Here is a 118362-nt window from a genome sequence, read left to right as displayed (position 1 = left end):
GAGTCCTCATTAATTTTTTTAAGAGTTAGTTTTTTTTTTTTTTAAGATTTTATTTATTTATTCATGAGAGACAGAGGCAGAGACATAGGCAGAGGGAGAGGCAGGCTCCCTGTGGGAAGCCTGATGTGGGACTTGATCCTAGAATGCCAGGATCACAACCTGTGCTCAACCACTGAGGCATCCAGGTGCTCCTTTTTGCTTGTTTGTTTTTTGTTGTTTTTTTTTTTTTTAAAGAGCAATTTCAAGTTCACAGGAAAACTGAGAGTAAGGTACAGAGCTTTTCCATATGCCCCCTGCCCTGCCTTCCCTCACGTGTAGTCTCCCCTACCAGTTGACATCCCCCACTGGAGTGGTCTATTTATTATAGTTGATGAACCTACATCATTATCACCCAAAGTCCCTGTAGTTTACATTAGGGTTCACTCTTAGTGTTGTACATTCTATGGATTTGGATAAATGTATGACAGACGACCATCATTATAGTCTTTTTTTTTTTTTTAAAGATTTTATTTATTCATGAGACGGGGCGGGGGGGGTGGGGAGCAGAGACACAGGAAGAGGGAGAAGCAGGCTCCATACAGGGAGCCCAACGTGGGACTCGATCCTGGGACTCCAGGATCAGGCCCTGGGCTGAACGTGGCGCTAAACCGCTGAGCCACCTGGGCTGCCCTCATTATAGTCTTAAGAGTGTTTTTCCTGTCCCCCCAAATCCTCTCTGCACTACCTAGTCACCCAAAACACTGCTCATTAAATTTAAGAGGGTAAAGGAATCCCAAGACCAAAACTCTTGAGAGCCTTTGGATGAATCCATCCTTAGCCTAGTGATTTGTAACCTCTGTCTAGAGCAAGTTTCCATCCAGTCACAGGTCTCTTCTGTGGGCTTCTCTTCCTATACCAACAACACATTTTCTTTCTTTCTTTTTTTTTTTTTTTAAGGATTTTATTTATTTATTTGTAGAGACAGAGAGGAGAGAGAGGCAGAGACACAGGCAGAGGGAGAAGCAGACTCCTTGCAGGGAGCCCGATGTGGGACTCGGTCCCTGGTCTCCAGGATCACACCCTGGGCTGACGGCCGCACTAAACCACTGAGCCACCAGGGCTGCCCAACAACACCACATTTTCTTAAATATTACCACATTAGAACCAATCTTTGTAAGGCTAGTTCTAACACCTGGTGCTTTTTTTCAGAGGTATCAGTTATTCTTGGTTTTTGTTATTCCACAGAAAGTAGGACACACAAATACTTCTATCTATTACAACAATACTATATGGGGGACGCCTGGGTGGCTCAGTTAAGCTTCTGACTCTTGATTTCAAGTCATGATCTCAGGTTGGGAAATTGAGACCTGTGTTAGACTCCGTGCTCAGCACAGTCTAAGATTCTCCCTCTGCCCCCCTCCCATTCTCTCTTTAAAAATAAATAAGTAAAAATAAAGTGATAGGTTTAAAGAAATCTTTTTAAAATAGAGAATTGCAAGAGAGTAAAAGTTATCCACTGTTAATATTCTGATGTGTAGCTTTATATTCTGCATATTCTATGTGTGTGTGTATATGCACATATGTAATGTTCACCTTAAAAAATAAAACTACCAGTTTTACCAGCAAAAGTGGGTTTAAGAGAATTGCATTTTGGAACTTGCAAGCTGTGACAAAACCGTAACCGGAGGCAATTCTAGAGAACAAAGGAGAGGTATACTCTTTTATAGAGAAAAGGAAATTGGAAAGGCTGTTAAACCAAAGTCCCTTGGAGTGAACTGGGAGCTTCAGGTATGGTGGCTTTTTATTGGCTGAGTTGTCTGTCTCTCGTGGGCTGCGCAGTGGCGAGAGTTGTTGGGGAAAGGGGGAGAAAAATCTTCCTCCTGCTGGGGGAGTAAAGTAGCATTCACTTGCAAGGTGTCTCTTCCTGTTGGGTCTGCAAAGGACTACTAGTGTTAGGGTATGCGAGCTCCCCCTTCTGGCCTCTTGACTCCATTTTAAGTGAGGTTTCACTTTATTCCACAATATGCACACATACATAGGCAACATGCACACATATGCAAACAGTGTTATATGACAGTATATACACTTTTTTGCATATATGTCATTTTAAAAAGGTGGGGTCATACTTTACCTTGTCTTTTATGGTCTAACATTTTGCACAGTCTTATTATGAATATGTTTCCATGTCATTTAATGTTCTTCTGCATCATTGTTTTTATTTTTTTAATTTTTTTAAAGATTTTATTTATTGGGCAGCCTGGGTGGCTCAGCGGTTTAGTGCCGCCTTCAGCCCAGAGCATGATCCTGGAGACCTAGGATCAAGTCCCGCATCAGGTTCCCTGCATGGAGCCTGCCTGTGTCTCTGCCTCTCTCTATCTCTCTCTGTATCTCATGAATAAATAAAATCTTTAAAAAAAAGGTTTTATTTATTTATTCATGAGAGACACAGAGACAGAGAGAGGCAGAGACACAGGCAGAGGGAGAAGCAGGCTCCATGCAGGGAGCCCGATGCGGGACTCTATTCCGGGTCTCCAGGATCACCCCTGACTGAAGGCGGCGCTAAACCGCTGAGCCACCCAGACTGCGCTGCGTCATTGTTTTTAATGGCTACATGCATTCTGTTGATGTGTGCATGATTTGTGTAATGATTTTCTATGCTGAAATTTTATTCATTGTGTTTCACTTGCAGAAGCCTGATCACAGTGAACCTTCTTGCTTATAAGTCATCATGTGCATGTGTGATTCCTTAGGAATGATTCCCAGGAGAGGACTGGTTGGAATACAATGAGGGCTTCAGGTGTGAGAGGGTGGGATCACTTAGATGGAGGTGGAGGGCTGTGGGAGACAAGGGGCAGGACAGATAGAAAAGAGTAGCAGTTGCAAGGGTTTTGGTAGGAGAATCCTAATGAAGTGAACATGATATAAATGGGGGAGGAAGAACCCAGCAGGGGCCTATCATCACTGCTGGTTTCCATGACTGTGGTTTGAAGGGGTAAGAGAAGAGCAAAATAAGCTGGTGGATATTGTGGGGATAGAGGACTAACCTCAGCCTGGCTCCCCCAGACCTTCCCAGGAGTTTGTGGCAGGGAGGAGGTTTTCTAAAGGACAGAGGTCCCCAGTGCCTTTAGTCTTTTGAGAGTCTAAAGAAAATCTTCTGGGGCACCTGGGTGGCTTAGTGGTTGAGCATCTGCCTTTGGCTCAGGTCATGATCTGGGGTCCTGGGATCAAGTCCTGCATCAGGCTCCCCACAGATTGCCTGCTTCTCCCTCTGCCTAATGTCTCTGCCTCTCTGTGTCTCATGAATGAATGAATGAATGAATGAATACATAAATAAATAAAAGCTTTTTTAAAAAAAAATAAAGAGAATCTTCTGTTGTGCATTAAGGCCTTCCCACTCTGAACAGTCTTACTACTAGCTGCATGGGGACTGTTGGGGTGTGGCATGGTTAGTGGGCATCTCCTTTGGTGTGGGGAGCCAGATTGTCAGCCTCCTTTATTGTGTGCCGCGTGGGATGGGTGAACAGTGATGGGGAGTGGGCAATTGCAGCTGAATACAGACATCCCTAGAAGCAACCTCTGGGATCAGAAGACCAGGATGGAGGCCTGGCTCGGCACTCTCATTAGCTGAGTGAATGTGTGGACATTCTCTAACCTTCCTGAGTTTCAGCTTTTACACCCATAAAATGGGGCTAACACTGCCTCGTCGCATCATTGAAAGGATTAAATTGGGGCATGGAAAGCATCTACAAGATGCAGATCCTTTGAACTGCTTAGTAATTTTGTTGAGGAAGTCAGTTAGTTGCTCTAACTTCAGTTTCTTCATTTGATAAATAGGGCTAATACTACATACCTTGTGATAATTAAATTGTAGAAAAGAACTTTAAAATGATTTTAATTTTTGAAATTAAAATGTAGGAAAGAACTTTAAAGTGATTAATCTCATGTTACTGTTCCTGGGCACATGCAAGTGATTGCCCCAGGTATGTACATGTGCCACTAGCAACCACCCAAGGGTCCTAGGCATCCGGCACAACAGATTTAGATTGTGCTAGCAGAGAAGGATGTGTGCAGTGCTGGCGAGAGTAAAGGATACAGAGGTGAAAAAGGTGGTCATGTTGTAGAATCTCATACAGAGATTTGGTTTCAAAATCAGAGCATGAAGAGACACACCTTGGTGACTCAGCAGTTTAGCACCTGCCTTCCGCCTAGGGTGTGATCCTGGAGACCCAGGATCGAGTCCCACATTGGGCTCCCTGCTTGGAGCCTGCTTCTCCCCTCTGCCCATGTCTCTGCCTCTGTCTCTCTGTGTGTCTCTCATAAAAAAATAAATAAAATCTTTAAAAAAAATTAGAGCATGAAGTTAAAAATCATATATAGTTAAATTTATTATCCTTTGAAGTCCCCAAAACTTGCCCACAGAGTATCTCTCAGTAAGTCCAGAGAATCACCTCCTCTTCCAGCATAGGAACAGGTTGCCTTTTCTTGGGTTAGGTACCAGCTAAAATATTGAACTTAGGTTTCAGGACTATGCTAAATTAAACCTTAGCATTGCACTGTGAGGGGCACATTGGAACTGAGAGCAATGGAGGAAGTGGCAGATTCATAGTTCCCATCATTTGTAACTCTTGTTTCAGACTCATTCTGGGTCTTCTGCTCATTTCATATTTTCATCCTTTAACAAATACTTATTGATCACTTACTATGTGTCTGATGCTGTGCTGGAGACTGGGGAACAGTAGTGAAAAAAAAATTCTATATTACAGTCTAGTCGGGAAGGCAGATAATAAAGCCAAAAATTCCTTAGTTTGCTAGATAGGAGTGCTATGGGAGACAAAGCAAGATGTGTGGGGTAGGGAATTCTGGAGGGTCCAACTGCAATTTAAATGGAGGGGCCTGGGAAGCTCTGATTTTCATAAGCCCTGCAGAAGAATAAATGAACGCTATGGAATGGTCAGTGCAAAGGCTCTGAGGCAGGTACTGCTGCACGTTTGTGTATAGTGAGGAACCCACTGTGGCTAGAGTAGAGGGAAGGAGGAGAGCCATGGGGATGAGATTGATGTAGTGTTATAGGTCATTATAGGCTGTTGGGCTGACCTTGGCCTTTTGTCTGGGCAAGAGGGGAGTATATTGGAGAGTTTTGAGTAGAGGAAGGACAAGATGCTTATCAAGATCATTCCGAATCTGTTTTGAGAAAAGCCTGAAAGACAAAGGGAACTAGTTGGGGACTGTTGCAGCGGTCTTGGTGAGACAATAGTGGCTTGAACCAAGGTGGTAAGAACTAGTTTACTATGGATATTTTAGAGTTAGAACTACTATTGCATTCACTGTCGGATTAGATGGGGGTTGAACAATGATATAAGTACAAGGGAACCTCAGGGTTTTATTCTGGAATCATCAGATAGACTTGCCATTAATTGAGGTTAGGGAGCTTATGGGAGGAGCTGGGGGGACAGGTTTGGACAGGTTAAGTTTGAAGTCCTGCCAGACACCCAGGGGGAGAAGTGGAGTGGGTAGTTGATATGTATGAATTTGGAACTTGAGGGTAGAACGTTCAGGCTGGAGCTATATGGGAGCCATCAGTTTATAGTTATTTAAAACCATTCTGCAAAAAATAAATAAAAGAAATAAAAAAGAAATAAAACCATGCTGCAAGGCTGAGATCTCCCAGGGAGTGAGTCTAGGTAGCTGGGCTCACCAGTGTTGAGAAGTGGAGAGATGAGAAGGAGCCAGCTGCAGAGACTGGGAAGGAGTGGCTGGAGAAGTGGAAAGATAATTAGGAGAATATGGCATTCAGGATGCAGATGTTGAAGGCAGAGAAGCATGGAGAGAGATGCTTACACTGTTTGAGTAGTCATTCCTCTCAGCACTGGCAGCTCTATTTGAGAATGTGAAATACACATGATGCAGTTCCACCTTGTCATGTTTGAAAATGCACCATTCTAGCCGCGTGTGGGAGTCAGGGAGTTGGAATGAGACAGGCACAGCATACAGTTACTGTGCTGTGCTTTGCTCTAAATACAGCTTGAAGGGCTTCTCTGAGACTCGACATGACAGTGGCCTGGCCCAGGGAGATTTGGGCATGCATGTAGGCACAGTAAGCCAGTTTCCTCATCTAGAAAATGGTTATCTCATAACCTCCATCCTAGAACATTTATGAGAATTCAAAGAGAAACTGCACCTGAAGTGCTCAGCCAGGCCTAGAAACTTATAAAGCTCTCTGCAAACATTAACGATTCTGTGATTCATCAGGCCTCTACCATGGTTCAAAATGCTGCAGTGCAGGTTCCTTGCTATGTCAGCTTCATGGGGATACTTCAAGCAGGTCCACTCACCCATTTCTTACCCCCCAGTGAGTCACACCACTCTTGTTATTCCAAGAAATCTTAATTTCTTTATTGTTTGATTTTTTTTGACTCAACAATTTTTTTAAAACTTTGTTTTTTTCTGAAACGTTCTTGTTATGAGCCTTTTGTTTTGTTCTCGTTAAATGCACTCGACCCAAAATTGGTTTGGCATATCGAAAAGGAGACCAAGGAGGGACTGGGGGGCATGGGAGAGAGGGGAGGAGGCCCAAATGGACACAGAGAAATCGTGGGTGAAAGAAGAGGAACACAGTGAGAAAAACACAGGGAAAGAGGTGGAGACAGAAAGGAAGGCAAGGGAAACCAAACAAAAACACGCCCCCCCCCCCAAAAAAAAAGACCGAGAAAAATATTAGATTTAAAAGCAAATGAATTCAGGAGCCCAAGGAAGGGAGTAGGAGAGGAAACCAAGACCCTTCCTTCTCTATACCGTCCCAGCTGGGGTGGGGTGTCAAGGCACCAGGTCTGGTCGGGGTGAGGGGACACCTGGGCTCTTGGGGTGGCTTTGCACTAGGCTGCAGTGGTGTCCAACCCCACCAGGGGGCCCTGCCATGCAGCTTTGAGGCCTGGGAATCCACCTTGGTGATTTTGGCCGGAATGGGAACCTAGGGACCTGCCCCACCCTCTCTCCCTTTGATTGTCAGTGTCTGGAGAGATAGGAGGGCTGGTCAGGGGTGAGGAAGCAGATTCCTCGGATGCCTCCAGTCCCCCGGAGAACTCTCCCACCAAGCCTGCTCTCCTCGCCCTCTTGCTGGTGTCAGAGGCAGCCTCTGGCTCTAGCTGGACTATGCCGGGCCAACTCCATCGTCCCTCCTCTCGCCAGCTCTTCACAGATCCCTGGCTGCCCCGTCCTACAGTGGAGTTCCTGGTCTAGTGACGCCAAGGAAGGCCACAGAATTCTGGGCAAGACTCCCTGTCCTTGTTTCTCTTCCCCATCCAGACTAACCCATGGTCTTCAGCTGAAAGAGGTTAAGCCTTCCTACTTGAAAAAGCCAGAGATGGGACCCCACCCTGCCTTCTCCCCACACCTATCTCCCTACATGGGACAAACCACCATCTTTGGTCTGACCCCTTCTCCCCTAACTGATGGGGACAAGCCAGCCCCAGCTCCCTAGAAGGGAGGGGCTTTCTAGCAGCAAAAAGGGTTCCTCCAGCCACCTACCTGTCCCTTCCCCCAGTTCCTCCCTAGAGCCCGCCCCCCTTAACCCAAAGAAGTTTATGGCAGCAGCAGGCTGAGACCCGAAGATGTTTGAAAACTCATGGCACTTGTGAGAAAAGAGGGAGGGGCAAAAGAGACAAGAAGGGGTCAGAGTAGAGGTGGACAGCCACCCCTGGGAGAATGGCAATGGCAGGGCTGGGCTACTGTGGCAATGGGACTACCCTACTCTCAAAGAGCTGGAGGGTGGGGTGGGAAGCCAGGGTGAGAGGCTGGAGAGGTGGGTGCTGGAAGAGGTACTCAGGAGACATCCCCAGCCCAGAGCTTCCGGAGTCTAAGGTTTGGGGTAGAGCCCCCGGTACAAGGGTGTCCTGACTGCAGGCCCTGGTACCTGGCTTTGCCTCCCCCGCAAGAGGGTGTAGGGTAGGGAAGGTGATCACTCACCTTTGGGGGCCCCCTGCCCAAAGAGAGACAACTTCACCACCTCCCGCCTCCCCGTCACAACCACCACATGCTGCCTTCACTTCCCTTTCCCCATCACCTGCTCTAGGTGGGGAGTCCCTTCTTCCTCAGCCCAGAGTCCCAGAAGCAATATACAAGAAGCAGGAACTCAAAGAACAGCGCAGCCATCTTGGCAAAAGCATCTTTGGGTGTGAGGGTGCCTCCCCTGGGCCAGTGGGGAGGGGAGGGGGGAGACAGGCCCCAGTCCTGGGGCAGGCAGTGAGGTACGCGCCCCAGGAGGGCTGACTGATGCCAGGGAACAGGCGGAGCAGGGAAAGAGGCGACAGAAACGGTGCCGGGAAGGAAACAGGTTCTTTGTTTCGCTGTTGCTTCTAGATTTTGTTTTCTGTCTCTGGATTGTAAAAAGCTGCTCTGGCGGCCCGCCCACCCCGGCTGGGGATGCACACAAACACAGAGAAGTCCTGGCTGCCAGGGCCCAGCGGCGCCACTCTGCTCCGGAGAAAGCCCCGGGCTGGCTGGCCACAGGCTCCCGGTGGCTTCAAGTGATGAGATTTTCTTTCTTTCTTTTTTTTTTTTTTTTTGTCTTTTTTTTTTCTTTTCCATTTCGTTGAAATATTTACAGCAATGGGGGAGGAGGAGGAGAAGAGAGGAAGGGGTAAGATGGCCCCCTAGGGAAAGATCCAAGCCCAGGACCCACTCCCCAGGGATATCCAGACCCAAAATCTGCTCCCCAGATAGCCGAGCCCACAGGACTGGGAACTGCCCAGATATGGCCACCCCTGTGGGCTGGGGGCCCTGTGGGGAGTTGTGCTTCATCAGGAGTCACCCCAAGGGAGGGGGTCACTGGGTGCACTTGAGGAGGCTGATGGGCAGGCTTGCTAGGGAGGCAAGGACGAAGAGCAGAGGGAAGGAGCTTCAAAGAAAGTTCCACCTTTAAACCAGCAGCCACAACCGCCCATTCCTCTTGCCCTGGGGCTTTCTCTTGGGCCAGAGGCCCCAGTCTCCAGGAGCAGGGAACTGTCTTCCAGGAGGACCTGTCTGTCTGCTCCCACTGCTCCTTCCTGTTGTAGCTGGCAGCACTTCCAGCTGCAGAGAGAGGAGCAGCTGACAGGTTCCACTCAGTAGGGCCCTTGGCCCAGGGAAACCAAAGCCCTCATTTCCCTCCAGGGGTCAGGAAAGTGGGGGAGAGAGGGGGAAGTAAAGAGCGGGCTGCACCCATCCAATTTCTCCTTCCTTACTCCCTTGGGGGACCTCTTGGCTCCTCACTGCACTTCCCCCCAAATCGAGCTGGTGCGTGTGGCTGGTAGGAAACCCTGTCTGTGAACCCTGCACCACAGGCCCCCATGGCAGAGCTCCTGAGGGGCCTAGAGGGCCCACGGCTGACGGGCACCTGGAGAGAGTGGCCCACCAGCCACTGCCTCCATGAGTCTCCCTCTCCCACCAGAGCCCCACCCAGGGTTCCCTCCCCGGCCTGGGCCACCAGCCCCTGGTCCATGAGGTCCCTCAGAGACTGGTGACCAGCTGCATCTGCCCATCCCCATCAGGCCCTGGCCCCTCAAGGCCCGGGGCCGCCAGGTAGCCCTCGTGGCTGGGCCGCCGCACCTGATAGTAGCCCTGCAGGGGGTTCCGGGCCACTAGGGCTGGTGGGCGCGAGGTGTAGTAGATTTCAGGGGGGCCAGGGGGCGCAGGCGGGGGTGGGGGCAGGGCCTCACTGGGCCCCTCGGGGCTGCTGTCCGGGTAGGAGGGCGAGTCCCGCAGGTTGGCCCCGCTGGCGTAGAGGGAGTCCCGGCCTGGAGGGGAGGAGAGGGGCCGGCTGGTGGCCCCATCCTCCGCAGTGCAGCTCTCCGACTCATCCAGATCACTCTGGTACAGCACCGACTGGGCCCGGGGCAGCAGCAGCGGCTCCTCCAGGGCCTTGTAGAGAAGTTCGATCTCTGCCCGGTCAGCACCCCCGGGCCCTCCTGCTTCTTCCTCCCCACCGCCCCCTGGCACAGGTGGCACAGGGGGTTCAGGTGGTGGGGGGCCCTTGGCCCCACTGCTGCTGCCCCGCAGGTTGTTGTGTACCAGCTCTGAGATGATCATCTTCTCAAAAGCAGCAGCATCGGCCAGGTTCCGGCCTCGGGGTGGCTCAGAGGCCCCGTCCCCTGGAGGGAAATCCCCACTTCTCAAGGAGTAACTGTTGTTGAAGTTGCCGTTGAGGGGCAATGTGTCCATGCCGCAGGCTTCCCGGCCTCCTAGAGGGTGCTCTGCCGGCAAAAGAGGGCTGGCTCAGGAGGAGGCTGGGAAGCGACAGGGGCATGGGCACATGGGAGAGGGCGTGCCTGCTTCCCCCGGGGCTGGGATCTCCTATTCCCATTCTTCCTCACTGGCATTGGGGACACCAGCCCAATATCAAGTTGGTGGAATGGGGGTGGAAGTGGGGACACACACCAGTTCCCCCTAGGTCTCCTCTCAGCTGGGAGGCTCAGAATCTCAGCAGTGAGGAAGCCTAGTGACCAGGTTCCATTTCCTGTGCTCTGACCCTCATCACCTTCATTGCCTACCTGAGGGCCAAACATAACCCCCTCTAGCTGTATGTGGGGGGGGGGGGGGGTTGGGAGGAAGGGGCACCTGAATTCTCCCTGAGTGCAGTCATCCCAGGAGGCCATTATCACATTCCCTTCCCTGCCTCGGAAATATTACCCGCAAGTCACACTTACTGGGTTCCCGGTAGCTCCCTGTTGGTGCAGGCCAGGAGGGAAGAGAGAGAAAGTGAGAGTGTGCTTGGAAAGTCAAGCCCAGTTTCCAATTCAGGAAGTAATAGGATGCCCCAAGCAGAGACTGTCAGGATGCAGACCCCACCACACTCCCTGACCCGGGCTGTTGTCATCTTCCTGTACCAGAGTGTGCTCACCTGGGGAATTGAAGACAGGGGGCGAGGAGGGATTGAAGCCCACTGACTCGGCGATGAGGGTGTTGTAGGGGCTGGTGCCCCCACGGGGCTGCAGCACGGGGTTGGTCAGCAGGTGGTTCCCCATGGTACCTGTCCAGAACATCAGGGGTCACAAAGTGGCCCAGAGACACTGGCCCACGAATCCTGAGGGACAGAGCCAAGAGCAAAGGGACATGATCTCACCTCGGTTCAGAGTAGGGGTGCTGTTGATGTCACCTGCCATGAAGGAGGACTCCGTCTGTTTCCTCACGGTGTCGTTCCACATCCTCCGGATTCGGCTCTGGAGACACAGCCTGGATGTGAGCCCCCAACCCCTGGGCTGCCCACCCTCCAGGATCTTTCTGAGACCTGGGCTGGGCCTGGGCTGAGCGCTGCCCTGTCTCCTAGGCCCTGGGGTCCAGTACTCAGCCCCAGGGAGCCCTGCTCGGTGCCCTGGCCCCTGCCTAGGTACCTGGGTCCCCGTGTAGTAGCGGGTGTTGCTCCGCATGGCTGAGGTTTTGAGTGAGCCGTGAGCGCCCCCGGGTGGGGAGCGGATGCAGCAGTAGGAGTGACGCAGGCACTTGCTGTACTCCTTGTGCACCTGGGGGAGGAGGAGGACAGGCAGCTGGCAGTGGGTGCCCCTGCAAGCCTCAGAAACCTTGTTGTTTCCTGTCTCACAACAGCCAGCCGGTCAGGCAGGCACTCTGCTTGCTCAGGCCCATCCCCCTTTCTCTACATCCATGTCACTTTCTTGTTCATTCACTCAACAGGTCTTTAATGAGCATCTGCTATGTGCCAGGCATAGTTAAGGCCCCAGGGACGATACAGAACAAGTCATTCACACAGCCCTACCTCTGAGAACTAATATTTTGGTAGACAGAGATGTGTAGATACAAACAAGATCCCATTGTGTAGGATGTCTGATGCTGTCAGGTGCTGTGCAGACCAATGTGGCCAGGAATGGGGTTAGGCAGTGTTGGTGGGTGGGGATGTGTGTGTGTTTGGGGGTGGGGTTGTGATCTTAAATAGACCGGGAAGCCTCATTGAGGAAACATCTCGGCAAAGATCTGAAGTAAATAGGATAGGAGACCTTGTAGAGAGAGGAGCAGGAATATGCCCTGAGGATGGTCTTATCTAGTTGTTCGAGAGAAAGCAGAGGAGAGGATGGCTGAAGGGGAGAAAGGGAAGTGGGGCCCGGGTAGGGTTGTGTGAGCTTGTGGGCTCCAGTAAGGATGCTAAAAAGGAAACTTTATCACCACAAAACTTACAGTTTATCTTGTAACTATTGAAGTGGAAGCCTTCTGTCTGGGTGATACTCAGTTCTCTCCTTCCCACACACCTGACTGGTGCCCCCGTATCGTGGGTGGGTGGGGGGTTGGTCCTCTGCTACCACAACCCTGCTCTCCCAGCTCCCCAAATCCGTCCTGCTTTCTGGCTTCCCCAGGTTGTCATATCTTGCTCTTTTCCAGAACCCTCTTCACCCCTGCTTAAGTCCTCCCTGACTCCAAGCTCGTGCTCCCCTCACAGCAGACAGATTCCACTGCAGAAGGCAGGCACTTGGACCCCTTTCCTGACCTCACCTTCTTTTGTAAGGCGCAGTGAAAGACAAAGATGAAGACCCCCTGGAAGGCGTTGAAAGTGGTGAAGAGATAGGCCATGACCACTGACTCCTTATTGATGAAGAGCAGGCCAAAAGCCCAGGTGAGGCCCAGGAGGAAAAGCAGCGCAATGGCCCCCAAGGCCCAGGATCTGGGGAGGGGAGAAAGGACAGGTATGTCAAAGTCCCTGCCAGTGGACAAACCTCTCTGCCCTGCTGTGTCCCTCCTTCAGAGGGGTCTGGATACTGTTGGCAAAGAAACAGGCCTTGGGCAGATCACCTACAGTGGTACTTTGACCCAGCCTGGGCCTGAGGTTGGGGTTTGGGGTTTTGCAAAGGTCAGTCATTTGCCTTCAGCCTTGGGCCGAATTTCCAGATCCTTAAACTACCTTTTGCTGCTCATTTCTCTTTAAGTTGCCCTGAATTGGACTTACCTTTTTAACTTGGCCTCGCCCTAAGCAGTTATGTCCCCCAAAGCACAGATTGGATATGTTAATGTGTTTTCTAATACTTGTTAAGTACATGAACAAGCACAATAAAAACACATTTGTCCTTAAAAATCATCTTGTGGTACTGGAGGTGAGTGCATCACATTTTAGGAAGCCCTGGGAGAGACCAGGCCTGGTATGTATGGAGCTATCTGGCGGGGGTGTGGGGAAGGGGTGCTCACTTAATGTTGTCCAGGCGACTGGAGTCAGGCTTGAGCACAGATGAGCTCCGGATCATCTTGTGCAGGGTTACCATGAGGAACACCAGGTTCACCTGGGGGGCAGGGACAGAGAGAGGCTAGGCTGCGGGAGGTCCCTTGGGGTCCCTCCACCTCCCAGAGTGAGCTCCTGGCCAAATCTCAGCCTCAATGCCCCCTTCTTCAGGGCCTCTTCTGCTGTTGTACCTGCCCTCAGGTGCCTGCTGACTGGTAACAACTGTCTGTTAATGTGGCTCCTAGTGGCGAGAGAACAGGGCCTGTAGCCTGACACAAGGCAGGGGCTCAAATCACAGTTCCTAGATGGACAGGCCTTGGTGCCGGAGCTTTACAGACCCGCTGCGTTCTTGTCTTCTTAGTTAGCTGCTCCGTTTCAATGGTTTTCACACCAGCCCTCTCAGGGCTTGGGGAGAGTGGGGCAGGGCTCCGGGGTCAAGGCTAGCTTGTGTGAAGGAAGGAGATATAGAACTAGAGGTACCACCTTCCCACTTACCACGATAACAAAGGAGACTGGTCCAATGAAGCTCCAGATGAAGTAATTGTCGACTCGGAGCCAGCAGCTATAAAGAAAGCAGGGCTTGGGGAGACAGAGGCGGGAAAGCCCTTCCCTCCCATCCTAGCCCCCAGGGACCCTGTAGGCTGTAGCCTTCGATCTCAGGAGGAGGACAGTGCCTAGCGTCCTGGCCCAAGGGATTCTGCTGAGCAGGGGGCCAGGCAGGAGGAGAGACCTGGAGAATGGGTGGGGGGGCACTCACGCCTTCTCGGTGCCATAGCTGCGGTAGTCGATGGCTGCCGCGATGCCTACCACCAGGGCTGGGAAGCAATAGCCACCCAGGTAGTAGTACTTAGTGCGAGAGTACTCGCTCTCAAACACTTCGACCAGCAGCAGGTAGAGGTGCACACCCTCCAGACACAGCCAGGAGAAGGCAGCCAGGAAGAAGTAGTGCAGCAAGCCAGCGAAGATAGGGCAGGCAATCTGGGGGCGGCAGGGAGGGGCACCACAGGTGAGGGGCTGCCTGGGCCAGTGCCACCTCTCCTACCTGCCTCTGCCCGAGTCCCGGCCCACCTCATACTGTGTCTTGTCTATCCCGACCAGGAAGAGCAGCTCAGCCAGAAATAGGTTGATGCACAGGTTCTTGTGGATGGTATTGCGGTCGGTCTGTAACCCCCGCAAGAAGCAGAAAGTAGAGATGCAGATGGCCAGGCAGACGAGGGAGATCACGATGCCTACCCAGGTGATGACTGACAGCAGCAGCTCATTGATGCGACCTTGGTACTGGGGGACAGGAGCGGGGAGCTCGCTCAGCACCTCTGGCCTTGCACATGGCCAGGCTCAGCCAGGTGCTAGGGACGGGCAGGGCCACAGGCCACGAACACCACCAGTGTTGCCCATCTGGCCTTCTGCCCCCCAGTTTGCTGGCCCCCACCCTTCTGCAGGTGGCACGCTCACTTCCTCATGCTCTGGAAGGCTTGTGGAGAGATGACAAAGGTGACACCAACTTGCTTCTCCAGAGTGCCTTGGGAGAAGGTGGGACCATGACCAAAAAAGAACCAGACATGTGGCCTCATGCCCCGGGCAAGACTGGTGCCACCCCCCAATTCCCATGAAGCTGGTCTTCCCTGGCACTGCCCATGCAGCGCTCTCTATGATGCCATGCAAAGCCAGGCCAGCAAGTGGGCCTGCCCAGAGGAGTGGAGCGCTGGCCAGCTTACGATCTCACGGTGAGCCATTAGCACGGCAAAGTTGGTGAGGTGGCTGCAGGCACACGTGGTATGGGTCTTGTTGGACTCCACCAGGCGGCAGCCCTGGGTTGACCAGTAGCCCAGCATGGAACGCTCCGAGTAGTTCCAGAAGGAGCAGTTAGCATTGAAGTGGTTCTTGGCCTGTTGTGTGGTGGTGGCCGGGCAGTCAGATCCAGGGAGTCCCGTTCCAGCCCCCACACCCAGCTATGGGGATGGTGACAAGCATGAGAAAAGTGCCTGGGGCTCCAGATGACAGTCTGGGATCTCTGGGAACAAATGGCCCAAGCTGTTGAGGTGGGGGTTGGGGGACTGGTGCCCCAGGGAGGGGTCATAACTTGCTCTTGGGGTGGATGAACACACAGCAGGGAGAATATACAGCCTGGGAACACGGAAGATGGTGGGACTCCCGAGGGGGGAAGGAGGGAACACCTCAGCTCACCTCCAGGTGGGCCACGGTGAAGATGACAGGGTCCATGAGAAAGACGCGACTGGACTCCTTGTTGATGGACGCCGCGATGACCTGTGAGTTCACCACCAGGGAGGCGCCACCTGGGCCACCTGTACCTGCTTCACCTGCCAGCTTTACTGTGGCATTCTCGGTGGACAAGAAGAGGCCTAGATTGTTGTACAGGATGAAGACAACTTTGACCACACCTGGGGAGGACAGGCACAGTGGGGTATGTGGTCAATCCTGAGCCAGCACACCTCCGGCCACCCTGGCCACCGGTACCTCTGAAGCCAGGCCCAAGACCTGGGCCCAGGTGAGGGGGGCTTGTGGAGCCCCTCCACGTACCATGGCTTAGTTGTAGGCAGTTCCAAATGGCCAGGCAGTATGCCAGGACACAGAGGGACTGCATCCCCAGCCCCCACCTTACTTGCTGTGTGACCTTGAGCAGATTCCCTACATCTCTGAGCCTTAGTCTCAAATGGGACAGATCTCCCTGAGCTATGGGAATCGACTGCCATTGCACAGGAGTAAACCCTGCAAACTACAAAGTGTCCTACGTTCTGGGGTTTTGGGGATGCCCCACAAATCCCCTGAAATGTCACGGTAGCTTGAGTGGAGAACAACTCTTGTTGGGTCCCACCCTTTTTTTGGATTCTTCAACCCAATACAATTTAAGAATGAATGTTCTTCATATGTGAAGCAGCGATGCCAGCCCGGGGCTTGGACACTGACCGTTGCGGCTGTTCTGCTTGATGGTATTGGCGGACAGCTGGATGGAGTTCTCGCTTGGGTATTCCTGGGGGAATACCAGCTCCTGCACTTGGCCCTCCGTGTTGAGGACTGTCACTTCCAGGACTGTGGGGACAGGGGATGGCAGGACAGATGTGGTTGGGGCCTGTCCCCAGTCCAGGGGCCCAGCCATGGCAAGAGGCCCGAGGCTAGGGCATCTCTGGCTGGCAGGCCCCATAGTTCAAGATTTGCACCTCATCATGATCTCAGGGTTTTGAGACTGAGCCCTGCATCAGGCTCTGTGATCAGCATGAAATCTGCTTGAGATTCTCTCCCTCTCCTCCCACTCATGCAAGTGCTCAGTTGAGATTTCTCTCTCAAATAAACAGCTAGGGGGGGAAAAAAAAGATCAACACCTGAACTTGCTGTGGGCATGACCGCAGGACTCACCCACATTCTGTTTGGCAGCCAGGAAGCGGGCAGGCTCCCTGACATTGTCGGCCAGCAGGAAGGCACCCTCCTCCAGGACATCCAAGAGCATGGTGGCTGTGTGCACCTGCTCTGTGGCATTCATGTCCTTCCAGGACTCCAGAGCCTCTGGCCGCAGGAGGTTGTCCACTGTCTCTACCACAGCCTGCACAGGCGAGGGGTGACACTGTGATTCCCCCCACATCCTCCAGTTCCCTGGGCTGGACTGATTCTGCATACTCTCCTCTCAATCTCCATCCCCAGTGCCGCCTGGGACGTGCCCAAGTGATGAGGGCTGCCTCACCCCCTCGTTGGCCAGCAGGAACCCTCTGGGCCTCACCTTGATGTAGTCTTTGCAAGTTCTCTCCCGCTTGTGCATCTGGGAAAAGAAATGGAGGTGCTGTCAGGGCCCCTAATGCCAACACTGTCACGTCTGAGCCCTGGAGAACATGCTCTTCTGCAGCTGCCACCACACCAGGGCTGGGCCCTGAACAAGACCTGTTCCTAAGGGACGCCAACCCCAAAGACCGTCCAGGGCAGCTCTGGAAGATCCAGTGTGCCTAGGATCAGTCTTCTCCTCTCTGACCGCCTGGCTTGGCAGCCTAGCCTGGAGGTACCAGGCTGGACTCTTCCTGAGCCCTAAGGGCAGTGCCCCCCAACCCTGCTGGTCCTACTGCCGTGCCCCACCTTGTTGTAGTTCTTGCCAGCTGACTCGCGCTCAATGGGCCGCAAGGCCTGTAGCTGGGCATCCAGAATATCCAGCAGCTGCTCCATCAGCTTCACAGAAGAGGACACATCACCCGCATAGATGGAGCCTCGGGTGTGACGGGCCAGCTCACTGGCAATGTTGGCTGCATTCTCCCCACTCTTGATCTGCGTGAGGTGGGAGGAAGGGCCCCCCGCTATCTCAGAGACCATCTTCCTTCCCACATGCTCTCTTTTCACATTCCCAGGCTATTTGGCCCCTTCCCATCCATCTCTCTGTCCCCTTCTCCCTCCCCATCCATCTCTGTTTCTCTTGAAGGCCAGGGAGGGGACCCGCACAGTCCTGGCTCCCAGACCTGCCCGTCTATCTCCCCAATTGCTCTATTGCCCCCAGAGTGCCTTGTGCCCGGCCACCCAGGGCCCAGTGTGCAAGCAATTGTGCCAATCTGGGAGGGACAGCTGCTGCTGGTACCTTCTGGGCCACCTGGTTGACCCAGGGGGAGGTGCAGTTGCTGAGGTCAGGGCCCCGGGGGTTCCAGAGCCCCAGGGCTGGTAGACACTGGAAGGAGGCAATTCCTGCAGGGACAGACAGGAACAGAGAAGGGAGCCACAGGGAAGGAGAGAAAAAGGGGCCACAGCAGGGAAAGATGACAGAGAGGGGAACAGGCAGGTGAAGAGAGAGATGAAGGAAACACGGAAGACCAGACATGAAGAGGGCCGGACAGTCAAGAGAGGTGTCACTCTGAGGTGACATGAGCTACCCCTCACTTCTAAGCTCCCCCTCTTGGCTCCTCTTCCTTCTTTGCCTACCAGAAATGGAACTTTCTAGCAAAGTCCATCTTGGAAGCCCCTTCTCCCTTATGCCTCTTCAAACCCTCCCCTTGGATCATTCCACCTGAAGCACAAGGCCTGGCCCCACCCCCTCTGGCACTTCAGCTGCTCTCTGTAGGGCCACTGGCTGACCGGGGGGGCCTATTCCATCTCAGCCTGAGGCTGGGGGCCCAGGTCACTTCCTGTGGGCTCCCTTCATAGTCTGCCTGGCACTGCAAGAGAGGACAGGGCAGGGGGACTCATTGAGCTGCTCCCGTGCCCTGAGAGCTCTGCTGGGCTCTGAGAACACAGCTGCAGATGTCAGGCACAACCCCTGCCCTCAGAAAGCCCCCACACTGGCAGAGGAGATGGGCTAAACTGAGTGGTGGGATGTTCCCTGGCCAGACCAGGTTTAGCCACTCCCCAAGCCAGCCACAGTGAGGTGACAGCAGCCTCTGTACTCACCTCGGGTCCCCTTGGGGCAGGGCCTCTCAACCAGCATGCCCTGCTGAGTGGCTGGCCATTGGACCCGCCGCACCTCTCGAGGTTCACAGAAGAGTTCTGGGGACACGTGCAGATTGGGGGCTGGGGGCCGCCGGGTGCTGGGAGCTGGGGCTGTGGCTGGAGGCAGGTCAGGTCCCAGCTGGTTGATGGCACCCACAGGGTGTGTGGTGAGGGGCACTCGGCGGAGCGGAGTGGTGGCTGCGGGCGAGGCCGTGCTGGTAAGGGGTGTGGGTCGGGCTGTGGTGGTCGTGCTGAGAGGCGGGGAAGTGGCTGGGCCTGGAAGGGAAGAGGGTATACAAGACAGGGTCACCCCATGCTCAGGGCCCTGCCATGGTGTGCCCAGGCATGGGGTCCCTGGCATTCTAGCATCTTTCCCAATGTGGGAGGATATGCTGGTCCCCACTGGGTCTGGGAGATCTCCCCTGGCTTCTCTCTGCTCCCAAGACCATCTAAAGCATCAAAAAGCAATAAAAATTCACTTGAGTGTAGCCTGAGGTCTGAGAGTAACCAAAGAGAACAGGCCAGGAAGGGGAGGTGGACAGCCACCTCCTGTCCTCATTCTACTCTCACTTTGGTCCCTATAACCTGGCCAAGTCCCTCCCCTGTGCAGGCCTTAGTTCCCCATTATGTAAATGAGGTTGGATGGGGTCAGGCTCCTCAGCGCCCTGGGGCTGCTCAGAGCTGGCCGAGAGCAGCTGAGAGGGCGAACAGAGACTGCAGAGGGACGCTCACGCTCAATACTGGCAGCTCGGCTTTGTTGTTTCACTGACACGGGGCTTCCACCTGGGTTCGGGCTGATGAGGGCTCCAGGGCTAGAAGTGCACAGGCCCCGGAGAGGGGCGGTAGAACCTAGCAGTCAGGAGCGCAGAGTCCTGGGTCCAGGTTGTCTAAGAACTAACCTAACCTCTCCCCTCCGCGGCCCTCCCCGGCCTTCCCTGGGTTGCAGTTTCTTCACCTGTAAAACAGCAGTAGTGCTCCCTGCCTCATAAACTGTGACAGGCAAACAAGTTAACTGTGAAACGCTTAGCCCAGCCTCTGTCCCACGCTGCAAGCCTCTGTCCTCCAGATCCCAGCTCTGGGTGCACAGCATGCCTCCCCACTGGCACCCCGGGGGCCCAGGAGGTGGAGGTGGGGGGAGCCATCCCTACCGGCACTGGGGTCGGGCGGCCCGAACTCCAGGCTGTAGCGCACCACAAAATAGTTGTTCCAGACGTAGAGCTGGTTGTCGCGAGGGTTGTAGTCCACGGAGGAGACAAACTGGTAGGGGTTGGGGAAGGCCAGGCTGACGGGCTCCTCACGGTTGGCATTGGTGTTGAAGGCGTAGTCCACGCGGTTGCCGGCCGCCTCGCTGTCGTCGTCCACATACACTGAGCGCAGCACATACAGGACTCCGCACACCATGAAGGCGTTGGACGCTGAGCGCTTGTCGTAGCCCGTCTCCCACGTGCCCTCGAAGCGCAGCGTGTAGGGGTTGAGCTGGCTCACCACCAGGCGCCCGTTGTTGCCCTCGGTGGCGTAGATGACCCACAGCCCGTTCTCATCCACAGCCAGGTCGATGTCCGTCTTGCCGCCCCAGCGGTAGGGCGAAGTGTCGTGGTAGTTGGCCGTGTTGATGACTGTCTCCCCGCTCTTGATGCGTGTGCGCAGATCGTACTTGACGATGTTGCGTGTGCGCTCCTTGTTGTAGAAGACTGCACCGTCGTAGACCACGAAGCCCGTGCCATCCACGCGGTTGGGCAGGCGGTAGGTGGTGGTGTGGCGTGCGGCCACGTAGTCCTCCCACGAGGCGTACTCAGTCAGCGTGTCCGTGCGGTAGGGGATCCAGGGCATGACGTAGATACGGTCGCCTGCCTGCAGTGGGTCCTTGCACCATGCGCCAGACTGGTGTTCCGACTCGTGTGTGGAAGTGGGCTCCAGCACCTTCTGCAGGGTCCCTGGGCACACGAAGACTGGGCCGGGCGGGTGGGTGGGCGGGGAGGACATGGGGAGAGGAGGAGCAGAGGTAGGGGAGGGGGAGAGAGAGAGGCAAGTTGGTCACGCGGCCTGGGGTAGCCAGGCTGTCCCCTCCTGCTGCTGCAGTCACGGTTGCTTGGTAGGGCTGGTGATGGGAAGGGGGTTTCCGGGCTGGGACCCCTGCCCTGCCCAGCTGCCCCTCTCCCTGGAGATGTCAACCCTGGAGGCCATTAAGAGCAGGGTTAGTGGGGGTGGGGAGGTGGTGCCCCTCTTTCCTTCCCTGGCTGCTAGAGACCCCACAGGCTGGGGATAAAGGGTTTGGCAATAGCCCTCCCAGACTTCCTCATGTGCCTTAAGTGGGGGCGGAAAGATCTTCTCACTGCTGCCACTCATGGCTTTGAGGCTCCAGGGACTCAGTGCCCTGCTCTTTGCCATCTGTCACAGCCCTCTACGGAAGACCTACAGTTGAGGGTCCCATCTTTCACCAACAACACCAGGACACAGGTTTGTGGCACATTTGTTTCCTCCCCCCTCCCCCTGCAAAAATTGCAAGGTAGAGTGATGTTTCCGTACCCACTAGGTGTCAGGAGTGCCCCCCTATTCCAGGGTGGAGGAGGCACTCAAGGTCCCTGATGCAGCCTGTGGACCTCCCATACCCAGTACCCATGCAATCAGTAGGTGAGGGAGGGTCTCTGGAAAAGTCCAGCCCCTCTCTGAGGGTGCCCAGCCCTGCCCCCAGCCGGCAAGGTCTCTCATGGGGTCTGTTCAGCAGCAGACACTGACACTGGTGCACAGGGGTGGGGGGAAATTGGGGGACATGGGAAAGGAGAGGGCTCCCCGGGAGAGTTGGGGATTGGGGGAGGAGAGCTGCGTGGAGGGAAGAGAGACAAGGTAGGGGCCTCGGCGAGGTCCTGGCTCCAAGGGAGGCACGCTGGAGACCACCTGGGAAGAAAGGGTTAGTGCTGGCGAGGAGAGAGGGGTGAGCAGAGAATTCACTCCAAGGCCCAGGCCCGACTGAGGGTCCCTCGGGGGGGCAGTCCCAGGTCCAGCTCAGAGGGGGCAAGGGAGGGAACCAGGAGCTAGGATAAAGACCCAGCCCGCCCCAGCCAGGCCCCCCACCTCCCCTGCCCCGGACCCCGATTTACCTGCAACCATCCCCGGCTCGGGAGGAGGGACCAAGGCAGCGCTGATGTCAGAAAGGTGGGGGGCCCCGCCCCACCCCCCCATTCCCTGAAAAGGAGGAAAACCTCAACTGCATCTCGTTGGCCGCCGCTGGCCTGCCCACCCTTGCCCCGTCACATCCCAGTGCCACCTGTGCCTAGCCTCCCCTTATGGACCCAGTAGGGGCCTGGACTTGGGAGTGGTGATGTCCAGATACCCCTCCATCCAGGATGGCTGGGCTTCCCTCTCACCTCCCCGCTAGCTGAACCCACAGACAGGCCAGGGTGAGGGTTTGCAGTGAATTCTCTGCTCCTGCTTGGCCGGTCACCAAAGCAGCTGGCCCCAAGGGGATCAGGGAGGGCTGGGACCTGGTGTGGGCTTGGCGGAGGTCAGCCCCAGTGGCAAGAGGGTCATGGACAGGCACCACTCCTCATTCCCGCACGTCCAGCCTCACTCTTTGACAGGCTTAGGTGGGGGATATCCAGCCCTCCCTTCACAGCATCAGGGACAGCTAGGCCCAAGGGCCCCAGTGTGCAAAGCGGCCAGGAGCGCACAGTGTTTTAGGACAGGGTGGGGAGCCTGGGGCCCAGAAGTGAGCAGGAACCAGAGGGATCCTGGCTTGCATCCTGGGGCTCCGCTATCTCCCTGTCCCCAGTGCCCTGAGGGGTTGGCCTGCACCCTGTGCCCAGCACACCTGGCCTCTGCCTTTATCTTCTATGCCCCGGTCTCCCCTCTCCCGAAGCCAGGACCCCTGCCAGTTCTGTGGCCCCTGAGCAGGTATGTGTGTGTGAGGGGGCGGTGGGAGGTCTCAGAGCCTGACCTGGTCAGAAGGGTATGGAGGAGGAAAACGTGGTTAGAGGTTACCCTGGGGAAGGGGGAGAAGATGAGGAAGGGTCTGCCTGGGGCCTTTGACAGTAAGGACCCCTCCCCAGCACCAAGCTCCCAACACCTCCTCTTCCCTCCCCTCATCCCCCCCCCTTGAAGAGAAAAGATCCAGGGCTGCAGTATCCAAACCACCACCGGGCCTGTAAGAAGAGTGTCTGGTGCTGGGTGCGAGAGACTCAGGGAGAGAGAGAGGGAGAGAGTGGCGGGGCAGTGAGGGTCGGGGGCCTGGGCTGGCTGCCCAGGCCTCTCTGAGATGAGGGAGGGCAGGGGGAGGGGAGCAGCTTGGAGGGACCCCGCCCCACCTTCCTCGAAGGGGATGCTCCAAAGACCACCGTAATTTCAAGGCAAGAGCGATCCTGCAAGGATGGCTCATCAGGGGCCCTGCCCCTTGGCCAGCCTCAGAGCTGTCAATTTCCCAAAAATTTCAGGGGTAGGCTGGATCATCCACCCACTGTCCCACCTATCTCCAAATTGGGGGGGGGGCTCCACCTACCATGGAGTTTTCTCATTCCCCATCCCCGCCCAAGGTTAACCCTGCAAGAAAGTTAACCCTGCAAGAAATTACGGTGCTCCTGGAAGTCCCCAGACCCGGCCTATACCTCCCCCAACCCCCCTCTCCCTGGTCCTCTAACCAAAACAGCCCAGAAGAAACCCTGACTGCAGCTTCGCAAGTGTTACAGAACCAGAGAAAACGTTCCCCCACCCCGCGCTCCCCCCGCCGTGAGGCCCACCCCCCGCCCCTTTGCCCCCAGTCTGGCAGGCCGCCCTCCCAGGGCCGGGGACAGCTTTGCATCCCTCCCCAGGGCTGGGCCCCCGGCTGGTCAAGGAGGGGGGTGGAGGGTGGGGAAAACTGGTGCTCCGTGCTCCAACAGCTCTGGGCCTTGGAAACGCCAAACCAGAAGGAACTTATGCCACCAGGAGCCCGAGAGATAGAAGGAATCTGCTCCCCAAAAGGAAAACAAAGGTGTCCCCTCCACCCCACCTCCCCTGAGCCAGACTCGTGGTATAAAAGTTGGGGAAGAAGAGGAGAAAGACGGCTCACCGGTGCACTCCGCCCCAAGGCAGGAGCCAGAGAGGGGGCCCTCCCTCCCCTCCCGCCCTGGATGCTTACACACTTCTCCTGAAGGAGGCAAAACAAGTATGAGAGAAGGTCCCCCCACAAGGGCTGGGACTAGGAAGGAGGGACAGGGAGAGACAGAGAGAGATAAAGAGGCAGAGAGAGAGAGAGATAGAGAGAGACAGAAGGTCCTGCCCGTGCTCAGAGAGGAGCCTCCTCGGGTGTCTGGAGGGTGGAGTTCCCCGGGCGGCACCAGGGCTGGCCCCACCGGGAGTACACCCGGGGTGGGGGTGGGGAGAAACAGGGGCCGAGAGGGGAGGGCGGGTCACATTAAGTATGGTACAGGTAAGAACAAAGTGTGAGTTAGGGGTTAGCATTGGTAACAGTGCGTTTACCTTTCTGCTCCACTTCTACTTTAAGCATCGGAAGAGAGAGAGAAAACAAATTGAAAAAAAATGTGCAAGAAAAAAAAGAGAAAAAAAAAGATTAAATTGCTTTCGTTTCTTATCTGGCAACATGCCCCCTTTTCCTTTCTTTCCTCATCCTGGCTCCCCAACCCCAAACGTAGCATCAGCTCAGCCCCCGCCCCCAGGTCCCTTCCTCTGGGGAGGGTGTTGGGGAGACAGTCACAGGGAGGGGGACACACGGAGGACAGAGACCAAGAGAGACACGGGGGTGGGGTGTACAGACAGGCAGGGTACAGTGCCCGGGGGGGGGGGGGGCGCCCTCAGTGCAGTGGGTGTTTGGGGGGGGGGCTCCAGCTGGAAGGTGGGCTCTGCCTAGGGGAGCACCAGGGAGGGATTGGTGAGGGTGGAAGAGCCACGCGGGTCCCCCCACCGCACAACCCACCTGCTGCCCTCCTGTGAGAACCAGGGGCCCAGGGGGAGGGGGTTCAGTGGCTCCAGGGGCCTGGGTGCCCCCGCTGAGAGAACATGCTGAACTCCTTCCCTTTCTGTGCTGGCCTTGCTAGAGTCCAGCTGGGTTCCCCCAAGCCCTCATGTCCCAGAAAAAGCCAACACAGAGAGAGAGGGTGCAGAGTGGAACACAGAATGACGGAGAGGCAGACAGGCAGAGCCCCTGGGCCTCGGAGAGCCGGGGGAGACAGAGGCAGAGAAGGAAGAGGCTGGGGGGGGGGGGAACGTCACAGACAGCAGGTAGGGGCACAGACACGCTCCCTCATTCCCACGCTCCCCCGGGGCAAGCCCATGGCTCGGTCTGTCTGCCCAGCACCCCCCTCCCCGGGGGGGGGCCCAGGAGCCAGGAGCTCCCTGCCTGCTGCCCGATGGTTGGGCGCACCTAGGGGAGGAAGGGGGCTCGGTTAGAATGTGCTCAGCTGCAAGGCAAATCCAGCGTTAGTTGGGCCTGTCTGGGTGTGTGTGTGTCTGTGGGTGTGTGCGGGTGGGAGTCCCACACACCCACTGCCCCCGCCCCATGGTGAGCCCCTGCACCTGCCCCTTACTTGCCCGCACCAGCACTGGGGTCACCCCAGCCTCTGAAGCCCAGGGCAGGATGGCAGCCCAGGCTGCTCCCCCGTCAGGCTCTGTGTCCCTGGCCCCTCGGGACCCTATGACCAGGCCCTTGCTCTCCTGCCACCTCTTTGGAGGCACAAGCAGGGAGTTCCACAGGGGAGAGTTGGCTTCCTTCCCAGCGCCTCATCCAGGGCCTGGCACCCAGGAAGTGCTCAGCAAACATGAATAGTGGGGGACAAGTGAGTGCCCCGCCTCCCTGTACTCTGGCTCCCATCACCCTTGGAACCAGGAGCGACCCCCCTGGGTTCTGCCTGTTGAGGGCACCCATGGCCCCAACTGTGTCCCAGACACGATCACTGTGTCCTGCCCCCCTGGGGGCTCAAGCTAGCTCTCTGGAGCTCTCGCGGGGCTGATTGGGGCTGCCCGTCCCCTGGCCATCCTGGTCTCTGTGGGTGGCACCCCATAGCCCACTCTTGGGGGGGGGCGGGGATCAGCTTCAGGGGGTCCCTACGCCTCTTTCCTCCCTATGCCCTCTCACTTTTTTCCCCGCTTTTTCACCCGCACGGTGTCTAACTGCTCTGGACTCCACTTGGACCAGATGTTTTTCCTGCCCTCGACTTCTCCTACCTAAGGAGTCGTGATTGCGTCTATCATTAGTTTCATCTTTCATTACCAACGGTGATAACTGGGAAAAATCACTACAAGTAGTCACAACAAAAGCAATGACCACCAGGTGCCTTGCGCTTCCTAAATGACTAAGAGCCAGGAACCAAGCTAGGTACTTCCAAGGCAGTCTTTCCAGAACCCTCTATAGACGGGGAGACAGGTTCAGCGCAGTGAAGCACCACAACAGAGGCCGTGCAGCTGGCAGAAGCCAGCACTTTCTTTCATATAGACCTATGGCGTGGGGAGCACGAGGAGCTCTTCCCACATCCTCTCTACTTCTGGCACCATCCCCTGGGAGGGACCCCCTTCCACCATCACAGATGAAGACACAGGCTAAGCCCCTTGGAAGGGCACCCCTACCCCATTACTGAGCACGTCCTGAACCAGGCTCCGGTCTGGGCACTGGGGGGGTGAGGATGCAGCCTCTGCCCTGGGCGGGGAGTTTATACCCAGCACTCTGCCACAAGGAGGGGGCTCTGTAGCCAGCCCCGGGCCAGGCGCTTCACACGCATGCTCTCCTGGCCTCTCGCCTCCTTATGCAGCAACTCAGAGAAGTTTAAGTCATTGGCTCAAGTTTCAGTCAGAAAATCCAAGAGCCAGGCCGAGCCTCAAACCCAGCTTGATCCCCCTGCTGTGCAGTGCTCCCTGCCTCCCGCCTCCCTTTCCTGCTGCCCCGGCCACGGGGGTGGGTGGGCAGTGTCCCCAGTGCTGTGGGGAGGCTTCGAGGATCAGATGGGCAATCCCCCTCAGATGGCGGCTGGAGGCCTCAGCTGCTGAAAGGAAAGGGTGAGGAGTAAAAGAAGGTTATGGAAGCACATAAGTGATCCTGTTTCCCCCAGCACGTAGGCCATCACCTGCAAGGAGAAATCGAAGGTTGAGGGGGAAGGCTGGGTGGGAGGGCAGAGGAGGGAGAGTCACAGGGCCTCCTGCTCCCCTGCCCCTGCCCCCCCGCACTCAGACACTCTGGTGGCCCTGCCTCCTCCCCCATCTGCCCGGAGGCCCTACCTCCAGGTTGGCTACATGAAGCTGGCAGGGAAAGGAGGGGAATGGATGATGGGAAGAAGGGGAGGGGCAGTGAGGGCAGGAAAGAAGGGCCATGTTAAGAGCAGAGTGCTGAGGAGGAGAGACCCTGTCTTTGTTTGCTGCCCTTGGCCAGATGCAAGAAAGCCAGGCCCCTGGCTCCCCAGATCACCCTTCTCAGGCTTCCTGGGGGGGCTGCCCTCGTCCAACATGGCAGCACTTCCCTTGCAGACAGGAAGTGCTATCATGGCAATGGGCACATTAACCAGGAGATAGGTATCTGTGCAAGATGCCCCTAGCCCTTCACCCCAGATCCGCCGCCAGGCCTCAGAGGGCCATCTGCCTATGGGTTTGGAGTCAGGTTCCAGGGCTGGGAGTATGTGATTGGTGAGGGGGACAAGAGAAAGGAGAGGGAGTTGAGAGAAGAAGGGAAGTGAGAGGGAAGAGCAAGTGTGTAAGGGAGTGGTCAGGAAGGGAAGGGATGTGAGAAGAGAGGAGGCAGAGAGGTGGGAGGGCAGCCAGGGCCAGGGGGCCAGAGGACCCGCAAGTGCAGCAAGCAGTGTTTTGGGGTGCAGAGTCTGTGCAGAGGGCGGGGAGGGGGTTGGGAGCGGGGAGGAGAGAATGTGTGAGGGAGGGAGCAGGCCTGCTTGCCCCTGTGTGCCTGGTCCTGACTTGGCCCTGTGTGAGGTCAAGGTGTCTCCTCCTCGCTTGCTTCCAGGAAGGGGAAGGGCCCGAGTGCGCACAAGGAACAAGATGACTCACTGTAGGGGACACAGTCGTACTGCACCTCCAGGTACTTGTAGGTCCCAGGACAGGGGTCAGGGAAGGCATCAGAGCCAGCAACCACCACGCACTGGGTGCGGTTGTTACACCTGCAGAGAAGAGACAACGAGCTGAGAAAAGAGTGGCCTAGAACGGGGGGTGGGGGCATCCAGGGTCAGGAGAGGAATGAGTACCCCCAAACCGTGCTGGGGCCAGGGGCCTTGTGTGGGCATCCTATTCTGCTTCCTGCCAGCTCTTTCTTACCAGACTGGCCCCCACAGGGCATCAGGCTCAGGGCTGGGCCAGGCCTCTACCCCACAAACCACTTCCCCAGCTGCCCGTTCTCACATCCCGTCTGGGTGTCACCGATGCAATTTCGTCCTTGGCATTTTTCCTAAATGGGCAGGAAGGCCCCGCCCAGTTCACTGAAGAGTAAGATGTGAAGCCACACACAGGTGTCTCTGCAAACATGTTGCTAATGAGGGATCTGCTCACAGGCCCTCTGTCCACCTCAGGCCGTGTCTTAGACACGTCTCACCCTCTGGGTAGCACTGCTGCTGCGAGGATCTGCTGTTAGGACCAGGGCAGTCTCTTCATCTGATGCCGAAGCCATTCTCGGCCCCCCCTGGGGACTGAGTCCCCACCAGCTTCTAGGGGCCTGGCTGACATATAAAGGGAAGCCCACCTACAAACAAAAGGATGTTTCTCCTCTGCTGTCTGTGTCTACAACCCAGGTCTCTGGGCAGGTCTCGGCAGGGCAGGGCAAGACTAGTGAGGAGCTGCTCCCCCCCACCCACCTTGACCCCTTTCTTTAAATACTTGAGCCCTGGCCTCAGAAGGCTAAGTAGAGAGTTGCCTGGAACCCAGAAACTGCATCCCTAGCTACGTTCCCCACGGACCCAGAAGCAGGTGCTATTCACATAACAGTATGTGGATTTCACTTGACTATCCGGAAGAGCCAACTGCTGGACGCCGCACGTCCCAGCCTCCTCTGCAGCCAGCAGTACACGTGAGCGAGATCCGGCCGGGGAAGTGAGACTGGGCCCTAGGGGGCCTTTAAAAGGGCTGCGTACGGGGAGGCAGAGACACAGGGAAGCAAGGGCTGAGGGTCATCTTCTCCCCTCCAATCTGGTTTAGGTCACTCTACCTATTCTGGGGTGTCCCCATCGGGGCAGCAGAGCTGTATCCCAACTAATACGAAGAGCCTCGCCCTCCAGGCTTTAAGGTAGCAGAGCAGTGGCCTCTCACTCTGGGCCCCCGTAACCACACTGGTCAGCGTTCCCCCTCTTGGAACCGAGAACCCATGAACACCGAAACCAGGCCAGTTGCGGTGCTGGGCGCTGAATGCATGGGGTGGGCAAGGAGAAAGTGGAGGCAGGAGGTAGGAGGAAATGGATGCCTGAGGAGGACGGGGCACAGCCAAAGCAAAGGCTGGGAAGCTGGACCAGGGCCGCTTGCTCATGCAGGGGTGTCAGATAGGGGAGGGGGAGGAGGGGCGGACTGGGGAGGGGTGCATATTTGAGGGAGAAAAGGTGGGGGCAGGGCATGAGGTGGCTCCAGCCTGACCCACTGGTCTGAGCCATCTGACCTCGCCTGACCCTTCCCAAAACTCTCTGGAGGCTCTGTGACCCTGCCCAGTGACTTATTCTAGAATCCTCTGCCGACATTCAAGGACTGGCTCCGGTCCTGTTTCCTTTTGAAGTTCCATGCTCTGGGTCCCAGAGTGACCTTTGCCCTCTCAGCAGAAACTCAGTGAGTGCCTGCTTGTGTATCTGGCTGGGGACACAGCAGTGACAGACACAATGCCCAGTCCCCATGGGGCTGACAGCCAAGCGAGGGAAGACAAATGACAAATAAGCAAAATATACTACCATCTATGGACGGCAGTCAGGGCTAGAAGATAAAGCAGGAAAGGGGCTAAGAAGTCAGGGGAGGGGGGCTGTGATTTTACAAAGCGTGGTCAGACAGGCCTCGCTATGAGGTTAGGTAAGAAAATCCACCGCGGGGTGGGGGGGCGACGCCTGGGTGGCTCAGCGGTTGAGCATCTGCCTTTGGCTCAGGGTGTGATCTGGGGATCGAGTCCCACATTGGGCTCCCTGCATGGAGCCTGCTTCTCCCTCTGCCTCTCTCTTTCTCTCTCTCTGTGTCTCTCATGAATAAGTAAGTAAAATCTTTAAAAGAAAAAGAAAAGAAGAAAATCCATGGGGAAGAAAAAGGAGGAGCCAGGCGGGTGTCGGGAACAACCTTCTAGGCAGGGGGAACAGCCAGCGCGAAGACCCAGTGGAGGCCCGTGGCAGACGATGCCTTGATGTGAGTAAGGAGCAGGCAGGGTGGCCGAGTGTGGGAGGGGGAGTGGGAGGTGGTGAGGGATGGTGAGGGCCCTGAGAAAGTTCCGGGGCCTTGTGGGCCTCAGGGGTCTCACAGGCTTTGCCCTGAGTGAGGTGGGCGCCCCCTGGCTGCTGTGCCGGGAACAGCCTGTGGCCAGCAACCCCAAGGGGGAGCTGGCTGCGGAAGCAGTGGTTGAGTCTCCATGTAATTGGAAGGAAGAGCGGACTGGCTCTGAAGGGACAGGCAGTGGGTGCGAGGAAGGCTTTTGCAGCTTCACACCCACAGTGCCTCTGCCTAGCATCTCCCCGCACTCACACACAGCCTTGCACACTCGGGCGCTCCCTTTCTCTCACACTCAACACTCAGGTGCACTTCCGCCATCTGTGTTCTGACAGCAGCTCCTCAGGGAAGCCTGCGTGACCTCTGGGCTCTCCCTCAACTCCCATGACACTTGCCCTGTCCTGCTATTGCTTTTATACTGCAAGACCTCAACTGCCACCCCCAGGAATCCTGGAATGGGCTTCTGGAGGTGCCTAGTGGGTACGGGCTGTTGGGGAAGAGGGGCTGGGTCTTCCTGGCTGGCTATGTGGGACCTGGTCCCTAGCAGGTGCTCAGGAAACATGCAGGACGCACAGAAGGAAGACTGAGGGTGAACAAGGTGCCCTGGCCAGGGGGCACGTGGAGGACACTTATCCAGGGACCCCGGGAGCTGCCTCCAGCCCTCCTCCCAGGAGCCGGGGAGGGTGGGAAGGACTCACCTCTGCGACATGATCTTGAAGGCGTCGGGCAGGTAGCACTGCACGTTCTCCATCTGGAAAGGGTCGGCATCACAGATCTTGTCATCTGTGCGCCCGTAGTTGGCATTCTCCACCATGATGACGTCACTGCCTGGACACCGCAGCTCTATGGGGTAGCCTTCGCATGCCAGCTCCCGGCGCATCAACCCGAATGGGAGCCCAGCCCGGCTCAGGCCTATGGGAAGAGAAGATCCTGCTGAGGAGGTGCCCCCTCCAGCCTGGCTGTATCCAGGATGTGGGTTGTATGGACCTCAGTTCCTTCATCTGTGAAATGGGCTTTTCAACGTGCCTGCCTGTGCAGTCAAGTCCTTGCCCTTGGCTCCTGGAAGGTGCTTCAAAGCACCGGGAGTATCCTGCCTGATGGGCGTCTTTGTTTACCTGGGGGCCCTGGGCCAGGCCAGGGGGTCTACACTAACTGTGATGGGTTGAATTGCATCCTCCCCACCACAAATGCTGAAGTTCCAATCCCTAGGATCTTGGAGTGGGACCAAATTTGAAGCAGAGGTGATCAAGTTAAAATCAGGCCATTAAGGTAGGCCCTGATCCAATATGACCAGTGTCCTTATGAAAAGGGGAAATTTGGACGCAGAGTTACACACAAACGGAAGTCAGTGTGGAAACACAAGGAGAAGATGGCCAGCTGCAAGCCCAGGAGAAGGCCTGGAATAACCTCTTCCCTCCCAGCCCTCAGAAGGAGCTAAGCCTGCTGCCACCTTGATCTTTAACTCCCAGCCTCTGGAACTAACTGTAAGGCAGTACGATTCTGTGGTTGAAGCCACCCAGTCTGTGATACTTTGTCCCAGAGGCCCTAGCAAATGAGCATACTAACAATGTGATCAAGTGCTTCTGGGTATCTGCGGACTTCTGGAAGGGCTGGAGACAGGGGTCAGTCACGTGGGTGGTTACCCGTGTCTACATGACCAAACCCCAGTAAAGACTCTGGACCTCAAGGCTCAGGGGAGCATCCCAAGTTGGCAGTACACCATGCACATTGTCACACAACACTGCTGGGAGAGGTGACGCTGCCCACAGCTCCACTGCGATGGGACAACGGGGAGGCCTGTGCATGGAACCTCCCTGGAAGCTTCCCCACACACCTCTTCTGGCTGATTTGACCTATAACTGTTCACTGTAATAAGCTGTAACCAAGAGTAGAACAGTGCCTCAGAATTCTACGAATGCTTCTAGTGAATCATGAAATCTGAGAATGGTCTAGAAACTCACAACTGGTGTCAGAAGTGAGGGTAGTCTTGGGTATGCCACCCCACCTAAGGAGGGGAGAGGGCATGGTAGGAAATGCTCTCGTGTTCTGAAAGAAACCACACCTGGCCTGGCCACTCCACGGCTGAGAGGCCAGGCATGTCAGGGGGGCCTGTGGATCAGCAGCGCCAGCGCCAGCGTCACGTGGTGGCTGGTTGGGAAGGCAGATTCCGGCTCCCTACCCCCAGGCCTGCTGCATCAGAACCTCAAGGGTGAAAGCAGGAACCTCGAACCTGTGTGTCCACCAACTATTCTGATGCATACTCAGTTTGGACAGCCAATGTGTTAGCCTCCTTGGGCCTCAGTTTCCAATCTGTAAGATCAGCACTGACAGCCCAGGGCTAGGCTTTGAGGATTCCACACACTATAGAATGTTCCCAAAGGAAGCACTCAGCACGGTGCCATGCGTGGTGAGGATCAGGGCGACAATGAAAGAACATTCCCTGTGGGGTTGCTCCGGCACAGGCCAGTCCCCATCCTGGGCCATGTGAGGACTGAGAGCTCCAACTCAGGAGCCAGACACTCGTCCAGTAACTGACCACCTCTGTGGCCCTAGTTCCTCCTCCAAGGAGCTGCCATTCCCACCTCCCAGCACTGTGAGGGCTGCAGCAGGTGCAGGCTGTCCACAGGGATGATGGGTGCTAAGTACTACTATCCCTAAGATTACTGAAGGGCATCTGGGGGGCTCATCTGGTTATGTGTCTGCCTTCGGCTCAGGTATGATCTCAGGGTCCTGGGATCAAGCCCCGCATCAGGCTCCATGCTCAGCGGGGAGTCTGTCTGAGACTCTCTCCCTCAGCCCCTCCCACTCATGCTCTCACTCTCCCTCTCAAATAAATAAACAAAATCTTAAAAAAAAAAAAAAAAAAAAAAAAGATCATTGAGGCAGCCGGTCTCTGAAGGACAGAGGGGGCTCCACGTGGTCCACACCCGCCAGGTCAGCCACCTACCCGGACACTGCCCCAGCTAGGCCTTGCAGGATGCTGGCGCAAAGTGGGGATGCACAAAGTGACCGCACAGGCTCCAGTGTGCGCACTGCAGCTCGTGGGTGGAGAGAAGTACCAGGCCCCTTTCAGAGATCTGTTCTCTCCAATATCGGGTAGGGGGCCCCAAGGGGATCGCAGCTAGGCCCCTGGGGTTTTCTGGGGTGAGTTGAGTCTCACTTGGGGGAAAAGTATTACATGTGTTCCTCTAGCACCATCTGCTTCCACAGCTAATTTTAGCCCTTCCCGGGCCTGGGAGGGAGGCTGGGGGTGGAGGGCTGGCTCAGATGGGTCTGGGGGTGGAAGCGGCCCCTCCTGGCCCAGCTGGGGCGGTGGGGCAGGACCTGGATGGGCAGAGAACATGGGCACTGGGGAAGCAGAGGGTGCCAGCTGGCCAGAGTAGTGCCAAGGCCCTGGGGTCAGGCTGAACAATGCCCCCTACACCTTTGTGGCTTTCGGAGTACTGGGCTACGTGAAGGACACTGGGGAGCAGAGTCCATTTGAACTGCTCTCCAGACAGCGCCAGCTCGGGGCATGTCCCAGGGCGAGGGGCAAGGCCAGCAGGCCCCTTCTTCTTGCCTCTCCTCTCGCCCTGCCCTTGCCCCCGCCTGGGCCCGCCATGGGGACCATAATTGAGTAATTGGTGAAGGTGGGCGGGCAGGCTCAGGGCACTAATTGTTGCATGTGCAGGATCCTGGGGCCAGCATAGGGCCGAGCCCGGTAATTAGTTGTTTTTAAATAAACGTCAGCGGGCATGCTTTAATTAAGCCTTCTTCCCAGCGAGAGCCTCAGAGATGTAATCACAGAGAAAGACACACACATAAGACAGAGGAGGATCGGCTCACCGGGAAGGCCCATCCTGGTCCCGGGAGGCCACAGCCCGCATCCCAGGCTCCAGGACCCCTGGAGGGCTGAGCCCTGCCACACCGGGTGTTGGGGGTGAGGGGCTGGTCCGGAGACCCCTGGAGGGTGCTGGGGGGTGCGATTACCAAGTCCTCTTCTGGTTTGGTTCCGCTGCCGTCTGGGGCGAGGTAGGGACCGTGGTTCCTCACCGAGCAGATGGGAGGTATCTCAGCATCTTATCCGCCCTCCCAGTGGCCTTTTGGAGCCCCGGCTCCTCCCTGGCCCCGGCAGCACCTACCTTGGGTGGCCGAGGTGACCAGGACGGCGGTGATGCAGAGACTCCAGAGCACTGCAGCCAGGCGGGCCATGGTGGCAGCCGGGGGCGTGTTCGGGGCGCTCAGTGTCCTGTGTCGGGGGCCTTGCCCCGCATCAGCAGGTGGGCGCCACGGCCCGCCCCACCAGCCTGGGGAGAACAGGGAGAGTGAGGCGGGGGCAGCCCCCAGCAGGCCCAGGATGGGGGGGCGTTTGGGCCGGTGGCTGAGCGCTTCCACCCCACGGTCCCCATGGTCCCGAGAGGGGCTGGTCAGCAGACCTCCCTGGAGCCAGCTGCATGTGACAGGCTGCACCCCTGGGGCAGCGGCTGACGCCCCTCCAGGCCCTCCAGCCAAAGCTGCTAACTCCCACCCCCAGCCGGTGGACAGCCCCAGCCATCCGGGCACTGTGGGCCACAGGGAACCTCCTGGAAGCACCTCCCATGGTCCCACAGCCCCTCTCAGGTAGCAGGGGCAGCTCTCGGGGATGTCAGGGCTGTGAAGGGCCCGCCTGCACCCAGCAGGCATCGACCCCCTATCATGGGAGATAAAGGCCTTCTGGAAGCCTCTTCTCCATCCCCAAATCCTACCCCTGCCCACTGGTCTCCCGGACCTGGCACAGGGGTGGGGGTACCGAGGCATCCTGGCCTTGACTGGCAGCCTTGAGTGGCAGCCTCCCGGTAGGGCAGGTCCAGGCCCCGCCCCAGCCCTTGCTTCCTGTCTCCCCCCGCTCTGGTAGCTAATTAGGATCCAGCTGGCTGGCGCCACAGATCGGGGACAAGGGACAACTGAGTCCCCTCCTTCCCCTCCGGGGGACCCTCGAGGTAAGCTGGAGACAGGCAGGCGGGGGAAGAGAGGGGGTGCAGTCCCAAGGGGTGGAGGGGGGGCAGCTGGTGTTGTGTGCCCTCCCCTGCAATGCTCCCAACCACCTGCCCGTCCTGTCCCCGTCCCCATCCTGGTCCCCGTCCCTGGGTGCAGCTCCTTGGCTCAGTTCTGACCCACTTCCTGCCCTCCCGGCCGCTCCTCCCTTCCCCCCCCCATCCCGGCTCCCCTGGATGCTCTCCGAGTTGCAAACCCAGATCTCTCCTGTCGGAGGCCCTTTTGCGTTATCTGCACTGCGGTTCTCAGCGGTGGCCCGGGCCCAGCGGCACCAGCCTGGCCAGGAACTTCTACGACCACACATTCTCCGGGGAGGGCCAGCACCCGGGTTTCGACAGGCCCTCCAGTGTGAACACACCCACTCACTCTGTCTTCTCCCGCCTCACCCCAGTCTGTCCCAGAGTTTCAATGCCGTTGACCAGCGGATACCTTCCCCATCTCTTATTTTCTGTTTGGAATCTCTCAACAGGGGCCCGATTACTGCTCTTCCCCCCACCGAGTGAAAGCCAGTCCACCAGCCCAGTTGGCTCCCTAAAATTCCCTGACCACATCAAGCCCGGCCCCAGGGCCTTTGCACTTGCCAGTTCTTCTGCAGTTCTGCCCACCAGTTATCCTCAAGGCTGCTCCCCTCACCTCCTTTAGGCCTTTGTGCAAATGTAACTATTTAGGGGCGCCTGGTGGCTCAGTGGGTTAAGCGTTTGCCTTTGGCTCTGGTCATGATCCCAGAGTCTTGGGATAGAGCCCTCCAGCGCTTTCGCTTTCTCTTTCTCTCTCAAATAAATAAGATACTTTTTAACAAAGTAACTATTATTTCTTGCACAGAACAGCCCCTGCATAGACAGGAATCACTGGACTGCTTTGCTCACAGCCCCAGCCCTAGCTTCTAGAACAGGCCTGGCACAGCAATGAGTGTTGAATCTCAGACCTAAACCTAGGAATGCACTTCGACTGCTCACCCTTCCACACCTCTGCCCTTCACCAGCTCCATCAGCCAGTCCTGAGAGCTCGGCCTCCAGAGTACCTCGCCAACCTGCCTGCTTGGGGCCCCCGGTGCCAGCGGCCAGGACCAAGCCACCACCCTGCCACACCCGGACGTTCGTCTTGGCCTCCCTACCTCCTGGCCTGTCCTCAGCTCAGTGCTAAGGGATCACTGAATGACGTAGATCTGAGTGGTAACCTCCCCCTCAGCTCTCCGCTGGGGTCTGTGCTCCTCACCAGGGCCTAGAGGCCAAGGTGATCGGTGCCACCCTGCTCTGTAACCGGCCTCCTGCAGTCCCTAGGATGCTCTGGCTTCCTGCCCCGCCCCTCCCCCACTTGGCCAGGGCTGCGCTCTGCCTGGAATGCTCTCCCAGGATCCCCGTACACCTGCTCTGGCCTCTCCCGTTCAGGGCTCAACTCCAAGGCCACACCAGCGGCCTAGCAACCTACCCTGACCTCCCCAAACATTCCTGCTGCTCCCACTAGCCATCCTGTTGCCGTTTTTGACAGCTTTCAAGCACATCTGGAGTTACCTGTATTACGCTAGCAGGTCTGTTGTCAACCTTCCCTGCTAGCCCATGAGCTCCTTGAGGGCAGGGACTTGACGGGTTCTCCAGAAATAAAGGTGGAAGCAGCACACTCGTGGGCAGGACCCCCCCCCCCCTCCAGGCCCCAGACTCCTCTCACCACATGCAAAGTGACAGGACAGTGTGGTCTCGAATAGCCCCCACCACCTTCATGAAGCCCCCCTCTAACTGCCTCACCCCGACTAGACGTGGCCTGTGGCACTTTGGGTTTCCCTCGAAGCATGTTATCATGTTCCACTGTGGGGGGCCGGGGCTTCCTTGTTAACACCCCCCCCCATCAGCTCCCAGCCACCGTCAGCCTCAGGAGAAGCACTGACCCCATGCTGACGGCCGTTCCCCTCCCCGGCTGTCCCTGGGGGGCTTACTAGTTAGCGCTGGTTAATGCTGGAAAGGCTGCCGGATGCCAGGCTCTGGGGGCACCAGCCCACAGGGTGTGGATCCGACTCGGCCACTCAGGACTGCTGAGAACTTGAGCCAGGTCCCGCCCCCCACCTCTACCCCAGTTCCCTCTGCGCCTCAAACCTGCAGGGTTCTGGTAAGGACAACAGTGTGCACACGTGACAGGCCAGCCTGAGAGCCACCCAAGGGAGCTGTCCACGGCACCGGATGAGTCAGGGCACAGGGCACGCGCATCTGAGTGGAGGGGCTCCCCCTCCCTCTTCGGGTCTGTACCCAGGACCTGATGCTGGGACCTCAGGGGGAGTCCTCTTCCCCACCCGCACTCCCCCCGGGGGCTCTAACTGACCTCCTGGCTTCAGACACTGTCTATACAGTGTGACAACTGCCACACTGAGGGCCACCCCACTTCTCTCCTCGCCGTCTACGCCTCTGTCAGGTCTCCACAGCACTGTCAGCCTGTCCAGACTGACAGCCCCTCCTGTATGGGTCCACGGTCCCTCCGTTCTCCCAGGTCCTTGGGAGTAAAACTCCCTGGCTCCTCTTTCCCTCGCTCCAACGCCCAATTCAGGAGTATGTCCCAGGTCTGTACCTTCCAGAACATCTCAGGATCTGTCCATCCCCAGCAACTGCCCTCCAGACAGCCCCGACCTCCTCCCAGCAGCGCCCCCAGCCCTCTTGCTCCCACACTCTGGGCTCCCCGCCGGCAGCCAGAGATGCTGTCAAAAAATTATAGTATAATAGAAAATGTAACATAAAATGTGGTATTTTAACTGTTTTTACATGTATAATTCAGAGGCATTAATTACATTCTCAATGCTGTGCCATCACCACCATCGCCGCTGCCACCACCACCACCATCACCAATTTTCCAGAACTTTATCACTCCAGAGACTCTGCCTTCAGGAGCGGTCCCTTCCGTTCCCCCACAACAACCAATCTACCCTCTGCCTATGCGACTGGGACTCCTCTGGGGACCTCATCTAAGTGGAATCAGACAGTATTTATCTGTTTGTTTGTGACCTTTCACTCGGCGTGAGGTCCTCGAGGCCCGTCCACACCGCAGCCTGGGTCTGCACGCTGTTCCTCTTTGCAGCTGAGTAATATTCCCCCATGGACAAGAGCACATCTGGTTTAGCCATTCACTGTTCAGGGACCCCTGGGGGGGGGTGCTTTTAAAGCCATCTTAACTCGTCCTCCCCTGCCGTGGCTCCTGCTCCCCAACCTGTGAGGCCACATGGACTCCCACCACGTGTCCCTTAGATCTCGGTTCTGATGTGCCCTCCTCAGAGATGCCTGTGGGCCTCGACCAGCCTGTTTCAGACTTTGCTGCGGTCAGTGCCCACCTGTCCACCCCCCCGTCCCATCCCGTCACCTCCTCTTGGTAAAATGGGGATACCATGAGACCTTCAGGGCCGTGGCCAGCACGTAGTGACTGCAAAATGTCCTCTGCTGCAGCTGTCACCACCATCACCATCCATCACGTCACTGCTTTGTGACTTGGGGATTTCCTTTGTAATCCCCAGAAAAATGGAAGCTGCCAAGGCCATGTCCTGGCACCTAGATACCTAGTAGGTCCTCACACAAATATTTACTTAATGAACACAAGGTGACCGTGCTGGGGGTGGCCGGAGATAGGTGTTTGCGACCCGGGGCCAGGCCCGACCCACACAGCCCAGGCACCACTGCCTCAGGGGTGCAGTGAGTGTTCCCCACGGCTGCCCACCACTCCCCCCAGGGCCTCTCCCCGGAGCAGCTCCCCCGGGAAGCCCCTGGCACCCCCAGGCCTGGCCCCAGCTCAGGGCTGAGTATGAGGAGCCAGCCACTGTGACTTCTGTGGCCTCTTCCTGGCCAGACTCTGTGCCCACCTGACCCTGGGCAGTTCTGTCTGCCGCTTGATGCCCACCTAAGCGGGGAGACAAGGCCAGATGTGGGTAGGGAGGAGCCATATCTTGGGAGGCCTGAGCCTGACCATCCCTGCGGCCTTAGGAGGGATTCTTATAGATTGAATACCCCAAAAAAGAGAGATACATTGGAGTCCTATTCTCCAGCACCTCAGAACGGGACCTTCTTTGGTCTTTAAAAAAGTAATCAAGTTAAAATGAAATCATTAGGGGTGAACCTTAGTCCAGTATGACTGGTGTCCTTATGAAAAGGGGATATTCAGACAGAGACACACACACAAGGGAGTAGGCCATGGGAGGATGGAGGCAGAGATCGGGGCGATGCATCTAAACCAAGGAGAGCCAAGGATGGCCAGCGAACCCCCAGAAGCCGCAGGAGAGGCACGGGACAGACCGGCTCAGAGCCTCCAGAAGGAAGCAACCCTGCCCACACTTTGATCTTGGACTTCTGGCCTCCGGAAGTAAGATAAGAAGCTTTTGTTGTCAAAGCTGTCCAGTCTGGGGTACTTAGTCACAGCAGCCCCAGCAAACTCACACAGGGGGTCAGCTCGCATGGGCTGAGAGGCAGAGATGGGGACAGGCCTGAGCCGCAAAACCTTGGGGAGTCTTTCACAAACCATGGGAAGGGGAGGCCTGATGCACCTCTGGTCCCAGAATCTCCCAGGATGCCAGCGACAGCAGCTGACACTTCTGTGCCCCATTCCAAGCACTGTCTGTATACACACGGCTCATTTAATCCATAGAAATTTAGTACATGGGGCAGCAGCAGCAGGAGCAGAGGGAGAGGCACACACCTGCCTCTTATAGAGGAGGAACGTGAGGTCCCAGGGGCGCCCACCGATAAGGGGACTCTGAACCCAGGCAGGCTGGCCCCGTAGGTTGGGCTGGGGAGCCCCTGGTGGCCGGGAGAGTCCCCTCCTGCATGTGGACACACCCAGGATGCTGCACCCCCAGGGTCAGGTGAGCCTGCCTCTGTGTCTGTCCCCACCTCAAGCCCCAGCACACTTGGGTGACGCTAACTGAACTAAGGGAACGAGGGCTTGCTGCCCTCCCAGGGAGGCGGGTCCAACCCCAGGGTGCGGGGGTGGGGGTGGGGATCCACCAGCCCGGCCACACCTGCCTCAGTTTGCTCCTGAGCCCATGGCAGTGTCAAGTGGGGGGGGGGGGGGCGGCGGTGTAGCAGGGGTCCTGGGGGTGAGTGACACGGCCCAGGCTCTGTCCTCAGGTGCCCTGAAATGGGACAGGGGAGGGTGACAGGAGGAGAACCTGCTGCAGGAGAGGGGGCGCCTCTAGTCTGCCATAGAGTACAGTTGCCATGGCAACCCTCTGCTCCCGTGGGTGGAAGCCTGAATGCCTGGGGTGGGGGGGGCACCAACAGGTGTGCCTTGGGCCCCTCCTGGCCCTGCCCCTCCACACAAGAATCTCCTGCCTCTGGCCCCAAGGCCAGCAGCCTGAGAGCCCAGCTCAAGCCCGCCTCCTCCAGGAAGCCCTCAGGCAAGGGAGAAAAAGGAAGCAGCAAGCCCCAGGGGAAGGTACAAGGACTAGGCTCCAGGTGGGAATGGGCTGTGTGGCCTCTGTCTCCCCATCTCCCCTCTGGGGCCTAAGAGATAAACCTTGCAGAGGCGGAGCAGGTGCCCAGACCATGCCCAGCACACAGCCCTCCCCTGGGAAGGGCACTGTGAGCTCAGAGGGCAGGGTCCTCCCCAAACCTTCCACTCCAGCCCCATCTCCCTGAAGGGCAGCCAGTCCTCCCAGGTGCTCCTCCCAGACCCCTCTTTTCCTTTCACCTCCACATCTAACCCCAGCAGCCCCTCCTGCAGAATCTGCTCACCTCTCCCTCCCAGGTCTCATCCCTGGCCAGGCCCCATCACCTGCCACCTGGTCCCTCCCTCCTCTCCTCCCCACCTCTCAGGTCTCCCCACCCTGTAGCTGCCCAAAGATTGGTCCTCCCACAGCAGCCAGAGGGTGCCCTTGAGCACCTGGGTCAGGGTGCATTCCTCCTCTGCTCAGAACCTTCTAGGACTCCCATCTCACTTAGAGCAAAGGCCCAAGTCCTCCCCCGGGGCCCACGGGCCTTGCACACTCTCTGCCCCATCCCTGCCATCAGCTCCTCCCGCTGTCCTTGCACTCAGCCCCCTATTTCCTGGAGGAAACCACCAGGCACAGTCCCGTCTCAGGGCCTTTGCACTGTTGTTCCCACCTCCCCAGGTACCTGCAAAGCTTCTCCCTCGCCTCCTCAGGGTCTCTGCTCCAATGTCACCTGCTGGGAGAGGCCCTGCTGGTCCCAGCACTTCTACATCCCATCCTGGCTTTTTTCTCCGTGGCACCCACCACTGGCATGGCAGCCGTGTGTTTTATTTATCTGTTTGTTATCTTTCTCCCACTAGATGTCAGTGCCACTGGGTGGGGTTTGTCTGATTTGTCAGTTCTCAAGAGTCACTCTGGTTGCCCAGTGGCCCTGGGCCGCAGAGGGGTGGGGGCCATTCGAAGCAGCAGCTTCCCCCCCCCGCCCCGCCCCCGGGCCTCCTCCCCGTCTGCCCATCTATCTCCCCATCTACCTGCCACTCCCACCCCACCGGCTCTCCACTCAGCCCAAGCTGAGCTTTGTAAGATGAAAACCCAGTCGTGTCCCTCCCGGCCTACAACCCTCCATGGCTCCCTACTGTCTCGGAGGCCCTAGCTGGCCCCTAAGGCTCTGGGCTCATGTACCTCTCCCTCTCTCACACACAGAGTGCCAGGGCTCCTGCCCCTGCCCCACTCTCCCCTCAAGGGGTTCTGCCCCTGGGATTGCCGGCGTCGGTCTCTCCCACAGCCACTCACGGCACAAGGGACCGCCACGTTTCGCTCCCCTGATTGGACCTGGGCTCTGCTGCTGAACGTCTGTTGGAAGTTCCCACCAGCTGGGGACTCCCAGGGAAAGCTCCATCATGGTCGGTCTGGCTCTCTGCTGCGTGCCCAGCCCTGGGCAAGAACAAGTACTTGTTAATTTGTTTAATGAACAAAGACAAAGCAGACCCGGGGAACAGGTCATCCATTCAGTGGATAGTTACCTAGTTCCCACTGGGTCAGAGTGCTTGGGAGGAAAATAGGCCTGAAGGAGGGGTGTGTGGGGAGGTGTATCTGTAGGTACAGATGTAAGTGGGCCGGTTAGGGAACACCTCTCCCAGGGGCAGAGGTGTCACGGAGGTGAGCCCTCTAGGTACCTGGGGGAAGACTATCCCAGGCAGCAGGAACGGCACGTGCAAAGGCCCTGAGGTAGAATCTGCTGGAGCGTGGCTGCAGCCCAGCGAGCACGGAGGAAGAGTGTGAGGAGGTGAGGGCAAGGGGAGGTGAAAGGACAGAGCTAGCAGGGCCTTGTGAGTCGAGGGGGGGACACAGGCTTTTTCTCCAAGTGAGGTGGGAGCCAAGGAGGGCTCTGAGCAGAAGGGGGGATGTGGCCTGACTCGGAAGTTCAGAGACTCCTGCTGCTGCCAAGGGAGATTAGGCTGGGGGGGTGGGGTGGGGGCTGCTGAGAGCAGAGGGCGCGCCCCACCCCCAGCCCTTTCTTCTCCCTGTCCACTCAGCCGGCACAGCTGCCGTCTGGCCCTTGCTTCCTTCCTTCACTCTCCTACCAATCACCCAGCAAACCATGTCAAGTCCTGTCTTGAAAACCCCCCGCACCAGCCCAGCTCTAACGTCTCGGGGCCCCTTCCGGAGCCTTCACTCTGACAGCCTGCTGGGCCTCCCCTTCCCGCTGGCTTCCTGGCCCCCCTTCCTTCCCTGTGTGGTTCTCTCCCACCCAGGAGCCAGAGAGGACTCATGCGGAATATTCCCATCCGGTCTGCTGGGCCGTGACCTCTCCATAGGCCTTCCTGGCCCCACGGACGCGCCTCATGGCACAAACCCAATTCTTCTGCCCCCCCCCCCCCCCCCCATCAGCCTCCAGCCTCCTCTCTACTATCTCTACTAGCCTGGCCCTAACAAGTCTTACCTTTTCCCCTTTGGGCCACCACCTTCTTTCTGGCCTCAGGGCAGGCCTCTCTTCACAAACTCTCTCTCCCCTCCACTTTATCCCTCCTTCCCCGTCCAGGCTGCAGCTGGGAGGCCACCTCCCCCAGGAAGCCCACCCTGACTTATAGGCTGGCCAGGTGCCTCCTCTAAGCTGCTCACCACAGGAGGCTGGTGCTCCGGGAGGCCCATGGTTCGTTTCCACTTGACATTGTTCACTGCCCATCCCAGAGCCCTGCACATCGGGCATGAGGGGAGCACAGCTGAAAAGAGCGGTAGGAGCCAGGGCCCAAGGCAGAGTGGGAGGTGGCGGGAGTCCCGGGGCCTCCGGGTGCTGGCAGCAAAGGGGCAGGGTGGGGGATACAGAGACCTGACGGAGGGGGCGAGGACGCCCAGCAGGGCAAGAGGGAAGAGTCCCAGGGTCCTATGTCCAAATCCCAGCTCTGCCCGCTTAGGGCCATGTGGTGAGGCCCCCATGTTCTCCCCCTGAATTCTGTCTCTCCCCAGGGAAATGGGATGGAAACCTCCTGCAGTGGCCAAGGGGCTCAGAAATAACATATGGCAGCCCCACAAGTCCTTTTTAGGGCTCCTCGGTACCAGGCACTGACCTAGGAGCTGGACAGACACCTGTGGATGAGCCAGACACAAGAAACACTAAAGAGCCAATCTTATAAAGTCCTAGTGTTGTGAAGGAATGGGGTCTCTGGGGTGTGTGTGTGGGTGGGCAGTGTAGGTGTGTGTATGGAATTTAAAATAGGCCGCTCTGGGGATCCCTGGGTGGCTCAGCAGTTTAGCACCTGCCTTTGGCCCAGGGTGTGATCCTGGAGTCCCAGGATTGAGTCCCACATCCGGCTCCCTGCATGAAGCCAGCTTCTCCCTCTGCCTGTGTCTCTGCCGCTCTGTGTGCATGTGTATGTCATGAATAAATAAATAAAATCTTAAAAAAAAAAAAAAAAAAGGCTGCTCTGGAAAGACCAGACACTTCAACAAAGGCCCACAAAAGTAAGGGAGGAGCCATACTGGTGTCCAAGGAAGAGAAACAAGTTCCTGTCAGGAGGCACAGCCTGTGCAAAGGTCCTGGGGCTGGCCAGCACGTGTCTGAGGACAAGTGAGGAAGGTGGAATGAGCCTGGGGGAGTGGGAAGACGTGAGAGCAGGGAGGTGACAGGGACAAACTGTACCAGATTTGCCATGTCCTTAAGTCTGCCCCATATGGGGCTGCTCCTCTGCTCAGGACAGTGCACCCACAGGTGCCTCAACCTCCACAACCAAGGGCAACTGGGGGGCGCTCTGGGGCAGGAGCTGTCCACCTGTGGCCCCGTCCTGGACTGTCTATGCAGCCAGTGGACTAAGAGTGCTCTCGCCACTTTTAAAGGGCTGCGAAGGAGAGGCAGAGGGAAAATACGCATGAGAGCCCGTGGGCCACCTGCCAGGCTCCGGGATTTACCACCTGGCTCTTCGCAGAGAAAGGCTCCGATCCCTGGTCCTGAGCGGTGGTCCTTAACTGGACGGTTTTGTTCTCTGCCTCAGGCTGTTTGGCAATGTCTGGGGACCTTTTTAGGTGTCTCATCCGGGAGTGGGAGGGATGCTACTGGTATTTAGAGGGTACAGACCACAGACGCTGCCCCAGGTCCTATGGTACACGGAGCAGCCCCCACAAAGAGTGACTGGCCCCAGTATCCAGACTGCTGTGGCTGGGAGAGCCTGGCCAAGGGAGCCAGCCCTGGGCCCTGCCCTGCCTGCACCACCTCTCTGGTGGCCGGACACCAGCACCCAGCACCTCAGCTTCCTGGCTTGCCCCTTCCTGACTTCCTCTGAGGGAGGGACACTGGCTATTTTTAACTTTGGGGGGCAGGGCTATTTTTAGCCTTGACATCTATTTATTGAAATTTTTATCTTCCCCCAGTTTTGGATTTGGGGGCGGGGAAGCAGGAGGCTCCTGCTCAACTATTTCGCCAGGGCCCACGGAGACTGGAGCAAGCGTGAAGGTCTCGCCCCATGAGAGGGAGAGGCTGGGTCAGTGCCGCAGGAGGAGGGGCTGCTCAGGCCTTGACCCTGGGTTTCCTGTCCCCCACATAGGCTCCTATGTTTCCCATGCCAGGCTCTAAACCCCAGAGTGCACACAGTTCTATGGGCAGGTGGCTCCATATAGGTACCGTCACCCACTGAGGCACCCACGAGGCTACCTCAGAGAGCACTCACAGGTGGGCAGGGCAGACAGGTGCAGAGCTGGCTTGGTCAGGCCCCCGGAGGCAGCCCTCAATCCTCTCAGAGGGGCAAGGTGCATGGGGAGCCCTCACTATGCGTGGCCGGAGGATTCACCTGGGAGCCTTTAGTCCTTTGACAGACCCCCTCCCATTCACTCAGGTAAGATTTCTTGAACACCTACTGTGGGCCAGGTCTAGGCATCTTGGATCCAAAAGCAAACTGAGTAACAAACTCCCTAAGCACCCGGATCCTGGTTGGGGAAACAGATGATAAATAAACACAGGCATAATAAATTAAGAAATTACAGGGTGCAAAAAGCCATCCGTGCTAGAAAAAGTCAGGAGGTAGGTGGGAGGCTACAATTTTAAACAGGCTGCATGGGGTAAAGGTTATGGGGGAGGGGGTGACATTTGAAGCAGGTGAAAGAGCAAAGGCCTCAAAGATGTCTGGGTGAGAGTCTCAGATGGAAGAACAGCCAGTGTAAAGGCCCTGGGGTAGAACTGTGCTCAGCATGATGGTGGAGCAGCAAGAGAATGGAGGGGATAAGGTGGTGGGGACGATCATGCAGGGCCAAACCCTAAGACACCCCAATACCTGAACCTGCTGTAGTCGCTGGACGCAGGGACTACTACCTTCCACCTCTGGGGCTGCCCCTCCTGAGAGGACACATAAGCTTTCTCCCCAAATCCTATGATACGAGCCCCTTGACTGAAATTGCTATGTATCACCAGACTCTTGAGCTCCATGAGGACAAGACTAGGGCACTGTCCCTACAGCGTGGTCTTCACAGCGCCTGGTAGAGAAGGCACATGGCTGTGTTCACAGATCGCATGAAGAAGCACACCCAGCCTCGTTCCAAGGAGCCCCATGTACACATCCCTGGGCAAGTGCACAGATGCAGACCCCGCTCCTGTGTGGAGCCACAGACACACGCAGGGCCATCCACTCTGCAAAATTCACAGCACCAGCACACGGGAGACCCCTACCAACCTAGGACTAGCCTGTTGGGACATGTGGTCACCCACAGGCTCAGCCAGGTCACCATCCAGAATGCACTGAGATATCTGACAGAGGACTGGATTCTGGGGCCAGTGAGACCCCCCCACCCCCTGTGGCTGTTCTAACAGCCTCCCATCCTGGGACCCTGCTCTCTTCTTTCATGGGGGGGGGGGGTGGCCAAGACCCAGCCTAAGAGAAAGGCTGGCTTACTCAGGCATCTCCAGGGTCACTGCAACCAGGTCAGGTTCCAGACCCAGGGAACTCCCACCCCCACCCCTCAAAGAGGGGTCTGGGAGAGGGGAAGCGTCTGGCATCTGGAAATCGGATCCTTGAGAGGAGCCCACATAGAAACCAGAGCCTTGTCCTTGGCCACATAGCTTACGGGAGAGGTAGGAGGGAGCAAAGCCTTGGAGCACCAGCTCCCTTGGCCAGCAGGTGGGGATGGCAGGGGTCTCGCTCCTGCTCTTCCCCGTCAGTGGCGGCACCCACTCTAGCCAAGCAGCATAACCTCCTGAGATCAGCACACCCCCACACACCAGATGCCCACACTGGGCCTGAAGCACCTCCTGCTCTCACACCAGCCTGGGGGTGCAGGGAAGCTGCAAACTCCAGACGCAGGTGGCTCTCACAGGTGGAGGTACCTGGATCAGGAATCCAGACCGCTTGATGCAGACTCCAGAGCAGCCAGGGAACCTGCTGGCCCCTCCCCCACGTGTCTGGAGGGTTCTCCTAGGCCCCCCAGGAGAAGGAGCTCCCTGGGGCACGCTGGGAATAGAAACAGGGCTCCATGAGTCTCCCTTCCACCTCCTCCCTACAGGCACCAGGGCCCAGGTACGCTGGTCCCCAGCTCCCCACCCTCCCTAGCCCTGGGCAGCCTCCAAGCCCAAGAGCAGGCATGAGCAGGGGTGATCATGCCTTAAGCCAGCTCCCCAAGAGCATCCCGCCCCGTGGAGGGATGGCCGAGGGGGGCACTGGAGAGCAGGGGTGACAAGGGTGGGGCGGGCTAAGACCCTGCGGGAGGTCACTGGGGGAGAGGAGGGAGGCGGCCACACCAGCAGGAGGGCTGGCGCTCGCATGTGAGCATACACGTATGTGGCTCGGTGCATGGGTGCCACTGCCGCCAGCCAGGGAGCGAATTAGTTCTCTTTTCCGCTTTCCAGATGATTTTTCATCTCTGTAATTAATGGGCAAGTCAGTTCTGAACGGCATGGCAGGCAAATTGCTAGTTAGGAAAATCACGGATAATTTTCTCGATATGATAATGAAGGTTGTATTCCTTCTCTTATTCTCCCTGTTTTCATCCTACTTTTAAGTAATAAATTTGGCATTAGTGGGTGGGGAGAGGGGAGGAAGGAGAAGTCACCTGCCCCCACAGGCCCGGGGCCTGACCCAGGCCCACCAGGAGTCCTGAGGCCCTGGCTGCGGGGCAGATGGACAGGGTGAAAGATGGGGCCGCTCCGTGGGGCACCCCAAGACCCCGGCGATCAATTCAGGGGGCCAGACTGAGAAGAGCAGGTGGGGGGGCAGGGAGCCCCCAAGCTGTTGGCTGGGCTGGAGGGGCTGGGTCTAGGGTCGGGTTACAAGCTCAGGCCGGCCCCTGGGGTGCGGAAAGGAAGGGCAGAGACCAACAGCCTCTCTCCAAGAGGCGAGCAGCATTGAGGTCAACAGGCCTGGAGCAGACATCACCCTGGGGAGTCCCCCCACACCTGTCCCCGCACCGTCCAAAGCCTTCGCTGCGGTGACTCCTGTAGCAGCTAAGGGGACAGAGCAAGCAGAAAAGGGAGAGAGAGGGGAGAAACAGGCAGGGAGGCGGAGAGGCGACCAGCCATCTTGGCAGCCATCTTGAACCCCTCCCCCTGCTCCCCCAGGCACGCCACATGTTTGGATGTGGGCAGACGGACCCCGGCCCGGGCCTGCAGGCGCCGGGAGGGAGGGGGCCGGCCCGAGGCTGGGACGCGGGGCACCTGCGCGGCGGCCGGGGGGAGGGTCACGGGGGCGGCGCTGGTGGGCCTGAGGGTGCACTGAGGTGCTGGGCGAGGACGGGGCCGGGTGCTGACCTAGACCGGCCGGTCGGGTCAGGGCCACGCAGGTGCAGGCAGGGTGCTGGCTTCGGATGGGAGCCAGGGCGCGCGGGGCGACGCCTGCAGGGACGTTCCCCGGCCGAGGCTGGGGCACGCACAGCACTCTCCGCCCTCTTGTGGTCCGGACTTCTGTCCCAGGACCCTCAGACGCGGGGTGCCGGCGGAGCCCCCACAGCTCCACCCCGTGAACACCGCGGGCAGAGGGCTCTCCCCCGCACAGCCCGAATGGGGTGGAGGAAGCCCCACAGCTTTCCCGTGCTTAACCCGTGCTCCGGGCACCAGGAGCGAGCGAGTGAGCGGGCGAGAGCGGGAGGCCGGGGACGCTGCCGCGGGCGCACCTCCCGACAGCCGTGCCCCGGCCGCAGCCGCCGGACACCCGGACAGACCCTCCCCACGGACCGCGTCTCTGACTCCGGGAGAAAAACAAGCGGCGGCCCAGCATCCTGCGCTGCCAGCCCCCCACGCGGCTCCTCGGGGGCCGGGGCCCGCGCGGCGCGCACACGCACCCTCTCCGCTCACACCCAGACACCTACACAAACAGGGCGCCAAGCACCCGCGCGCACACGCACCGGGGACACGCAGGCACCGCCGCGCCGCTTCCCCACAAAGGCTGGCGCGCGCGCGGGCACACGCAGCCACGCGCGGGCACACTCGCGGTCCCCTCCCCCCGCCGGCACCCCGCGGCCGCCCATCCGCACCCCCGCGTCCCCGGCGCCCCGCTGGGGGCCGCCCCTCCTGACCCCCGAGCCGCTGGGAGCCGCTGGGAGCCGCTGGGTACGAAGCGCAGGCCGCCCCCGAGTCCCCTCCCGCTCAGGTGCGGGGAGTCGCGGCTCCAGCGTCCCCTCCCCCTCCGCGGCCCGGACAGGCCTCGCTGCCGTCCCCCGCCCCAGCCCGCACACCTGGCCCAGGTGCGGCGTCCCCCTCGCCCTGGGCCCGCAGACACTCACCTGTCCGGCGCCGCTCTGGGGTCGGCCCTGCGCGTCTCTCCTGCGGCTCCGCGAACCCCGGCCCCCCGCCCGGCACATCTCCCGGAACCGGGGCGGGGGGGAGAAGGGTGAGGGGTGGCGGGGCGAGGGCGGCCTCCGTGTCCCCTCCTTCCCCCGGCCCAGCACCGCCGCCACTCACCAAAAATTTAAAAAAAAAAAAAAAAAAAAAAAAAAAAAATTAAAAAAAGAGCGGATTACACAGCTCCAAAGGCGGCCCCCTCGCGGCGGCGGAGGCTCGGGGCTGGGGGCGAGCGGGTCCGCGCCCCTCCCGGGGAGGGAGGCGGCGGAGGCGGCGGGGCGGGGGCGGCGTCAGAGCTCCGGGGGCTGGGGCGAGGCGGAGCCCCCCGAGGCGGCGCCGACAGCGGCCCGCATCTCCCCCGCAGCTCCGCGGCCCCGACGGAGGCGGCACGTGTGCGCCCAGGCGACTTCCCAGCCCCCTCCGACGGCGGCGGCGGCGGCGGCGGCCGAGGGGTTAACGGGCCAGCCGGGGCGCCCCTGCAGCCCCCCGCCGCCCGGCGGCGCCGCTCCGGGGCCCGCGCGGCCCCATCCGCCGGGGCCTCCTCGGCAGACGGCGGGGCGGAGGCGCCGCAGCGCCAACAGCTCCCGCGCCGACGGCTCGGGCTCCCCGCAGTGGCCGCGGGGGGCTCGGGTTGGGGGCGGGCGGCGCGGAGCTGGGGGGGCGCGGCTGGAGGCGGGCGCGGCGGCGTCGCGCCCCCGGGGCGGCCGGAGGGGGGGCGCCGGGCCGGGCCCGTGGGCACCGCAGGACGCGCGGACCGAGCCGGCGCCGGGCACCAGCAATGACAAGCCGCCTGCTCGCCCCTCTCCCCGACGCACCCGCTCCGGGAGGGGGGCGGCGGGCGCGCGCAAAACCCGGCCCGGAGCCGCCGCCGGGGATCGGCCGCCGCCACCAGCGCGAGCGCACCGGGGGCCGAACCGAAAACCCGGCCTGGACTTCCTCCCCTTGGCCTCCTCCGGGCCCCTCTGGAAAAGCGAAGAGAGGGAAGGCGACGTGCAGGGTCGCTGCGTCGGAACGGGGAGTGGGGGAAGGGAGACGGGCGCAAGGAAGAACCGGAGAGGATTTCGCCGCCAGTTAAGTAAAGGAGAGGCACCGAGCCCGGCGGAGGGAGAAATGGAGGAGCTCTGCAAGGGGTATGCAAAACCCGGATTGGATTAAACAGAGATGGGAGGAAGGGGGGCGGCGGCGGTGTAGCTGCGACAGGGCCAAATGCACCCGGGGCACGCAAATTTGGGGCCGGATTCATCCTCGGGAGACGGAGTAATGCGTCATGCCTAATGCAGTGGGAGCAAGCAAGACCCGGCCTAGAATTCCTAGACCTGGGCTCGCAGGGGGCTTCAGGAGGGGGCTGCTGAGTGGCCGGGGCGGCACGGGCTGCCCCAGCCTTTCTGGCAGAGACGTGCAAGAGGGAGGGGCAAAAGGAGGGCTGGACTCTCGCACGGAGGGATCCGGAGCGCTGGCTGCAGCGAAGCCGGCTGGTAAAAGCGGCTTCAGGATCCAGGGGCGCTGCGAGGGGAACGCGTTGTGGAGGCCGCTACCCTGGGAGACCAGACCTACAATAAAAGACGAGGGAGGGATGCAAAGCCTGGACTGGAATACGCGGGACAGGACAAGACCCCAGGAGCAGATCCTGGGCCACCAGACAAGGGCTTGGAGCTGACGGGGCAGCAGGAGCGGGGAGGGGAGTGTGAGGTGGAGGTTGTATCTATAAACGCCTGAAAAGTCTCGCTTTGGGAGGGGACGCGGACTTGGAGCGAGGCGGGGCGGGGGGGACGGGGAGGGGGGAGGGCGGAGAGAAAAAAATTGCATTTTAGATTCTCGGCCAGAGCTAAAACCCGGTACGGAATTCCACAGCCCTGCCACTACACTGCAGCTGGCGGACTTGCAGAAGTAGGGCAAGGAACCAGAGGGTTCCTAGGCATCTGGCCGAGTGAGGTGAGCGGCAGGTTTCAGGCTGAAGCTGCAGAGGGAGCCCCGCACCCCCTCTCCAGGGTGGGGAAGGCTGCCCAACCTGGCTCGGATCCCCAGAACCAGAGTGTCACTGCCAAGACCCACAGTGGGGGCTATAAAACCGGGCCCCAGGCCAAAAATAAGCACTTCAGCAGAATAGATAACTCAGTGCCAGGTGGGGGCTGGGGGTGGGGGGTACTGGAGGGTGAGGGCTACTGGAAGGTCCTGAGAGGTAAGATCCGGTTAGGATCTCAGGAGACAGGACCTGGAAGCCTGGCTGCTGGCTCGGTTTTATGAAAGATGGGTGCAACTCTGGAGTGTTGGATGGGGAGGAGCAAATCCCTGGTTTGGAACCTCGGGGAAGGGAGTCCAGCCAATGGAGGCCTAAATAGTAAAGCAGCCAGCGCAAGCAAAATCCAAAGTCCTGGCTGAATCTTGGTGGGTCCAGAGTGGGCATTTGTCCGGTGGGCTGTGTTGTGGAGAAGTAGGGCAGACAAATCCGGATCTGGATTAGAGAGGAAGGGAATAGGTTGAGGAAGGAGAGGAGGGCAAACTCCCCATGTCTGTCTTCAGGAAAGAGAATGCATTGCCACCCAAACTTGGCTCTGCAGAACAGGTGATGAATGGGGTGGAAGGAGCAGCGGGAGGGCTTGAGGTGGTAAATACACAAAACTTGGGGCAGACTTGGATGGGAACTCTGAGTATCTAAGAAAGCCTACATGGAACATCTGTAAGCAAATTGACCCAGCCTCTAAGAACCCTCCGAGAAGCATATCATGGGGAAACACCGAGACGGTGGACTTCCAGGCCTGCTGAGTGACAGGGAGCAACCTCCACAGCAACCTATTGCTTCCCTCCCTGCCCCCCTTTATGGATAGCCTTTATTCCAGGACCAGGCAGGGATTTTCATAGCTCAGAACCTCCGGGACACGTCAGGCCCTATAAAATTCCTAAAACAAGGGAGAGAGGGTAGGTGGGCCCCCTCTGTTCCCCCTTCATGCCCAGGACTCCATGGCTGTAGCGCTCTGGCCTTGAATCTGGGTGGTAGGGCCCAACGACTGGATCTGAGAGAAAATTGTGATGAAAGCAGAGAGTGGTGGATGGAGAAAGGATTCCACCTATCTGTGGTTCCTTGACTTCGGGACTGTGGGGGGTGCGGATGGGGAAAGGGGGTGTGTCTCACCCGCCCAATGCCTCAGTTTCCCACTTTGAGATATATCAGCAGCACCTGATGGGACCCAGGAAAGGTTTTGGGATGCTGGGGAGTGGGGGGAACAATGCCAGCGTTCTATAAACCCAACGGGATGGGAAGGGGAAAGAATGTGCAGCTTAGAGAGACAGCTGGACATCTCCAGGGCCCTCTGACTCCGAGCCTCCTCCCCCCACCCCACCCCCACACCTGGGCCCTGAGCAGCCCATTCCCCATCCCCCCACCCCCCATCCCCCACACCAGCAGAGTAACCCTAGGACTCTCTGAGCTTGCCTAGGAGGTGAGGTGGTTCTAACTTGAGTTCTCCGGGGACTGCGAGAAGGGGCGGCTTTTACTTGTAAAAAAACGAAGGGGTGGCATGCTTTAAGGGACTCCCGGCTCAGTTTGAAAAAATCCCAGCCAGGACCCCCTCCCAGCCCCTCCTCGTTCTCCTGCTCTTGCTCTCAGCCCGGATACGTTAGCCAGCGCCGTTCCATCCCGGTCTTCTGGCCTCGCGGGCAAGGGGCTCAGGAGGCAAAGGATGGGGAGAGAGAGTGGGGGCGCAAAGGATCCCTCACGACCCCCCCCCCCCTTGCCAAGCCCCGGCTGCGCAGCCGCAGTGGAGGCTGCGAGAACTGCTCGGCTCCGGGAACCCAAGCGTCCGCGCGAGCGCGCAGTCTTGCCCCGGCGCCGCGTGCCCTGCACCGTGCGGGGTCGGTACCGGCGCCCCGGACCCCCACTCCCTAGGGTGGGGGTGACCCTCGCTTCGGGCGTCCTACCCTTGCCCAGCGTTTGACCCTCGCTTCGGGCGTCCTACCCTTGCCCAGCGTGCCCCGCGTCTTCGGTACCCCACGTTCGGTGCACCCTTAATGTACAGAAAACCCCCGCACCCAGGGTGTTCCGCCCCGAGGGCAACTCACGTTCTGATCCTCCCATCTGGGGGACCCTGCATGCTGCGCACCTTAGCACCTAGGGCACCTCGGCTTCAGACATGGCTCAACTCACCCGTGCCCTCCGTCCCCACCCTGTGCCCTGCCTCGGACCCCCATGTCCGGTTCCCCGCTCCTCCACCCTCCCGTTTCGAATGCCTGCAACCTTGGCCTCAGGCCTGGAGCCCTCAGTCCCTGTGTCCTGCCTCAGGCTCCCTAGGTCCTCTGTGCCTGCTGAGGTCCGGAGTGCCAGGCCAGACCTTATAACACACGTGAGAGACGTCGGGGGAGACAGTGGATGGGGATGAAACGGTGCTCCTGGACTCAGGAGGAAGTGACCAATGCCCAGACCTCCAGTGCTCGCCAGATGCGCCCAGCTGGGCCTTTTTCTAGAGTCCACTCAACACAGGATGCCCAATCCTGCAGGTCATTGTACCTTTCGGTTCATATATTCCCTCCTTCCATTTATTCCTCAGACACAGAGTGCAGAGGAACTTTCTTGCCCTTAGTGTGGGCATGGGGCTAGGCGTTCAGGAAGCCCTAGTGCCCCCAGAACAAGACTGAAAGCTCTCTCAGGGGCATTCTGGTTCTAGTAGGTAAGGCAGACACAGGAGGCATACTGGAATTAGCCCTGGAAAGTGAGCAGGGTGCTGGAGAAGTGGATGGCAGGTGTCCAAGCCTTGAGGGGTGAGCAGGCGGGGCTCCGTGTGCCCTTGGCCCTCCTGGGGGCTCACTGTACCACACCTTGGGCAATGTTCAAACCCCATTCCATCCTATACCCTCACTCAAGTGAAAAGCAAGGTAAAAAAAAGGTCTCAGAATTGGGTCAGGAGGATAGAGTGTGGGCAGAGTTAACATCAACTGCTGTCTTTGGGGGTGGGAGGATTTAGCTAGTTGACAAATGACTATTGAGCACCTACTGTATGCCAGGCACTGTACTAGTTGCTGGGGACACAGTGGTGAACAAGGCAGAAAAGATTCTCTGTTCTTGGGGCTGACATTCTAATAAAAAAGATAGATGAGAAATCAGACAAGCAAAAGATATAGGATGTCAGATGATAGTGCTATGGAGAAGATTAAGGAAAGAAGGCAGGGGGCATGGTGGTAGCTGCAATTTTAGACAGGGGAAGTCAGGGAAGCCTCCTCTAAGAAACTGAGATTTGGATAAAGACCTAAAGAGGCAAGGGAGGAGTCATGGGGGAAGGGTGTTCCAGGCAGGAAGAAGAGCCTGAGCAAAGGTCCTGAGGCAGAAATATGCTGGGTGGGCAAAGGATCTATGATATGGCCTGTGTGACTGGAGGGAGGGATGAGGGGGAAAGAGGAGGTGAGGTGGGGAGATAATGGGACAGATTGGGTGAGGCTCTCTGAGGATGAGACATTTGAGCTGAAACCTGAAAGCTGAGGTGCCCATCATGTGTGATCCAAGAAGAGTGAACAGCAAGTGCAAAGGCCCTGCAGTTGCAACAGGCAGGACTATTTGAAGAGCACAAGGGCCAGCATGGTGGGACCAGGAGGCAGAGCCTCAAGGGCCACGAGGAGGATCTGTATTGGATTCTCAGTGACAGGGGGAGCCAACGGAGGGGTGGCTACGAGCGAGGGAATGGCGTGTTGCTATTCAATGTTTAGCAGATTATAGGGGTGGTTCCCCAATAAAAACAACATAGAATTACCATATGACCCAGCAATTCCACCCCCTGAGTGTATACTGAAAGAATTGAAAGCAGGTATCAAATAGATTATTAGTACACCAATGTTCACAACAGCATTATCCACAAAAGCTAGAAGGTGGGAACAGCCAAATGTCCATCAAAGAGTGAGCAGATAAACAAAATGTTGGATCTCCACTCAGGGGAATACTATTCAGCCATAAAAAGGAATGAGGTCTTGACACATGACACAATGTGGATGACTCTTGAAAACACTATGCTGAGTTAAAGAAGCCAGACACACCAAAGGCCAGCTGTTGTAAGACTTCATTTATATGAAATATCCAGAATAGCTAAATCCATAAAGACAGAAGCAGATTAATGGTTGCCGGGGTCTAGGTGGTGGAGGGTTGGCCACAAACTGCTAATGCGTACAAGTTTCCTTTGGGGGAATGGAAAGATCTGGAATTAGATAGAGGTGGTGGTCGCAGATGTACTAAATGCCAGTGAATTGTTCACTTGAAAATGGTTAGTGGTTCATTCTGTTATATGGATTTTGCATCTGTTAAAACAAAGTTACAGGGGAGATCTGAGAAGGAGCCAGGAGATGCGGGGAGGTGGCTGCCATCATCAGTCCAGGTGAGAGGCGACAGAGGCCTGGGACAGGATGCTAGGGCAAAGTGGTCAGATCTGAGGCATAGCTTAGAGGTGGAGCCAATAGAACCCCTTAACTGTTGCACTGCCCCCCCCCCCCCGAGTCAGGACTGATAAAATGTCACCTCTTGACCCACCACTGAAAACTGTAGGCGCCCCACCCCTCTCAGTCCCGAAAAGGAAGCATACGGGGTGTAGCCTGAGCAGGGGGCCGACGGGAACGGTGGTGGGTTCCCAGTTAGGTACCAACTGGGAGGGGCGCCCAGCTGCGCTCCCCTCCCCGGCCGCTAGGGGCCGCTGCCCCGCTGCTCTGCGGCCGCCAGGTGAGGAGGCCCCGCCCCTTCCCCCCTAGGTGCGCGGGAGGCGCGGCCGCGGGGCGGGGGGAGGAGGGGGAAGAGCGCCGAGGCGGCGGAGGAGCTGCAGGCTGGGGGCACCGAGTGGGAACCAAGGGAGCGTGTCTGAGGTGGGGGCTGCTGAGAGGAAGGAGAAAGCGAGCCAAGGGGAGGTTGGAGGTGTGAGAAGATGAGGGAGGAGGAGTCAGGATTCTTGGGGAGAGGAGGTGTGAGCAGGGGAGATCTGAGGGCTCCGATGGGAGAGCGGAGTTGGGAGGAGACCACCCGGGGCGCGCAGGGCAAAGCCGGGGGGGAAGGAAGACAGGTGAGCAGGTGAGGAGTCTGAGTCCGAGAAGCGAAGGAATTATTGACTGGGGGACATTTGGACAGTGTTTAGGGACAGCTGGAATGGTTGGGGGTGGGACGACCTGTGGGAAGTTAAAGACCCCAGGGAGGGGGGCCCTGCGCTTGGCCAGCCTGGACTGGTATGGACTGGGTTGGGGGAGAGACTTCTTAGGCCCTGACCCCTTGGGCCAGCCATGGGGGAAAGAGCTTCTGAGGATGAGGTGTGTCCGCTCAGCTCATCCTGGGAGCCCAGCTTGCTTCTGCAGAGGGTATGGCCAGGTAAGTGGTTTATTCCATCTGGCAGGAGGGCTCTCCCTCTCTCCCCATCATGCCCCATGCCCCATGGCCAGCATTCCCTGTGCATTGAGCCAGTGGTGGGCAAATGGCAGTGAATAAGACAGATGCAGTTGCAGTTGGCTGGGAGCTGACAAAAGATTGTCAGTACAAATGTGAGCATGGAAGACCAGTGGGGACTATGGGAGAGTACCCCCAAGAGGCCCTCCCCAGCCAGAGGGCTCAGAGAAGGCTGCTCTGGGGAAGTGACCCCTAATCAGACAGCAAGAACCCAGAAGCTGAAAAATAGAGGTCTAAAGGGACCGCAGGCTCTGTGAGATGGAGTGGAATTGAGAAGGGAGATGAGGGTCCCATGAAGGTCAAGGCCATGGCCACAGGAGGGTAGAAAGGGATTCCTGACCTTGCCCGGATCCAGGAGAGGTGCCACAAAGCCAAATGCAGACCGGAGAACAAAAACACAGAAATGAGGCAGGTGTGAGGCAGCAAGGAGGGAGGGTGGCAGCTGTGGAGAGCTGGAGACGCACCCCCCCTTTTAAGCCAGCAGCCACTTGCTACTACTTAACTCCAGCTGAGTACTACCACGTGCAAAGTCAGGCTCGGAGTTGCCAGAATAGATTCTTCAAGAGAAGCCAGAAGTCAGGATTTTTGTGCAACATCCCCCGAGCTTTAACTATTACCGACTGGTCTACTAAGGTTAAATTGCTCCAACCCAGCAATTCCATTCCTGGGTTTATTCCCATTGGGGACAGGCACTTATTGCGACCAAGAGACACATTCATCATCGTCAAACCCTGGGCACCAGCATGTGCCATCGACTGGCAAAAGGGAAATAACTGTCTATTTACACAATGGAATACAATGCAGTGATGAAAAAGACCGAACCAGGAACGCGTGGAGAGCCTTACACGCAATGAATCTCAGGACATGACATTGAGCAAAAGAATAAGACACAATTAGGGTGCACTTTTCATGGTCCCATTCCATGACGTTCAGGGACAGGCAGAAGTAATCTATGGGGTCCAGGAACCTCAAGTTTTCCTAAGTGTAGACCACTGACATTTGGGCCTGGATGATTCTCTGCTGTGGGAGACCTACGCCCTGCATTGGAGGATGCAGAGAAGCATCCCTGGTCTCCCCCCACTAGATGCCAAGAGCAGATCCCCAGTTGTGGCATGTCTCCCTTGAGTGGTGGGGTATAATCACTTCAGGTGAGGGCCACTGGGAAAGTGATGCTTTGGGGGTGGGGCCATTCACTGGAAAGTAGCCTCAGGGAGCCTACAAGAGGCTGGAATATTCTATATCTTGCGCTAGGCGGTGGTGACAAGGATGGAACATTTTTTTTTTTTAATTCGGTATTCTTAAGCTATATTCTTAAGAAGTACGTGCTTCACAGTAAGAGTTAACCCTACAACATGAATGACCCTTGAAAACATTATGCCAAGTGAAAGAAGCCAGACACAAAAGGCCACAGATTGTATGACTCCATTCATAAGAAATGTCCGGAATAGGCAAATTCAGAGAGACAGAAATTAGATCAGTGGTTGATCAGGGCTGGAGGAGGGGGGTGGGGAGTGCCTGCTCGTGGGTATAGGGTTTTCTTTGGGGCGATGAGAATGTTCTGGATCTAGATACTGGTGATAGCTGTGCAACACCTGAATATGCAAAAACGCATTGAGTTGTACACTTTAAAATGGTTAATCTAATGTGGGGTGAATTATACCTTAAAAAAGAAATTATTTTTTAAAAATGTTAATTGGGCAGCCTGGGTGGCTCAGCAGTTTAGTGCCACCTTCAGCTCAGGGCCTGATCCTGGAGGCCTGGGATCGAGTCCCATGTAAGGCTTCCTGCATGGAGCCTGCTTCTCCCTCTGCCTGTGTCTGTTCCCTGCCCCCCGCCCCCCTCTCTGTCTCTCATGAGTAAACAAATAAATAAATCTTAATAAAATAAAATAAAAAAAATGTTAATTCACATGAGCTGTAAAAACAGGGCCCTAGGCCAGCTGGCCATTTTGTGTCAGAGGGAAGGGAGGCATCACTGTCTGGAGAAAGGTGGAGCAGGGGCTGTGGGCATTCTTGGGGAGCGAGGGCTAAAGTAGCTTGGAGTCAAAGAAGCCTGCCTCAGCTCAGGGGAGCGCTCCTTCTCAACCCAACCTGTCAGGCCTGGAAAGAAATGGGCTGCAGGTCAGAGGCCGGCCCTGCAGACTGTGGACTGGAGCGTCGAGTTCTGGCATCTGAAGGAGAAATGACAACCACTCAGCCCAGCCTTGTGCCAAAGGGATGATCGGTGGTGCTCGCCGGGTGTTCTCTGCAAGCTCAGGGGAAGGTGGGGGGCTCACCCCAGCCTTTTGGCAGCCCACAGAGAAGCAGCCTTCCTCAGGGCCTGGCCTACATTGGAAACAGAGGGCCATCAGATGGCACTGGGGCTTCTGCTTCCCCTCCTGGAGAGGAAACCACCCCCCTTCATCCCCAACTGTAGGCCAAGGGGTAAGGGGTGGGTGTCCAAGGTCTGGTCATCCACTGGCTTCCAAAGATTGAGTGAGCGAAGAGAGAAGAAAGCAAGGCAAGACTCCAGAAGGCCGTGGAGTCTGTACTGCACTGAGTGGTAGCCCCCACAAGATATGTCCACCCAGAACTGTGACCCGATTGGGGAAAAGGGTCTTTGTAGATGTAATTAAGTTAAGGATCTTTTGATGAGATCATCGTGGATCAGGGTGGGCCCTGAATCCAACGACAAGTGTCCTGAGAGGAGAAGAGAAGGGGAGAGGACACAGAGAAGGCCACATGGAGGCAGAGGCAGAGCTTAGAATGCTGTGGTCACAAGCCAAGAACCGCCAGAAGCTGGAAAGGGTAGGGAAGACCTTCCCCTAGAGCCGGTGGAGGGAGCACTAACCCTGTGGTCACCTGGTTATCAACTTCGGCTCCAGTCATGATCCCGGGGTCCTGAGATCAAGTCCTGCTTCAGGCTCCCTGCTCAGTGGGGAGTCTGCTTCTCCCTCTCCCTCTGCCCTGCCTTCCTGCTCATGCTCACTCGCACTCATTCTCTAAAATAAAAAAATCTTTTTTTTTATTTTTTAATTTATGATAGTTACACAGAGAGAGAGAGAGGCAGAGACACAGGCAGAGGGAGAAGCAGGCTCCACGCACCAGGAGCCCGACGTGGGATCCGATCCCGGGTCTCCAGAATCACGCCCTGGGCCAAAGGCAGGCGCCAAACCGCTGCGCCACCCAGGGATCCCTTTTTAAAGCTTGTATTTATTTATTCATGAGAGACACACAGAGACAGGCAGAGAGAGGCGCCTATGCTCCTCATGTGGAACCCGATACGGGCCTGGGTCCCAGGACCCCGGGATCACGACACGAGCCAAAGGCAAACGCTCAACCACTGAGTCACCCAGGTGCCCTTAAATAAAATCTCTAAAAGACAAAAAACAAACAAACAAAAAACTTCTTATCTCCAGAACTGAGAGAATCAATTCCTTGTTTTAAGCAGCCCTGTCTGTGGTACTTTGATACTGCAGCCTTAGGCAAGGAATACAGGCCACAAACATGTATGAAGCCCCAACAGGGGCTTGCGGTACAGTGGGGGAGCCCAGGAATCGATCGCTCCCATATGCTGACACCTCCGTCACTGGAGAGGAGTGACAGAGATGGGTATGCGGTGGGGTGGAGGGCCTCCTGGGAACCCCTCACAGCAGAGGTGATGACACAGAGCTGAGCCACAACCCATAGGCGACAGCAGGTAATCCAGACACGCCAAACAGCCAAATTGAGACCAACCGTGTCAGCCATAGCACAGCTGACACTCAACATCGGGGCCGGGGAGCCAGTAAGGAGTGGTAGGGACTGTGGTGAAGAATGATGATAATTGTTAATATTTATCAACACTTACTAAGCCTTTTATTATACCATATTGACTCATGTAACCCCTGGCAGGAAACACACGATACATTCATAGTGGGTATAAATACCCTCGCTCCCGGCTTCCCCTACCTCTGGAGTCCTCAATGGCTGAAGCCAGCACAAGCCAGAGGACCTGGGAGCCGTCAGTGAAGTCCACAAAGCCCAGTCTCCTGGGACACCAGGCTGGATGGAGAATTGAGGAGAATTGATCCAGGTGAGCAAATGGAAGGTTCCAGAACAGGAAGGCTGAGTGATTCCAACCTGGGCAGTCTGGGTCCAGAGTCCCCTTAACTACTCACCACGTGAGAACCAGAACCAGCAAACCAGTGCCCTCTCCTCAGGGCGCCACCCTTGCTTGCTGAACCCCCCCTGCTGGGAATGTGACCTCAGCTCCTCAGCGGCTGTATCTTTTGATGGAAAGCCAGGAATCCAGATTTTTATGCAACAGTTACCTGTTATTTAAAAACTGGCAACTCACTACAATTTGTTAAAATCCTGCATGGACCCAGCACATAGGTGGGCTGGTCTGGGCTCTGGGTGTCCAACCCCGGGGCTCAGGAGGTGGACATGGAGTGGGCAAGGCAACCAGGTGCCCAAATCCAGAGGTTCAGAGAGGTGGCTACACAAAGCATTCTGGTGAGATGAGGACCACATGAGAACTGGGTTTGGGGGTCCCTGGGTGGCTCAGCAGTTTGGTGCCTGCCTTTGGCCCAGGGTGTGATCCTGGAGTCTCCGGATCGAGTCCCACGTCGGGCTCCCTGCATGGAGCCTGCTTCTCCCTCTGCCTCTCTCTGTGTGTCTCTCATGAATAAATAAATTAAAAAAAAAAAAAAGAGAGAGAGAGAGAGAGCTGATGGGTTTGACTAGAAGGTGCCTGGGGTCAGGGCAGGGGCTGGGCATTTTTGGGGATGGAAGTGAACAGGTGTTTTGGGTCTAAACTGGGAAGAGCCATTGGAGCCAAGCTAACAGGTTTCAGTTTGGAAGGAGAGAAGCCACCGATGGCTTTTAAACAGCTACATGACTCAGTCATGTTCCTCTCTTCTCCCCATCACCCCAAAGCTGGCCGTGGATCAGGCTTTCTTTGGGGAGGGTGGGTAAACGAACGAAACAAATGAAAGAGCCCCCGTTCTTTCAGTGTGCTCACAGTTTGGTGGGGAGGGTGGATGCATAAATAATGTCAGGGTATGATGCACTGGTACTGGTGGGTTAGCCCGTTTCCGCAGACATGTCAGCAACTACGTGTGTCACACGCCAGGGATGAAGGGACAGGGTAGGGCCCTGCCTTGGAGGGACCAGCCTTTGGATGGGGGAGGAAATAAAGGGGGAGGGAAATCCCAGGTGATGATAGCAGAAGGGGCTCAGGTCAGGCGGCCCTGCAGGAGACACAGTGGGCCCCTCCTCCCCTGGGGCCCAGCAGCCTGGCCCGGCCTCCCACTCCCCTGTCACCCCCATCACACCACCAGGAAAAAACCCACGGCTGACATGGATTCCTAACACCAAGCCTAAGCAGGGGGAGAGAGAGGAGAAAAAACACCCATCTGTTCTCTCTCTGATGGAACACGATTCTTCACCCAGTGCTTAAACCCGGCGCTTCTCCTCCCATTTCCTCTCAGCAGCCGCGGTGACGCGGTATAAATCGCTGCAAATGGGTTTTCCCGCCGGTAGCCGTGTTGTTTTAATAATGGTTCATTTTCTGCTCCAGGAAAAAATATTCCGTCGAGAAATTGGGGACGGGGAAGGAGGGGAGGGCTCGTTCTGTGTATATGTGAGTGTGTGTGTGTGTGTGTGTGTGTGTGCGCGCGTGTGAGTGCACGCGTGTACATGCAAGAAGATTCTGGAACATCCTTCTGAGACACCAAGTGACCTGTCTGGTTGGGTGATGCTGGTCTGAGGCCCAGTGCATCCCCCTCACCCAGACAGAAGAATTTGTTAGGAAACGGCCGAGGCACATTTATTGAGCGCCTACTATATACCATGCCTGAACCAGGTACAAAGGGACACAGTGGTCTCCCGGGGCCTGCCCTTCCCAGGCTCACATTCTAGAAGCGGGGAGAGCAACATTAAAAAAAATGCAAAACTATGTAATACAATAATGGAAACCATTCACAAGGGAGTATCGGGTGAGATGGGAATGGATAACAGGATCTTCGTATAACTGAGGCTTCCATGCCTCCTACCCCGAACTGCAAGAGGGACCCTCAAACTGAGACTGGAAGGATAGATGGATGGAATTGCAGGAGAGAATGCCATTCAGGGCGAGGGAGCTTTCTGATCTGAGACCTTATTTGGAAATAGGGTCTTCGCAGCTGTCACTAGCTAACATGCCATGCCGTATCATACTAGAGCTAGGGTGGGCCCCGAATCCAATGACAAGTGTCTTTCTAAGAGGAGAGGACACACGGGGAAGACAGAGCTGAAGACTGAAGGGATGTGGCCATGTGCCCAAGAATGCCAAGGAATGTCTGTGGTTCCCAGATGCCAGGAGAGAAGCAAGCAAGGATCCTGCTCTGGAGCCTTCAGAGGGAGCATAGCCCTGCGAACATCTTGATTTTAGACTTTTGGCCTCCAGAACCGTGAGACAATACACCTCTGTTTTCTTTTAAGCCACCAAGCTTGTGGTAACTTATTACAGCAGGCCTGAGAAAGGAACACAGTTGGGATCTCCAGAAGAGACACCCCAATCTGAGTGCAAGTGCTTTACCTGGGGGGCAATGGCAGGAAGCACTGGTAGTGGAGAGGGGAGGCGAAGTAGGGAAGGGAGGACACCCAGCAAAGACTGTATCCACAAGCAGGTCACCCTGGGACATCTTGGGTTTAATCTCTATGGAGGCTTATGGCACACGCACCCCAGAATTAACTCATGTGAGTGGTGAGGGGGCTGGGTTGTTTATCAACCCACATCCAGCCTTCATTGGGTGAAGTATGCTAGCGGGGAGAATGGATCCTCCAGGACTTTTGGCTGCCCCAGACAAGCCTGAGCTGCCTCTGCAGCCAGAGAGAGCCCCCAGGCGAAGAGTTATAGGTGCTGGTGGTATGAAGCCATTGGATTGATGTGCATGGTGAGGCGGCAGCCTCGAAATAGCCTCCAATGATCCCGACTCTGTGTGATCCCTTCTCTTTGGGTGTGGATGGAACTCCAGGACTTTCTTCTAACCAAAAGAATGTGGCAAAGGTAATGGCATGTTATTTCTGAGATTAAGTTCCAAAAACTCTGTGGGTTCCATCTTGGGTGCTCTCTCTCACTCTCTTCTTCACTTGTTTCTAGGGAAGCCAGTGCCATGTTGTGAACTGCCCCGTGGAGAGGCCCACAGAGCGAGGAACTGAAGGAGGCCCTCTGACCTACAGCCAGTCAGGAACTGGATCCTGCCAGTAACTAGTGAGCCTGGCAGCAGATTTTCCCCAGTTGAGCCTTCAGATGAGACCATGGCCCCAGCCACCATCTTGGTTGCAGCTCTCTCAGAGACCCTGAGCCAGAGACACCCCACTAAAGCCACACCTGGATTCCTGACCCACAGAAACTGTGAAGGAATACATGTGTATCATTTTAAGCCACTAGGTTTTTGGGGTAACTTGTTATATGGTGATAAATACCTGGAAATGTTGAGTGCCATGGGGATGTAGGGAGGGCCGGGATTGGTAAACCGTCTACTCAGTTGCTTTACATTCTCCTCTCTCTCTTACCCCTCACATCCAGTCCATTAACAATCCCTGTCAACTTCAACTCCCAACCTATCCTAAATCCATATTCCCTTCCCCATCTGCACGGCTACTAGTTCATGTCAAGCTATCCTCACCTCTCACTTTCATTGGAGCGAGGGACACCCCTCCCCACCAATCTCCATCCAGCCGGTTCTCCACAATCAGGGAAGGCTTTCAAATCATAAATCAGATGGTGGCATGCAGTAGGTGCTCAATAATGATGGAGTGAATTCAGGTATCAAGTCAGGCTAGTCTGGGTCTCTCTTCCAACCCTGAAGTCAGCCCTTTGCTCTTCTGGCATCTACATAAGGAAGGGATTCATGCAAGTGGAAGGTGTTAGGCCACCAGCACTGACCCTCAGGCCCTGGGAGGCAGCTCCTTGGCCTTACTTCTTCTTCCATGGACATACTCAGCCAACACTGCCTGCACATGCATGGGGCCTACACTCATTAAGCACTTACTGTATGCCCCTGACTTCTAAGTATCTGACAGACATCATCTCATTTAATCCTTGAAATAAACCAGAGCAATCCTGAGAAAGAAGGGCAGAACTGGACGCATCACATTTCCTGATTTCAAACTACATTATAACAAAGCTGTACTAATCAAAACAGTACAGCACTGGCATTAAAAAAAAAAAAAAAAAGACAGAATTAGGAGACTAGAAACAAACCCATGCATATCTGGTCAACTAATATTTGATGAGGGAGCCAAGAAGATTCAATATGAAAAAGATAATCTCTTCAATAAATGGTGCTGGGGAAAATTTGATGTTCACATGCAAAAGAATGAAATTAGACTCCTCTCTCTTACACCACCCACATAAAAATGGGCTTGAAATGGATTAAAGACTTAATACTCCAAATGGCCCTACAAGGTAGGGTTTTCATTATCCCATTTTACAGTCAGGAAAACTGAGGCATGGAGCAACAAAGCCATTTGCTTAAGGGTGACTCAGCCAGTCCCGGGCAGGGCTGGGATTTGGACCCAAGCAGTTTCAATGCTAGCACTGGGGTGTTCATTGAGATTCAACTCCTGTATCTCATGTGTTAATTCATTCTTTCTTTCTCTCTCTCTCTCTCTCTTTTTAAGATTTTATTTATTTGAGGGAGAGAGAGAGAACACGAGCGGGGGCGGGGGCCAGAGAGAGAGAGGTAGAAGCAGACTTTCTATTGAACAGGGAGCCTGACACAGTGCTCGATCCCAGGACCCTGAGATCATGATGTGAGCCCAAGGCAGACGCTCAATTGATTGGGCAACCCAGGTGCCCCAATTCTCCAGCTTTAACCAGAGGGGCATTGTTGAGTGCCTGGAACCCTAAGCCAACTTACACTCATAGGCTTTGTCCAGAACATAGATCTGTCTTGCACGGTGAACGGGCCATTCCCTGCCCTCTGGGCCAAGGGCACCGATAACCTGAAATCCATGGTAATGACAGCAGCCACCTCAATGTGCACAGAGCAGCCGAGAGCTGTTAATTCTGAGGGGAGATTCTGGACAACTGGAAACGCTTCCAGACATGTGTGCCCGTTGATGGAGGACACTCCTTGTTCATGTTTGTGCCCTGGGCCTGCAGAGGGTGCTAAAGCATGCAAAGGCCAGAAGTGGGCAAATGATTTGCTCCAGGTCAGGTAACCGGAAGCTCCAGGGAGCCTTGGGCATTGTGTCTTGCTGCCTGTCATCTCTCCTGTATAAATTTCCTGTGGCTGACACAACCAAGATCCAGAAATCGGAGCCTTATAAGGACAGGTCTCATCTCACATTCTGGAGGTCAGAGGTCTGAAATCCATCAGAGGGGCCCCATTCCCCTGAAGGCTCTACAAGAGGATCCTTCCTTGCTGCTTCTAGCTTCTGGGGGCTGCCAGCCATCCTTGGTATTCCTTGGCTTGTAGACACATCACTCCAGCCTCTGCTTCCGTCTTTAAGTGGCATTCTCCCCTCACATATCTGTGTCTGTGTGTTGTTTTCCAGAATAGATTTATAAGCCAGTCATACTGGATTAAGGCCTCACCCTACTCTGGTATGACCCCATCTTAACTAAATATATCTGCAACAATCCTATTTCCAAATAAGGTCACATTCTGAGGTATTGGGGGTCTAGACCTCTATCTTCTGGGGGAGACACAATGCACCCCATAACATTCTCCTTTCCTTATAGTTTCATTCTGGGCCGCACCGAGCTAAAGGCATCCACTCCTCCACTTTTTTATGTGGCAGTGCCCGAGCCTCATTCTATATTCTAACTTAAAAAAAAAAAGTGCTACACTGCCCGGAGCACTTTTAGAGATCCAGAGAAATTCAATAGCATCATTCTGGGGTGCACTGGGCTACAAGTCTCAAAATATCTAGCTGCAGTGGCTTCAACAAAAAAAAGTTGCTTTTCCCTCCGTGAACAGTCTGGAGTTGGCACCAGGTGCTGCCAGAGGCCAGCAGCTACACGGCATGGGGGCCAGTACCATCCAGTTCCTCAGGTCACCTAGCTATCTCTCTGGGTCACTTATGAGACCCTGACCACACTGAGTCGTTATTTTATCTCCATTTTGCAGCCAAAGCAACTGAAGCTCAGATAATAACATGCCTACCTGTCCCCGAAAACCCCTGCTGACAGATCTCTGCTTGGACCTCATCGGAACCAGAAGAGTGTGCAACTCGGCTACTTCTGGAAGCAAGGCGGGCTGGGAGACACTGTACGGGGCAGGGCACACTGCCACTCAACGAGCAAGCGCTGTTTGCAAAGGAAGAAAGCAAGAGAGAGTGTTGGTGGCAATAAAACGTGTCTCCCACAATCCTCCCTGCCTAGGCCAGGTATATGGAGGCTTTCAACAGACTACACGTTATGCTGTGGGCGCAGTTTGAATTATGTCTAAAAATTAGAAACCAGGGACGCCTGGGTGGCTCAGTCTGTTAAGCTTCTCCCTTCAGCTCAGGCCATGATCCCAGGGTCCTGGGATTGAGCCCCGCATCACATCAGCCTGTTTTTCCCTCTCCCTCTGTCTGCCGTTCCCCCTGCTTGTGCTCTCTTGCTGTCTCTGTCACACAAATAAATAAAGTCTTTAAAAAATAAAGATAGGGCAGCCTGGGTGGCTGAGCGGTTTAGTGCTGCCTTCAGCCCAGGGTGTGATCCTGGTCCTGGGATCAAGTCCCACATCGGGCTCCCTGCATGGAGCCTGCTTCTCCCTCTGCCTGTGTCTCTGCCTCTGTCTCTCTCTGTGTCTCTCACGAATAAATAAATAAAATCTTTAAAAATAAAAAATAAAAAGAAATAAAAATTAGAAACTGCAGTATTTATCTCCCAGAATCCTGAACATCTATGAGGCACATGCTATTCGCAACCCATTTTACAGATGAGAAACCTGAGGCTCGGACAGAACCAGTAGAACCTCATTGAGTTACTCATTTATCAAATATTTATTGAACACCTACTGTGTGCCAGGCCTTTTGGGCATTGAGGATACAATGGTGAATGAACTGAACATCGCCCCCAAAGTCTTAGCCCTCAGGAGGGAAGGAGGGAAAGGGGGTACCCAGAAATAATACAAGGAATATTACGGGATGCCTGGGTGGCCCAGTGGTTGAGTGCCTGCCTTCAGCCCAGGGTGTGATCCTGGAGTCCCAGGATTGAGTCCCACATCAGGCTCCCCACATGGAGCCTGCTTCACTCTCTGCCTATGTCTCTGCATCTCTCCCTGTGTCTCTCATGAATAAATAAATAAAATCTTAAAAAAAAAAAAAAAAGGAATATTACTTCTGGGAACAACCCCTAGAGTAGGCCAGGCACTGCTCTGAGGGCTTCCTATTCACTGAGTCACTTATCCATCCCAATGACAGAACCGAGGCTCAGAGAAGTGAAGTAACATGCCTAATGTCACACAGCCAGTAACTGTGAGGCTAGGATTTGAATCCAGGTTCCAGAGCCTGAGATCCAGTAAGTAATAGAATGTCAGGTGATAATACAGGTGAGGAGGACTGAGTGGCCAGGGAAGTTCTTTCTGAGGTGCGGACATATGAGCAGAGATGGGAATAAAGGGAGGAGGAGCTGTATGGATATCTAGAAAGAAGAACTAGTGGGAAGTCACAGGTGGGACACAGGTGTGTTTGGGGGCTCAGTGGGGGCCAGCGTGGCCAGAGCAACTGGACTAGGGGCTGTCATACCCACTTTACACATATCACCCCCTTTCAGCATCATAAAAGACTCATGACACAGGCTTTTGTTATTATCCTCATTTGACAGATGGAGAAATTGAGGCTCTGAGCAGTTTAACTGAGCCACCCCGGGACCACACAGCCAGAAAGAGGTGAGGCCCAGGTAGCCTTGACCCCATTGCCCCACCAGAGAAACAGTGAGGAGCAAAGGCCAGCAGGCTTGAGGGCTGCCTGGAGGAGGTGACCGTCACCAGGGCTTGAAGGGATTGCAGGAGCAGGGAGGGAGAGAGGAGGGTAGTGCAAGAACACTCTGACTGAGCATGGGACATGAATACGTTCCTGGGGACAGTTCTTCGAGGACAGATTTCCAGGCACAGCCCTGCCTTGGCTTCCTCCAGGCCAGCTCCGCGAAGCAAAAGGCAGGCAGCTACAGGGGCTTCATTAGCGCCTCAGAGGCCCCAGCAGCCCTGGGGGGATGAAAAGGACCCAAGAAGGGAGCCGTCCTAATTTTGGCACACCTGGCAGGGGGCACAGGGCCACTGAAAAGGAAGCAGCTGGGGCCGGCTGGGCAGGCCCCATCATTGTTCCAGCTGGAGCCGCCGTCAGGGCTTCAAATGCAAAACCAGAGTAAAGGGGGTGGGGGCGCCGGTGGCCTCTGCTCCTCCTTTAATAGACCAAAGGACCCTGGCGGCTTAGCTCTTTTTCCTAATTTAAAGATATTTTCAGGCGTTTGGGAGCTCCCCTATGGTGAAGCAGGAAGGTTGGAATGGGGGGGCCTTGAAACTCTCATCGTGGTTGCGGCTGGAGGATGGGGGAGTAGGCAAGAAAGAGGAGGGACTCGGGGAGGTTGGGGGGCCAAGGATAGGACCCTTGGGCAGTAAGGAGGTCACTGGGTTCTAAGCTCTCTTCTGCCTCAGTTTCCCCTCTCTGGTGCATCACGAGGCCTCTCCAGAAAACAGGACCCATGCGGATGTACCTAAACATCCTGCTAATGGAGGGCGGGGGGCGGGGCAGGGGGCTCTTCGGGGTCCACACTGGAGGCCCCGAGTTGGGACACGGTGGGGGTCCTGCCCCATGCCAACCCGTGGGCAGGGCAGCCGGGCCATAGGGGAGGTTGTCAGAAGCCTGAGAAGCGAAGCAGAGGGAGGAGGCTGCCCATCTGCCCAGAAGAAGACAAATGGGGGAGGTGTGTTCCCTCTCAGTTTGGCACTTCTGGTACCAGGGCAGGAAAGAGGGTGGGGAGCCAGGCCAAGGGGGTGCAGCCACCTCCGTGTTGGGGGGATGGGGCTCCTCGGTTCATCTGGGGGGGGGGGTGCGCAGGAAGCAGGAGACAGCGGGCGAGGGACCCGGCTGGAGGGGGGTGTAGCCCTAGACAGCTCGGGGTGGGGGGAGGTCCGTTCCCTTCGTGTAGGCTCCCTCACTGCCTTTTCCTCTCCCCCTCACCGTTCCCAGCCTCCCCCTACCTCCGCCCCCTCCCAGCTCCCCGGCCGGCTCTCCAGCCTCCCGCGGTGCCACCTCCTTGGGCTGCCTTTCCCCGCCCTCCTCCCGCTCCCAGCCATCCCCTCCCCCCCTCCCCTGCCCGCTCGCCCCCCTCCCTCCGACTGGCTCCCGCCTCCCCCTTCCCGTCCTCCCAGCCCCCTCTGCTCTCCCTCCCCGCCTTCTCTCCTCCGTCCCGGCCTCTCTCCCCACCTTCCCCGGCAGCCGAGAGGGGCCGCGCTCTCCCCCGCCCCTCGGGCCGGCGGGCCGGGCTGCTCCGCGCCCTCCGCCGGGGCCGCCATCTTGCAGGCCGCCGGGCGGGAGCCGCGGGCGGGGGCACAGCGCATCTTTTCTGAAGCGCGCCCCGCGCCCGCCTGGAAGCCTCGCGTTAACGCGACATTGATTTCCCGCGGAATCGAGGGGCCTCCCGTGCGCCCCCCGAGGGGCTGGAGGGCGGGGCGGGGGCGGGGAGGCGGGGAGGAGGGGCCCCGGGGGGGTCTGCAGCGCCGCCCCCGCGCCGCCCCCGGCCCCGGGCCGCCCCCCGACGGCGAGCCCGGCCCTGGAGGGAGCCCCCGCGCGGGGCGCGCTCGCCGCGGCCGCCCGCTTCCCCCGCGCACACCCGCCTGGGCCGCTCTCCCTCCCCACGAGCTTTCCTTCCTCTCAGCTCTCCCATCTTGCCACCGAACTCCCATCCTTTCCAGTTCCCGCCTCCCTCCTCCTCCTCCTCCTCCTCCCTCGTCCTCTCCCGGGCCCCCCCTTCTCCCTTCCCTGCTGACTGCTCGCTCCCCCCACACCCCCTTCCCTGCGTGCTAATGGCCCGGTGGCAGGCGGCTCCGCGGCTGTTTCCGGGGGAGTCGGGTTTGCAGCCAGGGGAGATGCTGGAGCGATCGGGGTGGGGGGAGAAGAATTATACACACATAAATCTGGGATAATGACTGTGGTGCTAATGGGGCTGGCAGCAGCAGCTCCCCCCACCACACACACATACACACACACACACACACACTCAACAACCACCCAGGGCTTCCTGGCTCTCCCCAGGGCCCATGGATCCTTGTCATCTCTCTGAATGGGTCCTGCTGGGCATACAGGGCCCAGGCTGGTTTGGGGGGCACCTCAGGCCACAATGGGTCTCAGTTCAATTTGCAGCCTGCTGCTTGCCTCTCCTGCAACCCAGAGCAAGTAGGGACCACCATAAAGACAAGTAGATTTTCCGGGCCTGTAGGTCCTCCCTCCACCATTGCCTCCCACCTTCTGGAATCCCCATATCTCTAGGTTGTCTAAGGCCATGTCACCCACAACATGGCATCTTTCATATAATTGAAAAGTCAGACTTGGATTTTCAGGCCCTTTCCCCATGTCTTAGATGTGTGACCTTGGGCAAGTCACTTGACCTCTCTGAGGTTCAGTTGCCTCTAAGTTGAGGATGATAATAACCATTTTCAATTAGAACCAACCTGAAGCATGGTTCTCCTGGGTTCTGTGTTAGGTGACAGACACCAGACAGAAGAGGGCGCGCAGTATGGTTGCGTTTGCATGAAATTCAAGGACAAGCAAAACTCATCTACGATGACAAAGTCAGATTGGAGGATATGGACTTTCAGGAATGGGCACGAGGGCATTTTCTGGAGGGACGGACATATTCTCTCTTGGTTTGGGTGGTGGATACACAGATATATACACATAAAAATTCATTGAACTGAAACTTCAGATCTGTGTACTTTACCTTATCCTTGTAATACTTCATTCAAAGAAAAGAAAAAAAGGAAACAGAGAAAAGAAAATGTTCCTTAGACATCACCCACTTCTTCACACTTCTATGACCCCCACCCTAGTCCTGCTCCCATCATGGCTCACCTGTATTATTGTTGTTTCTGCCCTGGACTCCGGCTTCTGCTTTTACTCCTATCAGTGTTTGGAGGGGCCCCGGGGGATCTTTGAAAAGACAAGAAGTTCATGATGCCAGTCAGTTCAGAACACTGTAATCCATCCCCATGGCTCTTGGATTCAATTCAAACCCCCTCACTCAGCCTCTTCGGGATCCTTCTCCCCATTGCTTCCTGCACTTCGGCTTCACAGAGCCTTTGCACTAGCTGTTCCCCTTCCCAGAACACCCTTCCCCCTAAATGTCACATGGCTAGCTCTGCCTCCTTCTTCACATCCCAGCTCCTTATCACTTAGTCCGTAATCACCCCCAGTCACTCCATCCACCAACTCTCTGGCACTTCCCCCTTTGATAGGGCCTTGATTGTCTGTCTCCATGTTTACAGTCAGCCTCACCACCCCCTACTGGAACACAGTCTGTTTTTAGACCTTGACTCTTGTTCTCAGTGCATCCCACAATATCTGGCATCTATTTGACTTTCAAATATAGGTTGGATAAATGAATTAAATAAGAATGTTACAACCATTTACTGATATAACTGATGGAAAGTCCTTGGCATGTCACAAGCATTCAATAAAACGGGCACCTGCCTTCTTCATGAAGAAGGAACAGAAAAAGAATAATTCGTGGCTATTTGCTCTTGTGTACTTTCCCAGTCCAGAATGTGGGGAGATAATTTGAAATATTCTCCCAGAAGGAAGATGTTTGTAATAGGTATATCTGACAAAGGATGCATATCCATAATATATAAAGAGCTCCTACAAATGAGTAAGGAAGAGACAACGAAATTTATAAAATGATAGCCGACTTGAACAATTAGCAAAACAGTATCAAAGTAGTCAATAAGCATAGAAAAGATGCTCAATGCCATCAGTCATCAGAGAAATGCATATAAAACCACAACGAAATACCACAACACAACCAATTGGGATAGCTAAAATGAAAAAGCCTGATGGTACCAAATGTTGGCAAGGATTTGGACAACTGGAACTTTTTTTTTTTTTAAGTAGTCTCCATGCTTAACATGGGGCTTGAACTCACGAACCTGAGGTTAAGAGTCATGCTTTACGACCTGAGCCAGCCAGGCATCCCAGAACTTTCTTATTTTTTTCAATTTTTGTTTAGTAGTCTCTACACCCAACTTGGGGCTTGGACCTAGGATCCAGACCCTTCCGACTGAGTCAGCCAGGCCCCCCTGGAACTTCCATAAGCTTCTGGTGGGAATATAAAATGGCAAAGCTACTCTGTTTAGGAAAACTGTTTGGCCGTGTCTTCTAAAAATGCACACACCTGCACAGTGACCCAGCAGGCACATTCCTGGGTATTTACCCAATGGAAATGTACACTGTGCTCATGTATGTGTCCACAGCAGCTTTACCACAAGAACCAATCTCCAAACAACTCAAATATCCATCAATGGTAGAATGAATAAGCAAATTGTGGCACATTCTTACAACGGAATATTACACAACAAAGAAAAAGGACAGAGGGCAGCCCCGGTGGCGCAGCAGTTTAGCGCCGCCTGCAGCCCCGGGTGTGATCCTGGAGACCCGGGATCGAGTCCCACGTCAGGCTCCCTGCATGGAGCCTGCTTCTCCCTCTGCCTGTGTCTCTGCCTCTCTCTCTCTGAATGAATAAATAAATAAATCTTAAAAAAAAAAAAAAAACAAAGAAAAAGAACAGAGTAATAATACTTGTGATGGGAAGGATGATTCCCACAGGTTCCGTGTTATGTGAAAGACACCAGACAGAGGAGGGTGTGCAGTATGGTTGCATTTATGTGAAATTCAAGGACAAGCAAAATTCATCTATGACAAAGTCAGATTGGGAGATATGGACTTCCACGAATGGGCATAAGGGCACTTTCTCAAGGGACAGACTTATTCTCTCTTGGTTTGAGTGGTGTATATACATGCATAAAAATTCATTGAGCTGAAACTTAAGATCTGTGCACTTCACCTTATCCAAGTCATACCTCAATTAAAGGGGGAGGGAGGACCAAAAAAAATGTCGCCTAGGGGAGCCTGGGTGGCTCACTCGGTTCAGTCTCTGCCTTCTGCTCAGGTCATGATCCCATGGTCCTAGGATCGAGCCCCACATTGGGCTCCCTGTCCAACAGGGGAAGCTGCTTCTCCTTCTCCTCTCCACTGCTCATATTCTCTCTTGGTATCTCTGTCTCTGTCTCTCTCAAATAGATAAATCTTTTAAAAAAAGAAAAAGAAAAAGAAAATGTGCCCCTAAAGCTGTGTATGGACCATAAACTACGTGAATCCTGACATGTTCCTCCTCTGAGGCTTCACAATAGTCTTCCAGAGTGACAAAAGTTGGAAAATTTAAACAGCTGCCCCAGATTCAGGATGGAATTTCAAGGATGGGAGTGCCCCTCCCTGTGTCTCTGGGATGATGAGGGCTCCTAGCCTCCTCTGGCACTGGGGTGTGGGCAGTCCAGTCTGAGGGCAAGGGGATGCCCTTGAGGTCTCCTTCCTACCCCTTCATCCCCTCCAGCCCAAGCTGTGGGCCCAGCCACCTCCTGTACCAGAAACTGCGAGTGAGTCTGGTTGCTATGGCAACAGGGCTGCAAGGCCCCCAGGAACCCGCTGCTCTGCCTCATTGCATGGGGAGCTTTTCCCCCTTTAAAGTGACATGGGAGTCGTGGGAGGGGGAACCCCTTTCCTTTGATCCTAAAGGAGATGCTTGCCCCAGCAGCCTCCTCCCAAACCCCTGGTTTGGAGAGGAGGGTCTGGGTGGAGCCCAGACTGTGGTTAAGGATGGAAGGGGGAGGGATATCTGCTCCCTGGGTTATACCAGCCTTCCCAGCCCTTTAAAAGCCCAAGAAAGCAGTCTTTCTCTAGCTTCTTTTCCTGTTGGCTCATTCGTTCTTTGCACAGGAAATGTGAGGTGATGGGCAGAAAGGATACCTCGTTTGGAGTCCGAGGGAAAGGAAGGACAAGGGTCTGGCAGCCTTGTTATGTGGCCTTGACTCATTCCTTAACCTTTCTGGTTCCTCTTTTACAAAATCAAGACAATGATAGCTCCTACTTCATAGCTTATTGTCAGGACTTACGTGATTCACACATGAAAAAGTGCTTCAAAACACTTCTGGGGTACAGTTATTGTTACTCAAGACATCTGTTACTGTGTTTAGGTGCCAGGTCCTGTGTCAGTCACTTTCATGTGTGATCATGTATGTAACCCTCACAAACCCACAGCTTTGTGGGATAGCCATTATCATACCCATTTCATAGATTAGGTAACTGAGGCTCAAGTATTCTTATAGAGAGGGCATTCTCCAGTCTCTCAGAAATCCTGGACCCTTGAGCCACCCCAAGCCCTTGGCTCAGCTGTAAGATGGGTCAGTGGTTCCCTGCTGAGGGTGCAGAGAGGGTATCCTCTATCTCCCGTCTTTCTGCTGCCTGTGTATGTGTCCAAGAGAGTCATAGCTGCTTCAGGGCTAATGTTATGATAAGCAGTACGTCGCGAGAGCTTCCTGGTCCTGCCCCTCTGTCTGTTATGTTGCACAGGGGATGCAGGAAATCCCTCCTTGGGACAAAAAATAAAAATAAAAATAAATCAAATCTAGATATTAAAAACAAACCCTCCTGTCCACCATCCCTGTTCCCTCATTAGAGGTCTTACTGTTGTTGTTTGGGCTACATCCTTATAGAATTTTTCCTGAATGTTTTTTTAAATTTTTATTTATTTATGATAGTCACAGAGAGAGGCAGAGACATAGGCAGAGGGAGAAGCAGGCTCCATGCACCGGGAGCCCAAGGTGGGACTCGATCCCGGGTCTCCAGCATCGCACCCTGGGCCAAAGGCAGGCGCCAAACCGCTGCACCACCCAGGGATCCAAATTTTTCCTGGATATTTACACACACCTATACCCACCTATATGAATGCAGTATTTGTGTGATGTCTTAATCTGAGTTTCCTCAAAGGCAAGGACGCCTGAACCAAACAAGGATTTGGGGGCAAGTCGTTGGTTCCAGGTGATCCGAGGAAACACCTGTAGAGGAAACACCTGTAGGGGATTCAGGAAGTCAAAAGAGCAGATTGTGATTTCCAAAGACCGCCACTCCTATTTATCCCACCCTACGGGCTCTTTTTTACAATAAGCTGAGGCTCCTCCTACAAGAGGCGGGGTCTGCGCACTTGCTGGGAATCTAGGCGGGGCTTGGGACTGCTCCGACCAAAGAGTGCAAAGGGGGCCATCCGGACAGGCTTCGGGGGCTGGGTCACAGAAGGTAGGATGGCTTCCACCTGGCTCTCCTCTCTTGCTTTGCTTTTCATTTCTTCCCCTCCTCCCCTCCTCTTCCTCCTTATTCTCCCTCCTCCTCCCTCCATTCTCCACCTCCCCATCATCCTCCTGCTCCCCCTATCCTCTTCCCCAGCTCTCCTCCTCCCCCCATTGTCTTCCTCCCCACCATCCTCCTCCCCATCCTCTTCCTCTTCCCATCCTCTTCCTCCTCCCCCCTCCGCCCTATCTTCCTCCTCTTCCCATCCTCCTCCTTCCCCATCTCCCTCCTCCTTCTCCTCCTATCTTCCTCCTCCCCATCCTCCTCCCCCTCCTCCTCTTCCTCTCCTCCTCCCCGATTATCCTCCTCCCCCCATCCTCATCTTCCCATCCATCCTCCTCCTCCTCTTCTCTTTCTCTCAGTGCTTGCCCCTGGAACCCAGCCATGTTGTAGGGAAGCCCAGATCGCAGGAGAGGCCACATGTGGGTGTTATAGACAACAGCTCCAGTTAGGTCCTCAGGCAACAGCCAGAGTCAGCCACGAGTCATGCAAGGAGTGGTCCCCTTCAGATGACTCCAGCCCCAGTCTTCGAGCCTCGCAGCTGAGGTCTCCGACGTTGAGGAGCAGAGACACGCTGTCAGAATTCCTGATTCACAGAAACATGAGAGATAATAAATGATCATCATCTTAAGCCACTGAATTTGGATAATTTGTTAAGCAGGATTAGATAATTAATACAACAGGGAATGTAGGAAGCCAACCGGAGTAGGGCATTAATGAGCAGGTGACCCTGTGGGCACTGGGGGCTCCGTCCTACTGGGGACATCTGGAAGACTCTGCGTGTGGATTAAACATCTCAAAATTGCCCACCTCCCCCCAGGTGAGGGAGTTGGGGCACATCCACCAGCTCCCATCCCTCCCTGATTGAAGGCTGCTCCTGGGGCCAGTAACAGCCTTGCCCACCCCTGAGAAGAGCCCCCCAGGGGATGTGGCTGCTTGGGCTGGGGTGCTACAAGCCTATATGGAAACTGTCCACTAAAGCATCAGATGACCCCAGCTGGCCCCGGGGCAATCGGCGGGGCATTGACCACCACACTACATGCTTTCTTACAGTTTTAACATAAATTATATCACACTGCACACATTGTTCTGAAACTTGCATCACTGTATTGGCTTCTTTTGGCTGCTGCAAAGCAGCACCACAAACTGGGAGGCATCAGGCAATAGGAATGTACTCTCTGCCAGTTCTGGAGACCAGAAGTCTGAAATCAAGGGGTGAGCAGAGCCACACTCCCCCAGAAAGCTCTGGGGGAGGATCTTTCCTGGCCTCTTTCAGCTCCCAGGGCTCTTGATGTTCCTTGACCTTTTTCCCTGTGTTTTTCCCATAACCCCTTTCCTTTCTTGTGTAAGGACCCCCATCACTGGATGTAGAACCCACTCTATTTTATTTTTTTATTTTAAAAAATTTTTTTAAATTTATTTATGATAGTCACAGAGAGAGAGAGAGGCAGAGACATAGGCAGAGGGAGAAGCAGGCTCCATGCATTGGGAGCCCGACGTGGGATTAGATCCCGAGTCTCCAGGATCGCGCCCTGGGCCAAAGGCAGGCGCTAAACCGCTGCGCCACCCAGGGTTCCCTAGAACCCACTCTAAAATCCAGAATGATCTCATCTTGAGATCCTTACCTCATTACACCTGCAAAGACTATTTCCCAATAAGGTCCCATTCACAGGTAGTGGGGGAGAGGACTTGGTCATGCTTTTTTTTTGGGGGGGTGCACAATTTGATGTACTACCATCGCAATAGATTTGGGTGCTTTTTTGCACCACTTTTTTTTTTTTGGTCTCGTTTCCCATAGTAGGGGCCATAATTCACTTAATAATTCATCATTCTCGGGATCCCTGGGTGGCGCAGCAGTTTAGCACCTGCCTTTGGCCCAGGGCGTGATCCTGGAGACCTGGGATCGAATCCCACGTTGGGCTCCCGGTGCATAGAGCCTCCTTCTCCCTCTGCCTGTATCTCTGCCTCTCTCTCTCTCTCTGTGTGACCATCATAAATAAATAAAAATTTAAAAAAATTCATCATTCTCCATGGCTATACCTTAGATTGTTACCAAACTTTTGTTCTTGCCAAAGTCTTTGTACCATCTTGTCCAGGAGAATATATATTTCTCCCAAAGGTGTTCCAGTGGAAAAGCCGGCTGGTTCTGAATTCTAAGTGAAGGAGGGTAGGATAAGATAGTTTTCATGTGGCCTTCAAGACTGACCTCTGGGATCCCTGGGTGGCGCAGCGGTTTGGCGCCTGCCTTTGGCCCAGGGCGCGATCCTGGAGACCCGGGATCGAATCCCGCGTCGGGCTCCCGGTGCATGGAGCCTGCTTCTCCCTCTCCCTCTGCCTGTGTCTCTGCCTCTGTGTGTGTGTGTGTGTGTGTGTGTGTGTGTGTGTGACTATCATAAATAAATAAAATAAAAATTCAAAAAGAAAGAAAAAAAGGAGCTCTCTGTCCTTAACCTTCCTCCACCCCTCTCAAGGTGCTAGGGGGAATGGGGGCTTCCTGGTCCTCTGGCTTCCTTGGCTTTAGCCAACAGGAGGTGCTGGTAGAAGATAGAGGGCAGAAGGGGAGTCTGTCCTGCAAGGTAGTCACTCACCTGAGCAGGACCACAGCTCCTAGGGGTGGGTGGTAATGGCTTCCCAACCTCACAGGTCCCCAGGGTTGTATGCTACAGCTTCTCTCATTTCTATAACAGACCTCAAGTAACCTACTTAACAAAGTACTTCCCATGGGGACCCTAACCACAAAGGGTTTTTCCTTTTGAGCTTTTCCTCTTACCTAAAGGATTATATTTAGAAAGAATTTAAAAATATTTAGCTTTATTATTATTGTTCCTAGCACAAGCAGGAAACACAGCACACCAAAAGACAACATTCTCCCAAATTTCCAGCCTTGGGGAAATCACTCTTGATCTTTAGGTGTTTATTCTTCTAGTCTTTCTTGGCGCGGGACTTTGTGGGAGCTGAGGCTGAGTCCCAGCCGGGCTGCTACCTGCTGTGTGATCTTGGTCAAGTTTCTCAACCTCGCTGGGGCACCTGGGTGGCTCAGTGGTTGAGTATCTGTTTTTTTTTTTTTTTTTGAGATTTTATTCATTTATTCACAAGAGACACACACAGAGAGAGAGAGGCAGAGACACAGGCAGAGGGAGAAGCAGGCTCCATGCAGGGATCCCGACGTGGGACTTGATCCGGGGTCTCCAGGATCATACCCTGGGCTGAAGGCAGCGCTAAACCACTGAGCCACCCAGGGATCCCCATGAGCATCTGCTTTTGGCTCAGTTGTGATCCCAGGGTCCTGGAATCGAGTCCCACATAGGGCTCCCCATAGGGAGCCTGCTTCTCCCTCTGTGTCTTCTGCCTCCCTCTGTGTGTCTCTCATGAATAAATAAATAAAAATCTAAAAAAAAAAATGTTTCTTAACCTCGCTGAGCTTCTGTTTCCTCGTCTATAAATGCAATAATCATAGTACCTGCTTCATGGGCTTGCTGAATCAATGCCCAGGATTGATAAACATCAGCTCTTATTACATAAATCGGTGTTACAGGTAGATCTTTAAATCCCCATTCAGGCTTTCTCCAGATAACAGAATCTCAGCCATCCTTTTTGTGGCCAAAACAAGTTCTGCTCTCATTTCCACAGTCCCAGAACCTGGCAAGGTTGCTCCTAGGCTGCCATGCTTTTGTGAGGTCTTATGTCTGTTTTTATCGTTTTTCTGCTAGCCCCCTAAAAAATTCAAGTTAATGTTTATCTAGGACTTACTGGGTGCCCTCACAATAACCCATTTTACAGAGGGAAGAGTGAAGGCACAGCTAGTGAGCGGCAGAGGCAGGATTTCTTCCCATCCCTTGCCTTCGGCACTGTTGGACTGTCCACCTCAAGGAGCTCCCTGTGCGCATTTAACGTAGCTGATCCTGTTACTGTGTCTAAACTAGGAGTGAAGGAGCTGTAAGTAAAAGCCATGACCAGCTATCCGATTCAAGTCCACAAAAATATATTGGCCGCCCACTATATGCCAGACATTATGCTTCTCAAGACAAGATTAATGGGATCCCCCCCTTTCTGGAGCCTTCAGACTGTCTGGGTCACATGCTTTCATTGATGCATGGACTTTGTCTACCATGTGCTTCCATTCATAGAGTTTTCCCTTTGCATTTGGATGCTCCGATGAGGTTCAGGTGGTTCAAGGTGTTGGAAAAAAATGACCGGGGGAACAATACATTGGGGTTATTGGTGTTGGTCTTGTCTAGGAGTTAAAACCAGCTGGGGGAATGTGGGGGGATGTCAGGGGAAGAGCAAAGGAAACTATAGTCCAGAAGGTTAGCGGCCTAAGGTCTGGCCCCCAAATATCTGGATTTGAACCCCAGACTCATAGTTACTTAGACAAGCCTCCTCACTTCCCAGTGCCTCGGTTTCTCCATCTGCCAAGTAGAGCTCATGAAAGCAACCTGCCTTCTAGAACTGCGGTGAAAAAAAATCAAAGCTCTATAAAGCTTTAGACAGCTTCCGGCACATAGCAAGCACTCCGTAAGTGATAGAGACTCCGACAATGATCCCTCCAGGCTCCCTGGAGAGGTAGCTAGACAGGACCCCGATTCTGAACCTGCAGGGCTAGTGTGGAGGGGTAAGAGGGAGCGAGGACCCCAGCCCCCGGCGTGGTAGGGGCTGCCAAATAGGGTCGAGGTGGAGGTGAGGGGTCTGGCCGACCCCAGCAAGCCTGTTAATTACCTCTCAGGGTCACGGGCCTTAAGGAGCCCTCAGTGGGATCGCACCCGGCCCTCTGTATATTGATCTCATCTAATCTCTCAGCAGGCGGGCGGGTCTCTAAATCCTCCTCAACTCGCCTTTCCTGCCCTCGCTGGGCAGGGAGGCCCCAGGCAGGGCTTAGCTCGCAGCGAATGAGGGCTGGGAAGCCGGAGCGCTTTGGGGGACATCTCTGCCCATCATAGGAGGATGGACAGCGCGATGCGTACCCCGGGGACGTCCCCCGGGTGGGGGTGGGGGTGGGCAGGCCCGCGCTTCTTCCCCGCCGCCCACTGCTCCCCACCCTCCAATTCTCGGGTCTGGGAATCTACCGCTGTGGCTGCGAAACCTAGGAAACAGCCCCTCCTGGGCACCGGTACCCCCACCGTCCCCATCGAGGGCTGGAGGAGGTGTTGGGAGCTGGCGAAGGGCCCTACTTTGCTGCTCCCCTCTCCTTGCAGAAGCCAAAGCTGCTGGGAGAGGCCGCCCGGCGCCGCGGGCCTGGCTGGGCTCTGCTGGGGTGACCCGGGTCGGCGCAGGGTTCCTGGCTTTATCCGGAGTAGCCAGCGCTTTTCCGGCCCCTGGGCCATGTCGATTGTTCAGGGGGCTCCCTGGGCTCCTGCGAGCCTTCAGTTCTCACCTTTGAAGTGGGCTCTGTTTGGATGGTGGGGAAAACAGGGGTTCTGCACAGCTACCTGGTTCCCAGGGGCGGGGCCCAGGAGGGAAAGGTTGCAGGAGGCTGGTGGGACTTGGCGGGGGGGTGCACAGACAGACTCAGAGAGGAGGCCTGGTGACATATTCTAAAGCTGAGAAGACAGAGCAGCCTGGGTTTGAATCCTGCCTCCACTACTTTTTTTGCTGGGAGACCCTGAGCAAGGGACTTTGCCTCTGGGCGTCTGTTTCCTCACCTGTTATTCGTCACCTCCTCTGTTTGGGTCAAGAACTGGGTTAGTGAAGTGGTTCTGAGTTAGTGCAGTGCTCCTCCCGGCCAAGAGGAAGGGTTATCAGCCAACATACGAGGGGTGGTGGCTGGCTGGAGGACATCCTACCTTCTGGAGGTCCGGGGCTGCCTGCTGGAGCTGACATGAGCACTTGCGCTCACCCAGGGTGACATGGATGGCATGGGCATAAGGTAGGTCTCTTTGGGGACAGAGGGTGCCTGTTGGAGGGTCTGGGCAGGCTCCAGTTCACATCTCCCTCCCTGGAAGGCATGATGGAGCTCTGTGGTCTTGTCTGAGTTCAGGGTCAGGCTCGGATGCGCCCCGGCCTGTGCGTCAGTGGTTGGATGTCCTACCAGGTACACACCTGGAACATGCCTACAGCACACCTGGAGCGTACCCAGAGCACGTCTTCCAGGTTTCCAGCCACTGGTCCATCTTGGTCCTGCTCGATCAGCATCAGAGATCTGAGTAGGGTCACCTTTCCTAGTAAAACACAAAATCAGGAACAAAAGCGGGCTCTGTGCTCGATGGATGCCAGGCAATGCCCTAAGCACTTCACATTCACTACCTTGCTTCATTTTTATGACAGCCTGTTAAGGTGGAGCCTGTCAGTGCTGCTGGCCGAGAATTGTGCTTCCTGTGCTTTTATCTCTAAAGTGTCTCTCTGGACACAGTTGTCCCAGGAAATTCATAAACTCTAGTGGATTCTGAGTGGGCTTGGCTTCTGCTAGCCTGTTGCCTCTGTTTGGGGCTATAAAGGGTTTCTCTCTCTCTCTCTCTCTCTCTCTTGAGCCCTGGCTCTTCTAGCTCCCTGCACTAGCTCCCTTGCACTAGCTCCCTTCACTAGCTCCCCTGCAGCAGACCTGGGAGGCTGGGTGGAGAAGCGGAAAACTTTCTCCCCTTCCACTCCTCACTTAGGAAGTTTAGCTCCTGCAGCTCAGCCTTGCCCCTCCCACCCACGCCCCACTCCTGGGGATCAATTTCCCTCCAGCCTGTGCCCCAGCCCCTCCTATACCCTGTCCACAGGAGCCCCAGCAACTCCCTCCAAGGCTGCCCGGAAGAGAGGGAAGTTAAACATTGCAAAGAAGAAAAGCCCTGAGGCCAGAGAGCGGAGCCCTGAGCTGAGCTTTCAGAAGTGTCTTCTTACCTCTTCACCTCAGGCTTCTTCCTTTTCCCTCCTGGGGAGTCTGAGGTCCCAATGCAGCCCCCCAGAGAGCCAGCACTACAGCACCCCCTGCCCTTGGAGGCTCTCAGGGAAAACCAGGCAGGCAGGGCTGAGGACACCTCCATGCAAACCTCAGCTCCTCCTGCCCTGACCAGTTAACTCGACACTTATTCTACATTAAATACCAATTGGGCCAATTTTCTGCTGTAATTAAAACCTCTGCAGACATGTTCCCTGCTCATCAGTGATGAGTTTATTAACCTCCAGCTCTGAAGGAATGTGGGGCAGAGAGAAGGACAGAACAGTGTTTGGCTCTGGGCACAGAGCGGGCAGCCAGCAGCCGCGTTCGCAAAAGTGTCGGCATCTGCATGTTGGCAGCTTCTGTGGCTGAGACTCAGAAATATCTGTCCCCGCCATGCTGACCTGCTGCAAACCTGGGCCTGCCGTATCATAACTGCGTATCTTTTAAGAGTCCCATTTCCAGAAACAAGGCCTCTTCCAGCTCAGCAATCTGGGCTTGTTTGTTATGTAGCATAATCGAGGCTGTGATAACTATTACATATTATATCCCAATTTACAGATGGTGAAATTGAGGCCCCATTGGCTTACTAATCCAGGAGAGATCAAGATGATTCTTGCCAAGGGAGTCTCAGATCCTAGAAATAGACTCTCAAGGTTGACCAAGGAAGCAGGCCAGGCTAGTTCCCTGGCCTACCAGAAGTGTGAGGTTCACAGCTGCCAGCCACAGGGGCTGGAAGCTCAATGCTTAGTGCATTCGTGGCAGCTCTAGCAATCAGTTTTCTCCGTTCATCAGAGGCTACTCGCAGACTGGAACACGATCCAGCCCCAAGAAGTCACTGTTTTATTTCTTTTAATCAATGGATTTACATTACATTATATATATATATTTACATTATATATATATAATTATATATATATATATATGGAGAGGGAGAGAGAGAGGATAGAGAAGCAGAGGGAGGAGAGAGAGAAACTTTTTTTTTTAAGATTTTTATTTGTTTATTCATGAGAGACACAGAGAGACATAGGCAGAGGGAGAAGCAGGCTCCCTGTAGGGAGCCTGATGCAGGACTCAATCCCAGGACCCCAGGATCACGACCTGAGCCAAAGGCATATGCTCAACCACTGAGGCATATGCTCAACCACCGAGCCACCCAGATGTCCCAGAGAGAGAGAATCTTAAGTAGGCTCCACCCCCAGTGCAAAGCCCAACACGGGGCTCAATCTCATGACCCTGAAATCATGACCCGAGACGATCAAGAGTTGGCTCCTCAACCAAATGAGCCACCCAGGTGCCCCTAGATTATGTATATATATTTTAAATATTTTATTTATTTATTCATGAAAGACACAGAGAGAGACAGAGACACAGGCAGAGGGAGAAGCAGGCTCTATATAGGGAGCCTGATGTGGGACTCAATCCCAGGTCTCCAGGATCACACCCCAGGCTAAACCGCTCGGCCACCAGGGCTGCCCTAGATTATATATATATATATTTTTTTAAATTATATCACTCATCCACACTTCTAAATCTCATTTTATTAATGAAATCATCATTAGGTAGACTATTTGGAGCTATGGAACTTATTTTAGGAGAACCTATATTTAAATTGTATTTGAGGAAAGAACTTGTTTTTTTTTCAATTTTTTTTTTATTTATTTATGATAGTCACAGAGAGAGAGAGAGAGAGGCAGAGACACAGGCGGAGGAAGAAGCAGGCTCCATGCACCGGGAGCCCGATGTGGGATTCGATCCCGGGTCTCCAGGATCGCGCCCTGGGCCAAAGGCAGGCGCCAAACCGCTCCGCCACCCAGGGATCCCAGGGTTGCATGTTCTATGGGTTTTGACAACAGCAAGATTTCATGGATCCACCATCACAGTATCATACAGAATAGTCTCCCCACCTTGCAGATCCCCCATGGTCCATTAATCCTCCCTTCTTCCCTCCTCCCTCCCCTCCACCCTGGCCACAATGGTTCTTTTGACTGTCTCTGTATTTTGCTTTTTCCAGAATATCATATAGTTGGAATCACAGTGTATAGCTTTTTCAGACTGGCTTCTTTCACTCAGCAATATGCATTTAGGCTTCCTTCATGTCTTCTCATAGTTTGATAGCTCTTTTCTTTTGCTCACTGGATACTACTCCATTTTTCTCTTTTTGAAGATTTTATTTTTAAGTAATCTCGACACCCAACATGGGGCTCGAACTCACACCCCTGAGATCAAGAATTGCACTCTCCATGGACTGAACCAGCCAGGTGCCCTCCACTCTGCTTTTACAGTATCTTCGGGGCACCTAGGTGGCTCAGTGGTTGAGCGTCTGCCTTTGGTTTGGCGGTTGTGATCCCGGGATCCTGGGATCGAGTTCCGCATGGGGCTCCGTGCAGGGAGCCTGCTTCTCCCTCTGCTTATGTCTCTGTCTCTCTCATTAATACATAAAATAAAATCTTTTTAAAAAGTACCTTCAAGGGGTACCTGGATGGCTCACTCAGTTGATTAAGCATCTGCCTTTGGCTCAGGTCATGATCCCAGGGTCCCGTGATTGAGCCCCATGTCAGGCTCCCAGCTTCACGGGGAGTCTGCTTCTCTATCTCACTGTGTCTCTCCCCCTTGTTCATGCTCTCTCGCTGTCTCTCTCTTTTTCTCAAATGAATGAATAAAATCTTAAAAAAAAAAAAAAAGAAGTATCTTTGAGAATTGGTTCTTTTCTCTGGAGCCTGTCTCTCGGTATGTAACTACATTTTATCAGGGTGTTGATTTGATCCACATCTATCCCCTAACTAGGTTTTATTTGCCAGGAGCCTAAAGACCAGGTTGGGCTTTGCTTACCATTTTATCCCAGTGAGTAGCACAGCACCTGGCACATGATAGGTGCTTACTGAACATTTCCTCACCCATTCAACAAATCTGCAAGGCCTCCTGACTCGGTGCCGGGCACATTCCTAAGCCCCTGGTGCATTTCCACTCCACCAATTGCTCAGTGTTGTAGGCACAGAGGAGTGTCCTAGGGCTGCTGTGACAGACCCACCACCATAACCCGAGGGGCTCAAAACAATATCCATGTTCTCTCCCAGTTCTGGAGGTGAGAAGTCTGAAGTCACTGTTGCTGGGCCACAAACAAGGTGTCCCTCCAAAGCCACCTTCCCCTTGACTCCTCCAGCTTCTGGGGGTGCCCGGCATTCCTTGGCTTGTGGCCACATCACTCTAGTGTCTGGCTCCATCTGCACGTCTGCATGTGGACTTTACCTTGTGTCTGTTTTCCTTTCTCCTCCTTAGAAGGACACTTGTCCTTGCTGGGCAATTAAAGTCAGACTCTGTGTGTGTGTGTGTGTGTGTGTGTGTGTGTGTGTGTGTGTGTGTGTGTAGGGGGGATCTGAAGGAGTTAGAGCCCCTGTAGGAGCCCCTGGCTGGGATTGGGCTTCTGAGCCCCCTGGGGACCCCCAGGCTTTCTCAGGGCTGCCCTTAATTTCTCACACTTGTCCTTTCCTCCTGTTCACCCTCCTTCTTCCCTCCCTCCTTCCCCACTCCCTCCTTCTTCAGCCCCTCTCTTCCTTCTCTTCTCCCTCCCAGGCTTCTCCAGCCCACTCCTCCCCTGCTCTCCGCCACTCGCTTGCCCCAGACGCAGGGATGTGAGAAAGTTCCGGCAGAAATTGCAATCTCCTCTCCTCTCATGTGGCTCCTAGATAAGACAGTAAAAATCCGATTTTCAGCAATTTGCTTCATTTGTGAGCTCTCCCTCGTCTCCCTTTCTCCCCCTGACACCAGCTTAGCAAAATTGCCTGGGCGGAGTGGATATTTTTAACCACTTAGTAGTCAGGGGAGGATCATAAAAAGTTTTGCAAGGAAACGGCCAGACCCCTTGCAGCTGGTGGCTGTCGGTGTGCTGTGGGGGTTGGTGGAGGAGCACTGAAGGAAGCCAGGTGGGCAGGTGCAAAGGAACTAGCCAACCGGGAGGGAACAGAGGTACCAGGACCAGGGGCTGCCAGACAGGAGCTGTGGTTGCAGAGGAAACCAGTCTGGGGACAAGGCTTCTTGTCTGGCAACAAAAAACATACCATGGGAACTTCTGCAGCAGTTTGGGGAGGGGCGTCTCTTTCCCCAAACCCGAGGTGGCGGCGGGGTAACAGTGAACGTTTACTGAGCGCCTTCCATGTGCTAGGCACATGCTTGTCTCCTTATGTGTACGTCTCTTGCAATCCCCAGGACAGTTGATGAAGGAAGCATTTTTCTTCTGTGGGTGTTAGTTAAGGCAAATGTTAGGCTGCTGTAGCGCCAGGGCCCCTGAGGGTAGGTCCCCCTCACTGTCCAAATGTTTGCCGTGCGGCCTCCATCACTACCTGAGTTTGACATCCAGACTCTTGCCATCTGAACTGAGGAACTGAAAGGATGCCGATCGGAGGGAAGTATTATTGTGGCTTAAAGAACACAGGTCATTTCTGATGCATGTAGCAGCTGCATGGCTTGTGTTCTGCAAATACAACTGGTCTCCCGAGAGCTACAGGCTGTCTTCAAGGATCTCACAGACGCCAGGCATCTCCGTGCATTTGGGCTGTTCAGACAGATCACAATAGACTGGGTCGCTTATAAGCCAAAGGGCATTCGTTTCTTGGTCTAGGATCTGGAAGCCCAAGAGCAAGAAGTGGGCAGATTTGGTGCTGGGTGAGGATCTGCTTCCTGGTTCAGGGATCCTGTCTTCTCAATGGGTCCCCACATGGCGGAAGGGACAAGCCAGCTTCCTGGGGTCTTTTTTTTTTTTCCTGGGGTCTTTTTTATAGGTGCAGTGATCTCATTTGTGAGGACTCTATCCTTTTGATTTTATCACCCGCAAATGCCCCACCTACAATAACCATCCTACTGGGGATTCGGTGTCAACATCTGAATTTGAGAGAAGACACACATTCCATCTATAGCAGCCGGCTACCTGTGTTGTCCCTGCACAACAAGGGCCACCAGCTTCCCAGCCTGTCATGTGTGAGTCCTCACCAGCTCCCCACCTGCTAAGATAATGCCAGGTATCCTAGATTCTATTACCAAATTGGTAGTTGCAATATCATGTCGGCTGCTGGAACAGAAATCCGACATTACAGTGGCTCAAACAAGAGATAACTTTTTTTTAAAGTTTCTTTACTTATTTAAGTAATCTCTCTCTCTTTTTTAAAGATTTTATTTATTTATTCATGAGAGACACAAAGAGAGGCAGAGACACAGGCAGAGGGAGGAGAAGCAGGCTCCATGCAGGAGCCCGATGTGGGACTCGATCCCAGAACTCTGGGATCATGCCCTGAGCTGAAGGCAGAAGCTCAACCGCTGAGCCACCCAGGCATCCCTTAAGTAATCTCTTAACTCGAACTCACAACCCCGAGATCAAGAGTTGCTTGCTCTTCCAACTGAGCCAGCCAGGTGTCCCAAGAGATAACTTTATTTAGTACTTACTTAATAGTCTGGGGGTAATGGTCCAGGGCTGGGGTGGTTGGCTGAATTGTGGTGAGCATGTAGGCTCTTTCTGTCTTCTGTTCTGCTACTTCTAGGGTGGACCAGGGTGACTCTCCAGCATGAGCATTTTCTAGCCAGTGGGAGGAGAAAGGTCAGAGAGAGGCTCTATCCCTCCCCTCCTCCCCTTCAGGGGCATCGCCCAGAAGGTGCACAGGTCACTACTATTCACCTGCCACTGGCCAGAATAAGGTCACATGGCAAGGTCACAAGGTCCTGGCCTTCAAGGAAGGCCAGGAAATGAAGTCTCTTTCCTGGGTAAGCATGTGCCCAACTTAAAAATCTCTTGTTCTATGAACACAAGAGACAAGGAAAATTGAGAGGAGAGCAAAGAGTGACCACTTAATGGGGATGGGGTTTCCATTGAGAGTGATGAAAAAGTTCCAGAACTAGACAGTGGTGGTGGTTGTACAATGTTGCGACTATACTGAGTGCCACAGAGCTGTGTACTTTGAAATGGTTATAATGATAAACTTTAGAGTGTGTGTATTTTATCACAATAAAAAATAATTTATCTCCAAAAAAAAAAAAAAAAAAAAAGACAAGAAAAGGGACATTGGGAAATAGTCTATGCCCCAAGCAGAAACCTAAGTGAGGGGAGAGAGCAAACCATGCAAATGTCAGAGGGCAGATTTTTCCTGGAGGGAGTAAAGGCATATGCAAAGGCCCTGTGGCTGGAACTTGCTTGGTGTGTTTGAGAAACATTGAGGAGGGTGGAGTGAGGTGAGAGAGGGTGAGAGTGGTAAGGGATGAGGGCAGGGAGGTGACAGAGGCTTATAGGATGTGGGGAGGAGCCCAGATTTTTTTTCTAAGAAATCAGTAGAGGATTCTGACCATGGAAGCAACCAGGTCCAATTTAGGTTTTAAAGCAGTCACTCAAGCTGCTAAACCTTAGGGTGCTCTTAGCACCCTGAGAGGACTGAAATTCAGGTGTCCCCAGGCCCAGGCTTCCTGGGGATAGCCCAGCCCTCCCATGGCTCCCACCTGATCTCCCTCATCCAATCTCTCTTCCCCTCTGCAGGCTTTTCCCTTCTCTGTTGGCTGTAAGGAGCAGTGGGGAGAGCTTGGATCATGTAGTCAGGTTTGGAATCTCAGCTCCAGCACTAAATAGCTCTGTGATCCTATGGCCTGGATGCATCCTCCCCAAGTTCCTATGTTGAATCCACAACCCCCAATGTGACTGGATTTGGAGATTGGGCCTTTATGGAAATATTTATAGTTAAATGAGGTCATAAGGGAGGGAACCTGATCCAATAGGATTAGTATCCTTTAAAGAAGAGAGGGGTGGGTGCCTGGGTGGCTCAGTTGGTTAAGCCTGTGCCTTTGGCTCAGGTCATGATCCCAGAGTCCTGGGATGGAGCCTCACTTTAGGCTCCCTGTTCAGCAGGGAGTCTGCTTCACCCTCTCCCTCTGTCGGCAGCTCCCCAAACTTGTTCTCTCTCTCTCTCTCATTCTCTGTCAAATAAGTAAAATCTTAAAAAAAAAAAAAAAAAAAAAGGAAAAGGAAAAGGTAAAAGAAAAGAAAGATATCTTTTTTTAAAAAAAGATTTTATTTATTTATTCATGAGAGACACAGAGAGAGAGGCAGAGACACAGGCAAAGGGAGAAGCAGGCTCCATGCAGGGAGCCCGATGTGGCACTCGATCCCGGGTCTCCAGGATCATGCCCTGGGCCGAAGGCAGACGCTCAACTGCTGAGCCACCCAGGAGTCCCAAAAGAAAGATATCTTGAGGCTCCAGAGGCAAATAAAGAGCTTGGACAATGCCCAGCTCTCAGCAAATGTCAGAGTATCAATCAGGACAGGCTTGATGAAGCAAACATGGTAGGTTCCCTGCACCTGTCCCCATGACATTTGCTGTGACAGTACTGCTGGCACCTGCATCTCTGCTTGAGGACTTTTTCTCAGGAGAAAGCACCAGGGAGCTAATGCCCCCAGGAGCAGCTTTGGCAAATGAAAGATAAGAATTGCAGGATAAACACAACAGATGCCCCCTGCCTTGAGTGGAACAAGTCTGCAGTGTGTTCTTACAGGGTGTAAAAGTCCCAAGACCACCCTTACTTCTACCGCCAACAGTGAATTTGGGATTCCCAAGACTATCTCAGGTTCAACAATTCTCTAGGACTCACTGATAGCTCTCATTCTCAACATCATGATTTGTTACAGGGAAAGGATACAAATTAAAATCAACCAAGGGGGATCCCTGGGTGGCGCAGCGGTTTGGCGCCTGCCTTTGGCCCAGGGCGCGATCCTGGAGATCTGGGATCGAATCCCACGTCAGGCTCCCGGTGCATGGAGCCTGCTTCTCCCTCTGCCTGTGTCTCTGCCTCTCTCTCTCACTGTGTTCCTATCATAAATAAATAAAAATAAAAAAAAATAATAAAAAAATATTTAAAATAAAATAAAATAAAATAAAATCAACCAAGGGAAGAGGCACATGGGCCAGAATCCAGGAGACACCAGGCGTGATCTTCTAACGGTCCCCTCCCTGTGGAGTTGTGTGAACAGCGCTAACTTATTCCAGCAACAATGCACGACAACACTCATGGTGTACTGCCAACCTGCGATGCTCACCCCCCCCCCCCCTCGTGTCCAGAGTTTTTATGGGGTCTATGTCATATAGACGTGGTTGACCAGTCCCTCCAGAGGTTGAGCTGACAGTGGGTGGCTCAAGGCCCCCACCATAAATTGCATTGTTAGAATAGTCTGTCTGGCCCAAGGCCCCAGGTAAACAAAGATACTCTCACCAAGTATTCCAGGATTTAGAGGTCACCTCCCAGGAGCAAAAGGCAGAGATCACACCTCTCATTTTGGATGAGGTCAATCCTTTACTGCACATGTCTACAATGTCCCCCAGAATTCTCCCGTGGGATCAGGCCTCAGTTGCTCACAGCAGTGATCTCAACAATGCGCCCATTCTTGGGTTCCTCATTTCCTCACTCTCCTTCTAGGGGTCACTTCCCAAATAAATGATTTACACTTGAATCCTTGCTTCTAGATGAGACTGTTGTGGGCTGAACAATGGCCTCCCCAAAGATATTAGTCCCTGAGCTCTGGAGCCTGTGAATGTGACCTTCTGTGGCAAAAGAGATTTTGCACAAGGGGTTAGGTTAAGGCTCTTGAAATGGGAGATTATCCTGGATTATCTGAGAGGGCCTTAAATGCAATTACAAGGGTCCTTAAAAGAGGGAAGGCAGAGGGAGGTTAGAAGATGCTACACCGCAGCCTTTGCAGTGGAGGAAGGGGCCGTGAGCCAAGGTACCCAGCGATGCAGCTCTAGCAGAGAAGAGAAGGAAACAGACTCTCCCCTAAAGCGTCCCAAAGGAACAGGGTCCTGCTGACACCCCAGTTTCAGTGCAGTGAAACAAATTTCAGACTTCCGACCTCCAGAACTGTAAAGAAATAAATGTGTTAAGCCATCAAATTTGCGGTAATTTGTTACAGCGGCCATAGAACACTAATACACCTGCTGAGATACCGGGTCACGCGGGGGTACCCCCAACATCTCAGCGACTTAACAGCTTATTTCTTGCTCATGCTTCATGACCATTTGGGATCACCTGGGGCCTCTGTCGGGGTCGTCTTCATGGCAGGACACAGGGTGATAAGGCAGCAACTATCTGGAATGTTCTTAGTCACTGCAGCAGAGAGAGAACAGACGGTTCTGCCTCAGTAATGAAAAGTGCCAACCTCGCAGTGACGTCATCGCTTCTGCTTGCAGCTGATTGGCCAGGATTCATGGCTCCAGCCAATCACAGGGGAACCAGGAGTGCCGCCCATCAGGTGCTGGAAGGTGGAGAGCTGGGAATATATAAGGAGCAACATCAGTGGCCCCAGGGTTGGGTGCTAAGATGGACGTTTTCATTCAGGTCCCCCAAAAGTAGGCACAATGGCTAGTGAGAGGCATCAGACCACAATGAAGACTTCTTTTTTTTTTTTAAGATTAAAAAAAAAAAAAAGACAGATAGATAGATAGATAGATGATAGATAAATTGATGAGAGACACAGGCAGAGGGAGAAGCAGGCTCCCTGGGGGGAACCCAATGTGGGACTCGATCCGGACCCCGGGATCACGCCCTGAGCCAAAGGCTCAACCACTGAGCCACCCAGGCGTCCCCACAGTGAAGATTTCTAACGTCGATGGCTCACGATGGATTTCACAGCTCTCACCCCCACCAGGGTCTGAAGCGCTTGGGGGAAGACAGGTTTAGGAAGAATGTTATGAGGAGGATTTCTTCAGAGGCCGCTGTGCTGTGAGCTTCATGCTGTCCCTCATTAAGAGAAAAGGGACAGAGCAGGGGGTCCCCCTCCCCTCAAGCCAAGGAAGGAGGATATCCAGTGGGATGTTCTGGAGAATATACCGTGGGTCCCCTGGACTTTGGAGACCTCGTGGCCTGTGGGGCCACGAAGAAAGGGGCTGGTGGCTGCTCTGGTTGATCAAAACACAGGGTACTTCTAGGAGGGCTTTCTGGAGGAGGTGCTCAGACTCCAACTGCAGGCCGACGATTGGTTTCAAAGGGGAGGGAGTCAGGCGGAGCAGGGAGCAGGTCCTAAGGGAGAGGCAGGGTTGGGTGAGAGGGTTCCTTAAAAGCTTATACAAAAGGAAGGTTGGGCCCCAACACCTGCGAGGCGGGAATGGCCCATTTCCGCATCCCGACAGAGGAACCAGTTCCACCAGGACCAGCTGCCCCCTTGTGTCCTGGGGCTGCCACAACAAAGGACCACAGACTTCAAGGACAACAGCAGGAATTTACTCTCCCCGGGCGCTGGGGATGTGAAATGCAGGTGTGGGCTGGGCCAGCCACCCCCCACCCCTCACCCCCCCACCCCCGCCCAAGAGCTCCAGGACAGACTCTTCCCTGGCTTCCTTCGGTTCCAGGGACCCCAGGCACGCCCTGGCTCGTGACTGCACTGCCGTAATTTCTGCTGTGTTCTCAGGGTCTTTCCCAGGGCTGTCTCTGCCCTCTCGTTTTCTGTCCCTTATAGCAGACACTCGTCACTGGATTTGCGCTCCCCCAGACATCCAGGATGATCTCATCCCGGGATTCTTAATCCCATCTGCAAAGACCCTTTTTTCCAAATAAGGTCACAGTCAGAAGTTCCAGGGGGTGAGGATGTGGGGCACATCCTTTGGGGGACGACCACTTGACCTCCCCCCCCCCACCGCCACACACACACACACACACACACACACACACACACACACACACGCACTTCCCTTCCCTCCCTGAGCTCAGATCCTAAATGTTCCTCCGTCCTCAACCTTGGGCTTCTCTGTGTCCTTCCTTATAGAATCCAGTTTTAGTAAGAATCCTGCTAAGTCAGTGGAGCTAGAACCTTCCCCTCCTCCTGACGTTTGCTCCTAGTAACTTTCCATCCCTGCCCCCGACCCTGCTCCTTGGCTGTAAATCAGAACCGAGCCGGTTCTTCACTGAGCTCTCTTTCCCCCCTACTGCAAAGGCTTTTAAAAAACAAAATTTATCTTCATCGCTTTAACATTTGTCCAGCTCTGGTTTTCTTTAAGTGTGACAAGAAAGGCGAGGAAGGAAGGAGGGAAGGATGGGCCCCCAGAACCGGGCCCCAGGGAATGGGGAGAATATTTCGGTCTAAACCACCATCCGAGCTCAGAGCTGGACAATTCTTGCTTTGCATCGTGCCTAAGCTGCCTGTGACTTAAGGCGACCACAAGAGCATCTGTGATCTGAGATGCGTGAAACAGTCAGGAAGCTAAGAGTTTATCCAGTTAACACCCCTGCCACCACCTCCCCCCTGTGAAAGCACGTTAGAGGAGCAGCAGGAAGCCAAACTAGAACTGCATTTGATCCCACCCCATGAGAAGTCGGGCTCTGTGCTGGTTCATATTCCTTACTGGGTCCTGTTGACTCTAAGATTCTTCTAGAAGGTCTTTTGCTCTCCCCTCTCACACTGACCTCCCTCCACCTGCCCCTCCTTCCCACTGGGGTCCGGCCTGCCCACCCTCCATTCATTTGACAAACACTTATGGAGCAACTGCTGGGGGCCAGGGGCAGAGGGTGAGGAGGCACAGTAGAGTCAGGAGAGAACAGCAGGGACAAGGGACCCCCCCCTGGTGGAGCTGACATTAGGATGGGAGAGCCAGACAAGAGACAAGATAAGGGAGTAAATATCCTTGGTCTATCCCAGGGAGGCCAGCACAATGGGGAAAGATAAAGCAGTGATGGGGGTTGCGGTGGTTGTAAATGGGGGAGGGAGGAGGGGGCCAGGGGAGGGTTTCCTGGGGAAGGGACGTGGGAGGGGAGACTTAGAGGAGGTGAGGGAGGAGGCTTGCAGATACCTGGGTGGAGATAATCCAGGCCCAGGAAATAGCCTGTGCAAAGGCCCTGAGGCAGGGAGGTGCTCAGTGAGGAGGCCCATGTGGCAAGAGGGAAGGAGAGGAAGGAAGTGGGAAGACAAAGGCAAGGAGGGGATGGGGATGTGCAAGGTCCTGTGGCCTCCAGAAGGACTCGGGGTTTTGCTCTGAGTGGGGTTGGTAGACAGAATGGCCCCCCAAAGATGTCTACATCCTAATACCTAGAACTTGTGAATATGTAACCTCACATGGCAAAAGGGACTTTGCAGATGTCATTAGGTTTTAAGTATCTAAAGATAGAGATTGTCCTGATTATGGGGCAAGCCCCATCTAATAACATAAGTCCTTAAATGCAGAAGGGGTGGGCAGAAGGGGGGGTCAGAGAGATGCCTTGGGGCGAGGACTCTGCTGGTGGGCTTTGAAGCTGGTGGCAAAGGCCAGAAGCCAATGAGTGCAGGCCACTGTTTCAGCTGATGTCCAACAAGAAAATGGGGACTTAGGTCCTACAATCCCTAGGAACTAAACTCTCCCCACACTGGAATGAGGTAAGGACTCCTTCCCTAGAGCCTCGCAGTCAGGTGACACCTTTTTTTTTTTTTAAGACTTTATTTATTTATTCATGAGAGACACAGAGAGAGGCAGAGACACAAGCAGAGGGAGAAGCAGGCTCCCTGCAAGAAGTCAAAAGTGGGATTCGATCCCAGGACCTGTAATCATGGCCTCAACCGCTGAGCCCCCCAGGTGCCCGGTCAGCTGACATCTTAGGCCAGGGAGACCTAAAGCAGACTGACCTCCAGAACCTGAGACGATACACGTGTGTTCAAGAAGCTACATTTGTGGGAATTCCCGACCCCAGCAGCAGGAAACCAGGCCAAGGTGGGAGCCGCCTGGGTTCTGAACAGAAGAGAACCCGGCTCAGGTGTTCACTAGCGCCCCCTGGGGACCAAGAGGGAATAGACCTCCAGGTGAGGCCAGGGCGGGCGGGGGGTGGGGGGGCGCAGGGTGGAGGTGGCTGCAGGTGCAGGTGGAGGATGCTGGGCTGGGCCAGGTGGGCCGCGGAGGAGAAGTGAAGTCCAAGGTTTGGATGTGAGTGGAGAGAGAGACAGAGACAGAGGGACAGGAATCAGTCACGGCTTGAGGCTTCTGACCTGGGTGCGTATGGCCCCCAGTCCTCTCCGGCCCCTGCCCCACCAGCCCCTGCCTCCCTCCCGGCCCCCCTGCCCCCCCATGCGTCAGGCTCTCAGATGCTCTCGCTCCTGGCGTTGGGCCTCTCCATTCTCAAGACAAGAAGTCAACTGAGGCTGGCGAGGGGCTGAGGCTGCCAGGGCCCTGACCCCCAGCAGACTGGGAAGCTGCCTCCTCCCTCCCATCCGGGCCCAGCCAGACCAGCTCCCTTTTCCCCACCTGCTCTGCGCATCTCTCTCTCTCTGAAATTTTTGTTGTCTTTACCATAATCAAATAATCCCATATCTGCCTCTTGCTGGGAGCTGCCCGTCGCCGCGTGGGCGACCGGGCCCGGGACTCAGCCCGAGCTATTAAACCATCAGTCACCTGCCAGGGCTGACACCCCAGCACCTGGGACCCTCTGTGGGGCCGGGCCGTGAGCCCCGGGAGCAGAGGCAGCTTCGAAACGGCCTCTAGACCCTGCCGGTGGGGCCTCGGGGGAAACTCCAGGCCTTGCTTACCTGGATCCACGGAAAGCCGTCCTGGGTTCAAATCCACCAGCCGCCCCTTGCCAGCCTGGGCAAGCCACTTCATCGCTCTGTGCCTCAGTTTCCCTACCTGGACAATAGTGGTAATAACATTTAAAAAAAAATTTTAAAGATTTTATTTATTTATTCATGAGAGAGGCAGAGACACAGACAGAGGGAGAAGCAGGCTCCATGCAGGGAGCCCAACGTGGGACTCCATCCCAGGACTCCAGGATCACGCCCTGGGCCAAAGGCGGCGCTAAGCCGCTGAGCCACCTGGGCTGCCCTTAAAAGATTTTTTTTTTTAAAGTAATCTCTCCACCTAGCATGGGGCTGGAACTCACAACCCTGAGATCAAGAGTCCATTGGGCCCTGGAGGTAATATTTTTTATGCCATTGCGGTTTACTGTGAGGATTACCTGAGTGAATAGGATGGTAGTATCCGGCTCCTAAGTCCTTTCTAGGATGTGCTGCTGTGATTGCGGTCCCGCTCCTAGCACTCACTGGGGATCATCAACTGTGGATAGAAGCCCAAGACTTTTGGCTTCCGCACAGACACAGAGGTGGGGGGGGGCATTTATGGGGATTGTCCCTGTGTCCCTGTGCCATCTCCCAGCTGGTGCCTCACCCAAGACAGAATTGGAAATTAAAAAAAAAAAAAAAAAAAAAGCCTTGGGATGCCTGCATGGCTCAGTGGTTGAGTCTCTGTCTTTGGCTCAGAATGTGATCCCTGGGTCCTGGGATCAAGTCCCTCGTGGGGCTCCCTGTAGGGAGCCTGCTTCTCTCTCTGCCTATGTCTCTGCCTTTCTCTCTGTCTCATGAATAAGTAAATACAATCTTTTTAAAAAGGCCTCTAGCAGAACCTTAACTACCGCTGAGCAACCCACATTTAGTGGTACTCATTTCAGATAACAAGGCTCAATGCTTTGCACTGGCTGTTCCCTCGCCTGGAAGGCTCTTCTGCCACATACCACATGACTCCTCTTTGCCTGCTTTAGAGCTTGGTCCACAAGACCCCTCCTCAGTGACGTCACCCAGTTAACCCCGCCTGCAGCACCCCTGCCTGCCCCAGCCTTCTGGTTTTATTGCTTCCGTAGTGCGCACCCACCGCAGCCGGCAAGCTGTAGTCTGTGCATGCTGGGTCCATCGGTCGGGTCCATCAGCCTAGGGCAGGGGTGTGTTCCTTCACCCCCCCTCCCCCGCCCCCTGCACAGCAGCTGGCACGAAGTAAACACTCAAAATATTTGTTGAATGAATGAATGCATTCCAAGGTTGCTGTGGCCTGGGCCTGTCAGCAATGCTGGGCTTTCTGGGGGTACAGGGGGTGTGATCAGTCTTGTGCGGGGACCAGCTTCTTCCATCATCTTTATGTGGACCGACTGACTTTCTTTCAAGATTTTATTCATTCATGAGAAACACAGAGAGAGAGAGAGAGAGAGAGAGAGAGGCAGAGACACAGGCAGAGGGAGAAGCAGGCTCCATGAAGGGAGCCCGATGTGGGACTCGATTCATGGACCCCAGGATCACACCCTGGGTCGAAGGCAGATGCTTAACTGCTGAGCCATCCAGGCGTCTTTCTTTCTTTCTTTCTTTCTTCTCCTTCCTTCCTTCCTTCCTCTTTCTTCTTCTTTCCTTCCTTCTTTTCTTTCTTTCTTTCTTTCTTTCTTTCTTTCTTTCTTTCTTTCTTCTTCTTTCTTCTTTCTTTCTTTCTTTCTTTCTTTCTTTCTTTCTTTCTTTCTTTCTTCCTTTCATCTTTTCTTTCTTTCATATTCCCCTAACATAAAATCAACCACTTTAAAGTATACACTGCAGCGACATTTAGTACCCTCACAGTGTTGTGCAGCCACCACCTCTACCCAGTTCCAGAATATTCCCATCACCCCAAAAGAAAACCTATACCCATTAAATCACTCTTCAGTCTTCCTTGCCCCCACCCAGCCCCTGGCAACCACTAATCTGCTTTCTTTTCTTTTCTATGGACTGACTTATTCTGGATATTTCAAGTAAAAGGAATCATGTGTGATCTTTTGTGTCTGGCTTCTTTTTTTTTTTAATGTTTTATTTATTTATTTATTTATTCATGAGAGACACAGAGAGAGAGAGGCAGAGACATAGGCAGAGGGAGAAGCAGGCTCCTTTCAGGGAGCCCGACATGGGATCGATCCAGGGTCTCTAGGATCAGGCCCTGGGCTGAAGGCTACACTAAACCGCTGAGCCACCCGGGCTGCCCGTGTGTCTGGCTTCTTTGTTTTTTGTTTGTTTTTTTAAAAGATTTTATTTATTTATTTATTCATGAGGCAGAGAGAGGGAGGGAGAGAGGCAGAGACACAGGAGAGGGAGAAGCAGGCTCCATGCAGGGAGCCTGACGTGGGACTGGATCCCTGGTCTCCAGGATCTGGCCCCAGGCTGAAGGTGGCGCTAAACCGCTGAGCCACCCGGGTTGCCCTGTCTGGCTTCTTTGACTGAACATATGTTTTCAAGTTTCATGCTCCTTGGAGCATATGCCCGTGCCAGTAGTTCTCCTTGTCAGGGCTGAATAATATTCCAGTGTATGGATGGACCACATTTGCTCATCCATTCATCTGTTGATGGACATTTGGGTTGTTTCCACCTCTATTGTGGATCTTTAAGAGGCACCCTTTCCTCTGGGCCAATGAAGGGCGTGGTGAGGGGAACAGAGGAGATCGGCTCTTGCTCTGGCTTCTGTCTGGCACTCTTATGCAATGAGCAACCTGCACAGCTGTTCATGGCAGCCCTGATGGTACCATACGTATCCTGACCAGCTCAAAGACCATGTAACTGGGAGTTGCACCTCCTCACCTGGGCTTTCAGGCTGCCAGTCCCTGACCTCTATGGCCTGCTTACCCCTGCGTAAGATCTGCCAGGAAACTGGGCCACTGTGGGTGGTGCTCCAAGCCCCTCCATCCTGTTGCCCCTGGCTGGGCCTCCCTTGCCTCTCAGACTCTGGGGACCCTCATGTTCTGCAGCCCCCGCCCCACCATCCCTCCTCTGCAGGGTCTCCACCCAGCCTGGAGTCCCACACCCTCAGACTTCTCCCAACCCGTTCTCTGTGTCTTCAGCACAGTGGCTATTTTTATTTTCCCTTCTTATTAAATTTCCAACTTCTGCAAACACCACGGCCCCTGCCTGGCCGCCCCCCACCCTTTCCCTTGGAGCGGATTTGATTCACTTGCGTTTTATTAACAGATTAAAAAAAAAAAAAAAGCACGCAGCTGCCACCACACTGTGCCTTCTCTGCTTTCTTGGAGGTTTAGAGAAGCTAGAGGGAGGAAAAACGGGCTGCAGGGTCCTTCTGGGGGTTTAAATCCACCCTCCTCCTTGCACCCCAGGTTGTGTAGACCTTTCTATCACAGCCTGAAGGCTGAGGGGGGAGGGGCTGGGCAGTGAGGCTGGGTGCTTTCCTGAGTTTGAGGGATTTGAGGGGTGCCAGGCCTGTGAGATTCTCCAGTGAGCACCTTATCCCAAGGTGGAATTGGAAATTAAAAAAAAAAATCCATATGGAGGCCCTGTCCCCACGGACCCAGAGTAGGGGGCTGGCAGCTGCCCAGGTAGGCCTCAGAAGTGGGGGCTTAGATTTAGAAGCCCCTGCACCAGAGCCAGGGTTGCCTCCACCCATTCTCCTTTTGGATAGCTGGCAGGGAGGGTGGGGGGTGGGTGGCAGACACGGAAGGTTCCAGGCTCCCTGACACCACCTACCCTGGCAAGGCTTTCTCAGCTTTTTCTCCCCAGGAGCTTCTGATCCTGGTCTCCTCCCCCCACCCCCTGCCTCCCAGAGCTGAGAGCGAATTGCTTCTTCATGCCCCCGGGGTGTTTTTCCCCCCAAAATTCTTTGTGGCAGTCACTATGGCAACCAAGAACCCAGCTGCACATTATTTCCTCAGGATAGAGGATGGTGGGGGGGGCAGGAGATGGGGAAGTAGATGGGTGGGTTCAACTGGGACCTTCCTATCCTCTTCCACTTCTTCTGATCCTTCTCTTTCATAGGGCTTGGTCCAGCCTTGGTCCACAAGAGATGAGACTGCCTATCTGAATGCCCATTCTGGCTTGCTGGGCTGCAGCTCCCCACTGGGTCCCTCATCCATTTAAGGAAGGTTCTTCATCTGGCCAGAGTGCTAAGGTTAAATAGTGCCCTGGGTCCCAGTGGAATTTCTTTCCCTTTCTTTTTCTCTTCCCTTTTCCTCTCCAATCCCATAATCAAGGTAGGCTGGTATGGTTGGGCAGGTTGGACACTGCACAAGGGGACACAGTGTGATGTCAAACCATGCTGTGAATGCCTACTTCTCTTTTGCTCAGGGGCACCCTATGGACTAACCTCTGCCCTACTGTAGCTGACACTGACTCTCGGTTCATTCTAAAGAGAGCCAATTATTTCAATAGCAAATTTCAGTTCCAGTAACACCCCAAAGCAGAGAAGGAAGGCAAGTCTTGTCAGAAATTTGAGGTTTTAGACAATACAAACTACAGGTCCTTTGGGACCTTAAGAGAGAAAACATGAGTAGGAAGAATTCTAGGGTGGCTAGAGATGGAGTCAAGGACCTTAGACTGGCTTGGGGGCCAGAGAGGGCCAGAGAGTGATTATCAAAAGTCCCGAAGAAGTGATGGAGCTGGGCGGCCCCGGTGGCTTAGTGGTTTAGCACCTGCCTTCAGCCCAGGGCGTGATCCTGGAGACCCAGGATCGAGTCCCATGTCAGGCTCTGTCTCTCTCTCTCTATCTGTTATTGAATGAATAAATAAAATCTTTTTAAAAAAAAAGTGGGGCACCCTGGGTGGCTCAGCAGTTTAGCACCGCCTTCAGCCCAGGACGTGATCCTGGAGACCTGGGATCGAATCCCACATCGGGCTCCCTGCATGGAGCCTGCTTCTCCCTCTGCCTGTGTCTCTGCCTCTCTCTCTCTGTCTGTCTCATGAATAAATAAAATCTTAAAAAAAAATAAAAATAAAAAATAAATAAAAATTAAAAAAAGTGATGGAGCTGGTATAGAATGACTGCCAGATGGACCCAGCTCAATGCCCTCACCGTCTACACTCTATACCTCAGCCCTGAGTAGCTCCTGCCATCAGTAGACGGGATCTATTTTTGCACCTCTTGAATCTGGGCTTGTCTTGTGACCTGCTTTGGCCAATCCAATGCTATAGAAGTGCCCGGGCAGTTCTGAATCTGGGGCTCAGGAGATGCTGCATGTTTCTGCTCACTGGAAACCTGACTAAAGCCCAGGCTAGCCTGCTGAAGGAGGAGAGGCATCAAGGGGGGCCCTGTCATCCCAGCTAAAGCCATCCTAGACCAACATATGGCCAGCCAAGTCCCAAGCAGGTGACAGAGTCCAACCTGGGTCCCTCCCAGACCCACAGCGGACCAAAGATTCATGAACAAGCCCAGCCAAGACCGAACTGTCCAGCTGATCCATAGACGCCAGAGCCATAATTAAGGCTGGCTGGTTGAGCCACAGGACTTGTTTGTTATGCAGCATAGTGGGTAATAGGTAACTGACACAGGGCCCGACCGGCACATGGGTGCCTTAGGTGTGACTTGCCCTTGCTCACAGAACTGGACTCAAATCTTATAGGCCCAGGGGGGCACCCAGATGGCTCAGTTAGTTAAGCATCTGCCTTCCCCTGGGGTCATGATCCCAGTGTCCTGGGATCGAGCCCCGTGTCTGGCTCCCTGCAAAGCCTGTCCTTACTCAAGGCCCCCACTTGTGCTTGCTCTCACTTTCCCTTTCTCAAATAAACAAATAAAATCTTAAAAAAAAAAATCTTACAGGCCCAGATGTGGTTACCATCTCCTTCTCTTTCTTATAAATTCTTCCCTATTTCTTCCTTTCCTGACCTCCAGCCACATTGCCTCCGCTCTTCCCCTCGCTCTTCCCTTTTCGCTTCCTTCAGTCACATCAGCTGATCCTCACAAGCTTGTACCCTCTTCCAGTGTTCCTTCTGGCCTGGAACTTCCTCTCTTAGATCTTCACAGGGGTCCTCCCCCATGTGTCCCTGCTCACGTGATCCCCCCCTTTAAGAGATCATCCCTCCCTAAAGAAGATGTGTTCTATATATACAGTGGAATATCACTCAGCCATCACAAAGGATGAATACAGGGCTCCTGGGTGGCGCAATCAGTTAAGCGTCTGACTCTTGGTTTCAGCTCAGGTCGTGATCTCAGGGTCCTGGGATCGAGCCCCATGTCAGGCCCTGCGGTCAGCACAGAGTCTGCTTGACATTCTCTCCCTCTGTCTCTCTCCACATGCTCTCTCTCTCAATTAAATAAACCTTTATTTATTTTTTGTTAAAGATTTTATTTGTTTATTCATGAGAGACACAGAGAGAGGCAGAGACACAGGCAGAGCGAGAAACAGGCTCCTCGCAAGGAGCCCAACATGGGACTCGATCCCGGGTCTCCAGGATCACGCCCTGGACGGAAGGCGGCGCTAAACTGCTGAGCCACTGGGGCTGCCCATAAATAAACCTTAAAAAAAAAAAAAAAAAAAAAAGAAAGGATGAATACCCACCATTTGCTTCGACGTGGGTGGAACTGGAGGGTATTATGCTGAGTGGAGTAAGCCAATCGGAGAAGGACAATCATCATATGGTTTCACTCATACATAGAATATAAGAAATAGTGAAAGGGATTATAAGGGAAAGGAAGGGAACTGAGCAGGAAAAATTAGAGAGGGAGACAAACCATGAGAGACTCCTAACTCTGGGAGACAAAGGGTTGGGGAAGGGAGGCAGGTAGGGGGATGGGATAGCTGGGTGATGGGCACTGAGGAGGGCACTTGATGGGATGAGCACTGGGTGTTATACTATATATTGGCAAACTGAATTTATTTATTTATTTATTTAATATTTTATTTATTTATTCATGAGTGACACTGAGAAAGAGAGAGAGGCAGAGACACAGGCGGAGGGAGAAGCAGGCAGGGAGCCCAATGCGGGACTCGATCCAGGGTCTCCAGGATCACGCCCTGGACCGAAGGCAGATGCTAAACCACTGAGCCACCCAAGGATCCCCTGCAAACTAAAATTTAAATAAAAAAAAAAAAAGAGAGAGAGAGAGAGAGAGAGAGAGACCATCCCTACCTCAGACCAGCATGCCGCTGCTGTCTGGTGCCTCATCAGCTCCTTCCTCTAATTTTTGTGGTTGTTCCTCACGGCGCTTACCACTGCCTGAAACCATGTCTCCTTCCCTTCCCTGTCTCACTTACCCTGGTCCCTCCCCCATGCTTCCCTGAGGGCCACTCCCCAGATAAACTACATCTGCTCTCCAACCCTTGTCTCTGGGTCAGCCTCTGGAGGGAACCCACCCCAGGATAGCTACAGAAGATTCTAGACTTGCGGCAAGGACACTCAGTGGTGCTGGGTACTTGTGCTGCTCCCGCCAGGAGCCACTGTGTCCAGCTGTGTCACATTTAAGGATGCTAAGGTTGAACTGGGGCTCAGATGGGTGCAGAAGAACCTTCCACAGATACACTCCTCATCCGCCTTTTCCCCAGTGATTTCCTCATCCATGGATGAGCATGTCCCAGGTGCATGTTTTCATTACCGGTTGCAGCATCCTGCTATCCCCAGTCTACCTGGGCATTATCTCATGTATATATCCATCTTCTCCACTGGGCTGGCAACCTCCGGATGCTAGCGATAGAGCTACTTCAGTACCAAGGAAACATTTGCTAAAAGTACTTGAATTCTGGAGATGAAAACTGTTGGGGGGCAAAAATCAAACAAACAGGTATTTGTTTTCCAGGGCAAAGAAACCTGGCACCACTCCTCGTGCTTCTGGGATCAGACTGCCCAGCTCCGGCCTCCTCTGGACTCCAGGCTCGGCCTCCACCCACCTCCATCACCACCACCATCCAATGGCTTCAGGGATCGCTGGGGGCTTTGGGGAGAAGAAACATCATCTGTCTAAAGGCATCAACATCGCTTGCCTTTAAAAAAAAATTTTTTTTTTATTTTAAACCTTCCCACAATTCAAATGTTTCTCTTATTATCTTCTGCCGAGGGAAAAAATTAATAACATGGCGCAATATAAAACACTAAATTAAAGGCATTTCGGAACCAGCAATTATTTCATAAGCTTCTCTTTTATTGCCGCGCTAATGTGCCTAATTGCTGTCTTAATGAGGACATTAATTTCTAGCTAATGTGATGTTATTATAGAAATTGCAGTCAATCTCTTAAAAAGGGGAAAGTGCTAGAAAGCTGTCCCACGAGGCAGGGGTTCTGGTCACCCTGGGGCTGAGGGGCAGATGAGAGGGGACGAGATGGCGCTGGAACCCAGACTGGGACAGGTGCAGCCAGGACCCAGGGAAAGGGGGAAGGCAGGGGAGTCTCGCAGGTAGTGGGCAGCCTGGGGAGGCTCTGGTCAGAGAACCAGCTGTTGCCATGCCTAGGGACCTGGAGATGAGACCCGATAGGGGGAAGTGAAAGAACAACAGGAACACCTGACATCAGTGGCAGACACTGCTGGAGCCTCTTATTTATATCCTAGTCCTTGCAATAACCCTATGAAATTGATAGCATTATTAGTCCCATGTTATGGATGGAGAAGCTGAAGCACAGAGAGGTAGAGTGACTTACCCAGGGTCACACAGCTAGTAAAAGGTGGCGGTGGGATTTGAGCCCAGCCTGTCCAGTTTAGCCATTGAGTTGAGCTGCTTTTTGGCCAGGGCCCACCGCCATCTACGATAATGATCTCAAGCGTTTATTGAGAGTTTATTAGGTGCTGGCACTGTACCAAGTCCATCACGTGTCATCTCAGGGTAGGCTCCTTTTATTTGTTTGTTTATTTTAAAGATTTTATTTATTCACGTGAGACACAGAGAGAGACAGAGACACAGGCAGAGGGAGAAACAGGCTCCATGGAGGAAGCCCGATGTGGGACTCAATCCCAGGACCCCAGGATCACGCCCTGGGCCGAAGGCAGACTCTCAACCGCTGAGCCACCCAGGGGTCCCAGGGTGGGCTCCTTTTAGAAGAGGGGCAGAACCATTTGCTTCAAGGTGGATGGAACTGGAGGGTATTATGCTGAGTGAAATAGGTCAATTGGAGAAGGACAAACATTGTATGGTCTCATTCATTTGGGGAATATAAAAAATAGTGAAAAGGAATAAAGGGGAAAGGAGAAAAAATAAGTGGGAAATATCAGAAAGGGAGACAGAACCTGAAAGACTCCTAACTCTGGGAAACAAACTAGGGGTGGTGGAAGGGGAGGAGGGCAGGGGGTGGAGGTGACTGGGTGGCGGGCACTGAGGGGGGCACTTGATTGGATGAGCACTGGGTGTTATTCTGTAATTGAACACCAATAAAAAATAAATTTATTAAAAAAAATAGAAGAGGGGCAGGTCAGGCCACATCTGAGCTAGAAGACGGAGGACATGCTCAGGCTCAAGGCTGGGATCTGCGACTGTACACAACCCCCCACCCCCACCCAACACACACACGGGAATAGGAAATCCACTGTAGGGGGAGAGAGGTCAGGGCCGAGGGAGGGGAAATGTCTTTGCCCCCAGTCGTACCTTCTGGAAGGCTACCATGGAGGGTCAGAGGGAGCTGTGAAGGCCACTGGTGTGGGTTAGAATTCGAGCTTTCTCACTTCCTGTGTGACATTGGATATGTGGCTGGCCCTCTCTGTGCCCAGTTCCTCATCTATGGATCAAGGATAACAATGGAACCTGTCTCAGAGGGCTCTTTTGGAAGATTAAGCAAATTCAAATGATAGAATAAGTACACCCCAGTGGCTGTGACAAGCAATCCCCAAACCTTGTGACTTAACACACTTCAGACTTTTTTCTCGCTCACATGGCACCTAGCTCTGCTCTGCCTGGAAACCCAGCCTGCCTCTGTGCGGTGGCCCCACCTCCCTCCAGGGCTCCAGAGCCCTCCGCGGGACCCTCTCTCTGTCCAGCCGGCAGATGACAGAGCAAGAGGGGAAGAGAGAGGGCACAGAGAGAGGAAGGGGTGGGGTGCTTGGGGGGCCCTGGATCTAGAATATTTAGATCCACACCCAACAGAAGCAGATCAGGAACAATGGGGAGTGGGTGTGAGGGCAAAGCAGCCCAGGTTGGCACCCTGACATCCCCTAAGTTGGGTCACTTGTTTCCAGGTCCTGCACACCACCTCATCAGGCACACCCCAGGTACAGCCTGACAGATTTACCTGGTAGAAACACAACGGACCACTTTTAAATCCCAACAGATGCTTTCATGACAAGTAAAAGAAGGAGCCCCTTAAGGCCCGTATCCCACACTCAAAAAAAAAAAAAAAAAAAAAAAAGACAACCATAAAACTGAAAAGGCACTTGATTCCCTGCAGCTCAAGCCTTTGCCAGTGTGGCTTAGGGAGACACACACCAAGTTGCCAGGCGCTCCCCTTCATGCCTTTGTACTTTATTTACAAAATTGACTTTCCTTTATTTTATTTTTTTTTTAATTTTTATTTATTTATGATAGTCACAGAGAGAGAGGCAGAGACATAGGCAGAGGGAGAAGCAGGCTCCATGCACCAGGAGCCCGACGTGGGATTCGATCCCTGGTCTCCAGGATCGCGCCCTGGGCCAAAGGCAGGCGCCAAACCGCTGCGCCACCCAGGGATCCCCTACTTTCCTTTATTTTAAACTCAAACCAAGTCACTTACAGAGTGACTTCTCTCATATGTATGTGGAGAGAGAGAGGTTTATTTCAAGAAATTGGCTTTTGCCATTGTGGAGGCTGGCAAATCCAAAATCTGCAGAGTTGGCCAGAAGGCGGGAGAACCAGGGAAGAGTTTTAGTTTGAGTCCAAAGGCGGTCTGTTGGCAGAACTCTGTGTTGCTCAGGGACATGAGTCTTTGTTCTCTTGAGGCCTTCAACTGATTGGATAAGGCCCACCCGCATGATGGAGGGCAATCCGCTTTCCTCAAAGCCCGCTGATTTAAATGTTAATCTCATTCTCAGAATGTCCCCTTCTCAGAAACTTCTCAAATAACGTTTGACCAAATATCTGGGCACCACAGCCCAGCCACGTTGACATAAAATCCAACCATCTCATCTGCTCAACTCCAAACTCTTGTTTTGTATTACAGGAAAGCAAGTATGGTTGGTGCTATTTCTACATCCCCTTGGTCCATACAGCCCTGCGTCTCTCTGCCTGAGGCTTTTTTAAAAATATTTTTTAAAATATTTTATTTATTTATTCATGAGAATACACAGAGAGGAGAGAAAGAGGCAGAGACATAGGCAGAGGGAGAAGCAGGCTCCATGCAGGGAGCCTGACGTGGGGACTCGATCCCGGGTCTCCAGGATCATGCCCTGGGCTGCAGGTGGCGCTAAACTGCTGAGCTACCAGGGCTGCCCTTAAAAAATATTTTATTCATGAGAGACACAGGCAGAGGGAGAAGCAGGCTCCCTGCAGGAAGCCCAATGCGGGACTCGATCCTGGGACCAGGATCACACCCTGAGCCAAAGGCAGATGCTCAACCACTGAGCCACCCAGGTGTTCCTGACTGAGGCTTTAATACAAACATGTGGGGTCTGCAGGCAGAAAGTGTTACAGTCACCAAGAGGCAGAATTTGGAGGGATAAATACCCCAGCTCCCTCTCCCAGGAAATAACTCTGAACTATATGCCTTCTGCTACCTCCTGGAGGTCCCCAGAGGAACTGCATCCCAGTTTCCATATTGGGAACCTGCTCAAGAACACACCCTGGGGCAGCCCGGGTGGCTCAGCGGTTTAGCGCCGCCTTCAGCCCAGGGTCTGATCTTGGAGTCCCGGGATCAAGTCCCACGATGGGCTCCCTGCATGGAGCCTGCTTCTCCCTCTGCCTGTGTTTCTGCCTCTCTCTGTGTCTCTCATGAATAAGTAAGTAAAATCATAAAAAAAGAACACACCCTGTACTGGTTGCCTTCCCTTTTCTGCCTCAGTCCTCACCCCCGCCCCCCAGCTGTGTTTCTTGGAATCACCTTGCAGATTAAACTGCTTGCATCTAAATCCCTGTCTCAGGGCCTGCTTTGGGGAAACCCAGGTTATGGAATTCCCTCTTTCACCTCCTTCCAATCTCTACAGCAACAAAGCATGAACGGGTGGGAGAATGAACAGAGTTTCTTTTCTCAGAAAGGCAAGAGGTAGGGATCCCTGGGTGGCGCAGTGGTTTGGCGCCTGCCTTTGGCCCAGGGTGTGATCCTGGAGACCCGGGATCGAGTCCCATATCGGGCTCCCGGTGCATGGAGCCTGCTTCTCCCTCTGCCTGTGTCTCTGCCTCTCTCTCTCTCTGTGACTATCATAAGTAAATAAAAATTAAAAAAAAAAATTCATTCTTAAAAAAAAAAAAAGAAAGAAAGGCAAGAGGCACTCATGATTAAATGAGGAGAACGCAAGGCCTATGAGGGGGAGCAGGTTGACTTGAGTACCCCTCTCTGTGCTGCTCCTCGCTTGGCCTCCATATAGCCCTGCTAAGACCCGCCTGGTATATCTGCCCTGAAATTTTGTATTCACACTCCAGCATCTGCATGGATATCCCCTGCCTTTCACAAATGGGGATCATTGCAGACGCATTGTTCCACACTTGCTTTTTCTCCAGTTAATTATATAGCTTGGACACCCTCCCCAAATCGGCACATCCAGACCCGCCTCATTCTGTTTAATGACTGCAGAGTATTGGAAGATGTGCTTTCAGAGGAAGAAAAGATTTGTCTGGAACGCTCCTCCGGGAAGTCCCGGACCTGAGCTAATGAGATGGAAGACCACACTCCAATTCCTCTCCCATCTCTGCGCCTTGGGAAACCCACGTGGACCCAGTGTCTGGCCAGCCCCACCTGAGCAGGATGGACAGGCTTGTGTCTGGGTCAGGGCACCAGTTTCAGGCTCCTGCTCCAGGCATCCACCATCTGTGCAGGAAAAAAGCCAAACCAAATCTCAGAGTCCAGTGCCTGCTCAGTGGGTCTCCACACTGTGAGCCCTTGGCGTCTCCTCCTGGCCTTGAACATCCTGACCCTCAACAGTCTTGGAAGATGTAGCGGCCAATCCACTTGCAGGGTGAGTGGTGGGCCCTTCCCCTCACTGATGATTGGCTGGGGCACGGTCCTGAAGCTGTGGGCATCCTGCTACATCAGCTCCATCAGCTCCCTGCACGCTCTTCCCTCTTCCCGCGCAGGGGCGGGCAAAGTTCGGCTTGCCTCTTGTCTTTGTAAATAAACCTTATCAGTGCACAACCATGCTTACTTGTTTACATATCTTCTTCAGGCTGCTTTTTGCGCTACAAGGGCAGAGTGGTTTCGTGGCAACAGAGACTGGCCCACCTGAAAAGCCAAAAGCTCTTCTATCTGGGAAATTAGCAGAGTTTGCTGACCACCGGGCAAATGTATGCTGACAGCATTCTTAATCACTTGAAGCCTTCCACCTGGGGATTTTCTCCTGATCCACATGGGGGACAAGTCGGAGGTGACCCTGGGAACAGCCCTCAGTCCATGATAGATGGGAACTGGAGATTGGGATGCCTGGGTGGCTCAGTGATTGAGCGTCTGCCTTCAGCTCAGGGCATGATCCTGGGGTCCTGGGATCAAGTTCTGTGTCAGGCTCCCTGCAGGGAGCCTGCTTTTCCCTCCGCCTAAGTCTCTGCCTCTCGTTCTGTGTCTCTCATGAATAAATAAATAAAATCTAAAAAAGAAAAAAAGATGCCAACTAGAAGATGCATTTGTAGGTCCTGTTCCACTTGGGTGCGACACCTAAGATGTATGTGTCCACATAGTCTCTGCAGCGTTCCCCAGTGGAACTGGACCCCAGGTGCTCTTGGCAGTAACTGCTTATTTATACCTTGCATCAATTGCCCTCCTTTTCCTATATCATTTTGCTTCTCCCCACCAGTGTTGCCTGGATTTACTCCCTAGATAAACTGCTTGCACTCAAACTGTGCAAGCAGTGTGTGCTTCTGGAGGAACCCCCAAAAAAGACAGCATTTCAAGTTAGGGAGAACCAGGAAAGGGCTCCTTCCTGTGGACAAGAGACACATTTAAGAGATGGTCTCTTCTGCTGCTGAAATCTGTTATTTCTGCAAATGACACCTGGAGTTTTAGAATCTGTCTTCAGACCACGAGGAGAGCCTACCTTAGGACAAAGCTAACAAGCAGGGAGGGCAGAAAGAACCTGAATTGATGATGCCATCAGGCCACTGAATTAATCAACCCAGGAGCTGCCCTGACTCTGAACTTATTGTTCTATAAAATGGTGACTATTATTATTGTTTAAGTTAGCTTGAGTCGGGCTTTTCTTCTTCTCTTCTGATAGAAGGTAAGACCTGGAGTGGGAGGAGGATGATCAGTGTGATGGAGTAAACACTGGGCTGTCACCCTTGGGTGAGGTCAGAGGTGAAGTCTTTGCAGCTGCCAAAACATTTTTTGTTTGCACATAAGAAAACTCTTAGTTTAAAAAAAAATAGAAAAGAAAAAGAAAACCCTTAGTTGCCATAGCTTACTTAAAAAGAGAAAACATCGGCTCATACGATTGGAAAAGTACAACAGCAGGATAACTTCAGGCATGGCTGGATCCAGGCACTCAATGATGTCACCAGCAGTCTGGTTCTGTCCATTTCCTAACTCATATTTCTTCTGTGTTAGCCTCTCTCACGGGCCAGCTCTCAACAAGTAGTGGCGAGATGGCCCCATGCATTCCTGGCCTACGTCCCAACACCTTAGCAACCCTGACAGAAAGTACCTCTTTCCCAACAATTGCAGCAAAAGTCTAAGGACTGTCTCTCATCTGCTCCTCTTGGGTCACATCCATCCCTGGACCAACCAGGAGGGGGGAAATATTCCAACTGGCCCATCTTAGGCCACATGCTCATCACCGGAGGTGAGGGGTTTTGACCCTGCCAGGGAGTTCCATGTTCCAAGCAAAAGTGGATTTGAGATGGTTCCTCCAAGGAAAACCCTAGAAAAGGAAAGGGATGCCAGGGAAACCAAAACATCAGACTTCTACGAGCCTAGACCCTACAGGCTGAAACAGAAGGCACCCTAAGCCCAGAGCAGTAGGATCTTGAACAAATGAAGTCTGAACGTAACCTGTCTATCTGGCTCTCATCTCTCATGTACTGGTGTTTACTCAGGACACAATCTAGGGAGATTTGTGCATTCTTGTTCAGGACATCAGAGTCACAAGGGGGAGAGAGGTACTGCGGTGACGGGAATGGAGGAGCTAGGTTGGCAACCAAGCAGCCTGGAGGGGGCTGGTATTGCGTTAGTCCTGCACAAGCCATGATGCTGTGACGAAGAGGCCTGAAACTTCAGTGGCTCTAACAAGATGAGGGTTTATTTTTTGCTCATGTAAGTGTCCAGAGGTTAGCCTAGGTCCAGGGCTGGTGGGACAGCTTGGCCATCCACATCACTTATGGGCTCCTTCTGGAGTTTTGAGGACCATCAGAGAGAAGGAAATGGAATGCAAAAACTTTCCTTGAAGGACATACCCGTAAGTTGCACACATCACTGATGCTCACACCCCATTGGCCAGAACTTAGTCACATGGCTACACTTAGCTGCCAGGGAGACTGGGATATGGGATATGTAGTCTCTAAGAGAGGAGCCATGTGCCCAGCTAAATGGAGAAGATCCTAATACCCAAAAGGAAAGAGGAGAATGGATGCCAGGGAACAGTTGGTATTTCACCCCGCTGACTGAATCTGCTTCATCAGGGAATGGGATCTGCCATCCAGGACTATTGGCCCCATATAGAGGGACAGGGTCATCCCCACTCCATACCCCACACCGTCTCTCCTTGCATACACATTGTTTGATCACTTTGTTTATTATGCTTTATCTTAAGATTTTATCTATTTAGAATTTTATTTTTTATTTTTTTAACGATTCTATTTATTTATTCATGAGAGACACAGAGAGAGAGAGGCAGAGACACAGGCAGAGGGAGAAGCAGGTTCCATGCAGGGAGCCCGATATGGGACTCCATCCCGGGACTCCAGGATCACAATCCAGGCCAAAGGCAGGCATTAAACTGCTGGGCCACCCAGGGATCCCCTATTTAGAATTTTAAACAATTTTTACCAACTCGTTTTTTAAAATATTTTTAAAAATTATTTATTTTAGAGAGATAGAGCAGGGGGAGGGGCAGAGGGAAGGGGAGAGAGAGAGTCTCAAGCAGACCCCTGCTGAGTGTGGAACCTGGTGCCAGGCTCCATTTCACGACCCTGAGATCATGACCTGAGCCAAAATCAAGAGTCAGACACTCAACCTACTGAACCACTCAGGCACTCCTAAAATTTTTTTACTAATTTAAAATTCTTTTTTTTTTTTTTAAGATTTTATATATTTATGAGAGAGCATGAGTGATAGGGAGGGGAAGAGAAAAAGGGAGAAGTAGACTCCCCTCTGAGCAGGGAGCCCAACATGGTGGGGGGGCCTGATCACAACCTGAGCCCATGGCTATTTTATTATTTTTTTAAAATATTTTATTTATTTGACAGAGAGAGACAGCACAAGCAGGGGGAACAGGAAGAGGGAGAGGGAGAAGCAGCTTTCCCACTGAGCAAGGAACTCAATTCCAGGACCCTGGAATCATGACTTGAGCTGAAGGCAGATGCTTAACTGGCTAAGCCACCCAGCTGGCCTAAAATTTTATTTTTAAAGTTGTATTTGTTCTTTCCTTTCTTCCTTCCCACTCCCTCTTTCTCTCTTTCTCTCTTTCCAGCACTGAACAGCAGGACATAGATAAAATATCTGCCACTTAGGGGCGCCTGGGTGGCTCAGTGGTTGAGCATCTGCCTTTGGCTCAGGTTGTGATCCTGGGGTCCTGGGATCAAGCCCCACATCGGGTTCCCTGCAGGGAGCCTGCCTCTTCCTCTGCCTGTGTCTCTGCCTCTCTCTGTATCTTTCACAAATTTTAAAAAACCCACACACGCAATGTATCTACCACTTAGTAGGCACTCATGAAATATGGTGGCTACGAAGCCATGGACTTACCAAACCCATTTCCTCTTCCTGTACACACAGGGAGATTGCATTGCCAGCCTCCCTTGAGCTGGGCAGGCTCACATGCCTCAGTTCCGGCCAATGGGATACAGAGAAAGTGACTCTTCTACTTCCAGCACCAGACCCTAAATTATCCTGCCAAATCCTCCACTATCTTTTCTTGTCCTGCATCAGACAATCAGAGGTGGAGGATGAAGGAGTGGATTCTGAGCCTCTGAAGAGGTTGAGGGGAATGGTGTTTCTGTATCTCTGTATTCTTATCTATCAATAGGATAATAACCACCTCGCTATATTGAGGATCCAATGAAATAAATTAACTTTTGAAAGTTGAAATTAATTTTCACTAATATTTGAAAAGTGAAATTAATTCGTTTCAATAAATTAATATTTTAAAAATACCTCCAACAGTTCCTAACAGGAGCCTAAGGGCTCTTTGTGTGTTCAATATATTTTGAAATGCTGCCTCTCTCTCTCTCTCTCTCTCTCTCTCTCTGTGACTATCATAAATAAATAAAAAATTAAAAAAAAAAAAAAGGGATCCCTGGGTGGCGCAGTGGTTTAGCGCCTGCCTTTGGCCCACGGCGTGATCCTGGAGACCCGGGATCGAATCCCACGTCAGGCTCCTGGTGCATGGAGCCTGCTTCTCCCTCTGCCTGTGTCTCTGCCTCTCTCTCTCTCTCTCTGTGTGACTATCATAAATAAATAAAAAATAAAAAAATATATATATTTTGAAATGTATAATTTCATAAACAAGCACCCATATACCTGCCCCTGGTTAGGGAATAGAACATGACTGATACCTTGGCATAGATGAAATAAATAGCCAAATCACACCAATTTGTCATTCTTAAACTATGATAGATGCCTTGAAGGAAGAGAACAGGAAGCGACTAGAATAACCCAGGGAGCTCATTTAGATTGGGAGGGAAGTCGGGAAAGGTCTTCAAGACACTGTACTTGATTTGAGTTATGGGGACATAGAAGTTAGCTGGTGAGCACTGAAGACATGTGGCCTTCTGGGGAGAGCATACAGTGAGTGCAAGCCCCCAAGATAGCCCAGAATGTGGCACAGTCAGGGAATGTGACCTGGAGTCGGAGTGGAAGAGGCCAAAGGTCATGGTAGTTAGTTTGGACCTTATTCTAAAAGCCACAGGGAATCATTAAAGGCTTTTGGTCTGATGTACGTTTTAAGAATATAACCATAAATGACAAGATTTTGGAAAACTGGGGCACCTGGGTGGCTCAGGACTTGAGCATCTGCCTTTGGCTCAGGTCATGATGCTGGGGTCCTGGGATCGAGCCCCGCATCGGGCTCCCCACAGGGACCCTGCTTCTCCCTCTGCCTATGTCTCTGCCACTCTCTCTGTGTCTCTCATGAATAAATAAGTAAAATCTTTAAAAAAAAAAAAAAAAGATTTTGGAAAACTGTTTCATTACATCTACGAAAGCTGACTCTTCACCCCTCCACAACTGAGCAATTCTGCTCCTGGGTAAATAGTCCCAACCTGGAAATGACCCAACTTCCCATAAGAGTAGAATGGACACACTAATCATGGGATAGTCAGACACGGGGATACTACGCGGCAGCAAAAAAGCAAGCCATTGCTATCTGCAATGACACAGATGAATCTCACAAACGATATTGGAGAAAAGAAACAAATACAGAAGAAGAAATATTTTCTGATTCCATTTATATGAGATTCTAGGACAGTCAAAAATATTCTATGACGATAGAAATTGGGATAACGGTTATCCTTAGGCAAGGGGGTAGTGGCTGGAAGTAAACATGATAGAGGGGGTGTCTGGGGGCTGGGAACTCTTGATCTGGTGCTGGTAACACAGGAACATTCATTTTATGAAAATTCATTGCACTGGGGGCTCCTAGGTGGCTCAGTCGGTTAAGCATCCAACTCTTGACTTCAGCTCAGGTCTTGATCTCAGGGTCATGAGTTTGAGCCCTGAGCTGAGCCCAGCATTGGGTTCCATGCTGGCTATGGAGCCTGCTAAAAAAAAAAAAAAAAAAAAAAAAATGTCATTGCATTGTATGCTTATGCTATGCACACTATGTGGTATGTTTGCCACATTCCAGTAAAAAAGATTTTTAGAATTTAAAAAACAACAACAACAACAAAGATGGTTGTGGCCACTTTGAGGAGAAAGGATGTGGGGGGTAGGGGGCTTCTGTTTTGTCACTGAAGCAAGAGAGGCTGTCATCACTAGGCGGAAGATAGAAACATGGGTGCTGCTGAGCTGGAGCTGGCTCATGTTGCCCATGTGTCTCTCCTACTCTATGTTAAGTGACGTCACATTCATGGCCTGAAGTCAGCCATGGTGGGAGTATTTACACCATGGAAACTAGCAGATGCTACACACATCAGGGCCTGTTTTAATTTTTTTTTTTTTTAAGATTTTATTTATTTACTCATGAGAGACACAGAGAGAGAGGCAGAGACATAGGCAGAGGGAGAAGCAGGCTCCCTGCGGGAAGCCCGATGCAGAACTTGATCCCAGGACCCCAGGATCACGCCTTGAGCCAAAGTCAGACCTCAATCAGTGAGCCACCCAGGCACCCTGGCTTGGGGTTTTTAAAGGATATGCCAGGTTCTTGGAGCTGTAACTTGCTCTATAAGGGCAGTGCAGAGGGTGACAACTGGCCAAAAACCAGCCCACTTGTGTGCTCTGTTTTAAGAAAGATTTGGATTGATCCCCAAAGCTTAAATAATTAATGATTTTACATAAAAATCCAGATATCTGCCCTTCCAAGAAGACCCAAAAAATCTGGTAACCCAGGGCCTGCATTCCCACAAGGCAGGAACTGACAAGAGCTTAATGGGAATGTGCTCTCCTACTGGCCACAGTCTGCACCACTCCCTACTGCCCCCCAATGCCGTGCCAAGGGTTCCCAACCATTTTACCATTTTGCTCACAGTTTGCAGCTTCTCCCATGATAGGGCAAGCTCTAGCCATACTCCCATCTCTGTATCAGAAAGGAAAAATGAAAGAAATCCAGGAGGACTACATATTTCTCGCCCCCAGCTGGCTTTGCCCTTTGTCTTTCCTGCCCGGTGGCTTCTGTAGATGCTGGAGCTTGCCATCCCTGATGTAGCTGGGACATGAAGCTGGGTCACAGCGGTTTTATGTGCCAGCTCCAAAGTGTCCTTTAGGCTACGGAGAACTACTGAAAAATTTGTACTCAATTATTCAACTAATAGTTGTAGCAGAAGCTGCCCCATTCATACCCCTCCAGCCTCACCATCTCAGGGGGCTCCTGCTGTGGTCCAGCTGCTGCCATTTGCAGCAGCTCATGGCCAGAGGGCTCTCTCCAAAGCTTTTGAAGGCCCCTCTGGCCTGAGCATGGTAGGTTGAAATGATCCCCCTACCCCAGATTCCCTCTCCTGCCAGGACTCCGTGGGCAAATGGGCCATCTCCTTCATCTCTTGGCAACGTCAACACTGCCTCCCAGGGGCCCCCAGCACAAGTAAGCATCTGTCACCCCCAGTGGCAACTGGCTTGATGACACATGACACACCTGTCAATCACCAGCTGTCTCCCTTCCCTGCTGCCCCACTAGTGTTTCCTGGGGTCACCTCCCAGATAAACGACTTGCCTTTGAATCCTCACCTCAGGCTCTGCTCTGAGAAGCCCAAGCTAAAACCTCGTTCTTCGGCAGGTGCTCTGTCCTGGGGAACAGAGAGGAGAGTTTCTGCTCTTGGGGACCTTACATGGTAGTTGTAGATGAGGGAGCCCACAGATAAGGAGACGAGAGATATATATCATTTCAACATGGGAAGAGAAGAAATAATACGGCAGAGTGTGGTGGTTATGTCCACCCACGCCCATTTCGCCCACGGGTAAAGGTGCCAAAAAGGTACAAAGTTCCAGATATACTATAAATAAGCCCTATGGTTGGAGTGTGTAGCATGGTGACTATAGTTAGCAATACTGTACTGCACATTTGAAAATTGCCAAGAGAGCAGATCTTAAAAGTTTTTATCGTAAGAAAAAAATTGGTACTATGTGTAGTGATGGGTATTAACTAGACTTATTGTGGTGATCATGACATATATACATATATAAAATCATTTTGTGATACACTTAAAATGAAATCTTATGGGGCACCTGGGTGGGGCAATCAGTTGAGTGACCAACTCCTGGTTTCAGCTCAGGTCGTGATCTCAGAATTGGAGATCGAGCTCTCCATTGGGCTTCACGGCCAGCATGGAGTCTGCTTAAGATTCTCCTTCCCTCTCCCTCTGTATTGCCTGCCCCCACCATTTGTGCTCTTTCTTACTCTCTAAAATAAATAAATAAATAAATCTTTTTAAAAAATGAAATGTTCTATGTCAATTATATCACAATAAAAAGAATTTTAAAATAAATACATCCACAAATTCTTTGATAGTCTTTCTTTCAAGAAATAGAGCCCCATATACTCCCCGTCTTGCATGTGGCTGGATTGAGTGACCATCGTCTAGTGAATAGTATGACACAAGTGATAGAATATGGCAGAGCTTCAGCCTGTGTCTCAGATCACTTGCTCTAGGGAAAACCAGCCATTGAGTTGTGAGGGCATGCAAGTAACCCTTTGGAGAGGCCTGCATAGGGAGGAGCCAAGGCTTCCACCAACAACAACCATGTGGGTGTGCCATCTTGGAAGAGGCGCCCAAGCCCACCCTTCAGATGACTGTAGCCCCAACAATATCCTGTTGACAACCTCATGAAAGACCCTGACCCAGAACCACTCAGCTAAGCCACTCAGATTCCTGGTCCTCGGGATCCCTGGATGGCTCAGTGGTTTGGTGCCTGCCTTCAGCCCAGGGTGTGGTCCTGGAGTCCCGGGATCAAGTCCCACGTCAGGCTCCCTGCATGGAGCCTGCTTCTCTCTCTGCCTGTGTCTCTGTGTCTTTCATGAATAAATAAAATCTTTAAAAGAAAAAAAAATATTCCTGGTCCTCAGAAACTGTGAGATAATAAATACCCTTTTTAAAGATTTATTTATTTTAGAGAGATAAAGAGAGCATGAGAGCAGGGGTGGGGCAGAGGGAGATGGAGAGAATCTCAGGCAGACTCTGCGCTGAGCATGGAGCCTGACTCAGGACTTGATCTCACAATCCTGAGATCAGGACCTGAACCAAAACCAAGAGTCTGATGTTTAACTAACTGAGGTACCCGAGCACCCCAAATATTTGTCGTTTGAAGCCACTATGTT

The 118362-nt window shown here is 53.9% G+C and overlaps 1 protein-coding gene across 16 annotated transcripts; it reads right to left on the bottom strand.

The window, feature by feature from the left end:
- Positions 1–6350: 6350 nt before the first annotated feature.
- Positions 6351–60625, bottom strand: ADGRL1 (adhesion G protein-coupled receptor L1). Of its 16 annotated transcripts, none has more exons than XM_072721417.1 (24): positions 60421–60597; positions 34060–34224; positions 30637–30850; positions 27551–27660; positions 24029–24046; positions 19726–20526; positions 18539–18853; positions 17736–17839; positions 17246–17431; positions 16899–16937; positions 16541–16724; positions 16094–16216; positions 15353–15567; positions 14884–15054; positions 14237–14446; positions 13926–14146; positions 13664–13730; positions 13138–13229; positions 12451–12619; positions 11343–11471; positions 11075–11171; positions 10853–10981; positions 10659–10676; positions 6351–10205 (listed from the first exon to the last, which is right to left on the bottom strand). In XM_072721417.1, exons 2-24 carry the CDS (start codon positions 34127–34129, stop codon positions 9463–9465), a joined length of 4425 nt encoding a protein of 1474 aa, XP_072577518.1. In that variant the 5' UTR covers positions 34130–34224; positions 60421–60597; the 3' UTR covers positions 6351–9462. The 16 variants fall into 16 exon arrangements, with proteins under 16 accessions (XP_072577518.1, XP_025839207.1, XP_025839208.1 ...); XM_025983422.2 differs by lacking the exon at positions 60421–60597 and adding an exon at positions 49038–49204; XM_025983423.2 differs by lacking the exon at positions 60421–60597 and adding an exon at positions 49038–49204 and having other exon boundaries at positions 24029–24043.
- Between the last annotated feature and the right edge of the window lie 57737 nt (positions 60626–118362).

Source organism: Vulpes vulpes, chromosome 9 (assembly GCF_048418805.1).
Source record: "Vulpes vulpes isolate BD-2025 chromosome 9, VulVul3, whole genome shotgun sequence".
In the NCBI taxonomy this organism is placed as follows: domain Eukaryota; kingdom Metazoa; phylum Chordata; class Mammalia; order Carnivora; family Canidae; genus Vulpes; species Vulpes vulpes.
This window is presented reverse-complemented; position numbering and strand designations above follow the sequence as displayed.

Coding starts and splice junctions, on each gene's coding strand:
- ADGRL1 (XM_072721417.1), bottom strand. CDS start 34,129: ATGGCCCGCCTGGCTGCAGTGCTCTGGAGTCTCTGCATCACCGCCGTC. Junction 30,851..34,059: donor GGTCACCTCGGCCACCCAAG/GTAGGTGCTGCC, acceptor CTCTTCCCATAG/GCCTGAGCCGGGCTGGGCTC. Junction 10,982..11,074: donor CACCCCTACTCTGAACCGAG/GTGAGATCATGT, acceptor TGTTCTGGACAG/GTACCATGGGGAACCACCTG.